We start from the raw sequence: 136335 nt of genomic DNA on the forward strand, positions 1-136335 counted from the left end.
TGAGTTAAGAAAACGACTTGAGTTATGAAAATGACTCGAGTTAAGAAAACGACTTGAGTTAGGAAAACGACTTGAGTTAAGAAAACGACTTGAGTTAAGAAAACGACTTGAGTTAAAAAAATGCATTGAGTTAAGACAATGTATTGTGTTAAGAAAATGACTTGAGTTAAGAAAATGTATTGAGTTAAGAAAATGTATTGAGTTAAGAAAACGACTTGAGTAAGGAAACGACTTGAGTTAAGAAAATGACTTGAGTTAAGAAAATGTATTGAGTTAAGAAAACGACTTGAGTTAGGAAAACGACTTGAGTTAAGAAAACGACTTGAGTTAAGAAAATGTATTGAGTTAAGAAAATGAATTGAGTTAAGAAAATGACTTGAGTTAAGAAAACGAATTGAGTTAAGAAAACGACTTGAGTTATGAAAATGACTTGAGTTAAGAAAACGACTTCAATTAAAAAAACGACTTGAGTTAAGAAAACGACTTGAGTTAAGAAAATGTATTGATTTAAGAAAATGTATTGAGGTAAGAAAACGACTTGAGTTAGGAAAACGACTTGAGTTAAGAAAACGACTTGAGTTAAGAAAATGACTTGGGTTAAGAAAACGACTTGAGTTAGGAAAATGAATTGAGTTAAGAAAACGACTTGGGTTAGGAAAACGACTTGAGTTATGAAAATGACTCGAGTTAAGAAAACGACTTGAGTTAGGAAAACGACTTGAGTTAAGAAAACGACTTGAGTTGAGAAAATGACTTGAGTTAAGATAATGTATTGAGTTAAGAAAATGTATTGAGTTAAGAAAATGACTTGAGTTAAGAAAATGACTTCAGTTAAGAAAATGACTTGAGTTAAGAAAACGACTTGAGATAAGAAAACGACTTGAGTTAAGTAAATGTATTGAGCTAAGAAAATGTATTAAGTTAAGAAAACGACTTGAGTTAAGAAAACGATTTGAGTTAAGAAAATGTATTGAGTTAAGAAAATGAATTGAGTTAAGAAAATGTATTGAGTTAAGAAAATGACGTGAGTTAAAAAAAATGATTTGAGTTAAGAAAATGACTTGAGTTAAGAAAATGACTTGAGTTGAGAAAATGACTTGAGTTAAGAAAACGACTTGAGTTAAGAAAACGACTAGAGTAAAGAAAATTACTGGAGTTAAGAAAATGACTGGAGTAAAGAAAATGACTAGAGTTAAGAAAACGACTTGAGTAAAGAAAATGACTTGAGTTAAGAAAACGACTTGAATTAAGAAAACGACTTCAGTTAAGAAAATGTTTTGAGTTAAGAAAATGACTTGAGTTAAGAAAATTACTTGAGTTAAGAAAACGACTTGAGTTAAGAAAATGACTTGAGTTAAGAAAATGACTAGAGTAAAGAAAATGTTTTAAGTTAAGAAAACGACTTGAGTTAAGAAAATGACTTGAGTTAAGAAAATAACTTCAGTTAAGAAAATGACTTGAGTTAAAAAACGACTTGAGTTAAGAAAACGACTTGAGTTAAGAAAACGACTTGAGTTAAGAAAACGACTTGAGTTAAGAAAACGACTTGAGTTAAGAGAACTACTTGAGTTAAGAAAATGACTTGAGTTAAGAAAATGACTTGAGTATGGAAAATGACTTAAGTTATGAAAACGACTTGAGTATGGAAAACGACTTGAGTTAAGAGAAGTACTTGAGTTAAGAAAATGACTTGAGTTAAGAAAATGACTTGAGTATGGAAAATGACTTAAGTTATGAAAACGACTTGAGTATGGAAAATGTCTTAATAAGATATTATATAAATACCGCATCAGTAACAAATAAATGCAAACCATTAAATACATATAAATCATATACCATGTATACTGTTGTGTTTTTTTCAAAAGGAATCATTAACAGATTACTACAAAAATATTACGGTAACTAAATGTTCAATAGCGTTACTAACATGTTTTGCCAAACTAGAGAATTCTGTATTGTATTTTTTATTTCTGTTAACAAAATAACTTTTCTTTGAGCTCGTGGTGACGTTTTATCATGTTACAAGCGTTTAGCTTACATTTCATACAAATAATGTTGTTCGATGTATGACCCTTTAAAAATATAAATGAGTCAATTATAAAGTGTTAATTTTAATTGAATATTTTTCTTATATACATTTGTTCAAATCACGAATATCAAAATTATATAATTTTTATAACATCACAGCTGTGATACTGTTTAATGTATAGAACTGGCCCCAATTACTCGAAAACTCTTTAGCCTGATCAGCCTTAGTATCTTATTTCATTTAACCAAATTATTCAACATATACTTAAATTAAACAAAATAGATATAACAAATATTGTGATCGGCTTAAATATAATGAGGATATAATTCGATTTTACAAAACATAGTGTTCAATTCAAATTAATTCCTGTGAAAAGGGACTATAAGATTGTTCGAGAACCTGGGTGGGCCCTGCATATCTGTTTCATAGAATAAAGATACAAGACATCAAATATGACCATGCCAAACTGATTCAATGTTTAGTTTTCCATTTTGAAAATCAAGGTGCAGGAACAAATCAACAAAGTGGCAAAAAAATCAGATCTCATATCTTAACAACAAATGACCCCGATAGCAGACTTCACTAAAAGTCATCATATAAATTTGCAGGTTAATACAGTTAAACAAGTTAGCCCCTCCCAGTGTAAAATATATGTTTTGACCTGATAGCAGATTTTACCAATGAAAGTCATCATACACATATGCGGGTTTATACATTAAAACAAGTAAATCTTCAAGCAGGCTTTCTAAAAACCGACAAATCGAATAATCATTACTGCAATCGGCAATAAATAACGGACCATGATATACCGGGATTTATCATCTGATCTTATTGATAACGCAGCCCGGTATCAACATAACTCGGGTACCGGATACCGGGTTTTAGCACCAACCATGATAACCTCCCTTGTTTGTTATCAAGGAAGTTACAACTTTCGTTTTTGAAGACGCCAGAAATTCGTTGACTATCCAAACTGCAACTATTTAAATAATACAACCATATGTGAAAGTAATGAGTTGTGTACTTAAGATATTCGAGTAACTATCGGAAAGGACTTTCTTTCAACATTCACCAAAAGTAAGTTTTAAATATATTTTTTTCTGAGTCACGTACAATAATTGGCGTTCAGAAAGATTTTCATTTTATTCCGACATGTTTATATTTCCATGTTGCCACCAGTTTGCCGTAACAAAAAAGCGTACAAGGAATCCTGGCCTTTGTATGGACTAATAACTTAGAACAAATTAGAACGCGCGGCCCTGCTCCCTCGAAAACGAACACACTATGTCGGTGGAATTACCGAAATCACGGAAATCCCGGAAAACCTTTTTTTTTTTAAATTTTATACAAGAGAGTATTCGATGTTGTTTGTACGCCAGAGTTTAATACTGCATTGTGTTTTCGTGGTTGTTTGTCGTGGTTGTGGGTGGTTGGAGAGGGGTGGGGAAGTCGGAGGAGGTTGGGGGCTTAAACTCGGAAACCCCTTTTATTCTCATAAGTACATAAAATAGAGTATTCGAGGTGGTTTGTACGCCGGGGTTTAATAATGCATTGTGTTTTCGTTGGTTGGATGTCGTTGTTGTGGGTTGTTGGAGAGGGGTGGGGACGTCAGAGGATGGAGGGGGGTTGGCTATGAAGAAGTACTACTTTTAGTTAGATGCTTTATTTAAAAATGTAAAGGTATTGGAGGATGGGGCTCATACTTTACTCTGTGTGAGGTGAGTATGCTTTGTGTAAGGGGAGGGGCGGGGATAGTTGTGGCTGGGGCTACTAATCTATACTATACTTTATATGCGAGTTATGGCGATTGTTGTGGGGAAGACGCCGGGGAATAAAAATAAATTTTAAATAGGCTCAAATCGCTACAGCTGATTTTCCTGAAAACACTTTCATAATACTTTAAATAATATTTTTCCATAAATCTACATACGATACGTATTATTATATATTGTGACACATTGTTAAATGTGACTGTTCGTCATTTTTTCACCTGCATGCAAATTAAGGAGTCTACAACACATCTACACTTTGAAATGAAGTATATAAAATATGTATTTGAGATTTCCTCATAGAATACCCACCCCCCTCCTCCGACTTCCCCTCCCCTCTCCAACCACCTACAACAACGACCTACAACCAAAGAAAACTCAGTGCGGTATTAAACACGTTAGACGTTTGTAAATTAAAGAGGTGTCCGGGTTTTAGCCACTCCCCTCCTCCGACTTCCCCTCCCCTCTCCAACCACCTACAACAACGACCTACAACCAAAGAAAACTCAATACAGTATTAAACACGTTAGACGTTCGTAAATTAAAGAGGTGTCCGGGTTTTAGCCACTCCCCTCCTCCGACTTCCCCTCCCCTCTCCAACCACCTACAACAACGACCTACAACCAAAGAAAACTCAATACAGTATTAAACACGTTAGACGTTCGTAAATTAAAGAGGTGTCCGGGTTTTAGCCACTCCCCTCCGCCGACTTCCCCAACCCTCTCCAACCATCCACGACCACGACATACAACCCACTAAAACACAATGCAATATTTAACCCCGGCGTACAAACCACTATTGTAATATAATTATGAAAATTTACAGGGATGTCGGACTAGAAATCATGTGATAAACACACATTTCTTTTTTGGCTTAAGTCACGTGGTTTAGGTGACATGTAAACTCGAAAAAAATAGCTCATTCAGTTAATGTTTCTTGTTATCATAGACCCGGCTTTAAATAAAGAATGGTGTATCATGTTACTTGTATCTTGTTATAATAATTCATATTTAAGATATCGGAAAAATGTGTCACCAATCGTCATGTCACATGTTCCACCGTAGTGTGATAAATAAACAAATATACCAGCATTAAAATCATATAGGAGGTGCAGTTTCACTCATATCCATTTAAGTACACGCATATATATCATGATATTTGAACCGGTCCAAGAGAGTGCACTTGTGGTATAGGTATCGACCTTTCACCCAAGATGTTGTGGGTTCAAGCCCCACCGGGGAAATAATCTCATGTTCTATGGAAACACGGGCGTACTGAACGGACTCGCGAGTGATTTATATCGACTGTTTACTTTAATTCAATGTATTTACACAAGCGTTCAAAATAATTAAAAATGGTCTATGATATATGTATATTTCAAAACATTCATAAATACCGGAGGGGACACTATTATTTACCAGGCCAAAATGGGAGCCTTAAATCTAATACAGATTAGCATTCGTGTAAGTATTGAAAAAAAATATATATACCAGTACTCGCATAAAAAATAAAAAAGACGGTTATTAGGAAATGTGTACACGCACACCCTCTCACCGAACACACGGATGTGTACACACACTGCCTCTCCCAAACACGCGTATGCGCATAAACTCTTCCTCTACCCAACACGCGTACACACACACGCTTTCCCTATCCACCACACATGTACGCGAACATACACTCCATCTCCCCGAACACACGTACGTGCACACGCACTCCCTCTCCCCGTACACATGTACGTGCACACACACTCCCGCTCCCCGAACACACGGACGTGCACACGCACTCCCTCTCCCCGACCACACATGCGTGCACACGCACTACCTCTCCTCCCACACACGTACGCACACACACACTCCCTCTCCCCGAACACACGTACGCGCACACGCCCCTACCTATATCCCACAAACGTACGCGTACATACACTCTCTCTCCCCGAACACCCGTTCGTATACACACACTCCCTCTCCCCTCACACACGTTCGTGCACATGCACTCCCTCTCCCCTCACACACGTACGTGCCTCCGCACTGCCTCTCCCCGAACACACGTACGCGCACACGCACTACCTCTCCTCAAACACACGTACGCGCACACACACTCTCTGACCCGAACACGCGTACGCACACAAACACTCCCTTTACCCCGAACACGCGTACGCGAACACATAACCCCTCATCTCCACACACGTACGCGCACAAACACTCCCTCTACCCCAACAGGCGTACGCGCACATGCATTACATCTCCACACACGTAAGTGCACAAGCATTAAACTTGGTGTGTGGGTAGCTTATGTAAAGAGCTAGCTTGGGATTGCCTTTGAGGGGTGTGGGGCTAAGGTCAAGGTCACTGTTATTAAAAATTTAAAAATGGTGTCCGCCCAATAACTTTAGTTAGCATTGATAGATATTGATAAAACTTGGTGTGTAGGTAGCTTATGTACAGAGCTAGCTTGGGATTGCTTTTGAGGGTGGTGGAGCTAAGGTCAAGGTCACTGTTACTAGAAATAGAAAAATGTCCAATAACTTTAGTTAGGATTGATAGATATTGACGAAATTTTGTGTGTAGGTACTAGTAGCTTATGTGAAGAGCAAGCTTGGAATTTCTTTTGAGGGGGGTGGGGTCACTGTTACTAAAAATAGAAAATGGTTTCTGCCCAGTAAATTTAGTAAGCATTGATAGATATTGATGAAACTTAGAGCGAAGGTAGCTTATGTGAATAGCTAGCTTGGGAGGTGGGGTCAAGGTCACTGTTCCTAAAAATAGAAAAATGTTTTTCTACCCAACAACTTAGTTAGAATTGATGGATAGTGATGAATCTTAATGTGAATATAGCTTATATGAAGCTGCAGATTGAACTTGCTCATACAACAAATCAATTGGCTATAATTTCTGATTGCCCATAACAAAAACCTGGTTTCGGCGCTTCTAGTTTCTAATTTCAATTTTAAGAAAACGGACAATGTTTGTACAACAAAAATATAAAAATAAGCAAGAAAATGGTCTAAACAATTTATGCATATGAATAAATCTGATGAAAAGTAGCGGGTATTTAAAAAAATCTTTGTCAAAAGTTACGAAATTCACACTAAGTTAAAAATATTAACTAAGATGCTTATTGAATACGGCCCCATGTTATCTTTTATTCAAATTATGGCCCCTGATTGACTATGGAACTTAGGTTAAAGTTTGAGGGCAGGTTGGGGTATCTATTAATAACTTATATACCTTTCATTCAATTGACTTAATACTTCACAAAATTGTTCAGGACCATCACCTAAAATTGTTCAGAACCATCACACAATGAGGTTACATTATACCATATTATCCTTAATACAAGTTATTGCCCCTGCTTGACTTAGGTCAAAGTTTTAGGGCAAGCTAAATTTAAGGGCAAGTTGGGATTTTAATAAAAAAAACTTCTACACCTTTCATTCAAATTGCATTTAATAAAATTCAAAATTATTGACGACCATCTTACAACAAGAAACATAACTCCATTTTAACCCTAAATACAAATTATGGCGTGATTTTTTTTAATGATTTTTTTTAAATTTGATTTTAATTTCCTTCTAAAAACACATGTTTATATTCTTAACCACTTTTTCATTAAGGGAAAACAAGTTATTTGAATGTCTTGCGTCATTGTTCGGGCGTGCTGGTGGGAGGGCAGCATTAAAGGCATCTTATGTATCGAACAATTTTAGCCAGGGTTGACATAAAGAGACGAAACTTGGTATATACGAAGAGACCTTTTATGGGAATGCTTTTGAGGCCCCTACGATTAAGGTCAAGGTAACTATGATTAGAAAAAGGGTTGGTATTGAATTACTTAAGTATTAGGGTCTACACATTGTGACCAAACATGGTGTATAGGAAGAGTTTATAGAAACCTTTTCTGAGATTGTGTTGGGCCCCGAGATACTAAAACTAGATTACAGTTTCAGTTATGGTTGACATACTGTGACCAAACTTGATATGTAGGAAGAGTGTATGGAGGATTTTTATGAGATTGTGTTTGGGCCCTTAGAATCAAGGTCACCGTTACAAAAAAAATAGAAGAAAGCAGTTGAAACTGAATCTCTTCTGCCAAACATTAAAAAGCTGGTTTTGTCACATCGCGATTCTTGTTCACTTTTTAATTTGATTGTTTTATTGCTTTTGTCAGGCACATATTACATCGTTATTGTATTCATTTCTAAGTTAAAGCGGCGTAGTCGAGCTCTTGTAAGTGTTTCCAGGAGGTCTCAAACCAAACTTTTAGCTACCTTCAATTTAAAATGGTGCATTCTTGTGTGATGTTCGCACATTTTCTCCACTAGATTTCAACTATAGTTATTTGTAGAAATTAATTGTTGGGGTGGTGCAAGGTTGACGGCAAAAATCACCAGCACATTATGGGTAGCACCGGGCGCATGCTCACTTAATTTGTCCATGTTTTCTCTTTTATTTCAATATAGCAGAAGAAGGTAATAAAATATGCAAAAATGCACCATTGCGGCTTTCAAATTTAAAAACTTTCTGTGGGGAGTACCCCCCTACCTACACTGTCACAAATTCTGTCACTGTTCTGAGGGAGTCCCGCATGTCAAAATATTACGTTCCTTTGTTTTCCCCCTCGAACATCAACTCCTGGGTCCGCTCCTGTAAATCGTTTAGAACTTCGTAAACCGAGTGTATATTTGACAATCAAATTATGATTTTAGACTCAAGATGGATGCAGTCTCAGGGAAAAAGGCACCCGAGGGAACAGGATCGGTGTCTGACAACACATTCTGCCAGACATGTGCGAACGATGGCAAGGACATCCCTTCTGATGCCTTCTGTACCGTCTGCAAGGAGTTCCTGTGTTCCAACTGTGCCCGAGTACACAGGAACATGACGTTTACCAAAAGCCACCCTCTTCAGGACAAGAGTACCATGCCTTCTTCACTCCAACCAGAGAGTGAGAATAAGCATTTTACGGAAACATGTCAACGCCATGCCGAAGAGTTTATAAAATACTTTTGTCCTAATCACGAGACACTTCTGTGTGGAGACTGCTTGGCTGATAAAGAACACAGCTCATGCACCATTGAAAGGATTTCTCAAGTGGCAAAGCGGTACAAGGAGGGCCCAGAATACAACGGTCTGAAGGCAGGACTTGTCCAGATGGTCAATGACATCGGCAACCTTTCAGACAACATACAAGCGGGCATGAAATATATTGATGAAGAGAGCTTTACAAATATCAATGAGCTTCGAAAGTTCAGGAATGAAATCAAACAATACCTGGATAAGAGGGAACATAAGTTACTGGAAGAAATTGAGCAGAACAAACGGAAATCAGAGAGCGTCTTAAGTGAACTGAAATCAAATTGCCAAGACATAATAGCTGCCACTGAGAAACTCAAGGTCAAGCTTAAAGCCCAGGAGGTCAACAACAACCAGCTGTTCATATCTGGAACAAGAGCGATTAAGGAATTAGTCGGTCTTCAGTCAGCCCTTAAAGACATCAGAGGTAAAAAAAGTGTGTTATACTTCAAGTTCACAAGGGACCCCGCCACAGAACAGCTGCTGGCCTCATGCACAGCAATTGGCAGATTTGACCAGGTGGCATCAGATTTAGCAGACCGGCAGAAACAACGTCAGTGGCCAGGTAAGCAACACAAAGCAGTTATATCACAATGAGGTTTCACGTTTGATGTAAATGGTATATTTTTTTATATGGTGACTTTATTGCTATCCATTTTCCAAGTTATTTGAGATATTTATAAGCACCTCTTTAATTTCCTTTTAAAACAAAAGTTATTCCACAATTGGAAAGCGTGTGAGCTTAAACGTGTGTGTGCGTACGTGTCTGCGTGTGAGTGTGAGAGCATGCATATGTGCTAGCATGTGTGCGTGCGTTGCACTTGTGTGTGAACGTTTTTTGTGCCTGCGATTGTTCCGTGTTCGATTCAATATTGAATTGATAAGCTGCAGTGTTTAGTACACAGCGTATGTCTTGGTATTAATTTAAAATGGGTTGTGTTTAAACATAACATCGAATCGCTTTATCTCACTTTTTCAGACTATTTTTAAGATGATATTAACATTTATTAATGGTACAGCGTTGCCATCAAAGGTGGCGGTATCTGTGCAGAGATGATTTCATGTACAGTAGAACACCGTTTATCCGAAATCGTAGGGACCCGAAAAAAATTCGAAATAGCGATAATTTTGGATAAACTGTGTTCGGAATAGCGGTGTTCAACTGTATGTATATATCTATTAATTAAAAGGTCTCTGTATTATATTATTGCTAGCATAGGCGGCAGTTTCTGTAAGAGATTGTTAAATATATTATTTCTGTTATTATAAACATATCAGCGCTTTTTGAAATTTGTTTGTATCCCATTCTTATCATAAATGCATTTAATATATATTAATGCCTTAAAACCTCACCGTACACTTCTCTGACTGATACTGCCCCCTATGGTTACATCGTATACTTCTTATGTTGGTACCGCCCCCTGTGGTTACACTGCTTACTTTTCTGAAAGTTACTGCCCCTCAATGATGAAACTGTATTCTTCTCAGACTGACACAGTGTCATAGGACTTCAATGTTTATTTCTGTAGCTAATACTGCCCCCTGTGGTTACACTGTATACTTCTCGGGCTGACACTGCCCCCTATAGATTACGGGTACACAGTATGCCTTTATCACTGATTGGTACTTCCCCGTATGGTTAAATTGTTTGCGTCTCTAAATGATATTTCCCCTATGGTTACAACATATACTTCTCTGAGTGATACTGCCCCTATGGTTACATTTTATACCTTTCTGACTCATACTTCCATTATGTGATAACACGTATACTACTCTGACTGATACTGACCCCTGTGATTACAATTATACTTCTCTGACTGATACTATCACCTGTGGTTACACCGCATACTTCTCAGGCTGACTCTGACCCCTTTAGTAGCACCATATAAATCTTTGTCTGATACTGCCCCCTATGGTTACTCCATATACTTTTCTGACTTAAACTATCTTTTGTGTTTACACCGTATTCTTCTCTGTCTGATACTATCACCTGTGGTTACACCGTAATCTTCTCTGTCTGATACTATCACCTGTGGTTACACCGTAATCTTCTCTGTCTGATACTATCACCTGTGGTTACACCGTAATCTTCTCTGTCTGATACTATCACCTGTGGTTACACCGTAATCTTCTCTGACTGATACTATCACCTGTGGTTACACCGTAATCTTCTCTGTCTGATACTATCACCTGTGGTTACACCGTAATCTTCTCTGTCTGATACTATCACCTGTGGTTACACCGTAATCTTCTCTGACTGATACTATCACCTGTGGTTACACCGTAATCTTCTCTGTCTGATACTATCACCTGTGGTTACACCGTAATCTTCTCTGTCTGATACTATCACCTGTGGTTACACCGTAATCTTCTCTGACTGATACCATCTGATGTCGTTTCACCGTTTACTTCTTTAACTGAAAGTATCGCCTGTGGTTACACCGTATACTTCTCTGACTTATACTGTCCACTGTGATTACACGTATACATCTCTGACTGATCTGCCCCCTATGGTTACACTATTTCCTTCTCTGACCAATTCAGTCCCCTATGGTTACACCTTATTCTATCTCTCGTGGTAACCCCGTGTATTTCTCTGACTGATACTATCTCCTTAGTTTACACGGTATACTCCTCTGACTGATACTATCTCCTGTGGTTACACCGTATACTTCTCTGACTGATACTATCTCCTGTGGTTACACGGTATACTTTTTTGACTGAGACTTTCCCCGGTGGTTATACTGTATACTTCCCTGACTGATACTATCCCCTGTGGTAATGCTGTGTACTTTTCTGACTGATACCTGCCCCTGTGTTTGCACCTTATACTTTTCTGACTTAACTGGTCTTCTTAGGCTATACCAAATACTTCCCTGACTAACACTGTCCTCTATGTTTACAATATATTCTTCTTTGACTGCTAATGTCCCTATGGTTACAAGGCATACTTCTCTGACTGACACTGTCCCCTATGGTTACAAGATAATCTTCTCTGGCTGATACTGCCCCTATGGTTACAAGGTAGTCTTCTCTGACTGATACTGCCCCCTATTGTTACTAAGCATACTTCTCTGGCTTATACTGCGTACTATAGTTTCAAAATATATTTCCCAGCTTGATGCTTTCTGCTACTCTAACACCATCTACCTCTTTGACTTTAACTGTCCCGTATGGTTACACTGTATACTTCTCTGACTGATACTTTCCCCTGTGGTTACACCGGATACTTTTCTCTCTGATTCTGTCCCCTATGGTTACTCCGGATACTTCTCTGTGTGATTCTATCCCATGTGGTCACACTGTTTATTTTTCTGGTTGATATTGCCCCATTTGGTTTCACCATATATTTCTCTGAATGATAGTGCCTTCTGTTTTTACACTGGATATTTCCCTGGCTGATACCGCCCCTTATGGTTACACCGTATATTTCTCTGACTGATACTGTCACCTATGGTTACATGGTATACTTTTCTGATATATACTTTCTCATGTGGTTGCACCATATACTTATCTGACTGATAATGCCACCTATGGTTACACCGTATAGTATACTTTTCCGACTGATACTGCCACATATGGTTCAATCATATACTTTCGTGTGTTCGTGTATGTGTGTGTGTGTGTGTGTGTGTGTGTATGGGTATGTTCGATGTGATCATGAGTGTGTATGTTTGTATGAATGTATTTCATGTGACTTTGAGTGCGTGTTTGAGTGAGTGCATGTGTGTGTACGTGCATAAGTGTCTTTTGTGCCTGTGAGTGTGTGCACGAGTGTGAGTTTGTGCATTTCTTGTGTTGGTGTGTGTGTGTGCCCTAAAATTAACTTCAAAAAATTGTTACCATATTGTACTCAGAAATAAATCTGTGTGTATGTATTGATTTGAGCTTTATGTGAATATAGGAAATGAGAACAAAATGGCATCATTTTCAAATCAGCCTTACTATTATTACAAAGCATGGACTTGTTATTTACAAGAATTTAAGTTTAAATGACAATTCAAAATTTCGTCTCAGGGGAATCAATTGTGTGTTTTGTTCAATATCAAATTAATCATCTACTGTGTTTCGTTGCTAGCGCAGGTCTTGGTATAAATACAAAATGCGTTCGTTTCAAACAGAGAATGAAATATTTTACATCATCACACTTTTTAAGTGTGGTACAAACATTAGTTAGAATTACATCGTGGCCATCATAGGCGGCAGAATCGGTCTGTGATTGTTTTATATATAAAATACTATTTACATTATAAGAATTTCTCTGTATTCCATCGTTGACGGGGCGGAAATAAGTAGGAAAGGGCGTGAAACCGTAAACAAACGGTTTTGTTTTGTCTTATTGGGTGTTTCAAAAAATATAAAAACACAAATATTTACCGTATATTTTACGGCAAAATAATTACTGTAATAGTCTTCTGATTTCATTCAAAAAGGGTGTTTAAATACAGATTCATGTTCAAAATAGAGGCTAAATCGGAATATGCTTTTAAGTATGATTTTTACATCAATTGAACTTTTTTATCACCAAAACTAAGATATAAGTTTCACTTTCAGACACAACGCGCTGCATGTGTAGTTTATTATATTAATTATGTATGAACAGTATCCGGTATAAGTTTGCAAATCCGGTTTACTTGCAAACTTAGTTTTTTTATTACCTTAGATATCAACTTCAAAAGCGACACATAGAAAGTTTGCCCATTAAATAAGAAATATTTTAAGTAAAATTAAAAAAAAAGTTTTAAGAAATATGAAAATTTTAATTCCAAAATTGATTTCTCCCGTTGGCCACCAATTGGATTTTAGGTCCCCCGCGGGGTTTTGGCAAACTCCAGTTGGAGAATTTTCCATATGAGCCGAAACGGGGGAAAAAATCAGCAATATGAAAAAAATCAAATATTACAATTTGGAACAGAAAATTACATTTCTATTTATGTTTTGAGTACTAGAGTTATTAACTTTATTAAAATCTAAAAAAAAATCAAAAATTATGATTTTGTAAAAACGGTTCTCCAATTGGAGAAATTTCCAATTGGAGAATTCCACAGTCAATTTCTATTGATAAAATTCACCAATTGGAGAATATAGAAGTTGGAGAACACAGAAGTTGGAGAAATCACCAGTTGGAGATTTCCACAGTATTACAGCTGCTGGGTTAAAAAAAGTTGGGATATATACATGTCATCATATAATTGCTAATTAATTTAATATTGATAAAATATTCAAGAAAATAACAATGCAAGATGCTAGTTGTTACCTGATTTCGCGTATACCATCGGCATTTTCAACTTGTGTGCAATCTAAAGCAGTTTTATTATATACAACTGCGTCAGATGTGTAGTTTTATTATTCCTTTTCAGAAAACTGTTTTATCAAAATGCATATTTCACTAATAAATCTAAAAAATCAAACTGTTTGCTTAATTTTGCATTTTCCACAGATACTTCCTGGTGGTACTTGGTTATAATATTGAATTTTTAATCGACTTTAAGGTTAGAGAACACTGAATGTATTCCTTAAGACCACTCGGTCAAGGATTACCGTGAAAGCGCCAAGCACTTGCTTCAAACAGGGTCATTTAATTATTTTTCAAAGCACCGATGAAGGGGTACAAATTTCATTGGTTAAATTTAACTAAAATAAATAAGCTCGATTTTGCTAAAGGTGATTAGCTGATAAAATCACTCTCGAGTCCGTTTCCTGGCTAGAAACTGTTACTGTGTCATTTTTGAGAGGCCATCCATGAGATAGTACCCCTGGTGGGGATCGAACCCACATAGTCGTGGGTAAGAAGCAGAAACCTACACCACTAAACCACTTTCATCCTTAAAGTACCGAGAGGCAGGCATCACGCGGCAAAGGGATCGAGCTAAATGTACCATGGAATGAACCCACGACTACGACTTCAATAGGCTACGCCTTAACCAATAGGCTACGGAGACGGTATTAATGCATGTACTCAATTGCAGATTCAGGGGGGGGGGGTCCCTCCACCCCTTTGAATCGTCCGTTTATACATTCTCAGTCAATATCGGGGAAAATACAATATTAAGATAAAAATGCCCTATTTCGGACTATAAATTAGAGGAGTACACCTTCCCCGGCCCAACATTTTAAGCCATTCAATTTCTGTTCTGAAGGAGGGGCGGATGTGGAAAGATTGAGCCAATGAGTTTCTGTAATCAGAATTGTTGTTTCATAATGTTATAGTTCCTATAAACAGTTTAAACGTTTTAAGACATCGAAATAAACAAACGCATGTTCAGTTTAAACATACTCTGTATACAACGTTCTCGTACTCCAGTGCGATGATGCTATGCATTACCATCGACCTCTGATGAACAGGAATGACAACGTTTAAAAGCTATTATTTATACAATTATGATCATCTGACTGACTGAGTATCTGCCAAAACTTTTCTGTTTAAAGAGACTCTCTCATGTTTTGACACCAGATTTTCTCGTAATGCATCTGAACACTTATATTTATTTTACTCCTTGGTATTGAATTTGCAGAAATAATAGTAACAAGGTTGATTTTCTTTTATACTTCAATTGCATTTTTAAAAAAGATGGGAGCAAGCCCATGCCGGTGCAGATAACACATACTCGAATATTATGTCAATCAACTGATTGTGCAACAGCCTTTTGTTGAATCGTGTTTGTAACGCATTTCAAAATTTTGGACTTCAAAGACTATATATTTTAGCACATATCAACATTTAGGGTTCCAGCCATCAATAGCTTAGCTTTAACACTTAGTTTGATTCACAATACTTTATTTCGTAAAAGCAATCTATAAAATCCAAGTAAAAGATGCATTTTCAAAACCCTGTACGCTTCGCTTAAATTCACTCAAAAACTCAAGTTCGAAAGATTTAAAAAAGTATGTCATAAACATAACCCCTTTAGCGGCTGAGGAAGCCGATCCAAACCATTCACATACAAAAAAACTGAGTTTCTTAATATATAAATCTCTAATAAATTTGCCAAATAAAATTCAACATGGGTAAACAATTATAAAAAATAAAGTATTTTATGTATTGCAACATATTTATAAAAAGATAAAGTCAATTGAATCAAATGAATATTTTCAATGTACTTTCTTTCCCGCGGTAAGTGGACTTTTCATCTTACTCCAACAAGTGAGGAGTATGGTTGATTCTCTTCGTGAGTGAACTCAACTTTTTTAAACACTTGTATTTCAAATCTAGTCCATATAAACATCCCCTTTAGATTCTTTGACGATTGCATTTTCCATGGGAGATCACTGCGTAGGATAAACATACAAGTGTTGTTTAGCCACACTGTGGTTTCAATAATGTCAGGGGCGTAGCTACCCCTCTATTCATGTGGATTCATAAATGTGCTGGGGAGTTCGGGGGCATGCCCCCTCAGAAAATTTTGAAAACCATGGTGCAATCTAGTGCATTCTGTGCGTTTCGATGTGCATTATTTTGTACTGGAAAATAACCAGTTTTTGGATCATGTAGTCAAGTTCGCATACTGCTATTTCGGTGCTTTTTTTCAGAACCATGTTTTTTTTTCAGCAGCGTATTCACGTATAGGCGGCTACACGCCTGTATGTTGTGCATATGAATGTATAATTTGGTTTATATGATGCATCCTTAATGTAACACCTGCTTGCTGCTACACCAATAGAAACTTCATTAGATATTAGCAGTAAAAGAACTAGCACTGACGTTCCCAATTTTCGTCTGGGTCATTTAAATAATAGAAAACAAATTACATGATAAACAAATTTGTTTTGACTTCTTTAATGAATTATATAAACACATTGTACAAACATATCATGACACTTTTAAACAAAAAGTATGGCTGTCAATTAAACAGTATGCTAGCTTTAAAGATTGAGGCAAACCATTAGAATTTTACAGCGGTCTTAAAAAGGTGTATTTAAAGCTGCAATCTCACTAATTGATCGTTTTGACTACCGGCACTCTTTTATTGTTGGTCTATAAATAGACCATTTTTTGCATAGACCAATTTTAAGTGATATAAGACTACTGAAATAAGATCAGATTGCATTTTGTCATATTTATGGCTAAAATGATGTTTTATGGGTATAGTAGCATTACGACCAATTTAATGTAAATGAACTTTTCGGCAGTCTTACCAAACATTTTTGATTGGTTCTATTGTGAATTATCTAATATGACTGAATTAGAGGAATGATAACCAAATCAGCTTTTGAGACAAATTTTTTAAAGTGTCTAAAATGACAATCTGTGAAAGTGCAGCTTTAAGTTTTGATCTAAAGCTTCATTTACACATTGTTATATTATAAATAACTGTTTAAAAGGTCTCATACATGTACAAAATAAGATTTTAATTTTCATACAAATATCTAAAATTGATTAAAATAATAAAGTACCATTAACATATTTCTTAATAGTGCTGTTTCTCAACTGACAATACCATTCAAAGCAATCATTTCAACTATGAAGTTAGTTTTAACTTTCAACTTTTTAATAGCATATATGCAACAAAATATACCAAAAATACAAGCCATGAACAAAATATGATTGTTCAACTTACATTGTCCTTGACCTTTTAAAATGACCATTTTCCTGTTCTGTCCATTTGTAAGTTGTGCCCTGAGGAATGAAGTATGACTGTATGAATCACAAAAAGCAATAAAAACACTAAAAAAATCCCCCATTACCCCTGTAATTTCTAATACAGCAGTAAAATCAAGCAATTTTCAAGATTGATTGTGCTGCCAAATCAAAAACATGTTTGCCAAAACATTAAGAGCTGCATTCTCACAGATATACCGTTTTAACATCTTTTGTTTTGTCTTGGAATGAGCAAATTTTTGCGTAAATATCAGCAAACCAATGGTAAAAGATTGCTGACAAAACATCAAATCCCAGATTTCATATTTCCTTCGAAGATTAATGTTACTAATGGTTTAAGAAAAGTGCATAAAACATCAATGTTTTAACTTAAATAGAAAAGTCTGCGATTGAATTTTTTGTCAGTAGTCTTATATTCCATGCATTTTTCGCAAAAATTGGATGGTACCAATCCAAAACAAACAAGAGGCCCAAAAGGGCCTATGCTCTACTGGCTGGGTTTGTGTGGTCAACATCACTGTTTTCGAAAAGAACCAACCCCTTATGGGTATCTGAACACTCAAAACTGAAGACTGTATCATATTCGCAAGCATTTATTACAAAATAGCATTTTTTTATACTATCAAGGCCCATCATCTAATAATTTCAAGGCCAATAATCCAGGAAACATGGGCAGATCAGGTTTTTGAAAGGAACTGAGCTCTAATGGATATACTGGACAAGTTTCATTAAGATACAATCAAAACTGAAGACTGTATCGTGTTACCGAGCAATTGTTTACTGACACACTATTTTTTTATTATCAAGGCCCATAATCTTGGCATTCATGGGCGGATCTGGCTGGTTTTCGAAAGGAACCGAGCTCTAATGGATATGTAGATATTGTACAGGTTTCATCAAGTTACAATCAAAACTGAAGGATGTATCATGTTAACGAGGATTGTTTACAGACGCACATACTACGTACACATTACCATCGCATAAGCTCTTCTGGCCTTTGGCCAGTAGAGCTAAAAATGAAAAAAAGTTGTCAAAACCTCCAAAGTGTGAGAGTGCATCTTTAACATCTGAAAGTAACTCTGTTTGCCTCATGCCCCTAAACAAGGTTTAATTATATTATATGAGCAGTGGGCTTGTCCCTGTATTTTTTATTGTATGATTGCAGTAATGGATACTGGTCTCATTACCTTCTGACAATTTTTCATCAATTTTAAGGAAACAGAAAGCACATATTAAGCTCATATAATGCTGTACAAATTTAATCTATTTCATTACGTTGAGAAATAGTTTCTAACTAGAAATGTGTCCATAGGACACGGATGCCCCCACTTCGGTTTTTTGTCACAGAAAATAAGCCATAATGATTTTTGAAGTATTTTTGGCAAAAAAGGGCCGTAACTCCTAAATGACTAAAGCGATTTCCATGACTATCGAACTTGATCAAGATATTATGGTCACAAACATGTGTTTAAAGTTTGGTGAGGATTGGACAAACAGTTTTCAAGAATTAGATCGGAAACAATCTTCGGGACGTATTTTTCAAGTCTTTTTTTGCAAATAAAGGGCCGTAACTCCTAAATGACAAAAGCGATTTCCATGGCTAAGGAACTTGATCAAGATATTATGGTCACAAACATGTGTTTAAAGTTTGGTGAGGATTGGACAAACGGTTTTCAAGAATTAGATCGGAAACAATCTTCGGGACGTACGTACGTACAGACAGACAGACGTACGTACGGACAAGGGCAACCCTATATGCCGCCACTTTGTGGGGGCATAAAAATATTAATTGTGGAAACATATCTTATTTAAATACATACAGGAAATGGCGACATCATTTACCCTTTAGTATGAAAAATGCAGTTTCCTGATATTTGAATAGCGGTTCTTTATTTAAGCATCTCAATTCATTCAACATACACATAGTATGTATCAAGTTTCAAAGGAAACCAAATCATTATAACAATTGTTTTCAAAGCAAATATTCACACTCTTGACAAACTTCTTTTCCTAGTTTCAACTTTGAGACTTTTTGATGAGCCTGCACCTTCCCTCCTCTTATGCAGTGGCTTCAAGCAATAAAGCTAAAAGCTCAAGTTGCGCACTGGTGAACAAGACTGCTGTGTTGATAGTTAGTTGACAAACTGCACACTTGATGCCATAAATCATGTCCATCAACCTCCAGAATGAAGAAATGATGCAGCACAGAATTGATTTCAATTGGACCTCTCTGTACTTTCATCCCCTAAGGCCTTGTTGTAGTCAAAGACTATGTCTTAGTGTGCAGTGCGTGATCTTGAGAAGCCTAAATCTGCTCGTCTGAGGAAGTAAGTCTGGCAGAGTGTGAAACTCCTGTCTACTCATATGGCTAGACGCCTGTGATCTATGTCTTCTTGTGTGTGCCCAACCATCACCTGAAGAAAATTTAGAGGAAGTTAGTGCTTGATTACAAGTTAATGTGACAAAACAAGGTCTTTTATTTATGCCACCAAGATCTAGTATTCCAAGTGTCATATCTTGTATGTTAACTCAAAGCAATTGAGCATAAACTGTTTGGTAATTTATTTTAAGTCACTGCTTCCACTTATACTATCAGTAATATTGAACATGAACCGACTGACCCAAATATTATTCTAAATATTTTTATGTGCAGAAACCTTAATCCTATTAACCCAAAAGTAATCCAATTGTATGTCTTCACAAAACATTTTACAATAATATTTGTCAATTTAACTCAAATATTGAGTATTGTTTTTTTGTCATACAAACAAAGAGATGGCCCTATATATATTGCTCACCAGATTTGAGAAAGGATTCTAAATTAGTTATTGTTTGAACACTTACTGGACACTTTTGGTCTGACTTTATAATGCAGCTGGTGAAAATATTAAATGTCCCTTTATAATGGGCTTACAAAAACATAAAAAAAATATATATTTGTTTAAAAATTACAAAGGGCCATAATTCTTACAAAATAAGTTTGTATTGAGCAGAAAAAAAGGCTTTGCCTAAAATACAACCTCAGAACTATATTTACAAGTAAAACAAAAAAATCTACAACTTGAAATATGTTTGCTATAATTCTGGTTTTGAGAGAGAATGATCAGAAGAAAACATCTCACATTCACAATCATATTAAAAAATAATTTTTTTTTTAATAAATTCTTTTTCAAAAACACTGCAAAAGACAAGACACTTACATTTCAATTTCTTGATTTAATACATTGATGATTATCAATTCTCATGAAGCGAGGTGGGTCTTACACTCTAACCAGTGCAACTTGCATGTTCTTAGTTGCTCATGTATTACCTTTTTTAAATTTCTCCTCTTGATCTGAGCCACGCCAAAATGATGGGAGATGCTTTTTTTTGTCTTTTCCATCAGAATGTATACCTCTGTGTTTCTGTTTATCTCCTGAAACAGTAATAGTTTATTAATAATAATAACAATAATAATAATTAGTGACTTTTATTGGAATTATTTTCACCGCTTGTGCCTTGCACATTGGGGAACAAAATTGACTTTCGGAAAAATACAAATTCAGGCCAACATCGATAATATATTGGTAAAATATACATATTTTATTTATAACAGTATGCAGTTGTTTTTTTTCAAATACTACATAATTATATTATCAATGATATTTCATAATACAATATAATTTATATAACAAGAGGGCCATGATGGCCCTAAATCGCTCACCTGAGTAAAAGAGTTTAACCTTTGTTATTAATATAGCTTGTTTCTCAAAGAATATTGAACAAGAGCTGTCAAAGTATGTGACAAATGCCCCCCAATGTGACATTGATCTATGAACAAGTACATAAAAAGTTGATCTTGCCTTTATGTGTCAAATACATATTGCAAGTTATATTAAATTGCCTCTGAGCATAGAAAAAAAAACAATCATACTAAATGACAGCCAACACTCTTTATGTCCTTATATTCAGCATTCCATTGTGAATAAACACTTAGTGTATCTTTCACCTTAGAGGTAGGGACATGGGTCTTGCACACGACACGTTGTCTTGGTATGTCGAAAACATATGGCAAGTCATTTTAAAATCTGTCCATATAAGAGAAAGTCACAGCGCGGACACGACAGCCTATATTTTCCTTCAGGTTGCCATGGCAACCAGAGTTCTGCATGGAATTAAATTTTTGAACAATTTTGAAAAAGCACTAACCAAGGATCATTCCTATGAAGTTTCATCAAAATTGTCCAAGCGGTTTAGGAGAAGAAGATGATTGTAACCAATTGTTGACACTTTTCCTTTAGGTTGCCATGTCAACCAGAGTTCTACATGGAACTATTTTTTTTGAACAATTTTGAAAAAGCACCAACCAAGGATCATTCCTATGAAGTTTCATCAAAATTGTCAAAGCGGTTTAGGAGAAGAAGATGATTATAACCAATTGTTGACATTTTCCTTTAGATTGCCATGGCAACCGGGCCAAACAAAATTATGTGAACAAATTTAAGAGAGGTCCATGCAAGGACACTTCAAACCAAATTTGCTGAAGATCTATCAAGGGGTTCATGCGAAGAAAATGTTAAGGTTTTTTTTATTAATTTTAGCTCTGGTGGCCCTTAAAAGGGGCCAAACAAAATTATTTGAAAAGACCTGACAGAGGCCCATGCTAGGATGCTTCAGACTTGAAGATCCATCAAGCAGTTAATAAGATCAAGTTGTTTAAAGGTTTTTCTATTTTTTGCTCTGGTGACCCCTAAAAGGGGCCAAACAAAACCATTTGAACAAAGTTGAGAGAGGACCATGTAAGGATGCTACATATCAAGTATGGAGTCATTCTGACCTTTACTTTCAGGGGAAAAGATGTTTAAGTGACAAGCCAATGTAAAAACAAATGACCCCTGAGCAAGGCCAATTTGACCCCGGGACAATAATTTGAATACCTTTGGTGTAGGTCCACTAGGTAACACTATATACCAAATATGAAAGCTCTAGGTCTTATATTTTGGAGAAGAGGATTTTTAAAGTTTTATTGTATAAGACTATATAAAAATATTGAAAACCTTAGCCTATGAACACGAGGCGTGGCCAATTTTGACCCCAGGGCTAAAGTTTGAACAATCTTAATAGTGGTCCGATAAACAATGCTTCATACCAAATATCTAAGGCCTTCACCTTTTGGTTTTGGAGAAGAAGATTTTATAAGTTTTCATCATATACATATATAAGGAAACCCATGACCGTCCGGGTGGGGCCATTTTTGGACCCCAGGGCCAAAGATTGAACAATATTGGTACAAGTCAACTAGATGATATATCATGCCAAATATCTAAGCTCTTGTCACTACTTGATTTTACGTGTGTATCTATATATGTATATTTGTTATTAATTGTTGTATGTGGCCCATATTGAAAATTGGTATGTGTACTAAATATGTTATCCAGTTTAAATTAAGACGTTAATTGTCTTTGTGAGTTCAGTGAAGATTTTTTAAGTTTTCACTATAACACATATAGAGAAAAACCATCAGCCCCGGGGTGTGGCCAATTTTGACCCCAGGGCCATAATTTGAACAAACTTTGTAGAGGTCCACTAGACGATGAATCATGCCAAATATCTAAGCTCTAAGCAACGTAAGTTCAGAGGAGAAGATTTTTGAAGTTTTAACTATAAACATATAGAGAATATCCTACCCCCCCCCCGGGGCGGGGCCAATTTTGACCCCAAGGCCATAATTTGAACAATCTTTGTAGAGGTCCACTAGACGATGAATCAAGCCAAATATCTAAGCTCTAAGCAAGTTCAGAGGAGATTTTTGATTTTTTTTTAATATAAACATATAGAGAAAACCCATGACCACCCAGGGGCGGGGCCAATTTTCACCCCAGGGCCATAATTTGAACAATCTTTGTAGAGGTCCACTAGACGATGAATCAAGCCAAATATCTAAGCTCTAAGCAACGTAAGTTCAGAGGAGATTTTTGATTTTTTTTTAATATAAACATATAGAGAAAACCCATGACCACCCAGGGGCGGGGCCAATTTTCACCCCAGGGCCATAATTTGAACAAACTTTGTAGAGGTCCACTAGACGATGAATCATGCCAAATATCTAAGCTCTAGTCCAAGTAAGTTAAGAGGAGAAGATTTTTAAAGTTTTCACTACAAACATATAGAGAAAACCCATGACCCCCCGGGGCGGGGCCAATTTTGACCCCAAGGCCATAATTTGAACAATCTTTGTAGAGGTCCACTAGACGATGAATCATGCCAAATATCTAAGCTCTAATCCAAGTAAGTTAAGAGGAGAAGATTTTTGAAGTTTTAACTATAAACATATCAAGTATACCCATGACCCCCCGGGGCGGGGCCAATTTTGACCCCAAGGCCATAATTTGAACAATCTTTGTAGAGGTCCACTAGACGATGAATCAAGCCAAATATCTAAGCTCTAAGCAACATAAGTTCAGAGGAGATTTTTGATTTTTTTTTAATATAAACATATAGAGAAAACCCATGACCACCCAGGGGCGGGGCCAATTTTCACCCCAGGGCCATAATTTGAACAATCTTTGTAGAGGTCCACTAGACGATGAATCATGCCAAATATCTAAGCTCTAATCCAAGTAAGTTAAGAGGAGAAGATTTTTGAAGTTTTAACTATAAACATATAGAGCATACCAATGACACCCCGGGGCGGGGCCAATTTTAACCCCAGGGCCATAATTTGAACAAACTTTGTAGAGGTCCACTAGACGATGAATCATGCCAAATATCTAAGCTCTAGGCCAAGTTAGTTCAGAGGAGAAGATTTTTTAAGTTTTCACTATAAACATATAGAGAAAACCCATGACCCCCCGGGGCGGGGCCAATTTTGACCCAAGGGCCATAATTTAAACAATCTTGGTAGAGAACCATTTGGTGATCCTACCTACCATTTATCAACGGCCTAAGCCTTGTGGTTTGGGAGAAGAAGATTTTTAAAGTTTTTCCTTTCCATTGTCATGGCAACCAGAGTTCTGCATGGAATTCAATTCTTTGAACAATTTTCAAAGGGGACCACCCAAGGAACATTCCTGTGAAGTTTGGATGAAATTGGCTAAGCGGTTTATGAGGAGATGTCGTTTAAAGTAAAAGTTTACGGACAGACCGACGGACGGACGACGGACAAATTGTGATCACAAAAGCTCACCTTGTCACTATGTGACAGGTGAGCTAAAAATTGAAATAACACGGCATAGTTGTTGACAGAACATGAACAAATAAATGTGTAAGACTACTACTTTAAGGGGTGTAAATAACTCAGGGCTTTCACTTTAGGGACATTTGAACACTTTTGATGAAGACCCACTACCACACCCACTAATCCCCCCCTTCTGAAACCATATTTTTTATGGATCAACATATGGTAAAGGAATTTGACAGATGGTAACCTTAGGAACATTTCTGTGACATTATTTTGAAAACAGGCCAGCAGGATCTGAGGAGAAGATTTTTCCATTTAGACATATAGCGAAAAGTAGCTCCGCACCATACAGCAAGTTTTTTTTATGAATCAATATCCGGTGAAGAAAATTCATAGAGGGTATTGAAACATTTTTTTGCTTCATATGAAGACAACTTAACTAGCTCTTCATCATATTAAATAAAAATTCGCATAGTCTATGCCGCACACACAGAGCCCCGCATTTGATCTTTTATCAAAGTTTGATTGAGAGTTTAGTTTCTTGGCACACTATGACAAGTCTTTACAGGTCTATTAAAGCTGCATTCTCACAGATTAATCGTTTTGAAAAAGTTTATTTTTTTATCTTGGAATGAGCCAATTTATGCAAAAATGAATGGAAACCAGTGATTTAAGAGTGCTGACAAAAAATCAGATCACCGATTTTAATTTAAAAAATGGATACTTGTGCATTTTTCTTAAACTGTTAGTAATGCTTTATGCCATTAAAATAAGTTTATTTAGATCTTATGTCAGCAGTCTTATATCACTTCTTTGCAGATATTTTGGCAAAAATTGGCTCATTCAAAGACAAAAAATAAAAGATTTGTCAAAATGGTAAATCTGTGAGAGTGCAGCTTTAAAGTGTTTGAGAAAAGTAATCACCTTATCAACACCGGTAAGAAAACAAATACAGGGCTCTTTGCAGCTGTATAGTCTGTCCTTTAGTTAATTCAAAATGGTGAAGAAAAATAAACGTTGTCTTCTGTTTTAACTTTTAATTCCTTTTCATTCAAAGGAATATTGCCTACTGTTGCAGCATTTGTGACTGCACATATTAATGTGGTATACATGCACACACTGATATATAACAGTATTTGCCAATTTTGGGCTTTCACTTCTTGAACATGTTTTGAGTTTTAGTGATCTGAATAGGCTAATGTTTTTTATGACAATGATGCAGGTGATCTAAAACATATTTGTTTCATCAAAAGATCCAGGAATGAACAAATATTTTTTGTGTGAAAAAACAACAGTTCAATTCATTTTTTTAAGTAATTTTAGTAAAAAACAAAATTTATTTAAGTTAACTATATATATCTCTATATAATTCTATTATTTATTCCACAAAATATATTCCAACAGCAAATTTAAATGATATGCTTTTTTCAACCATTCCAATTTATTTTGTCAATAAGATCATTTAAACTATAAGCAGGCAATAACCACCCTTTAGTTGACTATGTTTAATAAATATCAGTAGGAAAATGACCAACTAAGATCTTAATTATACACAGTAAAGACAGTTACCATGACAATACTTGGTGCTTTTAGATGAAGGCAAAGATAACAGTCAGAGAGTTGCTACTGAAAAATTTCTTATAAAAATTTGATCAGGGTCAGTAGCCTTCAATGATATTATGTCATGGACCTATAAACTATGGTTTATATGTCCGTGATTTATGTATATTGAATTAAAAATAAATAAAAATGTACATTAATTTTACTTTATTCTTCTTTATATCTTAAATTCTGAACAATACAATTTTATTGTTTTATGTCACTGAATGCATGACTTGTGTTCTTTTTTAGTTGCTAAACTTTTAATACTAACATGCCACACATATAATTATATATTAATGTTTTATGCAGTTTTCTTAAATCGTTAGTAAGGCTTAAGCCATTAATCATTAATTTCCGAATGAAATATGCCAATCTTTGATGTTGGCTTTTGTCAGCAATCTTCAATCATTGATTTGCAGATATTTACCAAAAATTTGCTTTTTCCAAGACAAAAATAAAAAAAGTTGTAATATTGGTAAATCTGTGAGAGTGCAGCTTTAATTTATTATAATTTGGCGATTAATTCACGTTTACATATCATATATGTATTTCAAGAAATGGAACTTGATTGGATATTTTAAATATCAAAATATATATTTGATAATCCTATGTGAGTGTCAACATTTATTAAAGTGTGTCAACGTTAATATACCATCCTCCACAGCTCCAACCCTGAAGAACACTCGCACAATATTGTCCCCCACCGCCACTTTTTTATAAGGAAAGTCCCAATAAAATTTAAAACATATTGACCTTAAAACTACTTGTGAATAATAATTTATAATTAATATACTGTCATTTAAACCTTAAAGTTGTTGAAATTATAATAGCTGCATTTTCCACATACTAATAAGTCATTTAAATAGCATAATTCTAGGCACCACCATACTTGTAAGTTTTCTTTTTCTAAGTCTGAATTTAAGTTACTATGAAATGGCCTTATTTATTGCTTTTCCTATGTATTGAATGACTTCGTTCTTTGAAAAAGGCCTTTTCATTGTTTTTATGATCCTTGTGGGAAACAGTGACACCATTCTGTGTATATCATAAACTTGTCAGACACTTTTAAATGTCCCCACACCCTTATGAAAATACGCTCTTTCAATAAGATCGTACGAGCTCGCGACAAGCTCGTTACGACCTTGCACAATCTTAATTTCCCCTGTTGCTTGCTCGTACAAGCTTGTATGAGATCGCGCAAGGTTTTGACAAGAGCAAGCTCGTGCGAGCTTGCACGAGCTTGGACCACAAATTATATTATATGGAGCAAGCTATGAGAACTTAAATTTTTTAACAAACTCTGAAAAAAGACTAAGTCCATAAAATATCAGAAAAATCACCAAATGTCACATTGATGCACATTGTAAATGTAAAACATAACTTAAGTACAAGGACATAATTTTTTTTATTTAATTATATATATTTATAATTATTTATGATTACTGAATAATAATATCTCTTATAATAATAATCATCATCATAAGTGTTGAATACTAAGCACGTATTAAACATATTATACATGTATGAATATCATTAATAATAACACTCAAAAAACAACAGTTAATTTAACCAACAAAAAGATCCAACAAGTACTAGCAATGGGAATCCAACCAATATGACCTGACAACCTACAGTAGCAGTTCAATCATCACTTCATCACTTCATTTTGGTCAAATCAGGCACAAGTAGATATCCATCCATTAAATGCAGTCCAACCAACACTTGTGCTTCCATTAAATATTGTTCAACCAAAACTTGTAAATCAACTGATTATAGCTGTCCAAACAACAATAACTGTCTATCCAACAGTGATTCAAATAACACTAGTTGTCCATCACACATTCTGTCCAACAAGCAGTCCAAACAACACTGGTGGTCCAACCAACACTTCCGGTCCAACCATTTATAATTGTTCAATCAACATGTATGGTCCATCCAATATAGCGGCCCAGTAAGCAATAGATGCCCAACCAACATTAGTGTTTCAACAGGCACTAGCTGTCCATCACGTTGCTACCAATCTAGCAGTCCAACCAATTGTAGTGATGTTCTTCATTGAAAGCAATGATCTCAGAAGATAACATCAGCATATTTGAATAATATCTGTAAAGAAAGGAATGGAACATAAAAGTATATTTTTTATAAAAAAAGTAAATAACTCTCAGACTTATTTATGGATGGGGTTTAAGACAATCTGGACAATTTAAGTGCAGGCCTGGGTGTATGTGACTAGTCCTGTGGCCATCATAATATTTAAACATAACTAACTAGTAACAAATTATTCAGAAGACTACACAGGTGACAGCATGACATAATTGCTCTTTCTAAGTAAAATGTTTATTACATAGTAATACAATACACAAAGCATTATAAATATCATACCTTATATTGATGAGGATTTATATATGTTCATTCATAAGACTTATTAGTTATACCTGGTCATGTACATACAGATTCCTTATAATAGATTTTGATGGTCAGATAGTAAAACAGACTAATGTATTATTTGTATTGATTTTCAAGTAAAACAGACTAATGTATTATTTGTATTGATTTTCAAACAAATATTTTTAGAATAGATGAGAATTATTTGTTGTTAATAATACTCCAATAAGAAAAGTACCGCAGTCTTTTCTGAACCATCTACCCCACCCACCAGAACTAAGTGTCCAGGTAAACAGTCAAGCGATTTATAGCTCAAATAACAAATGTCATTCAAATAATATCACAATAATGTAATATAAATTCATTAAAATGACAAATCTAATATAAATAAATAAATTATAACAAACCTGGAATGATAATTAGTCCGCTGTTATTGTACTTCGTTATAACCCGGAAATAAACCGGAAGTCACCCTGGACCGCAAAGGATTATGGTCTATTGGAAAGTCGAAAATGTTTGTCGAAATAATGCGCCAAATAAACTGAAGTGTTGTTTCGTTTATTAAAGGTAAGTTCAAGCAAAGTTTGGGGTATAATTCAATTACATTTATAAGGATCTTTTACGCTAACATTATTGTTTAAAATAACATAGCAACATTTTAAAGTAATGAACAAATATGTTTTGTTGTAATACATTTTCGCGACAAACGTACGAAATACGTTTTTGTAGAAACACAGTTAAATGAATGTTTGTGACTAGCGTACAGCTAATACTTCATTGTTATATATTTTAACAGCTATTATATTTGTTACTTAATGTAAGTAGGCTATTTTTGTCTAAAAAAAGAATCAATTGCCATAAATGTCCGGCAGCGATGCAAAAGTGGGTGGGAAGGTCAAAAACTAAAACGTTTAAAAAGTCCTTATATAGTTTTGAGGAACGATCTTTTAGGGGAGTGAAACATCTATTATTGGCAACATGTTTTGGTGTAGTAAGTTATAGTTAAGTGTCTGAAATGTTGTTTCGTCTATTTTAGCCGGCCTAAGTGAGCTAACAAAGAAATCATCAGTCCACAAAAGAATCAACCAGGGAAGGAGAAAAACATTCAAAGCTGCAAATTGCCAAATCCATCAGTGAGTAGACTATTTTTAAAGCACATGGTAAGATTTCCATGTTGCAATGGATAAATGGGTATGAATCATGCTAGTGAAATATTGAACCTCAAAACTAAGTAGAAATTGATTTTTTTTAACATTTTAAAGTTTGGTCCTTCAATGGGCTTTTGCATCACTGCTGACCCTTGACCTTTTAAAAAACCACTATGCAAGCAAATTATGGTTTAGTGTCTGAAATGTTGTTTCGTCTATTTTAGCCGGCCTAAAGGAGCTAACAAAAAAATCATCAGTCCAGAAAAGAATCAACCAGTGAAGGAGAAAAACATTCAAAGCTGTAAATTGCCAAATCCATCAGTGAGTATATAGACTATTTTTCAATTCCCATGGTAAGATTTTCATTCTGATTTTGAAAACAATATGGTGAATGTGTGGAGTGGATTTTATTTGTAACGGACAAACACTTATAAAACTATTTTTTAAAAATAAGACTCAATAAATTTGAGCACTTTAGTTTTAACAAATACAATAATCTATCATTAATTTATATACCTGCGACATTGAAATCTTAATTCGCACTGATTTGATAACCAACTGGCCGTTAGTTATTGGAAAATATTGGCAGTACAAATAAAAAAAAGAAATATATTTCAGGTTGGAAGATGGATGTCAAAGTCTCAGACAAAAGCTTCCAGAGTTAAGGAGAGAACACTTCAACAAAAACAAGCACGAGAAGAATGACTGCAAAAAAGTTTTTCGCAGATTCGTTTCCTTATCAAGTGTATTTAAGGAAAATGGACCTGTCTACAGAGACTAGATGTAAATGTCAAGGACTGCAATGAGCAATTCAATGACTCCTTTCTAATTGTGTCAAGTGTCATAAAAAATTAAAACTGTTATAAATGGACGTGTAGTAATGATGAAATTATTACCCTGTTGCGAATAACATTAACTATTCATGAACTTAGTTCATGAATGACATTTTGAAAAAATCATGTTCATGAACTGTCAAGTTCATTAACTAAGTGGGAGTTCATGAACATGATTTGTCCAAATTGTCATTCATGAATAGTTTATGTTTTTCTTTAAAAGCACACGCCAGGGGCTAGAATAAGGTTAGGTGAATAAGGGTCCTCTTATTTAAACTTCAGATAGGCTTGCACAAGCTCGCAAAGTGAATTGTAACGAGCTTATCAAGCTCGTAATATTGCTCATACAAGCTCGTAAAGCTGCCCATGACGAGCTTGTACAAGCTCGCGACGTGAAATGTAACATGCTTGTCAAGCTCGTAAAATTGCTCATACAAGCCTGTAAAGCTGCTCGTGACGAGCTTGTACGATCTTGTTTTTAAGCTTGTACTATCTTAATTTTGAGCGTGTACGAGCTTAAACGAACACGTACGAGCTGGTATTTGTTTCAATTACGGCCCATAATAGCTTAAAGCTCGGGCGCGCTTGCTCGCGAACTAGATTGGGAAGTTGATCGTACGATCCCTTGACAAGCTCGTCTTCTAGCTCGCGATTTTCATAAGGGCAGTAGGACTGCAGGAAAAACCTTGACACTACCTAGTACAGAAAAGATGCTACACTAAATATTAAAAGTTGTAAGTTTCTGGTTCTCAAGCTCTTCAAATTTGTTTAAATTATTACATATAGCTCTATATTTTTAGAATCATTCAATTTTTAAATTATTATCAAAGTGAAGAGTTTGATAAAGATTTAATTTAATACTTTCAATCAATAGCCTTTTTGATACTATAAAATCTATTACTTTAATTATTTTTCCTCCAGAAACCATTCCCTTATATTATAACAAATTGTTCAATAAGGGTATGATTAAGTAAAATCTCCTATTATAAAGAGTACCATATATATTCATAAAAGAAACACAACTTTCACTGCACTAAAAAGACAAAGCATTTGCAAAGCAAAGCAGAACATTAGGTCTCTGGCTAACTGATATATTCACTTAATCATATGACTGAAAATTTTCTTTCTAAAATTTCTTTTTCTTCAACTTTCTTTAAAAATTCTAAAATGGAAAATATGACATATATATATCTCTACTTCAAGAATAAAAAAAAAAAAAAAAAAATCTTTTTCAGGTAAAGAGTATGATTTAGATTTGAATTTTAACAACTTTTTTTATGTAAAATCTATTATTTTTCATTGCCTTCATTCTTAAAGCAAACCCCTTAAATTTCCATTTCCAAAATCTCCAATTATAAAGAATTCCATATTCATTACAGAAACACTGTCTGTTTCACTATTAACTAGTCTAATAAATAAGCAAAGCAATTATTTAAACATAAATTGATATGATGATGTAATAAGAAATGCTAACAGCAATACCGGATTTTATTTACATTTAGAAATGGGATCAAAGATGAGACTTGACATTCTAAATGAATGAGAATGCTTAGAAAATGTACAGAAATATGGAAGATAGTTTTGTTTCTTTATGACACAAATTCAAAGTAATGTTCCTTTCTTGATTGGGTGGGACTAATTTAGCTCCGCCTAAAAATTGTTTTGTCATCAGATTAGGTATTACAAACAATCTGATTGGATCAAAATCCTGACCAGTATAATAAACTCTGAATGGAGGCATCCAATCAAAATCTAGTAATATTTCCATTTGTTTCCAATTGATTGCACCATCAGTGATTTACACAATCAGTGATTTATGGCCTTTTAACTTGTAATGGTCTATTGGCAAGTGCATATATGTCTTATGTTAAATCATGTTTTAAGAGCTAATTAGAATTTTAAAGTCTAAGCTATGTGACAGAAAATTAAAACCAAAATCTTTTTTTGAATTGTAGTAACTGATTCTTATGCATTTGATGAGGTCAGACATTTTAAGATATATAATATTCTGTGGATATGTGTTGATCAAGCATTTAATAACATGCCACAAAGCAGAATATTTATTAGGTCATTTTTTTTTACTTCAGACCCTGGGGCAAGTTTGGAGAGTTGCACAGAATGCTTAAAGAACTAAAGTGTTGGGAATCAGTTCCTGTTTGCAGTGTGTGTATACCACGTGATAAATTGCGTCATAAATGCTACGTCAGAAGGCAATATTTTGATTTGAAAAAAGACTTTAAACGAAGATAACTTTACTATTTCTTCACCATTTTAAATGAAACAAAGCGCAGTCTACGCCACCTACGGAGCCTTGCTTTCGGCCATTTACCAGAGTTTGATTGCGAGTTTAATTTCTTTAAACACTTCGACAAACCTTTTCACAATAAGGCCGTCTGACGGAGCACTGTCAAAACATGATTTTGAAAACGGGTTTGTCGAAGTGTTTGATGAAACTAATGACTTTATCAAATGTCGGTAATAAAACAAATGCGGGTCTCTTTAAGCGGCATAGACTGCCCTTTGTTTCATTTAAAATGGTGGTGTAAAAAAAAAGGTATCTTTGATTTAAGTGTTCATTTTAAGGAAAATGTTGCCTTCCGACGTAGCATATATGACGTAATTTGTCACGTAGTATACACACACTGGTTTGACTATTGGTAATCGGTTCCACTCAAGTTGCTGTTTATTAAGGCCAGAGTTTTTATATCTTTAGATTTACGGGAGCGCCGTACCTAAATATTGCAAAACCCAAATAAAAATAAAATAAAATTTCCTAGTTTTATTTTTATTTTTTCCGACGAACGTTGCTCCAATGTAACGAAGAAAATAAAATTAGTGTTCTATAACCAATATCTCAGAAGCAACTGGTGTACTAATTGTCATTCATTATCGGTATTTTTACTTCAATAATACGTAAACCAGTCGCAAATACGCGGGGAAACAGAAAAGGTACCCGTAACCATAACAACGTCCTGTCAAAAGTGAAAGTAGCGAGTCAATGTCAGCTATATAGAAAGGTTTTACTACCAAGACGTTTAGATGTTTATGTTACCGTCGATAACTTAAGGCGTGTATATTGTGATTTTTTGTAGATCAAGTATGTTGTTCGCGATTCGTGGAATAGATTGCACAACATCCGGTCAAAATAAGGAGACAGAAATTCGTGGGTTGTGTTTGTCAATAAAAAAGTCGTTGGCTCACGTTGTTATATTAAAAGGGATGAATTGGATTACAGCGCAAATATTCAAAGCTTCTGACAAACACAAACTGCAAAATGATATCGTGTTCATCATAGTCAAAATGGATATTTATTTCTGAATTTGACTCTGAGGAGCATTAAACACTGCCTCACGGTCACATATTTGAAGCGAAAAACACAAGATATCTTCTTACGTTCGTAGTTGTCAATTTGTTTAATAATTAATTATAATTTAAATCGTTATAAAATACTGAAAATGAGCTAATAATAACATTGTGTTTGTTTCTGGCAAGACAGAAAACATTGGAACATAAGATAATATTTGGCAGTCAGTGCAAGAAGTCAAACTGATCAGTTGCTCATGTGTCAAAGGGCATCCCAATAGCTGGAATTCGAATGATATTGTTCAGGATCAATTCTAAAATCAGTTTTTAACCAGTTATTTTGAAATATATTACACTTGTCAAGTTTATTTTAATGCTCCCGAATTTTCTTTGGTAAAGTATATAAAATTAATGTAGTTCACAGATATTGACTGTCTATGCTTCCGTAAGCCCTGTCAAACTTTGAAGTGAATACGTATATCCATCAAGGCTTAGACTTTATTTGGTAATATTTTCTATATGAAAACCACATTACGGTAAATGGTCACGGTGCTATATGTTAAAGACATAAAAAACATTTGACCTCCTTTCCGTGTCTTAAACTTTGTTCAATGTTTGATCACTTCACTATTAAAAGGAAATGCTTATATTGTGGGCAAAAGGTTAGAAATGGGCAGGCCATTTTAACTTCTTTATTACACTGACATGTTTCATAAAATCTATGGGTTGATAATATATGCATCACATGTATGCATAGATGCATTTGAACAAATATCTACTTAACAATTATGCACTAATCAATTGTAACCACAGCCCCCCGCTCCGGTCCGTGGTATACCGGGGATAGCCGGGGAAATGGGCCATGTTTTTACCTCCCAGGTGGTCCCGCAGTGCCGGGTGAATCCGGTGGTTTTGTCTTCGCGCAAAATATAGCGGGGAATGGGCCTTACGTAGGGTCCCTGAGGTGCGGGGGCATTTGGCAGGGATTTTACCCTCAGTTTGTTCCTGCAGGACATGGATTTTACCCGGAGTTGGCTGGACCTGGGGTGCCGTGGTTACAATTGACTGGTGCATTAATTTCAATAAGTGCTTGAACTGTGTTAAGGTAAATATTTTCAGTCTTTAAAAGGATCTTTAATTATGCTTTTGAAACTTTATGGTGGTCTTTCACCCTTTGTTCAGCCTATGAAAAAGCTGACACAAGTAAGGTGTGTTTTGTCTTCATGATATAAGAAGATTTAAAAAATCAAAAAAATCGAAGAAAAATCCATTTTATTTTTATTTATTTCTCCTTCGGGACATTTTATGCATTTTATTTTAATTTTTATTTCCTCCTCCTTACCCAACTTTTTGAAAAATCTCCCGTAAATCTAATGATAAAAAAACTGGCCTAATAGAAGAATTTTTTTTTGACAATACCTGGTACCATACTTGTAATTTTATTCTTGTACAAAAACTCATCATCCTTTACTCTACTTATGTTAGGTAAAGGATTGAAAATGTCTAGTTATTGTATTTTATGGAATTATTTTTACCACCTGTACAATATAATTTGGGAAAAAAAGGTTGACATTGGGAAAAATACAAAATCAGGCTTAAATATCTAATTTAGATTTTAATGGCAAAATATATCATCGAAATTAGAGTTCAGGATGAACAAGCCTGAATTATTACTCTATTGCTTGGCATATTTTTGCCCTGCTATATTAAATTCAGAATTAGAACAAGCCCGGATGACATAATTTTCACCAGTGCAGGGTTGTGGGCTTGTGCTAATTCGATATACTACATGATTTTTATGCATATATTATTTTGTTAATTTATAGTAAGTCTTGTCAAGATTTTTTATTCATTAATGTTATGAAATCTCCACTTATCAATTTTGGAAAACATAAAATATGGTGAAAACTGGACAAGTTTTCTCTAGGGAAGAAGGCAGTAAGACAGTAAATTTCACCAAAAAAACACACTATTAATGTTGTTGTTGCTTTAGCCATATTGTTAATGATTACAACCAAACAAAGTTGACAAGATGAAAGAAGAAAAACTGATTTCAGGAACATACCAGTTATTTTTTCATTATAATTGATCATCAGAACATCACTAATTACTAATTAGTATAGTCTATCTATATCATTATTAAAAAAAAGAACATGGAAATTATATTGATATAGTATATGAAACATAATACTTGAAACTTAATGAAATCTCAAAACACTGAAGTATAAGCAATAGTGTTGTGCCAATGATCAGTTATAATCGACAATTGATCGGAAAGGCCTTCATCGGCGACAATCGATAGTGAAATTTGAACAATCGATTATAGAAACAAGAGACGTAACCACTACCGACTACCAGTTAAAAGATTGTCTTGAAAATATATTTTGTTTCTGGTCAATACATGTTAATGTTGAAATGTTCATGTGGTACTATGTTGTGTTATCTAGTCATATTATCATATCAGTAGCTCACTACAGTACCTTATTACAAATTTTCTTTGTAATTTAACTGCAAAAGGATTGGTTCTCAACATCACACTTTTGTGGTTTTAAAATGTTATTGTTTACTTCTTATATCATGTAAGAATTTAGTTTTCTCAGTTTTCTGAAAGAAAATGTTCTTGTAAAACATACAGAATATTCAACTGCTTGTTTTACTTGTTACTGACTGATTATCAAAACGAAATTGATATTTTTCTTTGTGTTTACTTTACACATGTATTCAATACCGTACACAAAATTTAGAGCCTGCGGTCTCATGATCTGTAATAGTAACTTGTAAACACTAAAGTATAGTTGCATTCTGAATAAATAATGTAATTTATACAAATAAATGTACAAATAATATTGTAAGGGAACATTTTTTCTTAAACTGGTTCATGTAGTTTATAAATCAATATGCCTTATATATGATGACCAAAGATAGTTAAATAATGATTAAAGCGATTAATAATCGATCATTGATTGTTTTCATAAACCGATTATCTATAGTAATATTTCAGTCTGATTCCCAACACTAATAAGCAATAAAAACAGTCAATTGTATATATAATTTATATATCAACATCTACAGATACTTAGCCATAAGTTTTCAATTTTGGATAAAATTAACAAAATTAGAATTGCGTACCTTCCTGTGCACATCTGTTTAATGAAATGAATAAATTTCCTTTATCATTAAGTAAAACAGTTTTTAAAATAACAATTGAAGGATTAAAATTTTGAGCTACTAATTGCATTACCATAGATCTACTCAAATTTTGACACTTTTTAAAGAATAACCAATAATAATTTCCAAATCTTCAAATGTAAAAAATCTACAGCATTCTTCCAAAATGGAAATATTTCATACTTGACGGAGTTCTTATTGAAAAATTGTCCCGAGGTAAAATGGTATTATTAAAAGTTTTTAAGGTGGGGGGGATTATTTTTTCTGGAGGGGGGGTCGTTGCCGGGTCCGGACCGATTGAGGTTCCAAAGTTTTAGAAGCCCTGATTAAAACATGTGCTTAACAATATTCCCAAATAATTTGGTACAGTATGACAAAAAAATAAGCTCATGATTGTGACGAATCATTGTTTCTATGTCTGCATAAGCTCACGATTGTGACGAATCACTGTTTCTATGTCTGCAATCAATTTTTTGAAAAAAAGGTAAAAAAGTGTTATTGTTTATCCTTCAAACTAAATTCAATTGACACAAGTCTATTGCTAACTATTGCACCAGTCAATTGTAACCATGGCCTCCCCAGGTTCGGGGAATATTGGGGATTTTCGGTCCAGCCAACCCCGGCTTTAAAAAGCTACAATAATTAGCGATCAGGGATACTTTTTTTTATTATTTTGACATTTGTTATTAAAGTAAACCTGGGAGGAAAAGTGCGCCCCGTGTGGGGCTCGAACCCACGACCGCCGGAACACTAGCACGGCGCTCTAACCAACTGGGCTACCCGGGCGGCTGGTTCTAACCGACACTAACTACATTATGTATCCCTGTCTCGTGTCTGCCATAGTCTAAAAATCGTCAAAAGACTCGTTGAAGGCCATTTAGGTGGACTAACGCCTGCTTAAATTCCTTCCTTGCAGGGATGAACTGATGGTAAAATGTCCTCGCACCAAAGGGAACCTAGGTTACGCCCATTCCCGGGGAAATTTTGAGGGGAAAAAGCAGACAAAGCTTTGCGGAGTAATGTCACTATGTGGGGGGGGGGGGCGCATACCTGTGCGTGATAAAAAATAACAAACAATTCTTATCATTTAAACCATCATGAAAACAAAAGGCATTAAGACTTACCATACAGTTGTCTTCATTAAGTCCATAGCCCAAAATTTTATGATTGTCCATTTCAATCCATTTTTTAGACGAATGTTCGTCTGAGGTCACCGGAGTAGGTCCTACTTGATTTGATGCTAAACCGGTTTAAGAAAATGTTCGTCTCCTACGCAGTAACCTCCCCTATTGTACAGTAGCAAATATAAATTCCATCACAAAATCTTCGCCTAACTCTCATAAATGTGATTTAAAAATATGTTAATATTTAATCAACGTGTTTAACGATCTAGCATTCATCTTTAAAACATTATTATAGTATCTTTATCCTCCATTCACAAACACGTGGACATGATAAGAAAAGTATATGCGTATATTTGATAAACGAACAAAAACATGCAAACAGGTAGTAGGATGAAACAATATGAACAATATCATTCCTAATGCTTAGAACGTATACTTGATCAAAGATAATGACATTCAAGACATGAGTTTTTAAACTACATGAATTGCGTGAAGGGCTATACACTTTTGCAAAAAAATACCCCTTGCAATAGTATTTGGATATATTTACTTCTTATTTATCAATGTAAAGCTATCATTCAGTTACGGCAGGTGTTCAATGTAACTGAGCACAATTTAAGAGTGTAAACGAATTTCGTCACTGCTTTTAGCTACAGCTCTTAAACCCTGACAATAAGTGAACCGAGAAAATGGCTCCTTTTCAAAGAATCATTTGAAATGGATGAATTCTGAAACAAAGAATGATTGTTGAGCTTATTTTTTACAAAGTATTAAGTCAATACACAATATTAGAGAACATTTATAAATAATATCACTGACATAACAAATAATTGTTTAACCTATAATATGTTCGTGATAGTGCTATCATACATACAGTATATGTACCCATTTGATAAGGCAAGAAAAATAACATACCGTGAGTGATGGAAACGAAATAATAAAAAGAAGCCACTTTTGCATAGGATAAAAGATACACATCGAAAGGTTTTTTCTTTAATTGGAGTGATCAAATTAAGTTTGTCACTAAGTCAACATAGTTTAATGTACCTACTGACAATATAAGATGGTGTTCTCTAACCTATTCGATTAAAAGAAAGACACAAATTGAGCCCACCAGGAAATGAAAATCAGTAAGTTATTCTTTTTAAAAGTATTTAATATTTTCGAGCATCTAGGACCACAAGGCTTAAGAAAAGGATAAACAATTCGCAAATCTGACGCAGTTGTATATGAGATCACTGTTTTAGATTGCACACAACGTCACAAGTGAAAACACCGATGTAATACTCGAAATCAGGTAACATCTTGCAATGTTATTTTCTTGAATAATCTACAATATTAAATTAATGAGCAATAATATCATGACATGTATATATCCCAACTTTATTTCTCCCCAGCAGATGTTATACAGTGGAAGTCTCCAACTGGTGATTCCTCCAACTTCTGTGATCACCAACTTCTGTGATCTCCAATTGGTGGCTTTTATCAATAGAAATTGACTGTGGAATTCTCCAATTGGAATTTTCCCCAATTGGAGAGCCGTTTTTACAAAACCATAATTTTTGATTATTTATTAGATTTTAATTATGTTTATGAATCTAGTATTACAGACATACATAGAAATGTAATTTTCTGTTCCAAATTGTAATATTTGATTTTTTTCAAATTGCTGATTTTTTCCCCCGTTTCGTCTCATATGGAAAATTCTCCAATTGGAGTTTGCCAAAACCCCGCGGGGGACCTAAAATCCAATTGGTGGCCAACGGGAGAAATCAATTTTGGAATTAAAATTTTCATATTTCTTAAAACTTTTTTTTTAATTTTACTTAAAATATTTCTTATTTAATGGGCAAACTTTCTATGTGTCGCTTTTGAAGTTGATATCTAAGATAATAAAAAAACTAAGTTTGCAAGTAAACCGGATTTGCAAACTTATACCGGATGCTGTTCATGTACAATTTACTTAGTTCAGATTTGAAATCAATCCAAGAATATTTATTTTTTATGAAGCTTCAAATATCTCTTTGTGTATATGCCCATGCTATATTTTTTATATTGCTTCATACACAAAGATACCTGCGTTTACTTAGAACATATCTTAGTCTGCTAAATGTTAAATAACAGTGAAGCGGACAAAAATAAATACAATTACAAGTTGTTGTTCATTAAAAGTTTTATTTCGATATTACAGCCTTAAACCAGAGCCGTACAGACCTAAGCCAGTCCCAGTTTAGGAAGCTGCCTGACATCCCAGTAAAGGCATTAACTGACACCAATGACTGCTGCCTGAGCAGTGTAGTCCTTCTGCCAGGTGACAGGCTCATACTGGCTGATTGGTATAATTGCTCAATCAAGCTGGTGGACACCCTTACCAACAGGGTGGTGTCCAAGGTGAATCTGCCAGGTGATCCATGGGACCTGTGTCTACTGCCCGGGGACAGGGCAGCCATCACTCTGCCGGGGTTAAAAAAGATACAGTTCTTATCTACCCAAGGAAATGTCACGCAACAGGATGTTGTTAAAGTAGATGGAGAATGTCGTGGAATAGATTTCTGTGATGACAATCTGATAGTGTCCTTTACCAACCCAGGCAAGGTTGTGTTGATGGACATGAAGGGAAAGGTGAAGAAGAGTGTGTACAAAGACAGCAGTGGAAAACCTTTGTTTAAGTCAACCTGGTATCTGACAGTGACCAGAGAGAGCCAGACTCCTCCAGTCATATATGTCTCAAACATGCTTACCAACACCATAACCAAGCTGAGCATCTCACTAGAGGTGCTCAAGTCATACCAAGACCCGATACTGAGATCACCATGTGGTCTAACAGCCGTGGGGGACAACCAGCTGCTCGTGTGTGGGAGGAACAGTGACAACATCCTGTTACTGGACACGCCCACCGGCAAGATAACCCAACTGTTGGGGAAGGAAGAGGGGATAGAGAGTCCATGCAGTGTGGCTTACTGTCCACTGAAGAAGATGTTATTTGTCACCTGTAGTCAGGATGGCAGACCTGATTCGGATAATTTCGTAAAAGTTTTAAACTTAGTATAGATCATGTCAGTCAGTTAATATGAGTGAAATTTGTATCAGGTGTGAAGTAATTGTAATGTTCAAGCATCATTCTAATGTATACTATCATACTGACAATACGCATATACAATGCTTTATTTCACATACCGCGCGATTCAATTACTGTCAAAGTATTTGACTGAATCTTGACTTTTAAATAATGTTGAATTCTTACAGTTTTCATTAGTGTCAAGTCGTGTAGTAATGTGTTATAAGATATACGAGTATGAGAATGTGTATTATTAATTGAAATGTTAGTAGCTGATTGTGTATGAAATATACCAACAAGTTGGTTTCTTACTTGTGAATGTTTAATCAAACAATGTAATTGTGTAATAGAATGATTCAAAATATAGATTATAGAGTTATAGACACGATGTGTCATTTTTCAATCAGTTTGTATTTAGTTAATATGTTGTTTATAATGTGTTTATTTTGAAATTAAACATACATGTACGTGTCCTTATATATGTATATTGAGTGAATAATTCTATAGACATTGACCTAAGTGTGTATTGTTTCCAAAAATATGGATTAAATTGTTTGAACAGACATTGACCATGGTTAAAATAGTTTCCTCATATATTAATTGAATGATTAAACAGACATTGACCAATGTGCAACTTGATTCCTCAAATATTTATTGAATAAATTATCCAAACATTGGGTGTACTAGATGCAACTAATGTCAAAAAAGGGTTTAAATGGACTCGCTCATGTTTTTGGGAAAAAACAATTTTCCCAAGTAATGCATCTGAACTGAGTTATCGTATCATTAATTTACTGTTTGAAACCTTAATTACAGCAAAAGATACAATTAAAGTACAGTCAAATCCCGTTGGCTCGAACTCGATTGGCTCGAATTCCTTGTTAGCGCAAACTGATGTAAACGACCGATTTCATTATACTGAAAGAAAGCATTACCGCTTGGCTCGAATTTTTCGAGGTATTTTCGACGGTCCCTGGGGGTTCGAGCCAACGGGGTTCGACTGTATAAAAATAAATTCTGGTCTTATTTGACAGCATATTTAATGTGACCCCCCCCCCCACCCCGCTGGCACAGTCCAAATATTTTTAGAAAATCGATAATTTGGCCACTCGAACTCATTCACAAGTTTGTGGATTTTCGAACCTTTCCTTAATTAATTAAAAGCTTCGCGTGATAATATCAATCTACCAATCTCACAACAGCCTTTAGCTAATTTGTAACGGATGTGGAACTCGTGGAATTCAAAGACAATCCGTTTACTAGTATATATCAACATTTGTTTAAGAGGTGCAGCTGTCATAGTTTTAATTGGCGTTCATTATAAAATATATTTCAATATTTTTGTAAATTGGCCAGAAGGAAGTGTCAGATTTTTTTCGCATTTTTGCTAAAATAACTTATATACGCGTCGTCGGTTAGTGCTAAAAGATTCTATCTGACACAATTCGATTTCTCACATCGAGTGATACATTTGGCGCATCTCGACTACCGATATTTCATCATAAAGTAATTGGTATAGAGATGCCTAAACTAAATTATACGACGATAACATTACCAATTTTAAAAACGTGGGTAAATTATCTAGATTGCGGAAGATAAGCAGTGTGTCTTTGGATAATTTTTCGTTTCTTTACGCCCATCGACTGACATTTGGGTGAACATTTCTTCGTTAAATGCCTGACACTTCCTATATTATGGTGTACTATTTTCTAGTCTGAAATTCAGCCTTTCGAGTTATGCAATAAAATATATGAATTTTCGGGGTAAGTTTTGTTTAATTGAATTGAGCAATTAATTGAAAACAATGTGTTCAAAATGTATTTTTAACGTTGAATTCGATACGCCTATTACTCGGCCTTTGTCACCGATTTAATATTTTAATGTTGCGGTGTCAACTGAAAATAAATCATTTTCATGTTGAGGTTTTTATTGATTATTGATCACATATCTAAATCTCTTTCAATTTGCATCTGCCGCTTTACATTGATTAATATGGTAGTTTTGTGAAAACATTGCTCTGCGACCAATGCATGATTTCGGTGTAGCTCGAAAACACTGCCGGACCAACCCCTGTGACTCACGCACATATACGTGCACGCATGCACATACACGCACATTTGCTAACCTGCTTTATGGCACATCGACATGCACTCAACATGTAATGGTGTCAGCGATAAAGCCATTCTCAATCATTTGGATTTAGCTTGATGTTATTTAAACGACTCAAAATGTAATTCCATTAGCTTAAAAAATGTGTAATTTAAATGACTCGTTAATGGTTTAGAAAATTCAACGTGCGGTTTTTGTCGACACCGTGAAGTGTCTCAATAAAACTGGTAACAGCGTCATATCCGCAGGTGGCCGTATTCTGACATCTATCAAATCGCTTACCGGAATCGCGATACATAGAGAGCAAATGTTTTATTACAATTCACTGGTTGAGTCTACGGTCGTGTCTACTGGCCTGTCGTTATTTTCCGAGTGGTTGAACGAATTTAATCACCCCGTCCTAATAGCACACGATGCAGCTTTCGACACAAGAGTAGGAATAAATAAATGTCTGCGCTTCAATTTAATCTGTTTTTGCATCCTCGGCAACCCAGCGTATCGTAACATATATGATACCCTGGACAAAACAGCTGTAAAAATCTCGTACTCATGGATTATTTATAAGGCGAAATCCAGCAGCTTGATAAGTCGCCTGAGACACACCTCATGCGTTGCGGAAATGACCGAAAAGTTACGGATGTAATCTCGGTTCGAAATAATCCAAAGAGATCACGGCTCACAAATCGTTTTAGGCAGGATATTGTTAAATATGCTGATAGCTCTTCCCAAAGGAGATTGTTTGAGATATATTTGTATGATTAGTAGTATGAAGATCCCTGTTTTATATCATTGCTTGCGGCAGTTACACTCAGTGGTTGTTAAACATTTTATATCTATATTTATAAACAGCGCTTTTTTATTTTCCCTAGCTATTTTCATTAACTAGTATGTACAAAGCCTCATTGTTCAGTTCCCTGGCTGATACTGCCCCCTAAGGTTACACCGAACACTTCCCTGGCTGATACTGCCCCCTAGGGTTACACCGAATACTTCCCTGGCTGATACTGCCCCCAATGGTAACACCGAACACTTCCCTGGCTGATACTGCCCCCTGGGGTTACACCGAACACTTCCCTGGCTGATACTGCCCACTTGGGTTACACCAAATACTTCCCTGGCTGATACTGCCCCCTAAGATTACACAAAACACTTCCCTGGCTGATACTGCCCCCTAGGGTTATTTACACCAAACACTTCCCTGGCTGATACTGCCCCTAGTGTTACACCGAACACTTCCCTATCTGATACTGCCCCCTAGGGTTACACCGAACACTTCCCTGTCTGATACTGCCCCCTAAGGTTACACCGAACACTTCCCTGGCTGATACTGTTCCCTAGGGTTACACCGAACACTTCCATGGTTGATACTGTTCCCTATGGTTACACCGAACACTTTCCTGGCTGATACTGCCCCCTAGGGTTACACCGAACACTTCCCTGGCTGATACTGCCCCCTAGGGTTACACCGAACACTTCCCTGGCTGATACTGCCCCCTAGGGTTACACCGAACACTTCCCTGGCTGATACTGCCCCCTAGGGTTACACCGAACACTACCCTGGCTGATACCGCCCCCTAAGGTTACACCGAACACTTCCCTGGCTGATCCTGTTCCCTAGGTTACACCGAACACTTCCCTGGCTGATACTGCCCCCTAGGGTTACACCGAACACTTGCCTGGCTGATACCACCCCCAGGGTTACACCGAATACGTCCCTGGCTGATACTGCCCCCTAAGGTTACACCGAACACTTCCCTGGCTAATACTGACACCTTAGGTTACACTTTGGTCAACGGAATACTTCTCTGACAGATACTGCCCCCTCATGGTTACACCGTATACTTTTCTGACTGATAGTGTCCCTAAGGTTACACCGTATACTTCCCTGGCTGATACAATGCCCTATGGTTACACCATATACTTTTCTGACTGATACTTTCCCCATGGTTCCACCGTATACTTCTATGACTGATACTGCCCCCTATGGTTACACCATATACTTCCCTGGGTGAGACAGCCCCTAATGGTTACACTGTATTCTTCTCTGACTGATACTGCTCCACTATGGTTACACCATGTACTTCTTTGACTGAGACTGTCCCTTATGATTAAAACGTATTCTTCACTGGCTGTAAGTGCCCCCTATTGTTACACCGTATACTTCTCTGGATTATACTTTCCCTTTGGCTACACCGTATACTTCTCTACGCTTATACTTTCCCCATGGTTCCACCGTATACTTCTCTGGCTTATACTGCCCCGTATGGTATATTATATATTTATCTGGCTAGTGCTGCCCCTATGGTTACACCATATTCTACTCTGGCTAATAATGCCCCGTACGGCTACAGCATTTACTTCTCTGGCTTATATTGCCCCCTGTGGTTATATTGTATATTTCTCTGGCTTGTGCTGCCCCCTATGGTTACACCATATTCTACTCTGGCTAATAATGCCCCCTACGGCTACATCGGTTACTTCTCTGGCTGATTCTGCCCCATTTGGTTACACCATATATTTCTCTAACCGATATTTTCCCTAATAATTACACCATATACCTCTCTGACTGATACTGCCACCTTTGATTACACCATATACTTCTCTGGCTGATTATGTCCCCTATGATTGCACCATATATTTATCTGACCGATATTTCCCCTTATAATTACACCATATACCTCTCTGACTGATACTGCCCCCTATGGTTACACCATGTACTTCTCTGAATGATACTATCCCCTATGGTTACACCATGTACTTCTATGAATGATACTACCCCATATGGTTACACCGTATACCTCTCTGACTAATACTGCGCCCTGTGATGACCCCTTTTACTTCTCTTTACCATATGGTGGCTTTTTCTTTATAAAACTAACTTTAAGAAGACTTATTTGTGATTGAGAAACAAATAAGGGAGGGAGAAAGTATTTTTATGTCTATGTTATAACTTTTTAGATGCCCATCTAGACAAAGCAGCTGATAATCATAAAAAATAAAAGTAATGACGGGCGGACCTAAGTAAGGGCGGTAAACTAAAAAGAAACTGTTTTGTTACATCTTATTGGGTGTTGAACGAACTATAAAACCAAGAATTTGCAAAATATTTACTTTTTTCTTCTCTGACTGGTACTGTCCCCTATGATGACGCCGTATACTTCCCTGGCTGATACTCCCCTCTATGAAGGCTGTTTCTTTATAAAAATAATCTGTTTTGGGATATTAAACTCATGGGAGAGGGCGAAAGTATTTTAGAGTCAGTGTGATCATTGAAAAATAATGACGGGCGGAAAAAACTAGGGAAGGGGGGTGGGGGCGGGATCGTAATCAAACTGCTTTACGTCTTATTGGGTGTGTTTCAATTACTATAAAACCAAGATTTTGTAAAATAATTACGGTATTCTGATTTCATTCAAAACGTGTGTTTAAATTCAAATTCATGTTCAAAATAGAGGCTTAATAGGAATATGCTTTTAAGTATAATTTTATTCTATATCATTTGAGTAAACAACATTTTTTATCACCAAAACTAAGTAATAAGTTTCAAACACAACACTCGGCATGTGTAGTTTATTATATTAATTATGTTCATACAATTTCCTTAGTTCAGATTTGAAAACGACCCATGAATATGCATTATTAAGCTTCAAATATCTCTTTGCGTACATGCCGATGCTATATTTTGTTTATGCATTCATCAAGATCATGATACATGCGTTTACTATGAACAGATCTTAGTTTGCAAAATGTTGAATTATAGTGATGTAGATATAAATTAAGAAACACTAGTGCAAGTAGTTGTTCATTAAACCAGAGCCGTACAGACCTGAACCAGACCCTGTTTAGCAAGCTGCCTGACATTCCAGTGAAGGGATCAACAGACAACCGGGACTGCTTCCTGAACAGTTTGGCCCTCTTGCCAGGGGAGAGGCTCCTGATGGCTGACTTCAACAATAACTCGGTAAAGCTTGTGGACACCCCTACCAACACGATGGTGTCCCAGGAGAAACTGCCAGGTGAGCCGTGGGACCTGAGTCTCCGGCCCGGGGACAGGGCAGCGGTCACTCTGCCTGACTTGAAAAATATACAGTTCGTATCTACCCAGGTAATGTCACGCTACAGGAAGTTGTTAAAGTAGATGGACAATGTTATGGAATAGATTTCTGAAATGGCAACTAGTGTCCTTCTACTACGCATGTAGGGTTGTGTTGATGGACAAGAAGGGAAAGGTGAAGAAGAGTGTGGACAATGACAGCAGTGGAAAACCTTTGTTTCTGTATCCGTCGTATCTGACAGTGACAAGGGAGAGCAAAACTAACGTCGTATATGTCACAGACGGGAACACCGACACCATAACCAAGCTGAGCATGTCATTCGAGGTGCTCCAGTCGTACCAAGATCCGTTACTGAAATACCCATCTGGTCTGGCAGCCGTGGGGGACAACCAGCTGCTCGTGTGTGGGTGGGGCAGTTACAACATCCTGTTACTGGACACTCTCACCGGCAAGATAACCAAACTGCTGGGGAAGGAAGAGGGGATAGAGAATCCACACAATGTGGCTTACTGTTCAGAACAGTTATACCGTAAACATCTCTGACTAATACTGCCCCCCATGGTTACACTGTATACTTGCTTGACTGATTCTGCCCCCTGTGATTACATCATATACATGTCAGACTAATACTGCCCCCTATGGTTATACTGTATACATCTCTGACTAATACTGACCCATATGGTTACCCCGTATACTTCCCTGGCTGATACTGCCCCCTACGGAGGATGTTTCGTCATAAAAATAGCTTTAAATAAGACTTGATTGTGATTAATAAACAAGTAAGAGAGGGAGTAAGTATTTTTTAAGTCCGTATGATTAGTTAGCGTTACTAACACTTCTTGCCAAGAAAGAGCATTTTGTATTGCATGTTTTTTATATATGTTAACAAAAAAGCTATTTCTTGAGCTCGTGATAATGTTTTTATCATGTAACAAGCGTCTGGCTCACATTTCACACGAATTATTATTTTCGATTTATGACCCTTTTAAAATGTGAATAAATCCCTTTTATGGTTGATTTATGATGGAATATTTTTCTTATGAACATTTCTTCAAATCATGAATATCAAAATGATATTTTTATACCATTACAGCTATGATCCTGTTAAATAAACATATATATATATAACTTGCCCCGATTCCTCCAAAACTCGTATTATATATAATAAGCCTGGTAAGCATCTTATTTCATTAAACAAAATAATTTAACTTAAACTTGAATTAAACAAAAACAAATATCAAAACTATTGTGATCATTATAAAGATATTTTTTATGTTTTGAAAAAAAGAGAATATAATTCGATTATACAAAAACATAGTGTACTATTAAAGCTTCATCCCGTTAAAAGGTACTATAAGATTTTTCGAGAAACTGCATGGGGCCTACATATCTTTTTATAGAATAAAGATGCAAGACAGCACATATAGCCATGCTAAACTGATTCAATGTTTAGGGTCGAGCTCCATTTTCAAAACTTACCAATATGCAGGAAAAACAAAATGGCAAAGAAAAATCAGATCTCTTTACATCAAATAACACATTGCCAACTTCCAGACTTTGCCGGACCAAAAAAAAATGTTCGAAAATTGAAAATTGAAACCGGTTTGTTGTTTTTCATTTAGCCCGGACCGATCGAATCTTAAACGTTTGGAATCCCTGAGACCCCCAGTGTGTCATAGTTTTTACCCAGCTCATTATTATGTAAGTCATAAACCTCCAGCATATTATATTTGTTTGCTTAATTTAGATTTCGATAAATGTTGCTCGTCTCATTATTAAATTTGAAAACCTCCCTATCCAATGATGCTTAACATTAAATATGGCCTGACCGAATAATACACTTTTCTATAGAACAATCATAAGGGAAATATACACTTAGATGTATCATAGGATTCATTAAGATTAACGGAGGTGCTAAAACTTTACCATATAACTTTAAAAAACATTCTGTTATCGAATAATCATTACATCAATCGGCAATAAATAGCGGACCATGATATAACGGGATATATCATCTGATTTTATTGATCACGTAGCCCGGTATCAACATAACCCGGGTACCGGATACCGGGTTTTAGCACTAACCATGATTACCTCCCTTATTTCTTATCAAGGAAGTTACTACTTTCGTTTTTGAAGACGCCAGAAATTCGTTGACTATCCAAACTGCAACTATTTAAATCATAAAACCACATGTGAAAGTAATGAGTTGTGTACTTAAGATATTCGAGTAACTATCGGAAAGGACTTTCGTTCCACAGTCACCAAAAGTAAGTATTAAATAACTTATTTTTTCTGACACGTACACTAATTGGCGTTCAGAAAAACTTTCATTTTATTCCGACATGTTTATATTTCCATGTTGCCACGTGTTTGCCGTAACAAAAAAGCTTACAAGGAATCCTGGCCTTTGTATGAAGTAATAACTTGGGGCACAAATTATAACGCGCGGCCCTGCTCCCTCGAAAACGAACACAATTAGTCGGTGGAGTTACCGAAAACAAGAAAATCCCGGAAATCCAGGAAAACCCGTATTTTTATTGAAGTTTATACAAGAGACTATTCGATGTGGTTTGAACGCCGGAGTTTAATACTGCATTGTGTTTTCGTGGTTGTATTCGTGGTTGTGGGTGGTTGGAGAGGGGTGGGGAAGTCGGAGGAGTTTTGGGGCTTAAACTCGGAAACCCCTTTTATTTTCATAAGTACATAAAATAGAGTATTCGACGTGGTTTAATACTGCATTGTGTTTTCGTGGGTTGTATGTCGTTGTTGTGGGTTGTTGGAGAGGGGTGGGAAAGTCAGAGGATGGAGGGGGGGAGACTATGAAGAAGTATCAAATACTACTTTTAGATGCTTCATTTAAAAATGTAAAGGTATTGGAGGATGGGGCCCATACTTTACTCTGTGTGAGGTGAGTATGCTTTGTGTAAGGGGGGCGGGCGTGGATAGTTGTGGCTGGGGCTACTATTCTATACTATAATTTATGTGAGAGTTATGGGGATTGTTGTGGGGAAGACGCCGGGGAAGAAGGGGATAGTTTAGATGATTCAAAAGCATAGAAAATAATCTTCCATATCGTATACATTATTGCGCGAAGGTGTGGGTGAGGCGTGGGCTCGTTCTGTGGCGTTGGAGGGTATGTCATGTGTGAGGGTGAGGGTTTTGGCTACGAGGTGTGGGCTAGAAGGGTGGGTGACTTAAAACAAATCTCAAATCGCTACAGCTGATTTTCCTGAAAACGCTTTCATAATGCTTTAAATAATAATTTTCCATAAATCTATATACACTACGTATTATTATTTATTGTGACCATTGTTAAATGTGACTGTTCGTCATTTTTTCACCTGCATACAAATTAAGGACAGTGTAGAACTTCCGTTTCTTACATCACACAGTCAGGTCTTTACCTTCATCAATATATATCCACAGATAAAAAATGACCAATTAAAGGGACATTTTTTTCAAACTGACCATACATCAGCTTCCGCATAATACCAAAACACAACTCTAAAACACAACTAATCCACTATACACAATAAAATAGTTTATTTATTTTGATCACGTTTAACAACAATATTACAATTTGTGTTAAATGCTTTAGACAAAGAATAAACACAATGTAATATACGTAACTGGCTAGTAAAATGATAAAAATGAAAAAAAAATACGATAACTCGTTGTATCATTTTAACCATTTAATATAGCCACAACCCTCCTCCTCTGGCTTTTGTAAACATCAGCTTTATCAACACCCTCACGAACTATTGGGGAAAACAAAAGTGGTGTACAGTAGTTAACTGTATCATTTGATGCATTTTATAGCCTCTCCCCCTCAAGCTTTCTTTACACTCAACACCCACCCCAACCCACGCACGACATACGCCCTCATATAGAATGAAGTATGAGCCAGAGCGCATCCCCCGCCCCCCCCCCCCATCGCGCAGTAATGGAACTGATTCCCGTAATTATCTGTAGCTTTTGAACCCTTTGAATTGCTCCTTCTTTACAAACGTCTTGCCCATAACAACCCCTACCCCTCGCATACAAAGAATAGTATAGTAGCCCCAGCCACCAACATCCCTTCGCGCACAATATTTTAAACGATAAGCAAAGAAAAAAAGTTTGCATTATAAAACCTCTCGCCAAAATCCATCACCCCCGGCATCCCCGCTCCTTGAGACCCCCCCTCCACACACACACACACACACGCACACGCACACGCACACGCACACACACACACACACACACACTCCCCAAACACCCGTTCGCACACACGCACTCCCTCTCCCCGAACCCTTGACCCCAACACGCGTACGTGCCAAACACTACACCTACACACACATACGCACACGTACTCGGACACGCACTCCGTTTCCACACACACGTTCGCACACATGCATTCCATTTCCACATATACTTGTAGGCGCACATTCACTCCATTTCCACACACACACAACGCACTCTATTTCCACACACACGCACGCACGCACGCACGCACACACACACACACACACACACACGCACACACGGACACGCACTCCATTTCCACACACACACACACACACACACACACACGCACACACACACACACACACACACACACACACACACGTACTCGGACACGGACTCCGTTTCCACACACACGTACGCACGCATGCACCCCATCTCCACATATACATGTAGGCGTACATGCACTCTATTTCCACATGCACTCCATTTCCACAAACACATACACAAACATACGCGCACAAGCGCCCCATCTGCACACACAAACACGTACACAGACATGCACTCCATCTCTACACACAAACATACGCACACATGAACTGCACACATCTCCACACACACACACACAAATCACTCTGTTTCCACACATACACGTACGCGCGTACGCACTCCATCTCCGCGCACACGTACGCACACATGCACTCCATCTCCACAAACACAACGCACTATTTTCCCAAACATACACGTATGCGCATACGCACTCCATCTCCGCGCACGTTCACACGTACCTTCTCTCCCACCCAACACACACGTACGAACACAAGCTATACCCCCCCCCCCCCCGCCCGCCCACACACACACGTACGCGCACCGGCACTCCGTCTCAATAAACACATTGAGCCTCTGCCATTCGGTCAATATCCGGAACTATCATCTGTGTTTATGACTGCAGCCATCGGGTAAATATGTAGAACAATGTCCTAGGTATATGGCCCCTGCCATCATGAATGTGCTAAACTGTCATTTATAAAAGGGAAGTAAAGCAAAGAACAACATTACTTAGCTTAAACGATCAGTTCCCTTTCAAGCCAATCATGAAATTATAGGAAAACAGGAAGTTGTTAGTTTCGATTTCAAAAGGCTGGTCTATTCATGACCTGTGTTCTGTCTTTCAGACAAAATTGATTTGGCAGCCTGTCCACACCGAACAGAATCTGTCGAAAAAACGGGAATTGGTCGAAACAGAAAACAGTTTTCTCCATATTAGGTAAGTAGATATATACTCAGTAGTAAATCAATCGTATTTATCAGAATTATACAAAACGGTGACTGGATTTCCCTGTTAAATTCACTTCAAGTTTATTGTTTAACAAAAAACATATAGATACTTTGTAATAAAGTGAATGAGGAGAACTATATATAGCCTACCGTATCGTACGACCACCCAACAATCCAACCAATATTTGTATATTCTTACAAAAGGACATTTGACCTCGACCTTTGACCTACCAAACTTAAATCAATACAGATCGACCATGCAGCTATGAAACCGTAAACGTATGAAACATATTAGCGATATATTAGACCTTTTGGGAAATTGTGGCCACGTAGCTATAAACTAAAGATCCCTTTATAAAGGCTTAAACTGTTTTATTGGTACACAACTCTGAGTCTTTTTTTGGTAAGTCAAATAAGTTGAACATAATGAAGCATAACAATTGAAAATCGTTTTATATTTGAGAGAGAGAGAGAGAGAGATAGAGAGAGAAAGGGTGAGAGAGAGGGGGTTTGGGCAGAGAGAGAATGGGGAGAGGGGCACAGAGAGATAAATAGAGACAGAGAAGAAATAGGGGATGAGGGACGGAGAGGGGATATGGATAGGGACACAGATAGAAATAGAGAAAGAGAGAGAGAAAGGGAGAAAGTGGGTTGGGTGGCAGTACAGTGAGGTCTTGAGAGAGGTGGATAGGAGAGGGAAAGAGAGAGAGAGAAAGAGAGAGAGAGGGGGAATAGGGAGAGGGACACAGATAGATAAATAGAAAGAGAGGAACGGGATAGAGAGGGGGGGGGCGTTTCAGAGAGAGAAACAGATGGAGAGAGAGATAGGATGAAATGGGATGGGGAGCGAGACAGAAACAGATGAGAGAGAGAGAAAGGGGGAGGAGAAGAGAGAAAGAGAGAGGAAGAGAGCGAGGGAGAGGGAGAAAAAAGAGGGGAGAGGGGCGGAGAGGGGATGGGGATGGATAGAGAGAGAGAGAGAGAGAGAGAGATATGTATATATATATATATATAGAGAGAGAGAAAGAAATAGAGAGATAAGTGAAAGTTATGGAATAAATTTCTTTTCCGTATTAATAAACGTCATGGTTCTTATATTAATAAACATTTAAGGCACTCAGAAAAATGGATGCAGTTCCCGGACGAATGGCACAAATTGCATCTGGATCGGCTCCTGACGTCACCTACTGCCAGCCATGCGCGGAGGACGGCAAGAAAATCCTCCCCGAGGCCTTCTGTCCCGTCTGTAAGGAGTTCCTGTGTTCTAACTGTGCCCGAGTTCACCGAAACCAGAAAATAACCAAAAGCCACGCCCTCCAGGACAAGGACAGTATGCCTTCCTCATTCCATGAAGAAAGTGAAGATGAAAAGTTTACAGAAACATGTCAGCTTCATGCTAAAGAGTTTATTAAATATTACTGTTCGTGCCATGATGCACTTTTGTGTGGAGACTGTTTGATTGAGAATAAAGAGCATCGCTCATGTAAGGTAGAGAAAATTTCGCAAGTGGCAAAACAATACAAGCAGGGAGCAGAATACAACAACCTTAAAACAGGACTTGTCCAGATGTCCAGTGACATCGGCAAACTTTCACACAACATACAGGCGATTATGAAATCAGTAGAAGAAGAAAGCCTTACAAATATAAATGAGCTTCGCAAATTCAGGACTGAAATTAACCAGTACCTGGATAAGAGGGAAAACGAACTCTTGGCAGAAATTGATCAGAAGAAACGGACATCCAAGACACTGCTTGATGAACTGAAATCAAAATGCACAAACATGAAATCATCCATTGAGAAACTAAAGTCGGAGCTACAAGCACAGGACGACATCAGCAACCAGCTATTAATAGTAGGAAAACGAGCTATAAAAGAGCTGACAGGTCTCCAGACAGCTCTGCAACAGGTGAGGAGGAGAAGTGAAGTTCCCAGATACAAGTTTCACAGGGACCCCGCAACTGAGCAGTTAATAGCTTCTGAAAAAGCAATAGGAGGGTTGGAAGATGGCGAATCAACTTCGGCGTTAGTGGACCAACAACGACAACAGCAGACGACGCAGGAACAATGGCAACAGGAGACGATGCAACAACATAAAAAACACATGAAAGCTGTATCACAAAAAGGTTTGCGTACAACCACTGACTAATTTGACATTTCCTAAGTAATGCAGTTAATTAGTCTGTTCAAAAGCCTGCCGAAGTCGCTCAAGCTAACGTTAACAATTATTTTGTAAAGTACACCAAGTGCTAAACAAAAGTTAAAGAATAAAATACTTTGACAAATAATATTCTGCAAATAATATTGAGATCCAAATAAACTTAAGGCATATATTTTTTATTGATATTTACTTTATTGTTTAGGTATATATACTTAATTTATTTCCACCATAATTTCAGGCGAATCAACTTCGGCGTTAGGGCATCAAGAACGACAACAACAGAATGAGCAGCAGCCACGGCAACCCGTGACGATGCAGCAAAAACAAAAACACATGCAAGGTGTATCACAAAAAGGTTTGTGTACAACCACTGAATAATTTGACATTTCCTTAAGTAATGCAGTTGATGATGCAGTTTTCAAAAGTCTGTAGACGTCGCTCAAGCTCACTAGGCACGTTGACGTTACGTTAAAAAATATGTTAACGAGTGGTTAGAAAAGAAAAAAAAATGAATACTTCGACAAATTCTCAACAACTCAACTCAACATTGTTTATTGCATTAAACATATATACATGTTCATAGCAATTACAACATATGCAAAGACATGCATTAAGGCAAGAAATGGTTTTAACAGAAGAGCACAACAATATTAAGGATAACAAAGGGAAACAACAAGTTTGCATTGTACATAAACTTTAACAAGTTAATTAGTTTTTCTCGAACTTTCGGATAATAAATTGACATGTTTTTGCTTTGTTGGCCACAAGATGTAATATATACTTATATATTTGGTTCTTAATTCTGAATATTTTGCGCATAGCAATTACAATGATATTCACTATCAATCATTCTTGGATAACAGTTGTTACATAATAGTTGATGCCTTTGTATATTTTGGAGCAATTTATTTCGTTCCCTAGTGTTTCCGTACCATCCGATTTTTGGTCATTTCGTAACCTTTAGATATTATTTTCGTACCCGACCATTTTGGTCATTTCGTAACATATTTATTTATTTTTTAAGTTATGAATTACAATACTTAAGAGAATATAGACTTATTAAAGTAACATATATAAGAATCTTATATGACTTTGTTGTTTTAGTTCGATCCAAAATTAGTAAAAAAATCGTCGTATACGAATGAAAGTAACTCCAAGCCAAAATAACGCTAGAGATCTATTAATTCATACTTACATTCATCATGAAATTCCTATATATAATTCCTCGATCTACACTTATTTCTTTCTACCATTTTGACGGTTGTTGACCATGTTGCTGGACGAATGAGGTACTATTACTGATACTGGTTAATGAAAAACATGTTATAATCAAAGAATAAGGTAATTTTGTCAGTTTGAGACAAACCATGTTAATTGTAGCACTTGATTGCAATTCCAGTCAAAACTTGACTTGACTTGACTCCAGAAAGGTATTACAATCATTGAAAGATTCCACACGTCTTGAGTAATAGGAATTAACGGCAATTTAAGTATGTCTAATAAGTACAATATTATATTACCTTTCCTAAAACATTATATATTCGCATATTTCTTAACTCTAATAAACATCATAGCCAAAATTTACTCACAAATACTCCTTAATAGATTAACAAATTAGTCCGTTGTGAATAAAAAGCTCACAAGATATCAATTTGGTATTCAGAAAGGGAAATCTATATCTGACTTTATTTTTAATCCCTCGCCACGGAGTGGGGAGGGGATTATAGGAATGCACTTCGTCCGTCTGTCAGTCTCTGTCTGTTCGTCCGTCCGTCCGTCTGTCCGTCTGTCCGTCCGTCTGGCTGTTACATTTCGTGTCCTGGCTATAACTTACTTATGCATGGATGGATTACCATATTACTTGGTACAAATGTTGTCCTCATTGAGACGATGTGCAGTGACCTTGAACCGGGTCCATACCTCAAAGGTTAAGGTCACACGAGGCATTTAAAGGTCAGACTATTCAGGCTCGTGTCCGCGCTATAACTTACTTATGCATTGATGGATTACCATATTACTTGGTACAAATGATGTCCTCATTGAGACGATGTGCAGTGACCTTGACCTTGGTTCATACCTCAAAGGTCAAGGTCACACGAGACATTTAAAGGTCAGAGTACACATGCTCGTGTCCGCGCTATAACTTACTTATGCATTGATGGATTACCATATTACTTGGTACAAATGATGTCCTCATTGAGACGATGTGCAGTGACCTTGACCCGGGTCCATATCTCAAAGGTCAAGGTCACACGAGACATTTAAAGGTCAGAGTACACGTGCTCGTGTCCGCGCTATAACTTACTTATGCATTGATGGATTACCATATTACTTGGTACAAATGATGTCCTCATTGAGACGATGTGCAGTGTCCTTGACCTTGGTTCATACCTCAAAGGTCAAGGTCACACGAGACATTTAAAGGTCAGAGTACACATGCTCGTGTCCGCGCTATAACTTACTTATGCATTGATGGATTACCATATTACTTGGTACAAATGATGTCCTCATTGAGACGATGTGCAGTGACCTTGACCCGGGTCCATACCTCAAAGGTCAAGGTCACACGAGACATTTAAAGGTCAGAGTACACGTGCTCGTGTCCGCGCTATAACTTACTTATGCATTGATGGATTACCATATTACTTGGTACAAATGTTGTCCTCATTGAGACGATGTGCAGTGACCTTGATCCGGGTCCATACCTCAATGATCATGGTCACATCTGACATTTAAAGGTCATAGTACACATGCTTATTTCCGGGCTTTTTAGCAGTGTAGACATGTCAATTCTAACTGGATTTATTGACCTTATACATTTCATGTACTTTTAGCAACAATAACTGAATTTGATCCAAGAACTCGAACCAATTGCAATTTGTGCCAGTAATCCATCATGCAGTTTCGGGTCCATATTATGACAATGCTAAATAGAGGATAAGATATAAATGTTAATTGAAAGTGTTAAACAAGTTGCACATATTGATACTTAGCGCACTCTACCAAGCATTATTATTATGTGCAACAAGTTTAATATTTAAAAAAAACAATGGCACACCCGTAAATGAAAAAATATGTATATCATGTGATATGAATCTGGTAGAATCTGAATTTCACTTTCTACTTGTGTGCCCAAGATAAAGGGAATTAAGAAACAAATTGTTAAGGCCTTATTTTTTTTCTATGGCCAACGTTAAATAAATTTGAATCCATGTTAAGTTGTAACACATGCATAACACATATAGATAAGCAAAATATATATACTTTGCTAACCAGCTAAGGGAGGTTTTACATAACTAGGCACGTGTTTCCTTTATACCTGAATTGCTGCTATTTAATGTAATTATACTAACAAATTTAGCTACATTTCTAGTTTTATAACCAGACTCTAACAACTATAGGATGTTATATCATTCATGTTAAATTGCTCCAGAATATTGTATTTCTGTACTTTCTCCATTCATTATATTGTATGTTATATGCTATGAACATTGTATAATATTTTACGCAATAAACTTACCGTATCGTATCATAAGATCATTTCGGAACAGTCATTTCAGTTTGCCAGATATAGTGAACAACGTAAATTCAATTCATCGCATACATTATCATAATAGCACAGTCATTTACCCTTGTCTCTTTTTGTTATCATTATCTATTTGTTTTGAGCTTGAAATGACTAGGGTACGAAATGACTGTAAACCGTATATTTGTGAATCGACCACGTTCAATCAATACGTCATGTTAATATGTCCTAAATTAAGACAGAACTGTTCTCAACTTGGAATGTTCGATCCAAATAAACATAAGGCACATATTTTGAATTATATATATACTATAATGTGTGAGTTTCCAGGCGCTATATACATACCTTACAATACGATAGACCGTATTCCAATTCAGTGCCAAACGGCCGCATTCTACTCAGCTGGCGTCATATCATAATCGTGTCATTGTAAATTGTGACAAAGTTAAAATGACGTCATAACACAAAGTAGTGCGTAATTAAAATGACATTTATCATGAAAACATGTGTCTTTTAAGTGATTTAGCAAGTCAAATATATATATAATAAACGGGTTGTTAATATTGCGTTTTCGGAATGTCGTATTCGATTCTCGTTGATATTAATTTCAATCGCCTTGCGCCTCTTTAATTTCAAATCTTCAAAATTCGCTTCATTCTAATACAACCACCTAGACCAAACGCAACACTTATAACCCAATTATTTTCTGATGCAAGGACGTTTGCTTTGTATTACCTTATATTTACCCTAATCATTTTATACCGAAACTGTAACAGCAATGATGATTCATATAATTATATAAACCGTTTCTTAAGGTTGGGTCCATCAGTAGTTTTAAAAGTTAAAACAAATACATGTACTAACTAAATTCCTTTATATACAATTTAATGGTCTACAGACCTCATTCCAAAAACGATTTTACACTGCACAACCTTAATGTGTATCGACCATTGCGCTTTTGTACGAAGGTTTCGTTTAAATGAATTTTGGAGGGCTAACTCTCACCCAAAATAATGAAATGTTATCGATCTTTTTCAGTAAAATGATTGATTTGTACCCTTATCTATATGGCTGACAAGTGTGCTTTAAATGATTATCGCATACCTTCATATTTTTTTATAAAAATAAAATGGAAACTAGTTACGTCATTTTGTATATCGTTGCGGTAAAGTATTATTATTATTATTATTATTATTATTATTATTATTATTATTATTGAATGTCATGATGAAACAAAACGCTTTTTTATTATTGTTTATTTATGATGATGTTTACTTTCAGCCCACTTCAAAGGCAGTGCAGACCTAAGCCGGGCCAAGTTCAGCAGACAGCCTGACATTTCAATGAAGACATCAGGTGATGGCAGTGACTGCTTCCTGACCAGTGTGGCCTTTCTTTCCGTGGACAAACTCCTACTGGTAGATCGCTATAATTACTCATTGAAGCTGGTGGAAACCAATAACAACAAGGTGGTGTCGCAAGTGAAACTGTCAAGTGAGCCGTGGGGCATGTGTCCTGCCCGGGGACAGGGCAGCCGTCACTCTGCCCATGGAGAGGAAGATACAGTTCGTATCTGCTCAGGGAAATATCACACTACAGGATATTGTTAAAGTAGGTGGTCAGTGTCATGGAATAGATTTTTGTGATGACAGCTTGATAGTGTCCTTCACCTCCCCAGCTAAGGTTGTGTTGATTGACATGAAGGGAAAGGTGAAGAAGAGTGTGGACAAAAACAGCAGTGGAAAACCTTTGTTTCAGCTTCCCTTGTATCTGACAGTGACCAGAGAGAGTCCAACTCCGGCCATATATGTATCTGACTCGGGCACCAACACCATAACCAAACTGAGCATCTCACTAGAGGTGCTCCAGTCCTACCAGGACCCGACACTGACATCACCACAGGGTCTGACAGCTGTAGGAGACAACCAGCTGCTCATATGTGGGAGGTACAGTAACAACATCCTGTTACTGGACACGCTCACCAGCGTGATAACCCAACTGCTGGGGAAGGGGAAGGGGATTGAGCGTCCATACAGTGTGGCTTACTGTTCACTGAAGAAGATGCTGTTTGTCACCTGCAGTACATTAAAAAGACTGGAACTGAAAAATTATGTGAAAGTATTCATCTTAGTATAGTTTATTATCAAGTCTTCCAATTAATATGAGTGAAATCTATATATCCTGTGTAAACGAATTGTAGTGTGTAAGAACAATTGTAATGCATAAATATTTGCTTATAAATTCTATATGATTGAATGCACATAGTTTCACTTATATTTCTCAACTAAATCCATGTCGAAAGGTTTGACGGAAAACTTTGAAGTTGTGTGATAATTTGTGGATGAAATATACCCATATGTTGTCTTCTTACCACACAAGACATTAAATAAATAATTTGTGTTGAAGTTGGACTTCTTTAATTATCACCATACCACACGAGAACGAAGTGTGCGTAAATGGGTAAATCTTTAATCAAATGAACAGTTTATAACGTTAAAACGTATTAAGCTTAAAGTGGCACTCTTATTCAAAATCGACATATACACATGTATAACAAACATAATTTTTGACTGATAAACCTTTAACTACTTACTAAATAATGCATTTATGGAAAATGTTAATTACTGATAACAAGATTGTAACCGTGTATTTAATAACTAAAACGCAAAAATATTAAATGATTGGTGACTGCTAAAATATTTTCTCTTATCTTCTATTGTCTCATATAAGGCTGAAATACCGTTTTTTCTGCACATTTCTTTCAAATTAAACTCGGTATTTTTCATAAGAACCATTGTTTTCAATATTTAGTCTTCCTTTTTGGTATATGAAAACAATTGTATTAATTGTGGTAAATCTTACTTGGGAGTAAGAGAGCATCTTTAACTGTTTTATGAGTTATTGTGTAATGAGTGTTAAAGAATATTGTATAATCTGAACTGTTTGTCATTTCTTTAAGCAATTTGTATTTTCTAAATGTGATGTATATTATGTGTTAACGTACGTATCCTCATATATTGATTGAATTATTGTATAGACATTGACCTATGTGTAAATTGTTTTTCCCAAATATGATTCAATAAATTACATAGACATCAACCAATGTGCAAATTCTCTCCTCATATATTGATTGATTAAATCATACAAACAATTGGGTACTAGATGCCATACGACTGTGTTGTAATGTAATAATCGATTTAAACGGACTCACTCATATTATTGGACCAAATATGTTTCCAAGATAACAAATTGAAAAGACGTATATAACTGGTTCTCATACATAACTTTCTTGATATTTTAACATTTCTGAAATACATAGAGGATATTTGTTGAATTCAGTGTAAGATCGTATTTTATTTCACTTGTGGTCACAGAAAAATAATATTTCCACTCGTGGCTACATTTTCACGAGTGGCGTAGCCACGAGTGAATATGATTTTTCTGTGACCATGAGTAAAATAAAATACGATCTTACACTGAATTCAACAAATTTTCTATGTATTTCATCCATTTATCGTGTGTTTTTTTCAATATAACTATTATTTCCCCGCTGATTAAATGTTTGATGACAGTCCCTTTCTGTGGCCTCTGCGAAGGGAAGGAACTGCGGCATAACCGCTCTGTCAAGGTTACCTCCTTTTCGCGCGAGTCCGTACACTAAAATCAAAGCACTGAAAGTGCTGAATGCGGCAATGCCTTGGTTATATCAATGGTTTGTTGACTAAAGGCGACAATAATATTGTCTTGAAACTAAAAACCTTGAAAACCCTTAGGTTCAAATGGCAACATCGAAATTTAAAAGTTGCAATAAAATGTAAATTTGACTGAGTAAGACATTGAGCAAACCGGGTCGATATTCATATTTTATAAATGATCCAGCGGACACAACAGCGTTGAAAGCCATCTTCAACGTTGAAATGTTGGCGAATAATGATTGATCTAGAAAGTGTTGTAGAAACTGAGATTTCAACGTTAAAACAACTGTAAAGTGTGCTATTAAAAGTTCCATAAACTTAAGTCTTAGACTTACATAAAGTATGAATTGTTCTTGCTTGCCTAGGAAATAAGTGGTTGCCGATAAGTTCATCAATGATATGGTATAATAATTGTATAATAAGGATGCAAGTGGATGCTCGATCATTTTCTGGTTGCTAAGGAATTCACTGGTTGCTATAGAAGTCATATGTTGCTGTAAATATTGATAGTTGCGAAGATTATCAGTTGTGCCTTCAGTAATGTTTGGTGAATGTAGCTGCAATGGAAGTAAGTAGTTGTTCAGAAAGTCATTACTTTTAAAGTAAATGATTGCCAGGGAAGTCATCATATGCTTAAGAAGTGAGTGGTTGCTTAAGAAGTTTTAACTTGCTAAGAGGCCATTGGTTGCTTAGTAAGAAAGGGGTTGCTGAGGAAGTAATTGGTTGCTAAAATGCTTATTCATTGCTTAGTAAGTAAATGATTGATAAGAAAGTGATTGGTTGCTAAGGATGCAATTGGTTACTAAGGAGGTCACTAGTTGCAAAGAAGAAAGTGGTTGCTAAGAAAGTATTTGGTTTCTAAAGAAATGATTGGATGCTTTTTAAGTGAGTGGTTGAGAGGGAAGTAAAAAAAACTGCTTAGGAAGTCACTGGTTGCTAAGAAAGACATTGGTTGATACGGTTGTAGTTAGTGTTACTAAGCAAAACATGAAGCTATATACCAATATTACGGTGTTGGCCTGGTTATTTTAGACAAGATATAACTTGGATCTCTTAGTGGTATAAAACTTCTTCAGTCATTTCCACACATAAGTCATTTCAAAGTTAAGTATATTACTGGTCATAAGATATTTTATGAAAACCAGCACAGGGACCTGGTCAGCTTTGACTCCAGGGGCGTTATTTCAACAATTTTGGAAGACCCACTACATAAGGCTGGACCGGGCTGGGGAATGAAGTTTAAGAAAAGTAAAAAAAAAAAATAAGACTATAAAAGTATATGGAAAACCATTAACCACAGGTTCAGGGCCAGATTGGACAGCAAGGACATTATTTGAACAAACTGACTAAAGCTCCATTACATTATGCTTCATACCTTATTTCAAGGGTCTGAGCCTTATGGTTTCAGAGAAAAAAATCGAAGTCTTTTACTTCATACATTATATATAAATCTTGGAACCCCCAGGGCAAGGCATGCTTTGGACAAAGGAACATAATTTGAACTATTAAAGTTAACAGCTATTACATGAGGCTACATACAAACTATCAAAAGACTTGCTTTAGAGAAGATTTTCAAAGTTTTTCTATATATGAGTATAAAGGAAACCAGGGACAGCTTGGGCAGGGCCACTTTTGACCACAGAGCCATTATTTTATTCTTATTGTGCAATTTGGTATTGAAAATGTAAAAAAACATTGACACGCGGGGGAAACACCGCCTCCCGCACCCACCCCCACCAATACTCCCGCCTGAAATGTCTTCTGCTGAAGGCTCTGATTTTAGTGAAGGATCACTACATGAGGCTGCATTTGTTGGTGTTCACCGAGTCGGACAAGTGAGTTTTTGTCCAAAATAGACGTACAACTGTGAACATAGTTGTGTTATTGGGGTTTGAACGTGTGTACAAGATGATATATATGATGCCCACAAATTGCTTGGTTAGGTGTTGTAAGAATCAATTTCAAGCTGATAATAAGTGTCAACTTCAATGTAAAGATATAAACCTTTGCAAAGAGTGGTTGTTAGGGGCTTGATTGTTGAAGAAAGAAGTGCAAAATGTATTGTTGACACAATCATGTCACATATGGTGAATTTAGTCAGCACATTTTGAGAGTGAATGGACTTTATAGCTCATTCCTACACTTAATATTCCAGGTTTGTTTTTGCAATGATTCAAACCGGCCACTACTAAATTAATATGGTAATGTGCCAAATTTGATTAGCCAGACAAAGACATTTTGTAGTTCACCCCTATATTAGGTTGTACTTTTATTACCACACTATTCATCAGAATTTTATGCTAGATGTGTCAACTGTTACATTGTAAATCATAATATTTTCTTACCGTTAATGTCCTATTTAATGTGCATGCACTAATAAAGCGTGCTGGGGGTCTTTTTGAGGGTCTAATTGCCAATTATGTGACATGAACAATGATGACCATAACCCTTAACTAAAAGCATAGATAAAAATCATTTATACAGCCGCTTTTTTAGAAGAACCTGCTCACGCCATGCATTTATTGAAAAAATATACTCTGTTGAATACATTTGATGAGTGCCATTAAAATTGCGGAAAGTTGTGTATTAATATATTGAAGCCAATGTATTTATACAGTTTACCATTTCATCGACTAACACAGGAGGGTGAGTGTACAGCTATGTTACAGTGGATACTGAACGTTATTTCATATTTTTGACTTGAAATGAGAGGAAATTTAAAAAGGTACTAACATGAGTCTTTTGCAGCATGCAGACGTCTGAAAAAGACACAAGACCTGCTCATTTAATATGACATATATGGTAAATTCCCTTTTAAAACTGATGTTGATGTTATTTGGATAACAGACATCACCTTTTTTCACTAGCAGATTTTTTTCCATAATGGTGAGCACAGACATGTACTAACTTATTCGCCACATGACTTGAAATACCAAAACTTAAAGTCTCTGGTTCGTTTTGCCGAACCAGTATTGTAAAGAAAATAATATTTACTGACAAGTTATATAACGTTTTTCCCAATTATTGTAAAATAAGTAAAGCTCACCTATTAAACGGTAAAGGCGTGTCATGTTGGAACTGTAATATATGGATTTCCAAACAATTGAAGAAGCGCAATGTTTTGACCATTATTTTGTGCTTCTGATTACTTTGAAGATATAATTTCAGCCAACTTGTATACGAATTCAGAACGTTTTGACTACAAGGTGGTCTATCTTTAAGCTTGCCTCGGCTTAAGCTTGACTATCAATCAACTATTTATTAATGCAATCCAATCAGGCGTAAATGTCAAATTCTGCTGATTTGGTAAAAACAAAACAAAATTTGGTCTCAGTGCAGATAACACCGACATTAAGTGAATTAAGTTACAATTAAGTATTTCATATTATCTACGGTTTCTACATGTTTACAATAAATATTCTGTTTTCATCATCATTTCTGTTGATGCAGCACAAAACAGCGCAAACAAACTATGAAAACATGTACTGTATATAGTATTAGCTACAATAATGAGCGATCAGGGATACTTTTTTATTTTGACATTTCTTATGTATCCCTGTTACGTTACAACTCTCTACCATTTAACATTACGCGAAAGAATTTATAGTAATATTATGCATCGATGTTAATAATAACGACAAAGTTGTTCAATATATACCCGACAATAATCTAAACTGGATTTAATTTGTCATAACAGTCGTTATTTTCACATAAATATATTCATGGTCACGAATATCGTTAAACATGTACACAACCAGTCAGATTTGTCCCAGATTTACAGATATCGGGATACTTCATAAACAATCGACACATGTTAGTGTTTTATGATATCTGAACATGTATTTTGGTATAATGACATAAATAAATATGAGTTTAATAGTAGGCTATAATATTATCGTAGAAATTTGAATTTATAACGCAAATAATATCAAAATTGTAGCCGCGAGGATTCTCTGCGCAAAGACCGTTCGCTACCTTTTGCTAGGATGGTGGACGTCACGAGTCTGCCATAGTAAAACAAAATCGTCTAAAGACTCGTGTACGGCCATTTAGGTGATCTATATGTAGTATGTACTTACAATGAAGATACTAAATCATGTTTAGTTAAACAAGCATCACTTGAACATTTTGATCGTCATGTGGTTTTGCATATAATCATACATTTGGCTTTATTGAGTAAGAAACCGTATGCATAAGTATGTGCATATTCTAAGTTTATTTCTTTTTTACTCCGTTTGACTTCCGTTTGCAATGACATGCCACGAAATTGTATTGCATGTTATATTTCATTTATTCCCATTTCATGTTACTCACGGTTAGTGTAAAAATAATCCATATAAAATGTCAAAATGATTCCAGTATCTGTTATTGCTATAAACTTCACTTGATTCTTGAACTTCTATGAATTCCTGTTTTTCCAATTTTTGGCTGAACTTTGATAAACATTGATAAACATGCTATACACATTTTTCATTTATCAAGCTTGATTGAATGCTGTTTAATTCTAAAATTAAATCGTTTACTTTAATTACAAATAAGTTATCATTAGACTAGGCTGGTTATCATTTAAAATGCATGTTTGTTTTCTTTCTCCGTAAATCCAACATGGCTGCCGTTTTATTCAGAAAATGGTACATGATAAAGCTGACGTCACAGTTAAGGCTGGGACCTTGATTCTATTTACGAAGATTTAGTCGGTTGCAACAAGATCTGAATATTTTGGAAATTTAAATATCGGTCATATACATGTCATTTTAGCAACAATTAGTGTTCAATTTGTCGTATAGTTTAAAATTCGAACATCATTTCACAAATAACACTTGAACGGTGGATGCTTTGACAATGTATAATGTGGAAACTCTTTTTCGGGCGGATTCACGATTCACTTTTCCTAAGGAAATAATTCGGCTTTTGATAATGGCGCGGAATGAAATATTCATTTTAATTGGTACCTAACTACTTCATTGAATTTAAAAGAAAAAAGATCATTTAGCATTCATTGATAGAAAACACTGCCGAAAAAAATAAACAAGATCAACCATAATTCATGTACACTGCCTTCATGGGTTTGAGAACTACTTGGCCTCGAACTGACATTCTGAGATGACTCATCATGAATTCTGCGGCGTTTTCAGCCTGCTCAAAATTCCATGTAGTCATAACAAAAGCGGCATAGCCGCAAAAAAGTTCCACACTATATGGAAATGGTTATGCAATTGAAATTATTTTTAGATAAAACCCTACTACCATTAACGAAACCTTCCATTTTTAACATTTATTGAGGCACATATATTTGAATGAAACTTGGGCATGTGACATTTTTTGTTCATTGAAGAACAAGTTCAACAGATTTAAATTAACAAATATGGACTTATAAGTCGGTGTGCAGTGTTTTTCGTAGTGTATATCTATTCACTGTCGCTCTCAGACACTGGATCTTACGGTATTTTTTCGGGGTGAATTCATGCTGTGCAGCCGAAGGAAGTTTTGTTGTTGGGACAGCGAATATGTTTCATATCTATTAAATTTGAATATCACGTTTCCGTTAAATCTTGGGTCTAAGAAAACCCCAGAGGAAATGTCGAGGATGTGCCCGAAGATGCTTTTAAGAAGGATGGAGCACAATCTGCGGAAATTTTCTCGCATTATTTAAAAAAGAAAAAGGAATTGTTTAACTGATGAAGTTAAACGATTGAAGGAAATTAGTCAAATTCAAAATGCTTGTGCATACATGTACGCGGTTAGAGTTTGTAGGTAGAAATGATCTATCAACTCCATAACTAGCACATGTGGCCAAGTAAATATTCAACCGATACCTACCAAGCGGGTTAATTGTAACAGTATTTTCCATGAAATAGGTTAGCCACAAAATGGTAAGTTCATTTTTTTTAAATAGTTATAATCTGTTTTATTAAAACTATGGCATAATTTGATATTGACAATTCTATACTATTCCGCCTATGTGTTTATTACTGCACTACAGACGACAACAAACATGTACTTGTTATGCACCAGTCAATTGTAACCACGGCCTCCCAGGTCCGGGGGTATACCGGGGATAGCCGGAGAAATGGGCCGTGTTTTTACCTTCCAGGTGGCCCAGCAGTGCCGGGTGAATGCGGTGGTTTTGTCTTCACGCCAAAAATAGCGGGGAATGGGCCTTACCTAGGGTCCCTGGGGTGCAGGGGCATTTAGCGGGGATTTTACCAGCAGTTTGTCCCCGCAGGGCGGGGACTTTACCCGGGATTTGTTGGACCGAAAGTCAAAGTCCCAGCTATTCCCCGGACCTGGGGTGGGGGGGGGGTGGGGTGGCGTGGTTACAATTGACTGGTGCATTACATACATGTACTTTTTTCAAGTCAAGGGAAGCAAGTCTTATGTAAAATGGAAAAAGGAGTCCCGAGTTGTCTGTTGATCAAATGTTATCATTTCACTCGAGCCAGAGTGAAATGATCAAGTGATCATTCACCAATATTTTCCAGTCTTTCAATGTTATGCATGAAATAAATTGAAAGCATCACATTGTAAACATTGCGATGGTAGAGTGTTGGGTGTGTAAACATGGCGATGATAAAGTGTTGGTATGTACACATGGGAAGGATGGAGTGTTAGGTATGTACACTTGGCGATGATAGGGTGTTGGGTATGTACATATGGTGATGATAGAGTGTTGGGTATGTACACATGCGGATGATAGTGTGTTGGGTGTGTACACATGGCGATGATTAAGTGTATGGTATGTAAACATGGCGATGATAGAGTGTTGGGTATGTACACATGGGGATAATAGAGTGTTGGGAGTGTATACATGGCGAATATTGAGTGTTGGGTATGTACACATTGGGATGATATAGTGTTGGGTATGTACACATGGCGATGATAGAGTGTTGGGTATGTACACTTGACGATGATAGAGTGTTGGGTATGTACACATGGGGATTATAGAGTGATGGGTGTGTACACATGGCGATGATAGAGTGTTGGGTATGTACACATGGGGATTATAGAGTGATGGGTGTGTACACATAGCGATGGTAGAGTGTTGGGTATGTACACATAGCGATGGTAGAGTGTTGGGTATTTACACATTGGGGTTATAGAGTGTTGGGTATGTACACATAGCGATGGTAGAGTGTTGGGTATGAACACATGGCGATGATAGAGTGTTTGGTATGTACACATGGCGATGAAAGAGTGTTGGGTATGTACACATGGGGATTATAGAGTGATGGGGGTATACACATGAAGATATTAAAGTGTTAGGTATGTGCACATGGCGATGATAGGATATTGGGTATGTACACACATTGGGATTATAGAGTGTTAGGTATGTACACATGAAGATGACAGAGTGTTAGGTATATATACAAGGCGATGATAGAGTGTTAGGTATGTACGCACGGCGATAATGGGTGTTGGGTACGTACACATGGCGATGATAGAGTGTTGGGTATGTCCACATGGCGATTACAAAGTGTCGGGTATGTACATATGGAAATAGTAGAATATAAGCAATAACTGGTTATGTATAAATTGAGGAGATAGAGTATTAGTCTTGATCTTCCTTAGGTTAACCTAATGGCCTATCAGATCCTACTTCGTTTTACACTGCCTACGTATACATATAACACAGGCATTCATTTCTCTTAAGATTCATACCTAGTTTGGTAAAAACAGGGATTTATTTTTCTTTTATTCGACTCAGTGACTTAGTTTGACCTTCTACTTCAGCTATTCTTGATAATAAAAATTCGGCTAAATTTGAGGTTACTAGAGTAATACAAATAAACGTTACATAGGATGAAATTGGTTATGTGATTAAGGTATCCACCTCTTACCTAAGTTCAAGCCCCAAAATGTGATATTCTCTAAGCCTTTCTACTGGTTTCTACCATAAAGACGGACATAGATGTTGATAAAGATCAATTAAAGTTATTTTCTAGCAAGTTTTTCCCGATCAAACAGGACAATATCGCTGGATTTTACAAAGTTTGTTAAATATATCTTAAAAATACAATCAGAGAGTTGTAATCGAGACAATAACCAACGCCTTTTCTTTTGGATTTTGTTATAAATTTCTATAAATAAAATGAACAGATATATATAAACAAACACTTATTTATAAAACCTAATTACAATAACCCTTCCAAATGTATAAAGCAATATCAAAGCCTAAAACATAAATGCCAAAATGACAAATCCCCGGACAGACCCATCAATAAATCAATCAAGCAAACACGCTGTTCATGGGATATATTCAATATAAATCTTAATTGGATCTAAGAACGATATAGCTAATCGGATTGCGAGTGAAAGATGACGGGTTTGAAGTCAATCATGTATGGCCACAAGAAAGGTTTTAACTTCATATTTAATACCATTCAGAGGCACAAGGCTAGGACCCAAAGGACCCACATAATTACGCATAGCATTGCTATATTAGTTTTATATTTTCAGTATGTATACACATATTTTGTAAACACTTCAATATAAGGTCTTGTTTTAATAGTTTTGTGTTAAATAAGATTCTTTTGAAAATCGTCACTCTACGAAATCCCTTTTCCATGAAGTTGTTTTGACATGACCATGACGTGTAAACCTAAATGTCACGATGGCTTACATTTCTCCACAATTACGTTACAAATGATATACGTTATTAACAACGTATTTAGTATGTGTTGATACGCCTGTGTCGTCAATTGATACATTTCATCGTGTCGTCTAATAACTCCTCTGAGTCATTGGCCTAGAAAACTGCTTGACTTGCTTCAAGAATCGCTTATCCGTTGCTAAGGAAATAAAAACAAACTCAAATTGCATTTAAATGCTTTTATTTCATTTTGTTTCCTCTTTTTATTCACAACGGTTCTCGAAAAATAGCCAAAAACCTTAATGTTGTAAACAAGTTGAAATCATCAGTAATATTATGCGCCCTTAATGCTTCATCATCAATGCCTAGATGCCCCCTAAATTCTACATCATCAGTGACATAACGGGCCCTAAATGCTGAATCATGAGTGTCTGTACGCCCCCTTAATGATACTTCGTCAGTGACATTACGCCCAATAAAGCCTGCATCATTAGTGGTTTTACGCGCCCTAGATGCTACACCATCAATGCTATTACGCCCCAGAAATTCTGCACCATCAGTGGCTCTACGCGCCTTAAGAGCTACATCATCAATTACATAACGCCCCTTAATGCTACATCCGCTTTGACTGTACGTCCCTTAAATGCTATAATAACAGTGATTGTACGCCCCCTAAATGCTATAAAGTCGGTGATTAACGCCCCCGAAATGCTTTATCATCATTAATTGTATGCCACATAAACGCTATATTTTCTGTGAGTGAACTTCGTAATTAGTGCTCAATCATCAGTGTTTATACGGCCCTTACGCGCTACATCAGTTGTTATATGCTACGTAGAGTGGGTGCTTGACCATCTAAATCAGTAAGCTGACCTGAATTAAAGTATTGATAATAACGAAGGGCTCGTTTGCTAGGCTCACTCCTCCCATTATTAATAATTAAGATTTTAATTTAACTCTTTTCATTTGACTATAACGTAAAAGAATATATAATCATTCTTAGTGTGTTCCACATCTGTAATCATAGGAATACTTGCACAAACACTGTCAAGGGGAAAGAAAGTAAAACAAGAACATAACTTTTCTTACACAGTAAGTTCCCTTTGAGAGGAAGTTCCAAGTTTTCCTACTCCTCCTTGAAAGATAAAGATTTTTGCTTTGCACAAACCAAATTACTCGGAGGAAATAAGTCTATCCGAAACAATCGATCAAAAGAAACAATAAGCATATCGTTCAATATAACGCGTAAGTCTACAATACAACGGAAACATTAACAAAGAAAGATATAATTTCACATTGAGAGGGAGAACATGATAAAACATGACCATGTTCACATTAAGAGACAAAGGGTCATATTTTTAATCAGAGTAAATAAACATTTCGCCATCCAGAGACAAATTCTACAACATTTCTTGACCTTTCATATTAACAATACAATATGTATTACAGTATCCCATCAATCGCACAAGACATAAACTTAAACTCAATAAAAAACATTACACGTATAAGTCAATTGTGACCGGGCCACTTGGCAGGCAGGAGGAGTAACTGATTTCTGTTACTCCCCATTAATGAATCACTTAAAAGGGTCATTGTACCCTTTTTTGGACCCTGCCTCGTTATGTTCCCAGCACCTCTCCCCTTCAATGCGACACACTTTAAGGCGAAATTGTGTTCTTACTCGCTATGTCCCCATTGAAGCGAAACACACTAACGGAGCATTGTGCCTTAGCTTTCTATGTTGTCAGTGTCCTTCCTAATGCCTGAGGAAAACTTTAATAGAGCAGTGTGCCCTTAATCGCCATGTTACCAATGCCTCTCCCAACTACTGAAACACACTTGAACAGAGCATTGTGCCCTGTTTCGCTATGCTCCCAGTGCCTCTCTCCATCACTCTGAAACACTAGCGAAGTATTGTGCCCTGACTTGCTATGATACCAGTTCCTATCCCCATTACGGTGAAACACTCTAACGGAGATTTGTGCCCTGCTTCACTATGTTGCCAGTGCCTCTCCCCATCACTTTGAAACACTAGAGAAGTATTGTGCCCTGACTTGCTATGATACCAGTTCCTATCCCCATTACGGCGATTCGCTATGTTTCCAGTGCCTCTCTTAATAACGGTGAACCACTTTACCGGAACATTGTGCCTCTCCCAATTACGATGAATCACTTTAACGGAGCATTATGCCCTGATTCGTTATGCTGCCAGTGCCTCTCCTAATTACGGTGAACCACTTAAACGGAGCATTGTGCCCTGACTCGCTATTATACCAATTCCTCTCCCCATAACGGTGAAACACTATAACGAAGAATTGTGCGATGATTCGCTATGTTGCCAAGGCCTCTCCATATGACGGAAAAACACTTTAACGAAGCATTGTACCCTGATTCGCTCTGTCGCAGTGCCTCTCCCCATCATTGTGAAACCCTAGAGGAGTATTGTGCCCTGACTCGCTATGATACCAGTTCGTATCCCTATTACGGTGAAACACTTTAACGGAGCGTTGTGCCTTGATTCGCTATGTTGCCAGTGCCTCCCACAATGTAGGTGAAATACTTTTACAAAGCATTGCAAATAAGGAATGAATTTAATGCACATCCATTTAAATGTGAGGTATTCTATGGTTTTATGTTCTATCTGAATTGAAGATAAATATAAATATATGATAAATTGGAACATTGGTAACATGTATTTTGTTTGCCAACTCTAGACTGATAAACATTGAAATGAAATGCATGTATGCTATGTTTTTACTGAAGCTTAAAGCTATGTCAAGTTTTCTTAAAAAGGAGAAACATCGTAGGAGAGCATTGTCCATAACAACTAAATGTAACATTGATCAATTTACACAAAACAAGTACATGTTTATAGACATGTATATTGTTTGCATGTATATAACTCTTCGGCTGCATCTAGAATATTGAGTTACATTATTCAACGGTTGACGATTAAAGTAAATTAATTGATCGATATGCCACATGTAGTGGCCAATCAGTATTGATAAACCCGCCTCTGTGTATGATAAGCCCGCCTCTGGCTAACAGTTGCATGTATGTTTATAGTTCAGTTATTGATCGGATTCATGATCGTGTGCGTATCTGTATGAATGTAATAAAGCTCTATTAAACTATCCCGTTTTGGGTCTGTTGTATACATTACACTGACACCATTACATTGGCGACGAGGATTGAGGATTAAAAGTGCTAGTGGATTAACATAAGAAATACGTCAGTGTCAGGATTAACGCACAATGTCTGGATTAGCGCCGTTCCCGAAATTTGATTTGTACGTGGAGGAAACTTCCTTTGGCACCCGATGGACTAAATACGTGACAAAGTTGGAAAACTTGTTCACAAGACATAGCATTAACTCAAAACAACCGGAGGAAAGCGCTATTACCTCACCATGCCGGAGATGAAGTATTCGAAATATACGAAACATTGAATCTTGGAGACAGCGATTCAAACTACGATGACGTCAAGCAAGGGTTAGCAGGCTATTACCAACCGAAGAAAAAACAGAGAGTTCGAGCGGTTCGAATTTAGGAACCTTAAACAACGACAAGCTGAAACAATAGACCAATTTGCAACTCGCCTCCGCCAAAAGGAAAACAGTTGTGAATTTTCGGACAAAGACGGTGAAACAAAGAGCCAAGTCATCCAAGGCTACGAGTCAAAGAAGCTACGACTAAAATGTCTGGAAGAAGACAAGCCACTTGAAAATATTTTAACAATGGCAAGAACAATGGAAATTGCGGACAGACAAGCCAAAGCAATGGAAACGCAACACAGCGACGTAAACAAATTAAAGCCACATCGCGACACACAAAATCGCAACATGCAAATTATAGCTATCCACCCTCAGCACAAGGTAAACGTCAACAGCAGTCAAGACAAAAATGCAGAAAATGTGGTGGCAAATACCCACATCTAAACAAGTGTCCAGCCTATGGAGCCACATGCAATTATTGTCACAGGAAAAATCACTTCATAGCAGTATGCAGAAAGCGTGAAAGGGCTCAGGTTCATGGAATTGATCAGGTGAGAAATGAGCAATCAGTGTCCGACACAGAAGCATTATTAAGAGTTAACGTTTAGACAAATGACAAAGTGCCGAAGCTAAAATTAACAATAAATGGTGTTCCAACGAAAACTCTCATTGATACCGGAAGTTCAATAAACATAATCAACCAAGATGTTGTAAACAAAATGTAACCAAGGCCAAAGCTGAAGAAAACAAACATAAAAGTGTTCGCATTTGCACAAAATAAACCGTAGACTATAAAAAGCAAATATATATTTACAGTGGAAACTAAATCAAAAGTGACAGCAGCAGAATGTCACGTTTCAGGGGTCATCAGTGACATTAATCAGTTACCAGACATCTGTTGAACTCGGTATTGTGCCAGTAATAAACTCAGTGAATAATAACAAATACGAGGAATTATGTGACAAATATCTGTCTGTGTTCACAGGACTAGGCATATTAAAAGACAAACAAATTAAGTTTCATGTTGACGAAAACGTCGTGCCTATAGCACAACCAGCTAGACGAATTCCATTTCACGTGCGATAAAAAGTGGAACAGGAAATAAAACGACTAGAACAGCAAGATATCATTGAAAAAGTGAATGGGCCGACAACTTGGGTTTTGAACATTGTTGTAGCACCAAAGCCCAACGCTCCAGACCAAATAAGGCTTTGTGTGGATATGAGAAAGCGAATCAACCCTTGAAGCGCGAGCGTTATGTAGTGCCTAAAACTGATGACATCATCCTGGAATTAAACGGATCAAAAGTAATCTACAAAGTGGATTTTAACAAAGGTTTTCACCAGCTCGAGCTGTCCGAAGAGTCACGCAACATGACAGTGTTTGCATCACATATCGGATTATACAGGTACAAACGACTGAATTTCGGTGTAAGCGTAGCGCCAGAATTATTCCAGAACGAAATACGACAAGTGCTAACAGATCTCGAGAGAACATTAAACATATCGGATTACATTATAATACACGCACCGAACCGTGAAGAACATGATCGGAGACTCGAAGCCGTACTGCAACGAATGTAAGACGGAAATCTCACACTCAACAAGCAGAAGTGCGAATTTGGTAAAACTTCTGCCAAATTATATGGTTTTGTTTTTTTCGGACAAAGCATAAGTCCCGATCCAGCGAATCAGTCTGGTATTAAACGTCGTAAAGAATGCATCGCCTCCTTGTATTTCCCAGTAATAATAAATATATGACATGGTGTCAGAAGAAAAGTGATTCAAAGGATTATTAATTATCTGGAATATTATTTCATATATGTGAATAACTTGTTACTGTAAATTTAAAGTGATTATGCCAAAGAAATCAGAATGGAGTCCAAAGCATCATCACCGATTAACAGAGGAAACCCAATTTAGCGGAAACTTTCAAAAGATGGGAGCAAAAATTCAACTTGTATATGTTGGCGTCTGACAAAATTAAAAAGCCACAAAAAGTCCAAGTCGCAGTTCTTTTAACATGCCTAGGAGATGAAGGAATTGAAATTTACAATAATTTTCAAATTTTGAAGGTGAAACTCCTGATTTGGACAGAGTGATTGAATTATGTCGGGCTGCAGAATGCAGTAAGCAGCAAATACAGGAAATAAACAAGGAACAAAAAGGTAGATGTCATAAAAACAAGACCGACTCAAACAAACAAATTTAGAAAAACACAACAAAAACCTAAGCTTCCAAACTACTATAGGCCGTCAATAACACAAACAGTTGACTGCAAAAAATGTGGACGGAAGCATAAGGCCAATGCCTGCCTTGCATATGGATTTAAATGCAAAACATGCAAGAGGCTAAATCACTTCACGTCTGAATGCTTTTACAACAAAAAGTCTGTGAATAAAATTGACGAGAGCAATGAAAATGATGTGTTTGCCGGTGAAATCACAATATCGGCAATTAACAGCAACAATGGATGGTATGAAAATATAAAACTTGAAGACGACGCAACAGTTCTATTCAAACTGGACACCGGTGCGGAAGGAAACGTTATTCTGCAAAGTCTCTTCTACAAATTACCTGGACTAAAGCTACGTAAGACAAACATTACTCTTAGAACATTTTCCAATCAGTCTATCACCCAAATGGGTACAACGACCATAAAGTGCGAATTAAACAATGGCGAAGTGCAATCATTTGATTTTTACGTAGTCCATTTCAAAGCAACGCCTACCTTGGGAATAAACGCATGCAAGAACTTAAATCTTATTCGGAAAATTGATGCAATCAAAGAAAACTCATCGCTGACAAGCGAATCGATAATTAGAGACTATGGACACATATTCACAGGTTTAGGGAAGTTTGATGGGAAACATCATATTGAAATAGACAAAACCGTACCTCCTGTGATAAATGCACCAAGAAATGTACCGTTCACATTGATGCCAAGACTCAAAGAAACATTAGATAAGTTGGAAGAAAAAGGTGTAATAAAGCCTGTATATGAGGCGACTGACTGGGTCAACAACCTAGTAATCGTAGAAAAGAAAGACAAGTCCCTACGTCTTTGTCTCGACCCGAGAGACCTAAACAAAGCCATAAAAAGACACCACTTCAAAATACCCACACTGAAGGATGTCACGGCTGAACTAAGTGGAAAGAACATTTTCACAATTCTTGATGAAAAAGATTGATACCATCAAGTAGAGCTAGACCAAAAAAGCTCATACCTATGCACATTCCAAACGCCATTCCAAAGACAACGTTGGACACGCGTACCTTTTGGATTGAAAAGTGCAAGCGAAATATTTGTCATGAAAAATATGCAGACATTTGGGGACATCAAAAATGTCAATATGATTGCAGATGACATGATCATCGCTGGAAAAGATGAAGCCGAACACGATGAAGCGCTTAGGCAAGTGCTCAGACGAAGTCTGTGAAAAATATGGGGACACTAATCAGTGAAAATGGGATGAAGCCAGATCCTGAAAAAATAAAGAGCATCACAGAAAAGCCACCCCCTGAAGACAAAAAAGGGCGTGTAGCATCTACTAGGAATGATAAACTACTTGGCTTCATATATTCCTAATATGGCCGAAATTACAGCGCCATTACGCATGCTATTGAATAAGAATGCAGCGTTTGAATGGAACCATGAACAAAAGCCGCCATGGAAACAATGAAAACAATATTGACAAGCCAACCAGTGCTGAAATTCTATGATTTAAACAAAGATGTCACGGTACAGACGGACAGTTCGCAGCACGGAATTGGTTGTTGTCTTATGCAAGACGGACATGTGATTGCATATGGTTCAAGGTCACTGACTTGAGATGATTGAGATGATTTGGCGCAAACCAGTAATTAAAGCGCCACCTAGACTGCAAAGAATGTTGTTGAGACTACAAAGATACTTAATTACCATAAGATACGTAACTGGCAAAGAAATGTACGCAGATGACACTCTGGGCAGAGCACACCTTAACGACAATATCTCAGATGAGACCGAAATTGAGGAGGATATGAACATAATGATACATTCGCTCGTATCCGAACATCCGATGGACGACAAACAGTTGCAAATCATAGAAAACAAAACTGAAAATGATGATGAACAAATAAAGGCTGGCCAAATCACATAAAAAGTATCCAAGCTTGTCTTAAGCTGTATTGGAACATTAAAGATGAAATTCACATCATTGATGGAATGTTATTCTTTAACGAAAGAATTATTATCCCGATCGAAATGAGGCGAGAAATTCTCATGAAATTACATGAAAGCCACCTGGGAATATCAAAGACAATAGCTAGAGCCTCTGAGTCTGTATACTGGCCACGGATGAAATAAGACATTGAAGAAATATGCTCCAAATGTACAATCTGCAATATGTACTAGGAAACAATACCAAAGAACCATTACTACAACACGGACTCCCACTGGGACCTTGGCAGAAGTTAGGGATAGACCTAATGCAGTACAGGAACCGTGATTACGTAATTGTCGTTGATTACTTCTCAAAATTCGTTGAGCTACGGCTATTAAATGGAAAAAAATGCACCAACGGTAGAGGGACATCTAATGGCTATATTTGCAGTGCACGGCTGGCAGCAACAAATTGTAGCCGATAACATGCCGTTTAACAGCAAACACTTTAGAACATTCTGTGAAAAGCATTCAATCAAACTAACAACGGCATCACCAATTTACAGTCAAAGTAATGGTCAGGTTGAAAGATATGTAGGAATAATCAAATCATTGTTACGTAAAGCTCATGAAAATGGACAAGACGAAAGCATAGCCTTGCAGGAATATCGGAATACGCCAATCACTGGATGCGAATATTCTCCCGCACAAATGCTCATGAGTAGGCGATTGCGAGATAAAATACCTACGAAGTCAGATCTTTTGAAGCCGAAAGTGTGTGAAAATGCCTTCGAGCAGTTGTTAAAATGCCAGAAAAATCAGAAAACGGATTTATGACAAAGGAGCGAAAACTCTAAGTAAACTTAACCCCGGAGAAAATATCATGTATAGAAAGAACGATCGCTGGGAACCAGCAGTTGTTCATTCACGCAACCCAGCACCAAGGTCGTATATCATTGACACGAACACCGGTTCTAGACTCAGGCGAAATCGGCGTCACCTATTTGACACGAGAAACAAAAACAACGCGGACAGGGTAACAGACGCACACATGCCCGGTCAAGGAGTCGAAAACTTCGGACGAGCGCAGCGACCCAGACGGCAAATAAACAAACCAGCACGCTACATGGAATAATGTGTTTAATGGGTTATTAGTTATTCAGTGTAAAACCTAAAAAAAAGTGCAAAAAGGGATAATGTGCTAGTAACGTCTTATCCCACCATAACAAATGCGTACAGCATTACCTCAATAAGCCAAGATAAATAAAAGAAATAAGCAAAATACATATATGTAATAAGCAAAATACATATATGTAATATTTCTTAAAACCTAAAACTAGGAAAAGTTTTCAATTTGCCAATATTGCAAGTATTGAGGTCTTACTGTTTGCAAAACTAATTTGTGTGAAATATCGTGTAATTACGTTGTATAAAACATCATTATTTGTTTAAAGTGCACATGAAAGTTTTCTTGAATTAACCTAGTACAGTGTACAGATACTCACCTCACATTCAACTCTTGACAGCAAGAACATTAATAGAAAAATAATGTGCCATGCAAGTGAAACATCACGGGACAGAACCATTATAGCTGACTACTCAGAAACATTAATTTGATAACCTGTAAAATCAGCATGACTAAATTATCAGAAGACGTTCATCAATTTGTAAACTAACAAGAACCTTCAAATATTTACAGCTGTTGTTTGTATTAATGAATTGATAACAATTATCTTTGCAAGGAAAGGAGATGTCATGTGAATTGTATATGACCTATATGGTCCATGCCTCTTGACCTCTCGTAACCTTGTTATTCTGAGAATATCATGAATGAATCAGTCTGGTATTATAAGTCTTAAAGAATGCATCGCCTCCTTGTGCTTCCCAGCAATAATAAATATATGACACAGCCAAAATCACAGCGATTCAAAATATAGCCGAGCCGAAGACAACAGGTATGACCAATTACCTCTCAAAGTTCATAGACAAGTACTCTACAATTACGGCACCTCTGCGCGATTAATTGAAAGATAGCAGCGATTTTAAATGAACACATCAGCAGCAAACTGCTTTCGATCAGCTGAAACAAGCGCTATGCAGCGATACAGTGATTAGCTACTTTGACCCGAAAAAAACCCTCAGAATTCTGGGCAGACGCAAGTCCCGAGGGAATATCAAGGATATTAATACAAGAAAACAAAGTTATCGCATATGGAAGCTGGTCATTGACACCAATGGAAAAGCGTTACAGCCAAACAGAACGAGAAATGCTTGGATGTGTTTGGGGCTGCAAACATTTTCACATGTACTTGTATGGAAAGGCATTCCAGCTAGTTACAGACTGCCGCCCTCTGCTCTCAATATGCACAAACTCTAAACACATGCAGTCAGCTAGACTTGAACGATGGCGATTAAGACTTACCACCTACACTCTGACAGTCAAGCACATGCCTGGAAATAAAATGCTAACAGATTACTGTTCCCGACATCCAATAAATAATTACTCAAACGGAAAAATAGCTCAGGAGTATGTTAATTTAATTGTCAATTCCGCAATGCCCAAGTCATAGGCCCCTATTAATATTGCCTAATGAATATTCATGTTTATCTCAGAGTGAGGCTTTCTAAACAAGCAATCTAGCTGCTTCCATAGAAACATGTATAGTTGACCATGGCGGAAGCATTAGCACCAGCATCTTATGGTCATCGTGATTTGGATTTAATACCACATTTAAACTTTAGTTTTGTTGAAAATTATGTGAAAGATAACCAAAAATGATCTGGAGAAAAATCGATTGATATAGGTTTTAAATACTATAGTGAGAGCTACATCCAGGATCTCAAAGGTATGTTATTTTATGTTGTGTTACATTCATTGTTTATGTATACAGGCCTGTAAATTGCAAACCATATTGATACAGAGCTGTAAAGATTGATCATTCAGAGCCCGTTTATAATCATCTTAACCCTCTTTCCCTAATATATTATGTAATAAGCGGGCAGCTATTCATACTTTTACCACCAAAGCCAGAGGGCTTATCAATACACATTCCTGGGGGTTCTCTAATTACAAGGAGTGATCTGATGGTCAGAAAAATTCAGTGGTTGATTTACCATAGTTCTCATTAAGCTTTTATCTAGTTATATTGGTTTGTAGTTTCATCATACAAAATGTGATGTGTTTATTTTTTTTGTTGCAGTTTCAAAAACAGATAATGGGTGTCGATTGGATGGAAAATGTTACAGATCCCAAAGGAAAAATGAAAACCCACGTATGTTTATTAAAACAATTCAAAAAACATGATGACATACATGTACAGAGGCAATATATCAATATAAAATAACAAATGAAGAAATGCAATATACATTTTATGTTGATTTTTCTCTCAAGTCAATGCGTTTATAAATTAAAATAAACATCCATAATGATATATTTTTAAAATGAATGAACTGCAGGTATCCTTCAAGAATGACGAGAATATAGAGATCACAAGCTCATGGTGTTCGTGCCCTATTGGTTTGACAGGTGTTTGTGGCCATGTAGTGGGAGATCTCTACACAATTAACAAATACAAGAAGCTTGGGCTTAGGGCTTTACCTGAAGATTTATCCAAAACGTCTCAGTCACAAACCCATCATGTACCAAGGGGACCTCAAATAAAGGGCCAAGCAGTTCAAAACCTGAAAGTTTCTGGCTATTCGAAACGGGTAACAGATGAGACAGCCACAGCTTCAGGCATCTCATCAAATCTGTATAATCCGGTAAGAAGCACCCCAATAAAACACTAACACTAAATTTGGCAATGTGCCTAAAGGGTCAGTGTTAAGTTATCAACAGAAGCTTGAAGATGGATACGTCATGAATGTTTATGACGGCATGCCTTTCCCTGATCTACCTCCAAGTGATATAATGGTCAATATGCTCCAATGTCCACCAAATGAAAAACAACAAACTGACTTGGAAAACCTTAAAATTAGCTGACAAGAATCCATTAGGTTTGAAACTCAGACAAGATTACAAAGTAGAAATCCACTGTGGTATAAAATGCGTAGAAATCGTATCACTGCATCTAACGTTGGCGAAATATATAAAAGAAAAAAGAAGCCAACCTCACTTGAGTCTCGTTTAAAATCAACAAGAAAAGTCACAACAATTGCAATGAAGCATGGAATTGAATGTGAACCAATTGCAGCTGCAGCATACGCCAACTTTAAAGACAACAAAGTAAACCTGTATCCTTGTGGGGTTGTTGTTAGCATAACATCGCCATGGCTAGCAGCAAGCCCTGACAGAAAGTTATATAATCCTGAAAATAATCCGCCATTTGGGTTATAAGAAATCAAGTGTCCCCAAGCTACAAGTGTTCTAGAAGTCCCCTATTTGACCAGAGATGACACAGGGAATTTGCATCTTAAAAGAAATCAAACTTATTATTATCAAGTGTTGACACAGCTAGCAGTTACTGGTCTTGAATGGTGTGATTTGTTTGTATGGTGTAGTAATGATCATCACTGCGAAACAGTTTACTTTAATCGAGATGTTTGGCAAAATGTAAAAAACAAAGTTGATTTGTTTTTCTTCAACCACTTCATATGAAGACCACGCCTTTACAAGTGGACCTTTAAAGTTGGCTATAATGCATGCCACCGTCCATAACTGATTGACAGAACCAACCAACGACCATGGGATTGGTGAATCAAACAAAAGTTTTTCTTTAATACGCCTGTTCATTCTTTCAATGTGTATTCGAAGACGTGCAATTTGTTCAATGTTCTCTACTTCTTTTACATCAAATTGTTTTTTGTTGCTTAAAAAATCTGGTATGTTTAAAGTAACACCAATTTTACTTAAAACTTTCTTTAAAGTAAAACCTTTATCTGCCATTACATCATCATTAGGTTCTAACAGGTCCAGTAGTCCACAAAGTTGTGTTATTTCAACATCAGACATAGACCCAGTATAAAGACTGGAAACAAAAGTAACAGCACCATGTGGAGCTATACCTAAAAGACACTTGACTGTTGGTGATCCTTTGTAGCTGGAGTATGTTTGAGAATTTAAAACAAGTGAAGATGCCATTTGGGTTTTTAATTCAGTACAATCAATTACTACTCTTGTTCGAGGATATAGTTGTTTAAAACTTTCTTGCATGTGTTTTTCAATCTCATCTCTAGAAAGCCATATAGGTAATGAGCCAAGCGTAAAGTAAAGAAAATTAACCCATGTTATAATTTTCCTGCTTACAGTTGAAAGAGAGCAATTGAATCTGACACTCAAATCTTGTTCTAACAATCCTGCTTTTAAGCGACAAAAAAACATGAACATTTCGTCAATTAACAACATATTTCGTTTACGTCCAGCTAAACTAATTGTTCCACTACTTCTGTAATAGGCCGACTGCATCGTCTGAGCTGAGGGTTTTATAATGTCAAAAATGTGACAAATGCAAAGTATGATGAAATTCCAGTATAGAATGAAACTAATGAACTATCTAATAAAAACCTAGTGATGCCAAACTTTTCAAGTTGAAGTTGCTGTTTGAGATTTTCATTTTCAACTTTCTGGTCAGCCAGCTCTTTTTGCAGCCTTTCAATTTCAATAGTATATTCTTGTATTAGTGTCGCTGTGAATTCAGTAGTTGAACTTGATGCTTGTTGAGGTAGACTGTCATCACCAGTTGACACCTGAACACTGAAAACAAAATGAATACATATACATGTGCATGTATTAAGTTTGTTTACATTAAACATTACAGCTTATGATATCACATTTATTTTTCATTTTGATGTGTAATATGCTCGTTAAATATTATACTTGCATATGTGTTATTTTACTTTGTTTACATACCTATCATCTGCCAAGATCTTCCTCTTCAATGCTCTCCTCATTGGTTTGTCACTGCTCCAATCAAACACAGACGGAACAGAAGTTGGCTTGAGACACTTCCGGACTGGTGTCCATGCCCTATAATCTTCTTGTTTGAAATGTTTTGAACAAACAACTGTCATCTTGGTGATCTGAAATCAAATTCTTGTTTATCAATGCTGTTTAGCATACATACGGTATTGCTAAGTGTCTGCACTGACCCACTAAACTTTATTGCTAAGCATTGTTTATGTTTCTTTTTGATTGTTTATTACTAATATTTATTTTGAAATGACATGCTTAAGTGTTACTTTTTTAAAGCAATTCAGCCTATGAACATGTGTCTTATAGCAAATGTTTTCATTACATTGTCAGACAAATAGCCTTAGTTTAACAGAAAACAAATTGAATTTACCTTGAAATGTTCTCCTTCATCTCGTCTTATTTTCACAATCCATTTCTTTTTCATAATTGAATATTTATGTACTTTATGGAAGTGTATGTTATTATCATACCTAGAATCTGAGTTACATAAAGGTACACAGCAATGTAAAGCAGATTTTGCACTGAGTTGCTTCGTGCTTGGGCTTATCAGGTGGTCAGCCATTGTGTTTAGATTCTTGTTTAGCTAGCCTCGCTCTGGTTATGGAATGCAAGGTAAGCATATAATTTGAGAGAGGCCTATTAAATCTCCAATACGTGGCAAGTGCCACAGCCCAAGATTGTTTGCTGACATGCATAATTTCCGCGCTTCAAAACAACACGTGGATTAAGCAAACATGCGCCGGTGATGGCAGCAATATCTGTTATCAGCAGCTTGCAGACGAATTGACCGTCCTGTCAACAGAGTATGGAAACGTTCTCCTACAAGGAATCAAGCTGTGCATCCCAAACAGCCTGCAATCAAAAGTTATTAACCTAGCACACGAGGGTCACCAAGAGAGAAACAGAACAAAAGCGGTCTTACGAGAAACCTGCTGGTTCCCCTATCTGGACAAATTAGTCGACGAGCAATGCAAGAATTGCATACCATGCATGTCTGCATTACCACAAACGACGGCAGAACCCATCAAGCCAAGCCAATTACCAAAGAAGGCGTGGGATGAAGTGTCAGTTGATTTTTGTGGGCCGTTTCCCACAGGAGAATATTTTATGGTAGTTATCTGTGACTACAGTAGATACCCATTAGTTGAAGGACTAACAAGCCTGACTGCACAAAATGTCATATCGCACCTTGAAAGAATTTCGGAATGTTCTCAATTCCAAGTGTGGTCAAATCCGACAACGGAACGCCGTTCAATGGCCATGAATTTACGCAATTTGCGAGCGGTATCGGGTTCAAACACCGGAAGATAACCCAACAAGCCACACAAGCCAACTGATTGGTAGGAGCATTTATGAAGCCACTAGTAAAAACAATGAAAACTGCGACAGCGTCTGAAAAGAACTTTAAATCTGAACTTACTATTTTTCTAATGAATTACAGATCAACCCCACATCCAAGCACAGGACGTTCGCCATCTGAAATAATATTCACTCGCAAAATTTAGACAAAACTTCCAACATTTACCGTGCCGAGAAATGATATATATATGTACGCAAAAGGGACACTATAAATCAAAGCAAAAGAACAAAAAGTATGCCGATGAGAAAACGGAAGGCAAAACCGTGTATATAACAGCCAGGCGATTCGGTCTTTGTTAAACAACCGAAACAAAATAAATTGACAACGTCATTCACTCATAAATGGGGATGCGTCGTCAGACGAAAGGAATCCATGGACACAGTAAGCTATGATGACCGTGAAATGACACGCGATGCCGCACACTTTAAGTTGGTACCTGTACCGCCAACACACAGCCAACAATATAAACAGCTTTTAGGGCTGCGTGAGCAGCATAACAACGAAAGCAAACAACGTCGATCAAACAGACGACGTCAGAAGCCGATACGTTATTGAATGAGTGTTAATTGTGAGATATTTTTTATCCATAATAATGCCTGCATAGTATAAATGAGTTTCTTGATGATAATAATAGTGTGTTAATGGTGCTGGATTTAAAAATAATAATAGAAAAGGTGTTTGAAACCAATAGGTCATAATAAAACTTATTAAAAAAAAACAAGAAAAAAAACTATTCACATGCAAAATGCTAATAAACTTAATTAGTGAAGTGTGTTAACCAATTCCATGGAGTAATAACAATGAACCTCAAAATTCTGGGAGCGTCCGATTGACCAGAACATTGCAGAGATCAGAAACTGATTTACATCCGCATCATGATAATTAAACAGATATTTGCTGGGAAAATCTCTTCCCGGTCAAACCATTTACATGATATCATCTTAATGCTATAGGCACAAGCCGGATTTTCTAACATTTGAATTTAATGTTTGTTCTTAATGATCTATTTAATGTGTGTGCTTTTAGACAGTGAGAGTTTTATTACCTGACATTTTCTTAATTTGCGAGGAAAAAGGGTCAGAGGTAAATTTATAGACAGACAATAATCTTGTTTATTTAATACATGGTTGCAAATGATTTGATTATTGCAATAATATTTAAGAAAATGATAGTTTATGTTAAAATTAAATAATAAAATGTTTTCTGAATAATTCAGGAAAATATGTTTATATGATTTTTTTTTTGATTTTTTTTGCATATAAGTTAAATCAAATCCGTGTAAAGGAAGGATGTAGTGGCCAATCAGAGCCCAGTATTGATAAACCCGCCTCTGTGTATTATGCCCGCCTCTGGCTAACAGTTGCATGTATGTTTATAGTTCAGTTATTGATTTGATTCAAGATCGTATGCGTATCTGTATGAATGTAATAATGCTATATTAAACCATCCTGTTTTGGGTCTGTTATATACATTACACTGACAACATTACACCACCCCCAACATTTTTGCAGCCCTTAAAACACAAAATGATTGATTATAAATACGCATAATATGTATTGGGTGTGATTGCATATCCCTGTACATAGTTCCCATTGTATCATTGAGAAGTTTTTACACATTCAGTCATTTGTTGAATGTTTTGAGACTACTGAGGGGCAGGGTGCGTGGTCATTAAGGTTATCAGGCCAATGGAACTAGCCCCTTGTGGGTAAATATGATCATGCTATTTTTCATATTTTTTCAATGGAATTTGAAGGAAATATATATTTGGGAATGGGTCTGTTGATATTTTAAGATTCTTTAAATTCAAAATGGAGGCTTTATATTTATATAAATTTAAAATTCTTGGGAAATGTTCAAAATCGTTGTGTTTAACGAAGAAACTGTAGTGTCACATGAAGCAAGATATAATGTTTGACAATTTTAGCCAATTTGGTAAACATTAAAAGGAAAAGCATTTTTATTTCCTTGGTTCTGCAGTATTTGAAACGCATTATAGATGTTTAATCATGACATATATTATATTTTCTATGTTGCAAATTTTTACTTTATTATTTTTCTGTATTTTATTCCCCTTCCCACTTTAACCCTTATTCAGGATGCATAACTCTTTCCTGTATGTTTTATTTAATGTAATGGTTGTTCGTAAACGGATATTCTGTAACCCAGATAGTACTTACTTGATTAGCTCGTTTTTGTTGTCCTAGGCACATCTTTGTAGCCCCCACGTTGTAAGTATCTTTACGTGTATGTGTATTATTTTAAGTTTTGTATTCTATTTTATATGATGGGTTTACTTCTGAGGTAAATGCTACATCGTCAAAGTTCGTTATAGCTGTGTCGATCGTACCCAATAATGTTCGTACCTAAGCACAGTGATTTGGAGGGAACGAGCTGAATTTTGACCTTTACAAAATTTAGTGACATTTTACCTAAAATAACCTAAAATATATTTGAATTACGGCACTTTTACAAAGTCAGAAAATCTCGAATTGTCCATGTGCCTTAATTCATAGTTATTTATGCTAGATAGTTGGTATGAGTGACCCCTTTGATGAATCTGAAGAAAAAAAAAAATATTTTAGGTTATTTTAGGTAAAATGTCACTAAATTTTGTAAAGGTCAAAATTCAGCTCATTCCCTCCAAATCACTGTGTACCTAAGAAGCTTCCATAGTCCTCAGTGCTGTTTGATGGGATTTCAAGAGGATCTGTAAATAGCCAACACATATAAATCTTTATAGCGTTAATTTGCATCAGTTTAAATAATTTTGTGTTCAAATTGTCATTAGTCCACCTAAATGTCCGTCAACAAGTCTTTTGACAATTTTTTTACTATGGAAGACTCGAGACGTCCACCATCCCAGAAAAAGTAGCAAACGGTCTTTGCGCAGAGTATCCTCGCAGCCACAATTTTGAAATTATCTCTGTTATAAATTCAAATTTCTACAATACTGTTATTGCCTACTATTAATGCACCAGTCTATTGTAACCAGCTCCCCCCCACAGTTCCAGGCAAAGGTGCTCGTCACATTGCCTGGATACAGTAATAATTTTTTTTTTTAATTTTTTTATTTTTAATAAAAACATTTTTTATTTTTTTTATTGTTTATTTTGGTCAAAATAGTAAATATATGTCATTTATTTTTTATTTTTTTTATCTTGACCGAAATAATTTAAAAAAAAAATTAAAAAAAATAAAAAAAATATAAGAAAATATGAAAAAAGTATGTATTACTGTATCCAGGCAATGTGACGAGCACCTGTGGTTCTAGGGGTATACCGGGAATAGCCCGGCAAATGGGCCTGGTTTTTATCTTCCAGGTGGCCCCGCAGTGCCGTGTATATGTGGTGTTTTTTTCTTCTTGCAAAAATACCGGGGAATGGGCCTTACCTGGGGTGCGGGGGCATTTGGCAGGGATTTTATCAGCAGTTTTTCTCCGCTATTCCCCGGACCTGGGGGTGGTGCGTGGTTACAAATGACTGGTGCATACACACATATTTATTTACATGTATGTCATACCCCCCAAAAAACATATTCAGATATCATAAAACACTTACGTGTGTCGATTGTTTATCAAGTATCTTGATATCTGTAAATCTGGGACAGAGCTGACAGGTTGTGTAAAAAACGGAGTTTTCAAGTGTAACAATATATATACCGTTTTAACCTGCTAAGTATTTTCTATCGATTGCTATTGCCGAATATGTTTGTATTGTTCTTTTCTCAAAACGGCCCCTTTTAATACCATGGTAACGCGCAACTGGCGCAGTAAAATCTACAGTTAACATATGTGTAATGCATTTGTAATAACCTCCAACACTATAGCTCAGATAATATTGAAACACCGCCAAAACGTCATTTGAAGTATTTGTGACGTCATATGCAAGTTTGACGTCATTTGAACGTTATATGCGAACAAGTATCATTCAAAACTAGAAACAACGATCAGAGTGTACGAAATGGCGTCATCAGATCGCATTGAAGCTCAGGCAGTTATTAAGTTTTGTAGTGAATTAGGGAAAACGCCGACACAAACCTACAAGATGATACAGACGACAAGTGTAAAGAACACTGGTGTCAGTCGCAGTCTGGTTTTTGAATGGCATCGGCGTTTCTGCGACGGCAGAGAGAGCCTTAAAGATGATGTGGGTAGAGGAAGAAAAAGGAAATACGGTGTGACGTTGGTGACGTCAATCGATGACGCATTAGCAAAGGACCGAGGGTTAAAGGTCAGGACGTTGTCAGAGATGTTCGGTGTTGGCTATGGAACAATTCATAGAATACTTACTGAGGATCTACAAATGTCGAAGGTGTGTGCATTAATAATACGATATGAAAATATTATTTCTTAAAAATAGTTGCTCATAAATGATTCAGCATCTTTATGTTAAAAAAACGTATTTTAATTAGATCAGAAATAATTTATCAAACTAACTTGCCCAGTCTAAGGATCTAAATTACTTAATAATTGAATTAATAATTGAATTAATACACGTTTTTTTATTTTCACAAATGATTTTTCAATTTAAAAAAAAAATGCTTGCAGGTTCATGCACGCTGGGTTCCATGCCTGTTAAAAGACCATGAAAAGAACTCCGTGTCCATGATTCTAGAACTTTCCTTCGAAGGTATAAGCGGGAGGGAGACGGTTTTCTTAGTAGGATTATAACAACAGACGAGACGTGGCTTTGGTTTTATGACCCCGAGACAAAATCGCAGTCGGCCGTGTGGAAACGAAGCGGATCCCCATCTCTCAAGAAGGCCCGGGTGTCAAAGAGCTGCGGAAAGTACATGTTCATCATGTTTGCTGACATGCACGGGATGATTCATAGCCACGCCGTCCCAAGCCATATGACCATAAATGCAGATTACTAAAGCAAGGTAGGATTATTTTTTATACTTGATAATTAGTTGTTATTCAATTTTCGAGTTTTGATATAAATATCACTATGTAATTCAAATATTTCCTTATGTTTGAAGTAAAAACTATTTAATTGCTACATATTAAGCAATTTATGTACCCCTTTTTTATTTTAAATGAACAAAAAGTATGTGTTATTTTAAAATATGTGATATCTAACATAATTTTGTAAGTTGCATATAGCGAATCGTTTCTTGTCACACTTATTATCACATATGCGGGCCGTAATGTCTTTTTCACTTGAACAAGTACTCCGCCGGGACCTCGTGCACGCATTGCAGAAAAAGAGACCGGGGACTCCCCTCGAGAATTTCATTTTGCATATGGACAATGGATCATCCCATACTGCACAGACGACACGTTTGGAGATCGGGGTCCTTGGATTCGAGACAATTTCGCACCCACCATATTCCCCAGATTTGGCACCTTTTGATTTTGCCATCTTCCCGGCAATCAAAACACAATTAAAAGGAAATTGTTTCGATTCGCTGACAGATCTCCGCACGGCAACATCACAAATCATCAAACAATATGACTCGGGGTAGAGATATATTCCGCCACCAATGGATTCATCGCTACCAACGGTGCATCCAGTGTGACGGCGATTATTTTGAAAAAAACTAGGATGACGTCGATTACGCTATTAACGTCATTCCAATGCATCCAGCGTGTGCCGGGTCTGCGTTAATGACCTTCGTCAGAGCCCTGTAACTTTCGCAACATACGTACTATTTTTATGAAATTGTCAGTATTTGTAGCGGATACTATCCGCGTCTTGTTAATGTATATGTTGATGTATAAATATTAAACCATATTGGTTATGTGAAAACAATCCTGTTTATTTTGGATCATCCCTCGTAATTGCTTGTTTTCTTTTTTTTACTATATGAGCTATGACAGTCTGCCTAAAAAAAATTCAGTACTTAACCTTTTGGGCATGTAATTGAAGAAAACCACTTGCCCAAAAACAGTTTAACTTGCTCAAAATATGTTTTTAAAAACCCAACAAAAATCAAATTGTAGTGATCATTTATTCCCTAAAGGATAACTGCAAATTGAAAATAAAAACACAAACGAGAGAAGAATTTAATTAATAAGCGTCCAAGTTTCGGGCAGAGGCTTAGACGCTTATAAATTTATTATTTAATAAATAAGCGTCGGGCAGACGCTTAGACGCTTATTAATTGAATACTACAAATGCTGAGCACCTGGAATGCTGTGACTTCACCAATTCATGCGTAAATATACGAAAGCTAATATTTAGAACGTTCATTCAGGATTTATGAATTGTTGCTGAAGAAATTAAGAAAACTGAGAGATTTACATTCCGGAAAAATGCACTTGCCCGTTCGGGCAACCACCTGGGAATATTTACTTGTCCGAAACAGTATTTGCTTGTCTCGGGCTTTGGGCAACCCAGTTAATATGAAGACTGCTATCAGCTATATAATATTACTAACTTTACTCCTTTAGTGTACCAAAATACCCTTGAAACATGGTGCACGTTTGTTGAATTTTACGGTCATGCGATAAGCTGAAAACATCCCAGCATGCAATGCAATATTTTGGCTTTTGTGCGGAATTTGTGGCCATGTAGCTATGGATTGAAAATCCCATTTATAAAGGCTTTTATTTTTTTTATCTTCATACACAAATCAAATGCCTTTTTTATTTGATCATAAAAGACAAACGAGTTAAACATAATATTGCATTCAAATTGATGTTTTTTCTTATGTGCACAAATCTATATTTTGACGGTTTTGTTTTTGTTTTTGCCAACAAATTGTGTGACTATAATCAGTGCACATGTATACCATGTGATAAATTGCGTCATAAATGCTACGTCGGAAGGCAATATTTTGCCACGAATAAAGACTTTAAACAAAGATAACTTTCCTATTTCTAAACCATTTTAAAGGAAACATAGCGCAGTCTACGCCGCTTACAGAGCCCCGCCTTTGGTATTTTACCAGAGATTGATTGAGTGTGTAGTTTCTTAAAACACTTCGACAAACCTTTTCGCAATATGGCCGTCTCAGACGGAGCACTGTCCAAACATTATTTTGGAAACAGGTTTGTCGAAGTGTTTGATGAAACTAATCACCTTATCCAACTCTGGTAATAAAACGAAGGCCGTGCTCTTTAAACGGCATAGACTGCCCTTTGTTTCATTCAAAATGGTGTACTTTAAGATATCTTTGATTTAAGTTTTCATTTTAAGCAAAATATTGCCTTCTGTCGTAGCATATATGACGTAATTTATCACGTGGTATACACACACTGATAATTCTGATAGAAGATTTGACTACACTTGTAGTACAAAGACAGACGCCATTAAAATTCATTCTCAAATTCCTGATGTTTTTAGGCCAAGGAAAGCAGTTAAGGAAGGTTAGAGCCGAAACGAGACTGACCCTCATTAAAGACTGAATTTAACCCTTTCTTGTATTTTGTGCTAAAAAAATACGTATTTTCGTTTCAGCATGTGTAGTACTTTAGATTTAAAAATATTGTCAAAACATAGAACAAGGAACACCCTTCGTTAAAACTGTCTGTTTCATATTGTAACCTGAAAATATCTTAAAATATTAAAGACATTCTGAAGGATGGATGCAGTTCCAGGCAGAAAGGCACCCATGGAATCAGGATCGGCTCCTGACCCCACCTACTGCCAGCCATGCGCAGGAGATGGCAATAAATTCCTTCCCGAGGCCTTCTGTCCCGTCTGCAAGGAGTTCCTGTGTTCTAACTGTGCCCGAGTACACCGGAACCAAAAGATAACCAAAACTCACGTCCTGCAGGAAAATAGCAATATGCCTTCCCCAAACCACGTTGCAGAGAGCGAAGATGAGAAGTACACAGAAACATGTAAACTCCATGCTAGAGAGTTCATAAAATACTTCTGTCCCAATCATGAGGACCTTCTGTGTGGAGATTGTTTGGCTGAGAAGCAAGTGCATCGTTCTTGTAAAGTAGAAAAGATTTCTCAAGCAGCAAAACGATACAAATATGATGTAGAATACATCGGTATAAAGACTGGTCTTGTGCAGATGGTCACTGACATTAGCAAGCTTTCACACGACATAAAAACGGGTATGAAATCAGTTGAAGAGGAAAGCCTTACCAATATCAATGAGCTTCGCAAATTCAGGACTGAAATTAACAAGTACCTGGATAAGAGGGAAAACGAGCTCTTGGCAGAAATTGATCAGAAGAAACAAACATCCAAGATGTTGCTAAGTGACCTGAAGTCGAAATGCACAAACATAAAATCAGACTCTGAAAAACTAAAGTCTGAGCTACCAGCACATGAAGCCAACAACATGCATCTGTTTGTAGTAGGAAAGCGAACTATGAAAGAGCTGGCAGGTCTCCAGACTGCCATGGAAGATGTCGACAGGAAGAGGAAAGTTCCCCGGTGCAAGTTTCACAGGGACCCTGCAACTGAGCAGTTGCTAGCTTTTAAAAACGCAATAGGAAGGTTGGAAGAGGGTAAATCAACTTCGGCATTATGGCAGCAACATCGACAGCAGGAGATGAAGCAGCAACAACACAAACGTAGACTAGTTACATCACAGAAAGGTGACTAACTTGAAACTTCCTTATTTAATATATAGTATAATTAGTTTGTTTCAATTATACTCTTCATCTAATAACAATATAGAAAATTTAATACTTTTGTCTAATGCAAATGTATTTTCAAAAGTATTTATAAACATAAAGCGGCTAAAAAATATTGACAGTGATAAGGCCACGCCAAATAAATTTATCGTTAGATGGATATACCGCTTTTACATTTCAGAAAATTAAATTTAACAAAATATATATATATTAATTATTTTACACCAATTCCTGTTTAAAAACAGCCCTTTCTTCTTAAACCATCATGCATGTATAAACGCAAAAACGATGCATATCTCTGACAGTCCATTTTTGGTAACATATCATTCTTTTAACCTATTTTACATAAAAAGTAAAATAATGATGACCATAAGAGCTTGAAAGAGAAAAGGCTAATAGGAAATAATGTTAGTTGTTTTGTTTTGTCTTTTACTTACCGGTATACATGTTTATTGGACTGCAACAAGTTATGTTTGTTCTCCGAATTTTTGCCACAACCAATTTTTCATAAGCGAGCGAAGAGCGAAAAATATTTTTGTCTTATATGCAATATAAAGAAGAACAATTGTTTAACTGCCCTTTAACTCATTTAAACACCATCTAGAACTTTATCTCAAGTGCAGATTATAAGTATGATGATCATTGCTTGAGGAAGAGGTGTTAAACAACTTATCTACCTGAAATCAGTAACAACAGTTTTTAAAGCTGCACTCTCACTGATTGAACGTTTTGACAACTTTTTTATTTTTTCTCTTGAAACGAGCAGATTTTTGCGATCATCAGGTCAAGGTGACTGACTTTGAATGTGATAAACTTGTTAGAGTGATGACTAGACAATGCTTAGACCTATGTTTTTTTTTAAACTTAATATTCAGGTAGGGCCGGACAAGGAGAGGACCCCTGTTGATTCGGGGGTCATCAGGTTCAAAGGTCAAGGTCACGATGATCGTGAACGTGAAAAGGTTGTCGTAGTGCTAACTTGACAATGCCTGCAGCAATGGTTCTCAAACTTGTCATAGAGGTTTTGCGTGACGAGTACGTGACCCCTATTGATTTTCAGGTCATGAAGTGCCAGTGACATTTACCGTGACCCTGCAATCAGGAGGATACATTTTTACCTGCAACATGGGCATCGAATTTGTTATGACATATTAATCAGCATTATGATACGAGTTTTGATATGATACCAGAAATATGAAACATTTTTGCCATGTTGTATTCTAATAATGCATCTTCAGCTTCATAGCGGCATTTCTATCTCACATGAGCACTTGTGCTCAGCGTTTGTGCTCAGCGTGAGCTATTGTGATAGGGTGATTGTCCGTCGTCAGCCGTCTATCTGGTATCAATATTTTCCTTCAAATAGTTTCTCCTCGTAAACCACTGGGACAATATCAACAAAACTTCCAGGCATGTTCCTTGGGTGGTCCTCTTCCGGATTCCTTGAATAAAAGTTGATTCCTGCAGAACTCTGTTTGCCATGACAACCAAAAGGAAAAACTATGAAAATATTTTTCTCAGAAACTGTTGGTTTGATTTCAGATTTCCTATTTCAAACTCATTCACCCCATGTTGATTCGTGAAAAAACATGGCCGCAACAGGGCGGAGCTACTTTCACTATACATGCATACGTCTACATGGGGAAAAAAATCCTTCCCCTCAGAATCTACTGGCCGGATTTCAAAATACTTTCTCTGAAATGTTCCTAAGGTGGCCCTTTATCAAATTCCTTCAAGTCATGTTGGTTCATTTAAAACTCTGCCGACAGGTGACGGGGCTAGTTTTCACTATATGACTTTATTCTAGTATGATATGTAGCAAGATGCAGTTTAAGTAAGCGAGACAACTCCGGTTTGAAGAGTCAGTACATTTAACAGGCAAAATCTCCCTTTGAATTTTTTTGCCGGAAACCCCATGGCCCAGCATCATGTAGAGGTTCCTTATTAAAAGTTGACCCAGGCGTCAAAGCTTGTCCCGCCCCGGGGGTCTTAGGTTTTTAGCTCACCTGAGCTAGTGCTCAGCTTATGTGGTCAGCCACTGTGATTGTCCGTCGTCCGTTCGTCCATGTGCAACATTTTTTGTATGGAAAATTTGAAAATGTTCCCCTCAGAATATACTGACCCGATTTCAAAATAATTCCACAGAAATGTTCCTTAGTTGACCAATTCCTTCACCTTATGTTAATTCATAAAAAGACATGGCTGCGAGAGGCGGGGCTACTTTTCACTATATGTATGTGGAAACATTAAAATGTCACAGAAATGTTCCTAAGGTTACCCTCTGTCAAATTCTTTCACCCCATGTTCATTCATAAAGAAACATGGTTGCCAGGGGCTTTAATTAACGAAATTACCTAAAATTGATCTTGTCCGTTAAATAACTTTACAAGCATTTGTTTAATTATCACCACATTTAGTCAGAATGTATATAGGCATTATACCTTGGACCAGTCAAAAACTGGCCAGATCGCTGTAGTCACCTGAAATTTATTGCCCTTTAATTATTACTCAGGTTAGCAATATAGGGTCATCTTGACCTTCTTGTTATTTTGTAGCATTAGAGAAGAGCTTTAAGTCAGCAGGCCATAGCCTGAGAAACAAAAGCCAGTTTTACATTGCAGGGCAGAACAACCGCAGTATCTATCAGCATCTCAGCAGCCAAAACAATGCCCTGACCGAACAGTAAGACCTTAACTCAATTTCTTGTGTATGTCGTTATGACCTCTATTTATATATATAAATATATCTAACCGTTACATATAATTTTCGCTTTCGCTTTGAGTCTTGATCTTCCGCGTTCAGGCTGTTACTTTGTCATGGAGGGAGGGATTTTACAATTACTCAGCACATGTGTTCTTTATAAATAGATGACGTGTATGTGTGTCATGCACGTGATACGTCATCTTTATGTACCCAAAGCATGTACCGTGTTATTCTAAAATCCCTCCCTGCATGATAAAAAGCCCGGCAATGGAAAAATCATTCCATAATGGTTAACCTGTAAGCGTTTTAACGGCATGCAGAAAAAAGTTTATTGAACTCGTGTACCTAAATATGTACCTAAAGAATGTGATTATTATGTGTACCCCATTAACGTATTGTTTTTTTCCTGCCCGTCAGTCTGTCGGATCATTCATCAGTCTATATGTCACACTAAGTTTCTGCTAAATACCTGAAAATCCCAGGAATTTCAGGTTGGCCATTGCCAATAGGTGACTCGTATAGATTTTGAGATTAGTAGGTCAAAGATCAAGGTGACCTTTAGGTGAAAAAATGTTTTTGCTCACTAACTGAAGTTCCTTTGGGTCCAGGGACTTCATACTTAGTATGCGAGTTGATCATGACCCCTTTTTAGGTATTAGCTTATCTTCAAGGTCGCTGTTGGTTGCTGTCCTGTCCGATAGTTCAAATTTCATGTCCATCATTGATTATTTCTAAGCTACATTCACAAATGGAGGAGACACTGGCTTTTTGAAAAAGCAATCTCTATTTTGGGTTTATTCTTCATTACTATGATAGACATCACTGTGACAGCTCTTGTTTTTGTGTAGAAATTTAATATTAAACATGCTTTGATGTTATAAGGTTTAGAAATGTACAAAACAATTATTATTAGGTTTACAGTATTACACCATAGGCATTTAAAGCCATATGTTAACCATTAATTCATTTATGCATTACTTATTTAAGATAACCTACATAAATAAGTATGGCTGTTTTATACCACCGACAAATGAAGTTTGAGGAAGTATATTGGAGTCACCGTGTGATCGGTCGGTTGGTTTGTCTGTTGGTCCGTAGCAATTTTCCATGTCCGGAGCATACCCTCAAAACTACTACACGTAAATGAAATTAAATAAAACTAAATACAATTGTAGAACATGAGAGGAAGTGCATTGTACAAGACCTTTACTCTATTTCAGCTTATTGCCCTTTGTTACTTTTTCTTGTCAGGAGCATAACTTGAAAACTTCTGGATGTAATTTTCTTACAATGTTCAAGCACAATGAGAAAAAGTGCAGTGCACAAGAACCATAACTCTATTTCAGATAATCACATAATTATTACCCTTTGTTACTTTTCCTTGTTTGGAGCATAACTTGAAAAGTATTTAAAGGAACCTAATTAACCTTCATACAATGTTATAGCACAATGACAGGAAGTGCATTTTTCAAGAAACATTACTCTATTACAGCTATTCACAGAGTTATTGCCCTTATTTACTTTTTGCCGGAGCATAACTTGAAAACTAATGGGGAGAGTTTAATTCAACTTTATACAATGGTACCGCGCAATGAGAGGTAGTGCAGAAAACAAGAACCATAACTCTAATCACAAAGTTATTACATTTTGTCACTTTTCCAGTTTAACTTGAAAACTAGCGGATGGAATTTAATTGAACTATATACACTATTAGAGCACAATGAGAAGAAATGCAGTGTACAAGAACCATAACTCTAGTTCAGGTAAGAGTGATGCCCTTTGTTATTTTTTTCTTGTGCGGAGCAGAACTTCAAAATTACTCAATGGATTTTTATGTAACAGCATACCTTGGTGAAACATGATAAGTGGAATGCAGTGTACAACCGCAAGTTTGCCATTCCTTTGTGCAGGTGGCATATGGAAGTATTTGACACTTCTGTGACAGCGTTAATTTAATCAACCGTAGGTGGTGCTTGTTAACCAGGATTGGGGTATTTGGGCAGTTGGCTAGGCTATAGGGATTGTATGTGTCAACAGTTCTTGTCTAGGCTGTTCACTTTGCAATAAATAGGCTATGAAAGGGGGATTTTTAAAATGACTTGACACAACTGTAGGGATGCCAATGGATCCAATGCCCTCCTCCCGTCGAATGAAATGAAAGATAACTGATTAAAAAAGTTAACTTGTTGCTTCTGGTTGCAACTTTATTTGTTGTTGGTACTGAAACCCCAGTTTGCTTTAACTTTGAAACCGAGAGACCCCCAAAAGTTACTCTAATAGGCCAGTTTTGCATCTGGGCAGGCGCTTCACCCCATTAGAGGCCTAAAGCAAAACTCATCCCTGAAATGGTTTCAGTCCTTCAGCTGCCAAGTCAATTACATCCCTAAACTGTTTACCATGAAAACCTGGTGAGTCATGCGGAAGAGCCATGTGAGTATGTCAAAAGTCAAGGTCACAATTAATTATCATTGATCAAAATTCATTGTAATAAGACTTGTTCTGACTTCAACATGGCCATGCATTTGGGTATTTTAAAATAACTAATCACAAATGTTAACCTAGATTAGCTTACGAGTCGTTTAATCAATACGAGTTCTATGTTAATAAAAAAAAGCACAGTTTTAATTTAACAACCTTTCACATGTAGGTTTCATCGGTTCTATTCAGCAGTGGGCGTGACGTTGTGGACAAATTTAAAACCTGATTTTCGTCACATTGCGCGTGTCTAGTTTAATAGTTATGTTTGTTCTGTATGACAGGGGAACCATAAATGGGCTAGGGCAGATATCATTTATATTGACCAACCTGAACCAGACATTGACCAGCCCCCTCTCCTTCAGGATAGACAAGAACAATGTAGTGTTGGAGGGCGGAGGGCAGTTTGAGGAAGGGCAGGCATATATGATCCGTGATCGTCAGGGCAACGCCAGGAAAATGATCTGGACCAAGGGAGATTTCATGCCATTGCAGGAACCAGATAAATCCAGTAAGTGGTTTGTAAACAAAAAAATAAATACTAAAATGATTTGTATCAATAGTGTATACGTATACAACATAACCTAATTTGGCCTTCTCAGAAATGTTGCTTGCCGATTTGTTCATCCATGAAGTTATGTTTGACAGAACTATTTTCAAACACAATGAACGGTAAACAACTTATTATTATAATTATTATTATTATTATTATTATTATTATTATTATTATTATTATTATTATTATTATTATCATTATTATTATTATTATTATTATTATTATTAATTAAGCCCTGTCAGGAAAGTCAGGCAGTCCGGACTTCACAATTCGTTTCCGCTTAATAACTTGAGAACACTTAGATCCAGAATTTCATACTTGAGTTAAGAAAATGTCTTGAGTTAAGAAAATGACTTGAGTTAAAAAAATGACTTGAGTTAAGAAAATGAATTGAGTTAAGAAAACGACTTGAGTTAAGAAAACGACTTGAGTTAAGAAAATGACTTGAGTTAAGAAAACGATTTGAGTTAAGAAAATGACTTGAGTTAAGAAAATGTCTTGAGTTAAGAAAATCACTTCAGTTAAAAAAATGACTTCAGTTAAGAAAATGAATTGAGTTAAGAAAACGACTTGAGTTAAGAAAACGACTTGAGTTAAGAAAATGACTTGAGTTAAGAAAATGACTTGAGTTAAGAAAACGACTTGAGTTTAAGAAAATGACTTGGGTTAAGAAAATGACTTGAGTTAAGAAAACGACTTGGGTTAAGAAAATGAATTGAGCTAAGAAAACGACTTGAGTTAAGAAAACGATTTGAGTTAAGAAAATGACTTGAGTTAAGAAAACGACTTGAGTTAAGAAAATGACTTGAGTTAAGAAAATGACTTGAGTTAAGAAAATGTCTTGAGTTAAGAAAATGACTTGAGTTAAAAAAAAAATGACTTCAGTTAAGAAAATGAATTGAGTTAAGAAAACGACTTGAGTTAAGAAAATGACTTGAGTTAAGAAAACGACTTGAGTTAAGAAAATGACTTGAGTTAAGAAAACGGCTTGAGTTAAGAAAATGACTTGAGCTAAAGAAATGACTTGAGTAATGAAAATGAATAGAGTTAAGAAAACGACTTGAGTAAAGAAAATGACTTGAGTTATGAAAATGTCTTGAGTTAAGAAAACGACTTGAGTTAAGAAAATGATTTGAGTTAAGAAAACTACTTGAGTATGGAAAATGACTTAAGATGTTATATAAATACCGCATCAGTAACAAATAAATGCAAACCATTATTATACATATAAATCATATAACATGTATACTGTTGTTGTTTTTTTCAAAAGGAATCATTAACAGATAAAAACAAAAATAATACGGTAACTAAATGTTCAATAGCGTTACTAACATATTTTGCCAAACTAGAGAATTCTGTATTTCTGAGCTTTTCTTTGAGCTTGTGATGACGTTTTATCATGTTACAAGCGTTTAGCTTACATTTCATACAAATTATTTTGTTCGATGTATGACCCTTTAAAAATATAAATGAGTCAATTATAAAGTGTTGATTTTAATTGAATATTTTTCTTATATACATTTGTTCAAATCACGAATATCAAAATTATATTTTTGTAACATCACAGCTGTGATACTGTTTAATGTATAGAACTGGCCCCCAATTACTTGAAAAATCTTTAGCCTGATCAGCCTTAGTATCTTATTTCATTTAACCAAATAATTCATCATAAACTTAAAATAAACAAAATTAATATAAGAAATATTGTGATCGGCTTAAAGATAATGAGGATATAATTCGATTTTACAAAACATAGTGTGCAATTCAAATTAATTCCTGTTAAAAGGGACTATAAGATTTTTCGAGAAACTGGGTGGGCCCTGCATATCTGTTTCATAGAATAAAAATACAAGACATCAAATATGACCATGCGAAACAGATTCAATGTTTAGTATTCCATTTTTAAAATCAAGGTGCAGAAACAAAACAAAACAGTGGCAAAAAAATCAGATCTTATATCTTAACAACAAAATGACCCCGATAGCAGACTTCACTTAAAGTCATCATATACATTTGCAGGTTCTTACAGTTAAACAAGTTAGCCTCTCCCAGTGTAAAATATATGTTTTGACAAGATAGCAGATTTTAGCAATGAAAGTCATCATACACATATGCAAGTTTATACATTTAAATAAGCAAATCTCCAAGCAGGCTTTCTAAAACCCGATCTTTTGCCGGTCTGGACCGATTATGACTTTGACGGACCGAATTCAGTAGCAGAAAATGACTAAAAAGTGGTCTGTAAATTAAAATTTGAAATCGGTGTAGTGGTTTTTAATTCAGCCGGGACTGATTAAGATTTCGAACGTTTCGAAGACCTGAGACTCCCAGTGTAAAATAGTTTTTACCAAGATTATTGTTATGCTAGTTATCAACCTCCAGCATAATTGTTTGCTTAATTTTGATTTCGATATATGTTGCTCAACTCACTCTTAAAGTAAATGTCCTTCCCATCCAATGATGCTAAACATTGAATCACTTTGGCCTGACTCGAATCAATAAACAAGTTTCACATACAGTCATATTAAGTTGCAATGCATCATTCAAAAATTGCTTGACCCAAACCAATAAACAAGTTGCACAAACAGCCATAATAATTTGCTCTGCATCATTTAAATATGGCCAATAAAAGAGTTGCATATATGTAACAATTTGCTCTGAATCAAATATGTAAAATCTAGGATACATGTAGAAGCAATTTGTCAACCTTTCAGCAATTACTGTACATCTGGATCAGCAAAACACGCACAAAACACGTTAAATGTTTAGGACTCTAACATGTTTTAACAAATGTTATTGCAAAACAATACATTAGCTGACTCTGTCTTTCTAAACTATTTCAGTGTTTTCCATTAAGCATATCATTCCTTAAAAAACTTTCTATAAAATAATGAACGCATCACACCATGTTTTCTCGAGGGCACGTGCTACACCAATCAACCATGAGCGCGATCAGGGAGTACCCGTGCAACTCGGGCGGTAACGAGCACACAACTGAATGAGAACAATGATAAATAGAACTTCTGTTGTAATCCCCATGTAAACAATAATAAAAGTATCCGCATTGCTGTTTGAAATATTCAAGGGCTTTTACCAAATGCATTTAACAAATAAAACACTTGATGGTTTGTGCACAAGATGCTATAATTTTATCACAGAATTGGAGTTTTACATAAACCCTTAATATGATTAAACTCCGATTCGGAACTTTTTCACACGCGAGTTAAAAACACAATAACATGAACAGAACAGAAATGATACAATACAATGAATTATACAGAGCCAAGCCCCGTGGTCAAAGTTTCGAATATAAACAATAAAAGGGGAATAAGGTAAGGGCAGAAACACACAGTCATAAAAACACTACTAATAGACGACTAATGCATCAATAAATGATGAAAGAATATCGTATTGGAACACTCAGTAAACACGAGTTTACTGGAACACGAGTTAACTGGAGGTTCAAACCAGTTGCACACGTCGATCTTATCTAAGAATATGATTGTACATACATACTTTAGAAAACAAAACGCTGAAATATGTTGTCTCCTATTAATGATAGCAAATATTTTAATCAGAATATATTCACAGTATTGATTTTGTTCACTTAAGATATTCGTGTGACCATACCATAGAAGCGTAATCTAAGGTAAGTTTCCTAAGGGGCGGACCAGGATTTGACATTCGCGAAGGCCCATTACGAGTCCAAAATGAGGACAAACAGCCCAAAAGGGGCCAGAAATAGTCTCCAAACATGGGACTTGTACTTAAGTTTAAGCAAACTGTTTCTTTTTAAGTTTGCGTCGACCCGTATTCGACATGGTAGAGGGCGGGTTTGCGTAAACTGATTCAACGGGCAATCCGGATCCGCTAGTGGTTCTGATTGAATGATCTTATTGACATTCAAATAAAATTAAGTCTATATTATGATATAAATAAACAAGAGCTACCACAGAAGTGATAAATACTCACGCCACCTTTACACAGTATGATAGTACATATACTTGACTAAGACAAATATTTGATATCAAATTCATAATTTAATTATCAGTTTGAAGATAATAAGAAAGCTATTAAATTTTATTTGACACATGATCAACCTCAAATTTTCAACATAAGAGGGATTTCAATTCCGCCGATATGCTATACTGAGATCTACTGATAAGCTCTTAATTCAGAAATTGATAAAGATCAAAGAACAAAACTCGCGCAGAGGCCTTGACCCAGCAATGCGATTGATATTGCCCTTCACCTTGAAGTAAAAGAACTCAAGTGTTGTCTTACGGGGGTCACTAATTGAAAGTTTAATTAAAATCGCATACTTGTCTTAAGCGAATGACAAAGTTTTGGACGGGAGACGAAAGCGGGTCGGACGGATAAAAGTCATGAGTGAGATCCATATCTTGTCCTACTTAAGATGGTAAAGCGTATGCAAATGTAGATTTGTAATTGTAATTGTCGCGGGATATTCGGATACCCGGAAAGAAGGCACCCCAGGCTTAAGGATCAGCTTCTGGCATCACTTTCTGCATGCCTTGCGATTGGAAGAACCTCCTTCCTACTGTATTAAGTCCCGTCTGCAAAAAGTTGCGCAGGGGTCGGTCTTATTTGGTAGGCTAATTATGTCTTCTAAATAATATAATTTTCTATAGAACAAGCATAAGGGGAATATACACTTAAATGTACATAGGATTCATAAGGATTAACAGAGGTGCTAAAACTTTAACATATATGCCTTTAAAACCAGATTTTGTTATCGAATAATCATTACTTCAATCGGCAATAGATAGAGGATCATGATATACCGGGATTTATCATCTAATCTTATTGATCACGCAGACCGGTATCAACATAAGCTGGGTACCGGATACCGGGTTTTAGCATCAACCATGATAACCTCCCTTATTTCTTATCAAGGAAGTTACTACTTTCGTTTTTGAAGACGCCTGAAATTCGTTGACTATCCAAACTGCAACTATTTAAATCATACAACCACATCTGAAAGTAATGAGTTGTGTTCTTAAGATATTCGAGTAACTATCGGAAAGGACTTTATTTAACAATCAACAAAAGTAAGTATAACATAGTATTATTTCGGGTGGTGATTAAACTCGGTACCCGGTATCGATATTGGGAAAAACCGGTATCTCAGTTTATGATACCTGATTATGTCGATTCGCGTGTTTCGTCACAGTCGATACTGGTAAATATAATATTCTCTAAAGAAATCCCGTTATCGATAGGCCCGGTATCAATGTCCACAATAATCAACTATGACTTTGAATATCTTAAAAAAAAAAAAACAGGAAAGAGAGTTTGATTTCAAGAACGAAAAATAGTATAATTAACATGTATTAGTAGGTTGACAGTCACCTTAAAATTACACACTTTTATCAAGCTGTAAATCTTAAATACAATATATTTTATTTCAAAAGTAATTGTTTTTTAATTCTAGTGTGATATTTGGCAGGGTTTTTTCACCAAAAATTGTGAAGAGGCCTAGCCTTTTCATTTTGTGAATTTTAAACGCGTGAAATTCTGCAAATTGGGATATTTAAATGCGTTAACGTCTCAAAATGGGAAATTCAACATATGAGGATTGAAGACACCTTTTAAACACGGATCAAGGTATCCATATGAAACTTGGAACTCGTGTTAAAAAAAGGCTCATATCATACATGTGAGTCTTCTTCAAGCTGATTTTTATCCCCCGCCTTGAAAGGGCGAGGGGATATAGTAATGGTAGGCGCGATTCCGTGTGTGTGTGCGTGCGTGTGTGCGTTCGTGCGTGTGTGCGTTCGTGTGTGCGGCCGTCCGTCCCACATTCATTTCTACCAAACTTTCACAGATTGATGATCATAAAGTGAAACAGCACATAGGAAGGGTTTTCCCGATTCGACCATTTTTGAAAGAGTTATTGCCCTTTGCTTATTTTACATTTTAAATTGGTTTCTTCGCAACTCCTCCTACGTTTTTCATGCGATTTTAACCAAACTTTCACAGATTGATGATCATAAAGTGAAGCAGCGCATATTGTCGGTCTTGCCTGATTTGACCATTTTGAAAGAGTTATTGCCCTTTGCTTATTTTACATTTAAAATTGGTTTCTTTGCAACTCCTCTTACGTTTTATGCAATTTCTACCAAACTTTCACAGATTGATGATCATAAAGTGAAGCAGTGCATATTGTCGGACTTTCCTGGTTTGACCATTTTCCCGATTCGACCATTTTTGAAAGAGTTCTTGCCCTTTGCTTATTTCACATTTAAGATTGGTTTCTGCGCAACTGCTCTAACGTTTTTCGTGCGATTTCTACCAAACTTTCACAGATTGATGATCATACAGTGAAGCAGTGCATATTGTCTGGCTTTTTCGATTTGACCATTTTTGAAAGAGTTATTGCCCTTTGCTTATTTTACATTTAAAACTGGTTTCTTCGCAAATCCTCTTACATTTTTCATGTGATTTCTACCAAACTTTCACAGATTGATAACTATATAGTGACGCAGCGCCGCATAGTGTCGGTTTTTTGCGATTCGGCCGTTTTTGAAAAAGTTATTGCCCTTTTTTACAATTAAAATTGGTTTCTTCACAACTTCTCTTACAATTTCCATGCAATTTCTACCAAAGTTTCACAGATTGATGACTATAGTCCCACAGCGCATATTGTCAGTTTTTTGCAATTCGACCATTTTTGAAAAAGTTATTGCCCTTTCTTTATTTTACATTTAAAATTGGTTTCTTCGCAACTCCTCTTACATTTATGACTATATAGTGAAGCAGCGCATTTTGTCAGGCTTTTGCAATTTGACCATTTTTGAAAGAGTTATTGCCCTTTTTTAATTTCACGCATATCTTATGTTCCTGAGAAACTACCCTTACCATTGATTGGCTTTCGTTACAAAAAAATGTCCCCATGAGACGGGGGATAAGCTGTCTGTGACCGCTCTTGTTTTCATAAAATTTAATACCTTTTTAATATGAAACGTGTACAAACACTCCACAGGGTCATGTTTGAAAGGTCTAAAATGTATGGACTTCCAATTGATACACATGTAGATCTTATTGGAGGAGAAATCATGTCTTTGACTTCGCTTTTTTAACATGACGCAATGACAAGAGAGGGAGAGAGATTAGTTTTAATCTTCATAGATTTGATTCTAAATCGAGTTAAAGAATTGATAACAATATACGGACTAATTGGTTCTCAAATAACGTTTAAATCATACATTATTCTTCTTATGTTAACTAAAAAGATAAAAAGAATTTGCTCAAACAGAATAAATTAGTATTGTAAATTTTTGAAGTAAGATCTTCCTATTTGGGAAAAATACCTTGGAATTGTGAAAAAATATCTGGAAATTGGGAAAATATGCCATTTTTCCTAATTGTGAAGTAGCCTAATTTCGGCCCCTAGCAAAGAAGGTAAAAAAGCACTGTTTGGGGAATACATTTGGAAAGAAGTAATTCATTTTAATGAACACCCAGTGTGTGTTGATCTTTAAAAGTTAAAGTGTAATAGGTCTTATATGTATGCAAAATCGTATACAATTCTGTTATCTACATGCCTTAAAACATGTCTTTGCTGGTGTATGTGTTATTATGGCAATGAGCTTGTAATGCTTAGATCAAAATAAATAGTCTGTTCTGGTCTGATTTCAAATATAACAGCTACAAAATGCCTATCTGAGAAAGGTTCTGTTCATTCCAAACATGAGGAAATTATAAGTACAGTGAAACGGTTGAGAATGTATACATCTTATAATATTTTAACTTCAGGTATATGCGGCATGATAACTCCCCGCTGTGCATCCCTTGTTTATTGCACTTGTCTCACAGCATGGGGTCATTTTCCTGTGTATCTGTTAATTGGTACATGGCCTATTAAAATTGACACTTTCAGACTAGATAATCTCATTGTCCGACTTATATATATTAAATTATTGTATAAACAATATACATAACTAAATGAATTGATCAGAGTTATAAACAAATACGAGTAAATATTTTAACACTGGTAAGTGTTTTAATATTAATAAATACACAATTATGATCTGACGTTTACGGGCTCTGAAGTAATCAGTTATACTGACCCATGAAAGAACGTGTCATAAAAGACTAATCAAAGGGCTAATTGGTGTTTCTTATTGCTGCCTTAAACCCTATGTCATTTGTGGTCTCATTCAAAAATGCTGTTCCGAAAACTACTTCACAACATGCCTTGTTTTCGATGCACAAATTTCTCCCTATAGAAATATACGAATACATCAAGAAATGAAATATTGTGTAAATCGTATGACTGTACATAATTGTAACAGAACGCTTTCTCGTTTAGTATTTCCAAAATACTCAAAGCAACATATTTTGTACTGAATAAAAAAGACACTTTAATCATATAACATTCTTTATAATATTAATAGCATTATTTCAGTGCTAACTGCCATAATGTTAAAAACAATTCGGTGTAGCATAATATTTTATTAAAACATTTTCTTCAGATTTAAAAAGAAATCAGAACTTTCTATTATAAAGTGGTTTATATGCAAAATAAATATTGCTATAAACATTTTATTGTTTGATTCAATTAAAAAATGGAATGAACATCCCGACACTGGCGCTCACACATTCATTAATTGGCAACACGTGTGACACGTGTCATAAAGGGGCTTCATATCACCAATAGTTTATGTTAGAGTAACTTGAAAATGGCACAATTTATGATTCCAGATTATGTTGGTACCGAGTTTAACGTCACAGTCGGTGCCGGGTAATATATAATACTCTCTTCAGAAATCCCGGTAGCGATAGGCCCGGTATCAATGTCACTGGACTTAGAAAGACTTTCATTTATTCCGACATTTTTATGTTTCCATGTTGCCAACAGTTTGCCGTACCAAAAAAGCTTACAAGGAATCCTGGCCTTTGTATGGACTAAGTTTTAGGGCAGGTTTAAGTTTTAGTCCAAGTTGGGATTTTCATTTATAGGTCCAATATCATTCATTCAATTGACTTAATACTACACACAGTTGTTCAGAGCCATTACATAAGGATGTAAGATAAATCCATGGGCCGTATTCAATAAGCATTTTAATAATATTTTTCAACTAAGTGAAAAATTGCCATTTTTTCTAATTTTAATTTTAAGAAAACGAACAATGTTAGTACAACAAAAATATGAAAATAAGTAAGAAAATGGTCTAAACAATATATGCATATGAATAAATCTGATGAAAAGTAGCGGGTATTTAAAATAATCTTTGTCAAAAGTTACGAAATTCTCACTAAGTTAAAAATATTAACTAAGATGCTTATTGAATACGGCCCATGTTATCTTTTATTCAAATTATGGCCCCTGATTGACTATGGAACTTAGGTTAAAGTTTGAGGGCAGGTTGGGGTATCTATTAATAACTTCTATACCTTTCATTCAATTGAATAAAATCAAGAATTTCTTAGAATCAAGGTCACTGTTACAAAAAAATAGAAGAAAGCAGTTGAAACTGAATCTCTTCTGCCAATCATTAAAAACCTGATTTTGTCACATCGCGATTCTTGTTCACTTTTTAATTTGATTGTTTTATTGCTTTTGACAGGCACATATTACATCGTTATTGTATTCACTTCTAAGTTAAAGCGGCGTAGTCGAGCTCTTGTAAGTGTTTCCAGGAGGTCTCAAACCAAACTTTTAGCTACCTTCAATTTGAAATGGTGCATTCTTGTGTGATGTTCGCACATTTTCTCCACTAGATTTCAACTATAGTTATTTGTAGAAATTAATTGTGGGGGTGGTGCCAGGTTGACGGCAAAAATCACCAGCACATTATGGGTAGGGTAGCACCGGGCGCATGCTCACTTAATTTGTCAATGTTTTCTCTTTTATTTCAACTTAGCAGAAGAAGGTAATAAAATATGCAAAAAAATGCACCATTGCGGCTTTCAAACTTTCTGTGGGGAGTACCCCCCTACCTTAACTGTCACAATTTCTGTCACGGTTCTGAGGGAGTCGCGCATGTCAAAATATTACGTTCCTTTGTTTTCCCCCTCGAACATCAACTCCTGGGTTCGCTCCTGTAAATCGTTTAGAACTTCGTAAACCGAGTGTATATTTGACAATCAAATTATGATTTTAGACTCAAGATGGATGCAGTCTCAGGGAAAAAGGCACTTGAGGGAATAGGATCGGTGTCTGACCACACATTCTGCCAGACATGTGCGAACGATGGCAAGGACATCCCTCCTGATGCCTTCTGTACCGTCTGCAAGGAGTTCCTGTGTTCCCACTGTGCCCGAGTACACAGGAACATGACGTTTACCAAAAGCCACCCTCTTCAGGACAAGAGTACCATGCCTTCTTCACTCCAACCAGAGAGTGAGAATAAGCATTTTACGGAAACATGTCAACGCCATGCCGAAGAGTTCATAAAATACTTTTGTCCCAATCACGAGACACTTCTGTGTGGAGACTGCTTGGCTGAGAAAGTACATAGCTTATGCACTATTGAAAGGATATCTGAAGTGGCAAAGCGGTACAAGGAGGGCCCAGAATACAACGGTCTGAAGGCAGGACTTGTCCAGGTGGTCAATGACATCGGCAACCTTTCAGACAACATACAAGCGAGCATGAAATATATTGATGAAGAGAGCTTTACAAATATCAATGCGCTTCGAAAGTTCAGGAATGAAATCAACCAACACCTGGATAAGAGGGAACAAGAGTTACTGAAAGATATTGAGCAGAAGAAACGGAAATCACAAAGTATGTTAGGTGAACTAAAATCAAACTGCCAAGACATACAAGCTGCCACTGAGAAGCTCAAGGCTGAGCTACAAGCCGAGGAGGTCAGCAACAACCAGTTGTTCATATCTGGAACAAGAGCGATCAAGGAGTTACTCGGTTTTCAATCAGCCCTAAAGGACATCAGGGGTAAAAATAGTGTGTCATACTTCAAGTTCAGTAGGGACCCCACAACAGAACAGTTGCTGGCCTCATGCACTGCAATTGGCCGAGTGGACCAGGTGGTGTCAGATTTGGCAGACCAGGTGGCGTCAGATTTGGCAGACCAGGTGGCGTCAGATTTGACAGACCAGGTGGCGTCAGATTTGACAGACCAGCAGAAAAAACCTCAGGTGCCAGGTAAGCAATGCAAAGCAGTTATATCACATTTAAGTTTCATGTTTTATTTAAATCTTTTATTTTACGCCATGTGACTTTATTGCCCTCTATTCTCCACGTCACTTGGGATTCGTATAATTTCCTTTAAAACAGAAGTTAATCCACAATCGGAAGCGGGTGCTTGAACGCGTGTGTTTGTGTGTGTGTGTGTGTGTTCATGTGTGTTGTGCCTGTGAGTGTTCTATGTGTTATGTTTAATATTGAATAACTTATCTGCAGTGTAAAGTACACAGCGTATGTCTTGGTATGACCTCAAAATGCGTTGTTTTAAAACATTGCATCAATTCACTTTATTTCACTTTGTTAGACTATTTTAAGAAGGTATAAACAATTATTAATGGTACAGTGTTGTCATCATAGGTAGCAGTATCGGTCAGATATTATTTCATGTATCTTTATCTATTATTAAAATGTCGCTGTATTATATTATAGGTGTTTCAGATTTATTATATTTTTTTACATATATTAGGGATGACAACGAGTACCCGAGTACTCGAGTACTAGACCAATCAACAGAGTACCCGAGTAAAAAATCACTACTCGAGTACTCGAATTTTTTTTTATTAAACTCACAAAATACACCATTTACAGACGAAAGTATACGATCTGACGCGTTTCCAAGACGACAATTCACGGTACCTCTAAACCCCACTGTGCATACAATTGACCGTAATAAATTAATTATATATTAATGCCTTAAAACTTCACTGAACACTTCTCTTTTACTGATACTGCCCCCTTTGTTTACATCGTTTACTTCTAATGTTGATACCGCCCCGTACAGTTACACTGTATACTTCTCTGACTGATACTGCTCCCTATTGTAACACCGTTTACTGTTTGGACTTGCAGTGTCCCCAATGGTTACACTGTATTCTCCTCTTGTTGATACTGCCTCCTATGCTTAAACAGTACTCGTCTCTGACTGATACTGCCCCCTAGGACTTCAATGTTTATTCATATAGCTTATACTTCCATAAATCTAACACCGTAAACTTCCTTGGCTGACAATGTCCCCTACGGTTTCTGCGTACACAGTATACTTTTTTATGACTGATGGGTACTTCCCTCTATGGTTAAACTGTTTGCATCCCTGACTGATACTACACCCTATGGTCACATCGTATACTTTTCCGACTGAAACTGCTTCTTATGCATAACTTACACTAATTATCTGACTGATTCTGACCCCAATGGTTTAACCATATATTTTTCTGGCTAATGTTACACCTTATATTTCTGTGTGTGATAGTTTCCCCTGAGGTTACACCGTATTCTTCTCTGTCTAGATACTATCTCTTCTGGTTACACCATATACCTCTCTGACTGATACTAAATCTGTGTGGTTACACCGTATTGTTCTCTGATAAAAACTTTACCAAGTGGTTACAACGTATACTTCCCTTACTTATATTTACCCCCATGGTTACCCCGTATTTTTCTCTCACCGATAATGCCGCCTATGGTTACACCGTAGTCTTCTTGGACTGATACTGCCCCTGTGTTAACACTTTATACTTCTCTGAGTCATACTGCCCCCTATGGTCACACCGTATTCTTCTCTGACTGATACTGCCCCATATGGTTACACTGTATTCCTTGCGGACTGGTACTGCCCCTCTGGTAACACTTAATACTTCCCTGAGTGATACTACATCCTATGGTCACACCGTATACTTCCTCTGACTGATACTGCCCTTATAGTCACACCGTATACTTCCTCCAACTGATACTGCCCCTATGGTCACACTGTATTCTTCTCTGACTGATACTGCCCCCTATGGTTACACTGTAACTTCTCTGACTGATACTGCCCCATATGGTCACACTGTATACTTCCTCTGACTGATACTGCCACTATGGTCACACTGTTTACTTCCTCTGACTGCTACTACACCCTATGGTTACACTGTAACCTCTCTGACTGATACTGCCCCCTATGGTCACACTGTATACTTCCTCTGACTGATACTGCCCCTATGGTCACACTGTATACTTCCGCTGACTGATACTACACCCTATGGTCACACTGTAGACTTCTCTGAATGATACTGCCCCCTATGGTTACACTGTAACTTCTCTGACTGATACTGCTTCCTATGGTTACACCGTATACTTCTCTGGCTGATACTGCCCCCTATGGTTACACCGTATACTTCTCTGACTGATACTGCTCCTATGGTTACACCGTACACTTCCTGGCTGATACTGCCCCCTATGAATACACTGTAACTTCTCTGACTAATACTGCCCCCTATGGTCACACTGTATACTTCCTCTGACTGATACTGCCCCTATGGTCACACTGTATACTTCCGCTGACTGATACTATACCCTATTGTCACACTGTAGACTTCTCTGACTGATACTGCCCCCTATGGTTACACTGTAACTCCTCTGACTGATACTGCTTCCTATGGTCACACTGTATACATTATCTGACTGATACTGCCCTCTATGGTTACACCGTGTACTTCACTGACTGACACTGTCCCATATTGTTACACTGTACACTCCCTGGCTCATACTGCCCCCTATGCTGGATGTTTCTTCATAAAAATAACTTTAGGACTTGTTTGTGATTAATATCCAAATAAGAGTGGCATAAAGTATTTTAGTGTCAGTGTGATCACTACTTGTGTGTTATGACAAAGCAGGTGATAATCATTAAAAATAACGGGGAAAAATAAGAAGGGCGGGAAACTGGAAACGAACTTGGTTTTTTTTACATCTTATTGGGTGTTTCACAAACTATGACACCAAGATTTTGCAAAGTATTAATTTTACTATAACAACCTTTTGAATTCATTCAAAAGTGTGTCTATTAGGGATGGCAACGAGTACCCGAGTACTCGATCGAATGTCCAAGTACTCGAGTACCAAATCAATATTCGAGTACTTGGAAAAAATAAAAAATCTATAAAAATCACGAAATACACGATTTACAGACGAAGTAACAGATCTGGGTAGTTGCCAAGAGGACAATTTACGGTCCCTGCAATCCCCGCTGTGTACACAATTGACCCTAATAAATTAGTTGAGAGTTGCAAACTGTCAACAAAGGGTCCTAGCACTGATGTCATTTAGCGAAGTTTTGATAGCGGTATTTTCACCTACACAATTCTATTTTTTACCAATTAGAGACCTTTCACCAAATAATGGACGCTAACGTTACGAGCATTGATTTCTTAATGGGCGTATTTTAACTATTTTTGCAATGATTATCACAATTGATTGGTTGATAGTTTAATTCAAGAATTATGAATATTAATGAGGTTAACAGCAGTAATACAGTACAAAGTATTTCGTTCATTATTTTTATGTATGGTGTTAATTTTCGTTCATTGTAATTCTGATTGATGTTCATTATAAATCCCGACTATCTAAACGCTAGAATAAAATCCGGGTTTAACTTTCCAGCTATATTGTAGCTAATTTGCAGTACATACTTATATAATTATATAATCATTAAAGTGAAATAAAAAAAGACAAAATTAAACGCATAAAACAGCATTTGTTTTCCTTTTATTTAATTGCCTGTTAGAGTACATAATGAAAGTCTTATCTAACGATGAAAATGACCAATAATATTCATGTTTACACGATCTTGTCTTTCCCAAAAACGAATTCATTTTTTCCGAGTAATCGAGTACCCGAGTACTCAATCGAAAGATCGTCCGAGTACTCGAGTACCAATTTTACTACTCGTTGCCATCCCTAGTGTTTATATACATATTCGTATTCAAAATGGAGGATTAATCAAAACACACTTTTGAGTATGATTTTTCTAATATCATTTAAGTTAACAACACTTTTTTATCACCAAAACTCAGATAATATTATATGAAAACACAACACGCGGCATTTGTAGTTTATCATATTAATTATGTTTTAACAATTTACTTAGTTCATATTTGAAAACAATTAAAAACAATTGATTATTAGCTTTGTAAACATGCCCATGGTTTATTTCTTATGTTGCTTCATACATGCACTTTCTGTCAAGGTCATAGACACATCTATTGATAGATGCGTTTATTATGAACAGATCTAAGTTTGCTAAATGTTGAAGACAAGCGAAGCGGACAAAAATAGACTCGAGTGCAAGTTGTTGTTCATCAACAGTTTTATTTCGATATTCCAGCCTTAAACCAGAGCCGTGCAGACCTAAGCCAGTCCCTGTTTAACAAGCTGCCTGACATCCCAGTGAAGACATTAAATGACACAAGTGACTGCTTCCTGGCCGGTATGGCCCTCCTGCCAGGGGACAGGCTACTGCTGTCTGATTGCTACAATCACTCATTAAAGCTGGTTGACACCACGAATAACAAGCTGGTGTCTCAGGTGAAACTGCCAGGTAATCCGTGGGACCTGTGTCTCCTGCCCGGGGACAGGGCAGCCGTCACTCTGCATTGGGAGAAGAAGATACAGTTCGTTTCTACTCAGGAAAATGTCACGCTTCAGGATGTTGTTAAAGTGGATGGAGAATGTCGTGGAATAGATTTCTGTGATGACAACCTGATAGTGTCCTTCTGCCTCCCAGGCAAGGTTGTGTTGATGGACATGAAGGGAAAGGTGAAGAAACGTGTGTACAATGACACCAGTGGAAAACCTTTGTTTCAGGCACCGTCGTATCTGACAGTGACCAGAAAGAACCAGACTCCTCCGGTCATATATGTCTCAGACAGGGACACCCACACCATAACCAAGCTGAGCTTCTCACTAGAGGTGCTCCAGTCCTACAAAGACCCGATACTTAATTTACCACGTGGTATGGCAGTCGTGGGGGACAACCAGCTGCTCGTGTGTGACAGGGACAATAACAACATCCTGTTACTGGACACACTCACCGGCAAGATAACCCAACTGCTGGGGAAGGGGAAGCGGATAGAGCGTCCATACAGTGTGGCTTACTGTCCAAAAAAGAAAATGATGTTTGTCACCTGCAGTTTTGATAACAAACCTGAATTGGAGAATTTCGTGAAAGTTTTCAACTTGGTTTAGGTAATTACCAATTAATCAATTAATATGAGTGATATCTATATCCGGTGTAAAGTAATTGATATGTTTAAGAACGATTCTGATGCACAGTATCATACTGAAAGCACGCTTAAACAATGCTAAATTGCACATATCGCGCAATTCAGTTCTTGTGAAAGTATTTAACGGATAACAAGACGTTTAAATTATGTTGAATTCTAAATGTTTGCACAAGTGACAAGTTGCGTATTAGAAATGAATATACGAGTATGAGAATGTGTATTATAAGTTGAAATGGTAGTAGCTGATTGTGTATGAATTATACTTACATGTTGGCTTCTTACCATATATAAACGAAGTTTATGTAAAATGTGTGAATGTTTAACATTGTTTTTGTGTAATTGAATTAATAAGAATATATAGTAATCGACACGATGTGTCATTTGTTCATGCCGTTTGTATTTAATAAATATGATGTTTATAATATGTTTATATTGAAATTAAACATTCATGTACGTGTCCTTATACATGTATAATACATTGACCTAAGTGTGAATTGTTTCCATAAAGTGGACTGAATTATTTAAACAGATATTGACCATAGTTAAAATAGTTTCCTCCTATATTAGTTGAATAATTAAACAGACATTGACCAACATATATGCAACTTGTTTCCTCCTATATTTCGAATAAATTGTACAAACACTGGTGTACTAGATGTAAATAATGTCACAAAAGGTTTTAAAGGGACTGGCTCATGTTTTAGGACCAAAACATATTTCCCAAGTAATGCATATGAACTGACTTATCATATTATTAATTTACTTTATGTTACCTAATTGCAGCAAAAAATACAATTAAAGTACAGTCGAATCCCGTTGGCTAGAACTCGCTTGGCTCGAACTCGCTTGGCTCGAAATGATGTAAAGGACCGATTTCATTATACTGAAGGAAAGCAATCTGGTCTAATTTGGCAGCATTATTAATGTGAAAATCCCCCGCTGGCACAGCCCAAATAGTTTTAGAAAATCGGCAATTCCGCCACTCGAAAGCTTCGCGTGGCAATATCAATCAACCAATCTCGCAACAGCCTTTAGCTGATTGTAATGGGTGTTGAAATCGTGGAATTCAAAGACAATTTGTTAAGCTTATATCAACATTTGTTGAAGAGGTACAACTGTCATAGTTTTAACACTCTTGGTGGTTTGACAAACTCTAATTCGTCTAAAAAAACAACAACGAAAAAGTCCATTCTACAAACCATGAACAAGTCCTTTTAAATTCGATTTGTTGTTGTGTGTCCTGCGTATCATAACGGGCAATTGTCCGGCATTAAAGGCATCACCTATGTTCAATTGACGTTCAAAATAATATATATTTCAAATTCTTTGTAAATTGGCCTAAATGAAGTGAGAGATAATTTGTCCTCATTTTTTCCTTGAATATTTGTCCTCTGTTATTGCAAAAAGGCGCTATCCTACACAATACAATTTCTTTTCACACCAAGTGATACATTTGGCGCCAATCTAATACCATTTTTCATCATCAAATTATGAAAATTGCTTTAAAGAATACCGTTATAGAACTATAAAATTACCAATTCTTAAAAAAAATGTGTAAATAATTTAGTTTCCGGAAGATATGCTGTGTGTCTTTGGATAATTGTGCACGTTTATTTATTACTTTAATGTTCTGGTGCTAACTGAAAACAAAACATATTCATTTTGAAGTTTTTATTGATTGTAGTTTCATCACATAACGGAATCTTTCCAATATTTTTCTGCCATTTTATAAATTGATGAATATGACAATTTTGTAAAATCATTGTTTTTTCGGTCAATGCAAAATTTCGATGTTGCTCGAAAACACTGCCGGGTCATCCCCACAAACACGTGCACGCATGCACATATACGCACGTCTGCTAACTCGCTTTATCGCGCGCCGATATGCACGCACTATCACGTTCAGTCCCTCGACTTAAACTTATTTTGCTCTAAAACGTTATATAAAAGGAAGTAGTTAACGGACTATTCCGAGAAAATGGTGCAAGTTTTTGTTTGAAATGTAAGAAACTGTGGATATGGTTTTACATTTCAGGTTTATAACAAGACGATCTTATCACTAAGCATTCTTCTATGTTATAGTTAGATGGCCTTCAGTTAAATCATAATGATAAGAAATGGGCGGAGCGAGCGTTAGCAATAGAGCCATTGTCAATAATTTAGAATAAAATTTATGTTTTCCTACTGACTAAGAATGTAACTCGATTACCTTACGCCAATTCAACGTGCAATCTGAGTATTTGTCGAAACCGTGCACTTGCTAAATAAAACCAGAAACAGCTTCATACTCGCAGGTGGCCAAATTCTGACATCCATCACCTCGCTTACCGGAAACGCGATACATAGAGAGCAAATGTTTTATTACCAAACACTGATTGAGTCTACGGACGTGTTTACTGGCCTGTCATCGAGTGCTTAAAGAAAATAAACCACCCCGTTCCCATTGCACAGAATGCATCATTTGACACAAGAGTAATGATAAATAATTTCTGCGCTGCAGTGTAAGCAATTCGCGCATTTATGGTTTTGCGGAAAGTATTTTAACGTAAAATGAATAGGGAATGAGAGAAAATACAATATGTATGTAACTACAAAGGTATTATCAAAAGCCGAATCAAAGGTATAGGCCGGTATTGTGCTGCACGGGAAGTGGCTCCAAGTAGCGTTCCACCGATCTGTTTGCGATTGACTGTTAGAAGGCCTGAGACCACAGTTATTTTTACTATATGTTTCATATAAACACTTACCGTGCTTTTCACTCAAAAGCAGCCCCAAATGAACAAGTAACTGGCTGCTATATAATTCAAGACACTAAATTCAATAACTATAGAACGTAAGGTTGATTATTGCCGTGTCTCACAAAATTGAGTAGAAATATATGACCCTGAGACTGGAAAAGGCTACATACAACCAATTTACACAGTTCTGCATGCAAAGGGGTTTCCAATATTCACATTGGGAAACATCATTTTTGGCATACAGTGTCAACTCATAAGTAAAATCGGTAAAACCAATCGTAGCTTGATCATTTATTTTTCTTAGTCTACTTTAGCTTGTTCAACTGCTTCACATGTATAAAATATATGTTAAGATTTTCAGCAAATCGTAACACGATTTACAATCGCAATATTATTGTTTTATATATTTCAAAAAGCATGGGAACACAAATGTGTGTTTTATCGGTTATTATTTTTATTATTATTATTATGTTTTTTTGTTGTTTTTATACGTCCGTATATATACACGATTAAAGTGATTAAATAAACTAGTAAGTTCAGTATAAACATTAACGTCGACGTTCAACGGAACGTAAGGTCATTGACTTTGAAATTACATGTTGTTTTAGTTTTTGAGATATAATGACGCAAAATTTAGCCCGTAAATCCCCGTTGTTTTTACATTTCGAAAGTTTGAACATTTGGCTATATCATATACAAAATAGTTATAGAGAGCGACGCTGTTTGAAACACTGAATATTTATGCAAAAGGCTACAGAAACTAGCCCAGTAGCAAAAAGTTTAAACATAAACCCAGTTTAGTGGCTCTGGGCAAACGCTAAAGACATGTGTGCAAATTCTTAAATAAAATTGTATTATCCTTGTTTCAAGTCGTATCTTTTATTTATTTACATGTACTTTTTTAATGAAATTTTAATACTTTTTGTCGCCATTCAGTATAAAATTAAAGAAGTTATGATGCCTTTTATGATAGCGGGGTTTTCCACTAACCTTCATCGGAAAGGTATTTTTTTCACATAAATGATTAAAGCAAGCCTACCACTTTATGCTGATCAATTTTCAGTACATTAATAAAATATTTCATTTTTAACGGCAAAATTTTGTTTAGGAACGTACCCCATTAAGCTCAGCTCTATTCAAATACACAAATGATATGATCAAATTTCACAACATTTTATTCCAAAAATAGCACAACAATGGTTGATCAACTTTTTGAAGATTTGACAATAATCATACACTAACAAAAACAATTCATCTCATTAGATAAATCACATTTACATTTTTCATTTAAATTATAGTTTGGGAGGATACTTCAGTACATTTATTCTATTAAACATGGTGCTTACCAATATCAACCGTACTCTGCTATACTTTATTATAAACGTATGTCTTAAGACATGCTCAACATGTTTTTGGCATAATTGATACGTTTCTGTGCCAAAGAAACAACTAATGAAATTATTATAGTCTTGAACAACTCCTAATAAATCATATATATTTTAACACACAATAGACTATATCATAACAAACTAATGCCAGAACAAATATCAGATGAGATCAAGACAAATGGAACACATCACCATTAACAATCAGACAAATGGAACACATCAACATGACAGTCATACCAAGAGAAAATTGGAAAATAAATCACCATGATCACACTCAGGCACAAGGGAGAGAATTATATATTATTACACTCAGAAAAAAAATGGAAACAATTCAACAAGAGCCACTTTAAGAAACAAAGAAAGCTATTCAATTTTAACATTATCACATGAGGAGACAAGAGGGAGAACTCTATTTTCAATGGGAACAATTCAACAATCGTCACATTCAGAAACAAAGGCAGCTAAATTACATGATCACATTCAGAGACAAGAGAAAGAAGTATACAGACATACACTCAGCAACAAAGAGACCAATTCAACATGATCACGATCAGAAACAGAACCAGCTATTCGACACGATCTCACTCAGAAATGTAGGGTACATTTCCACATCATCACACTCGGAGACAAAGCGGAAAATTCAACATGGTCACAATTAGAGACATAGAGGACAATTTAACATTATCACACTAAGAAAAATACATTGGTATCCAATAAAGGAACAAATTGCAATTATTATAATTAGAGAAAAAGTTTTTTTCAACACGATGAACCTCAGAGACAAAGAGGACACATTACAATTATCACATTCAGAGACAGAGGGACATTTGTTACGTTAGTACACTCAGAGTCATAAGGGTATCTTAAAACTGAACATATTTAGGTACAAAGGGAAACATTTAATATTATCACATTCAGAGACAAAGGTGTACTTCAACATTATCACATTCATCGACAAAGGAAATTTTTTACAGTAACACAATCAGAGACAAAGGAGCAATTAAACACTGAACATGTTTAGAGACAAAGGGGGACATGCAGAGACAACGGGGACATTTTAAAATGATCACAATCAGAGACAAACAAAAGGCCAAAATTTAATACCGTAATCAGAGTCAATTTAACTCATCACTCTCAGAGAGAGGGATCCTTTCAACATTAACAAACTTAGAGACAAAGGGCACTTTTCAATATAATAACATTGGAAAGAAAATCATTAAACATTAAGTAGTGAAAATTTCCATTTCTAATTAAGAGAGAGAAAACACCTCAAATCTAATATTTCAAACTAAGGGGACATCAAAACAAAGTGACATTTAGTGACAAAAGAGAAACCTTAACATGTTTAGCTCATCGTTGAAGGGAGCATCTCAACATGTTAGCATTCAGAGATAAAAGAGACACGACTACTTGTGTATTTCATCGTGAAAGGGAATATCTCAACATTGTAACAATAAGAGACAAGGAACATTTTTTTCTTATAATCAGAAATAACACATTGGTATCACATCAAGAAAAAAAATCATTTCAGGTGAATGCGGTACTTTACCTTTAGTATTTTTTTCAAATTTAGTATATTATAACATTCTGGTTCTATGGAACATATCCCATAAGATAAGATACACTTATTAGCTCTCCTTTATTATCCCATGGAAAAGTAGGAAAATATATATAAGCTTTTATGGAAAAATAGTAGGGAAACGGAGGAATGCTGGCAACATAAAGTTAAACAAACAAACACTTCTGACCATCAGTTTAAGATCATTTTACAAAATGAAATCTTTCTTAACAATCTTTTGTAATGGCGTCTTCCTGTATCATAAAACCTGTGATTAATTAAGCCTTGAACGACATTTCAGTTGAAATGTTCATAGCCATCAGGCCAAATGAAATTGTTGGCAAGGATTAAATTGACTATAGATATGCAGCTCTTAATCTAAATAGGCAATCAGTAACCAGAGATCATGAATAGAGATAAAAAGGTCTACAAAATCAACATTAAAAAAATTACTGGAAAAATAGCATTTAACAAGTAGAGAATGACTTATATATGTTGTTTACCATCTTTCAGTTCATAATATGAATTGTTTGCTGGTTTCTTTCCAACAAGTCGTTAAAGACAAAACAATACAACAATATTAGGTTTTAACATATAGAAAAGGGAACAAGGCCTTTTCGAAAAGTAGGAAAAATAAGTCTTGAACAATAGACATATTATAAACTGTACATGTCATATTTTCCTTCAACAGCCACACATATCCAAAAATCATCATAAAGGCGTGACATCATTTGAAGCATAAAATAACATTTTTGGCAATGAAACAATAATAGATTTCAATTAACAATAACACATTTTTACATTTAATCTTTTGATATTACAACAATCTCACTGCAAATTAAGGAGTTAAAATATCAACTTGAAGAACTACTATAAAAATAAACAGTGTGTATTTAAAAAAGGCAGCATGTTACACTGAAATCAATAAAAAAAAATCTTCTATATATTCGAATTAACTGGGTCATTTATTTTCTTATTAGATGACCACTCCTGTATATCCACATTCAAAATGTCAACATTTAAAATATCGTACACACATTTTTGTTTTTTTATCTAGTATCATTTCAATAATAAAAACTAAATAAACACCTTTTCATTAAGATGAAACTTTTCAGTGGAAAATCCTAGTCTTTTTACAGATCGTTTTAACATATTTATACATTTCTATATTTCCTTCAGCTCACTCATGTGAGCCGAATTCTGGCTTCCAAGTGTCTTGTTTAAGTTCCCGAATTCATACTGTATTATTTTGGTGTTTTAGCCCGTGACTTTCACCGCGCCACACTATGGATGGACATGTCACTCTGGCGAGTCAAGTTCCGACTCTCGGCCGTCTCTATTGAGTCCCCGTATTTGTACATATTGTATCGTCTTGGTATTGTAGTCCGCGCCATTAACAGTGCCGCACCAAGGCTGGGCAAATAGACCTTCGACCTCCTCAAGACTTTTCCCCTTGGTTTCCGGTAGCCAGATATAAAGAACTAAGGCCCCTAGTCCTGTCAGGCCAGCATACAGCAAAAAAGTGCCTGAAATGATAAATTGTATAAAATTCAGCCCTTCAACTCTGCCCGGCTCGTATACAGCATACATGAGCCTCAAAAAAATACATTTACGTGTATATCTTTATCTTACAAACGAAATTTAGGAACACTTTACATGGAGGATATATTTGTTAATGATAATATTATTGTTACCAAATCGGTGATGTTTACAGTGAGAGCTATAAAAGTGATATCTTCTTTACCAAAGCATTGAACGTTTTTTGGGCTATTTGATCGTTACTAAATTGTATGAGAGTCATAAATGTAATATCATTGTTACCGAGTCGCGTGAGGTTTTCTGTGAGAGTTATAAATGTGATGGAGACAAATAGGTTGAAGATCCAGTTTGTGAAAGTTGCCACTGAGATAGCTGAACTACGACACCAGAGAGGGTAAATCTCAGAGTTGATAGTCCATGGCATTGGACCCATACCTGCATGTAAATCATAAAATATTACTGTTTTATAAGTGTCATCATCATCTGCAGACCTGGTGTACAGGTGTCAAATTAGATACGGAAAAACACATCATCTGCATATGTGGTGTACAGTTCAAAATATATTTTCAGACACACACATCATCTGCAGACCTGGTGAATGGTGACAAGGTATATTCAGACACACACATCATCTGCAGACCAGGTATTCAGGTCACAAGGTATGTACAAACACAAACATCATCCGAAACCTGGTGACCAGGTGAGAAGGTTTATACAGCCACACACATCAACTGTATATTTTGTGTACAGGTAGCAAGACACATTCAGTCACACGTCATCTGCAGACCTGTACAGCGGTAATAAGGTTTATACCGACAGGCAACATCTGCCGATATGGATATGGTGATTAGGTAAACACAATCTTATACAACATATGAAAATTTACCAAAGACATCCTACATATGCAGACAAAGAGCAATAGAGACACTGAAGGTAAACACATACTTAGATCAAAGGTGACAACTGCAGACCTGGATTAGGGATGACAATGTACACTTAGACACACAAAGTATGACTCAAATGTGTTTAGATAAAGACAAGCTCAACATCGGCAGACCTGGGGCAAAGGTGACGAGGTACAGAACGAGGCCGACCATGGGCATCCAGGAAAATGGGGATGGGCAGTAGTCATAAGCCCAGGTCAGCTTCCCCGGGAGTGTTTGTTGGCTACACTGTCCCATTCCGGAAACCCAGGGGTTGTCCGTTCCAGTTGGTAGGCAGGATGAGTTACTGATTGCTGTGCCCTCATTATCCACAAAACAGTAACCGCAACTGATGTCCATCATACAGTCATTACACGTCCTGTAATAAACAATCAAAAATAACTCCAAGTACAGAAATAAAATATCTAACGGAATTCGGATATATTTGATTCTTTTGAAATACCTACAACGCTCGGCACAATTGCCATCACCTATATGGTTTGCGGCGCTGAAAGCCCGTGAATATCCAAAAAGCGATAATTATGTTTTATAGTGTTGATGCATACACGCCCCTGTGTGTTAATCAATAAAATTTGTCTTCTGCACGCATTGCTTCATTTTTCAATACACGACTTTTAATACAAATGCGAAATACTTTTCTCTGTTATCAATGTAGGTGTTGTGTAACCTAAATTATACCACAAGGTATGGGTTTCTATTAAACATGACGTTAGCTGGCTAAGCAGCAATCGAAACACCTCGCCCAGCAGAATTAGCAGAATTATCTATCTCGAAGCTTGCCAAAGATGGCCTAGTTGTTACGATTTGCAGAGCAGGTGCATTTGAGTCAAAACAAATGGCATTAATGTTATGTTGTGCATGTGAACATATTTGCTTATACATTATTTAGTTTAGAGTTATTGTTAGCATTGTTCAAGTCGCAGAATCGGAAAATAGAGCCATGAAAAGACCCCATGCGTGTCTGTTATGGAAAGCTCCCCTAATAGGACATTTCCGGTAAACCGGAAACTGTACAGACTGAGGTATCAATGAGGATCACTTATTATTTCTAAAATATTAGCTCAGAACTTCTTTACTTTAATTGTCATTTGTAAAAATAACATGATAATATATGCTCTAATGAATTGTTCTACTGAATGAATGAAGTTGAACCGACTTTACCTAACAAAAGAGAAACGTGAATTTAAGTCTACATGCATTTGTTTGCCCAGAGCCCATGTGGCTAGTAAATATCTGCATTGGTCTCACAGATATGAATGTTTACATAGGAGTGCCATTGCTACTTTATATATAATATATAATAAAGTGATATTCGTATAATTTCACCGTAGGAGGAAATTCTAATGAATGTTTGTCCAGTCCTTGATCCGTGAATGACCTTATGTCAATCTTGCTTCCCTCAGTAATCAGACTCTGACATAGGTTTTTCCGTTCAATGCCCGAAACATTACTCTACTTGTCAGCTTCTATTTGTCTAGATGTCCATATGCAGCTGCCCATGCTTAATTAATGAAACCGTATTGTGAAAGTATGTGGTAAGATTGTAAAACAGCCAATTATTCGGATTACTGCCTTTCACGTACCTTCTAAACAACTATTATTGACCTGTTGAAGAGTTACATGCTTTCATGCTAGTTCATATAATAATGTTTTATGGCTAATTAGAAAACATTTTTTTTAAAACTAGAATTGCAATGTTGTCTTTCTTAAACCTTTGCGCAATACATATTGAATGTGGTTTTTTTTACATATTAATGCAAAACTTTTGTTACAGAATTAGGATTCCTCGTGATTAGATAAGCATCGAAACCTGTTTGGAGTGCCCATCATAGCCAAAAGAAATATACATTGATAACATACATATATGATGCCAAAAAGCATGCCCTTTACCTAGAGAAGGGTAACAGAAATTAATATTATCTCTCATAAAATAACAAAAATACCGATCATTATATCTATGCTCTGGGCACATATCTGGAAAAATTCATGTTTTTTAGCGAAACATTAAAATGAACTGTGAATATAAGATCTCAAAAAATGCGCACTATCTAAGTTACCCAATTTAATTGAGTTCTGTCCAAGTTATATGAACAACATGATTAGTGTTTACAGAATACTCATGCTTCTGCGAAACGACTTAGACAGAACAAAAGGCTTTTACAATACCTCTTTCTATCTTGGAAAAAGCAGACAAGCTGAATTATTAAATCGAACGTACTTTTGCAAGTCTAATTGGTGTATATGGAAATGCTGCATATTGACAAACACTGGTGAACATTTCAAGGTTTTGAAGAACTGATTGATCATGGTTTCTGCTCCACCCAAAACCATCCAGTGAACTTCGATTGTTAACTTTACACACCATAAAAACACACTCAGTCGCTATCAGCAATTTGACGTAATCTTAAGATCATACACTGGCACCGGATTTCAAACTCAGATTATTTAAAAAAAAAGAAAGGTTAACAACGATGCCGAGCTTTAGCAAAGTTCTGAACAATTTGCTCATTGTCATATTATCTTCAGCTTTCTATATTGTTTGTGTAAAAACATTTTATCTTTTCTTTAAATACAACCTCATTTTTTCTCACTTAGATGGTTTATGAACACAGACACCATGTCCAAATTTGCACCCGATAGTTATGCATGAATCCACCCATGCACAACCAGAAACAATAATATCAGTGTAACTACAACATCTTTATTGTCAAAGCATATGTTAATGGGGTAACCTCTAATCTTCTTACTCACATCATAAGAAGTTGAAATGACAAAGACGACTAATTTTCTTATTTATGAACAATGCATCAAAGTTGTAAATGACAACATGCAGATCAGTTCCGATAGCGGATACAGAAAATAAATTGAAAGGGAGAGGATAATTTATGAGAAAGCTTCAGGTAACAGAGAGTAAGACAGGGGATCCAACGAATTTGATTTTTGCGGGATCTTAAATAGGGGGAAATCTTAGATATGGAACGAAATGGCGGTTTGTTAAAGTATTTTGGTGTTTTCGGAGGATATTTTGACCTTGTTAGTACGTTTATATAATTTTTATCGCAATATAAATACGCCTTACCCAGAGGCCAAACGTGTACGCTTCTCTTGATTTTTTTATTCTATGTTTCTGGAAGCCTAAACAAAAAAGTTATTAAATTATTCAGCTGAGCGATTGCTTGTTTACAAAGTGAAAACAGAAAATTGCATGACTTGAAACTGTGTTTTTAGTCAATGTGTACCATTCTTGCACCTGTTTTAGCTATTTCATATTGAGTTTTCGACAGCTTGTGCACTAAACATGGGCACTATACGCCCATTTTATGTTAAAACTTCTTTTATGTCTGGATTGTTTATGCAGATTTTGTTCGATGGAGAATCAGAAAAAGTGTGCGTTAATGTAAGTGCTTTAAGACACGTTCTGCAAGACATGGTAATATTTAAAACAAAAGGCAATTTGTTACACAATAAGAACGTCTCGCGTATTTGTTATGCAAAATTACCTACCGGATACACTTGTATTCTTCAAGCAGTTAATACATGTGCTCACAAAAACATTACTCTTAATATCAATGTAGGAACTCTTGATGGAACAGAACGTCTCAGAACTTCTCACAATACGGCAAATACAATACAAACATATCAATCTGATACTATTTTGCACTGCGGATAAGACCTTACGTTCACTGAAATACATATACAGGACTTTAAATAGTCGTTTTACACAATTATATGTCAACCCCATTGTATAACCCCATTAATAATGCCAATTTCAATGAATCAGTTGAAAATATTAAGTGAGCTTGATGACGACCCTCCGCTCACTTGTACGAATTCCTGGGACTAAATCAAATGAGTAAAATAAGAACATTTAAACGAGTACACTGCAAAATGAGATCACATTTTTGCAGAAACTTAGAGGGTATGGATAGTTAAAATATGTGTTGACGATATCTCTTGAAATGACCTAAAATGCTCTGCATAAAACAACTTTTTAGACCATTTTAAACAACCTAAACATTTGTACAATTATTTCAGTGAATGTAAGTTCTTAACTGTTGGAAGTGGCGGCTTAAAAACAATTGTAAGTGTAAAATGGTGTATTTTGGAGTATTTAATGTATTCTTCATTCCATACAAATTTTTGTTATTTAGCGTTGTGTCCAAAGATCAATTGTCAGACAACTGCCAGGGGTGGAGGGGGGGGGGGGGTAATGTCTACCACTGTTTATCAACGTATATTCATGATTTTTGTGGTAAAAAAAGTATCAAAACTGATTATGTTTGCATTTTATTTGCCGTATTGCGAGAATTTCTGTTTCATCAAGAGTTTCTACATTGATATCAATAGTAATAATTTAATGAGCACATATATGCATAGTATACAAGTGTATCTTGTAGGTAATTTTGCATAACAAATACGCGATACGTACGTTTTCATGATAACAAATTGCCTTTTAAAATAACTATTTACATGTCTTAATTACAACTATATTAACGCACGCTTCTTCTGAATCTGCATTGAACAAATACTGCATAAACTTCTACGCCAGACATAAAAGGTGTCTTACATAAAATAATTACCTTATAGTGCCATTTTAAGTGCACAGGCCGTCTAAAAGAAAAAAAGGTGCAAATACTCAATATAAAATAGCTAAAATAGGTACAAGAATGGTACACTTTGACTAAAAACACAGTTTCAAGTCACGCATTTTTTTTCACTTTGTTAACAAGCCATCGTTCAGCTTATACATTCAATAACTTTTCCGTTAAGGCCTTTAGGCATTCATAATACAAGAATATCGGTGCAAGTGACGGATGATCCACATTTACTATTTTCTATGAAAGCCAGACATTGTAGAACAATGTTCTGATAGAAGAAGAATGGTTCTAGCATTATTATACACACGTTGGACAAATTCATATCATGGAAAAATATGGGCAGGTTTATGTTATTTTTAAATAAATTGCTAGATTTTGCTAGAAATTAAACGAAAAAGCAGCAATTTAAATTCACAAATAACCAAGATATGGCTTGGACAAAGATAAGTTTTCAAAGAAAATGGCAATTTTCAGGGAGATAACTATACAAAATTGCAGGAAAGTATAATGTTTCTTTGGTAATGCACTTCCTTTTATTGCCATATATCATTAGTAAAAGTCTTATTTCAATTTCATATTTCATATTTTCCAAGATATGGCCGGGACAAGTACCCATTTTTGAAAAATATCAGGTAAAAGGTAGAAAACTAAAAAATGCAGGACAGGATTATGAATCATCTGCACTGCATTTTCTCTCATTGCCTTTGTTTTATATTTGAAGTTTCATTTCAATCCCTTCATTATTTTTCAAGATATGACCCGGAAAATCACCAATAATAAAAAATAGTTAAAGGGAGCTTATATGATTAATATTCATGATAGGATAATGGTTCGTGTGCACTGCACTTCTCTGTTTGCCATCTATCTTTATACCAAGTGTTATTCTAATTCCGTCAGTAGTTTCAAAGATATTCTTTGGACAAAAGTGTTAAGGACGGAAGAACGGACAGTCCAGTCCTTTGTCGGTTTGGAATTATTACACTTTTCATTAATGATACAATTTACTGATCAGTCTTTAAATTCATGGATTTTCATTTTCAAATATATATATATATTCTTAATATACAAAGCTTAATTAGGTTGATATATAAGACAAGAGACACTATTTCATTGGCATATTAATTTGTAGATTGATTTTACCAACAAATTTTATAAAAATGCATACAAAACTTTACCTATGTGAAGAACATGTGTAATTTGATGACAGCTTTTCTGGGGCTGGAATCTGCGGGGTGTTCAGAGAGGCAACGTGAAAACCCACCGCTAACAGCAATAAACTAACTATATCACCTGCAATTAAAATAACATACCGCATTATAATATTATAATGTCATTTTAAGTTACATAAAGTAAATTAAATCTAAGATTAACCTTGATTTTTTTCAATTGCCCAAGGTATTTTTTTACAATATGTTTGGTTTAGGTCAATTTTGCGAGGTTTGAAAATTGAGGGTGTTACCAAAAAAACAGGAGCAGCAATCTCCACTCTTTAGCTAAAACCCTACAACATTGTACACTTAAGTTTGTATTAATATAAACTTTGGCGTTAAAAATAGAAAGCGTGACTATTTTTTTCAATACCTTAATAAACCTTTGCTGACATAAATCATCTATCTAAATTCCATTTCCAATGATACGAAGTATAGTCGAACGCCGTATGCTCGAACTCGCTTGGTTCGAATTCCTTGTTGGCTCCAGCTGTATGTAAAGGACCGATTTCTGAATACTAAAGGTAAAAATCCCGCTTGGCTCGAATTTTTTATGGCTCAAGGTATTTTCGCTGGTCAGACGGAAGTCGAGCCAACGGGTTTCGACTATAATAAATAGTGTTTACTTTGGTTTTCTACGCAGTACAAAGTGTTCAGCGGGCAAATCCCTTGATTGCCTTTATTTTAGCCAGTTTTCATGTGCATGCTTCATAATTACCGTTAAAATATAGTTAATGGCTGCCGTAAATGGAAATCGGGTGATTGTTTTCGTTGCAGTTGTCGTTTTAATTGTCAGCGCTTTTCTAAATGATACAACGTTAATCTGCCCAGTGATCCCATATGCAGAGAAATTAGCATGCGCACATGCATACTGTTATAATATATTAACATTAACTAAATCACAAGCCAATGAGACTTGCTAGGGTCAGAGGTCTCCTCCCAATCTTTTCAACAAGGTATAAGCCAAGCAGTGTGAACACGAAGTTAACGGCGGCTGTAAGCGCCGAGAGCCATATTGCAGCCTCGTCGCTGCGTACCCCTGATATTTTGACTATTGTCGCGCTGTAATACCTGCAATGAGTATAAAATGAAACAGGTTTTATTTCCAATTCTGGTTCAAGATGTCAGTGTTTTATCAACCTTTTTTACATAGGGGCAAGGGTCCTCAGAACTCTAAAACTAGTGACAAAATGCCTAAACTTGTCAATGTACGATAGTATGTTTCAATAAAGGAAACAAAGTTAAGGGACTTTAAGATACAGAATTTGAATAATTTTAAAAAATAAGGAATGCATTTAAGCATAACTGTACTAGTTTACGTGTTAATTTAGAGTTGACACATATATTGTTTATTGGATTGTAAATATTATACTGTGTGTTGAGTAGGAATTTTAATATAGAAGTAGATTTTAAACTGAAAATAAAATTAAAATCACAGCAAAGCCTGAAACAAATATAATTAGTCTGGTTCTTGTGACGTGCCTGAAAAAATAGGGTTGGTATTTTCCCTTTTCGGTGAATCATTTTTAACAGTATACTGACATAATTTACACTTTATGCCTCTTTTCTTCTTTTCTTTCGTTTGACACTTCTTGTTTTACGTCACTCTTGAACAAAATCTGACCTGATTCATCAAATGCACCGAGCGAATTTACAACTGAATTGGACCGACCAATTGTTCTGGATAAAAACAAACATTATCTAATTGGACTAGATAAAATTAAAACAATGACTTATTTATGGTACAATAAAACAATTGGGGAGGGTATAAGGGTATAAAAGGAAATCAAATTTATTAAGTGTTTACGTCTAAGCTTGTCTTTAATCTGAATGGGATAATGCGTCATTTTCACTCAAATTTAGACTTTCAATTTTGCTAGAAGAACATTTATAAAATGGCCTAAATACATTGATGCCAAATTATTTTTATTAATGTTAAAGCATAATCGTGTTTAACTCATTGAACTATAATATGAGCAAAACAAAAAATGTGTATCATTTAGGTACAGATAAAATAATATGAGGCATATTTTGGTGCTTTTTAGCTTGGAAAATTATGGACACATACCGATGGACCTTTCAAACATTGTAGGTCCGTGACGTAGGCATAGGGGGTTCGGTGAAAAAAGAAAAAAACACTTTTAAAATGGTTTTAACATGTACTACTGGAAAAGAGACATTTATACAATCACGAAAATTTTTATTTAGTGAAAAAATTCCCAGTACAAGCAACGTTATAAGCATTTTAGTCCCTGAAAATGGCACATTTTTGTAATTGCAAGCTCTATACGAGAACTGCCTAAAAATGGCACCGTTTTTTTTGTGAAATCTTGCACTTCATTAAAATGAAATGAATAAAATGATTGCATGTAATACATTTCAGTATTAAAGATCAGTAACAGAAGACATACCCAAAAAAGGTTTTTGTCTTTAGTAAACAAAACAGTTTTGTTGACATGTTTATATGTCCATAGCACTAGAACAATGTCACAAAATAATAACGTCCCCTTTCTCTAAATCAACCAAAAGATTGTAAGAACTAAGCTCACCATCTTCATATTTGACCTGGTATGTAGAGTTTAAACCATCTTTATTAATAAGTTTTAAGATTTCACCATTAAACCATTCAATTTCATTTGAATCAGGAATGTTTAACTTTTGCTGAATGGACTTTCCAACGAACAGATGAGGTACATCAGTGAACTTAGGAAGTAGGTATTTCTGTTGTTGAAGTTTCAGTTTATGTCTAAATGACTTAATTCTTGTTGCAAGCAAACTTTTTTCTTCCATTACATTTTGCTTCGCAGAGTCTATATTGGTGTATGTTATAGGTCGGTTTTCTTGGGGATCTTTGTTTTCAAGGTTTGCATTTATAGCAATAATAGTTTTCAAATTTTCTTCCAGCTGGTCAACTATAAATTTTGTTCCCTTATACTGTTTCTGGAAAAGCTCTTTTGATCCACGGCTTTTAAGAATTTGTTTCCTAAACTGAAGTTGGCTGACTAATGCTTCCGTGGCGTTGTTTTCATTTTTTGCTTGGCTTAAATGAAAATCAACTTTATTCATTGTCGTCCACAATCCCCCATATCTTGTCAAGTTATCAGTTAGTTTGATGGTTTGTGCATACTCTTTTTCTTGCTTCTTTGTCTTTCTGTCCTGTTTTTCTTGTAATTTTTTAAGCTTCTCAGACATCAGTTTGTTTCTTTCCTGTTTGATTTTTCTCTGCATTTGTTCAGTGTCTTTTCTGGCTTGTTCAATTATATCTTCCCGTTCAGCCTTTGTTTTATCTGCAAGCCATGCTGAAGTTTCATTGTTGGTCCACATTATTATGCTTTCGAGGCATTCAATTGATGCAGCAGGCTTCAATCTCATTAGGACATCCAGCTGGGCAAAATCGCTTTCCGAGCATGAATTTGTAGTTGGGACTGCTGCCGCTCTCAGTCGTTCATTGTTGTCTGGGCTGTAATATTTGCCACCTTTAACTGGTCGTTCAAGAATAAGGAGCATGCCCCCTGTGGCAAGCTATAATGCCATTTGAGTATATGTCTCAATCGTTGCATTTTCAAATTGAAGAGTGAATGGTACACCTCATCGTTCGCCAGCATTGTTTTCAGGTTCAGGTTTAAGATGTTTCTTTTGCGTTCAATTTCTCTCCAGAAGGGCCCTGTTATTAGTTTGTCTATAATTCCTAGTGCTCTAACACTGCTAAAAAAACGTGTTCCTGAATGTCAAAGGCTACACTCTTCAGCAGGTCATTCGGATCCGGGAGACTATCCAAAAAGTTCTTTATATCATTTCTATGATGGTATTTTCTATCCGGCAGCACAAAACAAGTGATTGTACCTGTGTCCTCGGAAGGTGACCAGTTGGTTTCTTTTGTCTTCATTTTTGAGGTAAGCTTGGAAATGTTGGCCTATCCCCGAATTTCACAGCCGTGCATGGCCAATGCTTTGCTTACTGTTCTAACCAGCCTGGCCCCTCCACTTTCAGACCATCCCAAAGAAAACGGGTTGCTTCCCATGCACACACTTTTTTCAAAGACATTCAAACATTTGTCAACCTCATTGGCCATATTAACAAACACGTGCATTTTACAAATATAATTACACAATTTGCACATTTCTGCTTACGTATCAAGCGAGTATGAGTCCCAATTTTTAACAATGTCTGGCATCAAAGACTCTCTCAATTCCTGTAGTTGTTTATTGAATATTGGATTGATGGCACCTCGGTCAGACATTGTTGCAACAATAGTACTAACTAATTGTGCAATGTCATTTTGATCATGTTTTAGTGCATTAGATAGTTCAGACAAATTTCTTGAAATGTTTCAAACAATGTTTTTGAGTCTCCTCCAGGAATTTTTGACAAACCTAGGCTGTATGTTACATTATCTGATGTTGTAATCTGAGATGATTGGAAATGACGATGGAATTTTGATGAAGCATCTTGATGTAAGCAGATTTCCTTGACTGTTGAAGCATCCCCGCCTGCATTGACCATAGCCTCTTCAACTTGAATCTGTGCTACTCGTTTTGCAACAATTCTGAGACGTGATAGGACACCAGTACTAGGAAGCCTACTGAGTGTCTTCCCTGTCAAACTTTGCACAACTGTTTTCATTATACCATTCACCTTTTTCTGGCTAACACCTAGTTCATTGACTAAAGTCATAATTGTCTGACGGACTTCTGATGTGTACTGGCCATTATAAAAGCTCATTATTTCATTATCATTCAAAACTTCATTAATCTCTTCAAGTTCAGCAATTTTCCTTTTCTAAGATTTCATGTCTAAGTGTCTGAATTTTATCATTATTTGCTTCCATTTCAAAATTTCTAGATTTTTTGAGCCTACAAATCTTCACTAACAATGATTTTCTGTCATTTTTCAGTGTATTTACTTCAGATTGCAGTGATTTATTTTTTCTCCTACATCACATTTTTCCAGTTTGAGTTGTTCTAGCTCTGTTTCTATTTCGTTAACCTTATTTTCTTTTTTTAGTATGGGTTTCTTTCTACGTTTTAATTTTTTGTTCAGATTTCTTGTGGAATTTTTCTTAACCTTTTCATGTAACATTGAAATTTCATTGGTTGTTTTATCTAGCTGATCTGATATGTGTTGAAATTTCTGTTGCCATAGCTCCAGTTCATGTTCCAAGTTATGAGATTCTCTTTTATACTTCATGGTTTCTCCGTAGCGATCATTCATCATATCTAACAATTTCATCTGAATGTCAAGTTTTTTTCCATAATGTTCAATTTGAAAAGATAGGTTTTCATTTGTATCTTCAACATGTTCTATTTCTCTCTTCAACTTGTGATTCTCCTGAACAACTTTCCTTGAAGTATCTTGCACTTGTCTTATTTGGCTTTCATCTGCAAGCGTTACATCTTCAGTGATCTTTTTTCAGGTGCATGAAAACCAGATTGCAAAATAGAATGCAATTCACCATCCCGCTTTTGTTTTCTTAACTTCTGCCATTTCTGACTTAAACGAAAGACTCTTCACTCTGAGACATGATTCAGGTGATGATCGCAACACTTAAAACTCTTCTTGAATTTTTCTGACTGCAGCAGGCTGACTGTACTACTCCCAGATTTCTAAAATGTCCTTGTTCAATGGTGGACCTAGAACAATGAAAATGTTTAGGTCAACAATGAATTTAACTTGCTGCAATTTAATGAAGATGTGATGAAAGAACAAGCATATTTGTTGAATTTATATATTAGGAATATTAAGAATTGACCCATCAACCTAGTTTCTGACCCAATGTGACCTTGTTTAAAACTAATTAACCATTCATTAATGAAAACATTCTGATTAAGTTTGATTAATATTGGACCAGATATATTGCCTTAAGTTTGTTCCCTATATTTTTCTAAGATTTAATCTTTTCACCAAGTTTTTGACCTCATGTGACTCGCTTTAAAAATGTTGTAAAGACCTTATCAAGGGGAACATCACAGCTTTACCGTTTTGACAACTTAAAATAATCTGAAGAAATTAAAGAATGTCATAACTGTCAATCTGTGAGAGAGCAGCTTGTTATATTATCTCATTTTAGCC

General features: G+C 36.1%; 5 protein-coding genes and 1 long non-coding RNA gene across 7 annotated transcripts; all 6 read left to right on the forward strand.

The window, feature by feature from the left end:
* The first annotated feature begins 2955 nt into the window (after positions 1-2955).
* On the forward strand, positions 2956-41929 carry LOC128216447 (uncharacterized). Its single transcript, XM_052923017.1, has 3 exons — positions 2956-3106; positions 8507-9438; positions 40386-41929. The coding sequence occupies exons 2-3, from the start codon at positions 8514-8516 to the stop codon at positions 41243-41245; spliced, it is 1785 nt and encodes a 594-aa protein (XP_052778977.1). The 5' UTR covers positions 2956-3106; positions 8507-8513; the 3' UTR covers positions 41246-41929.
* LOC128216448 (uncharacterized) lies at positions 29096-30637 on the forward strand. The gene is made up of 4 exons (XR_008258074.1): positions 29096-29185; positions 29655-29751; positions 29991-30087; positions 30385-30637. It is a non-coding gene; the product is annotated as an uncharacterized LOC128216448 (long non-coding RNA).
* Positions 41930-49535: 7606 nt separating the features above from the next.
* On the forward strand, positions 49536-60219 carry LOC128218020 (transcription intermediary factor 1-alpha-like). The gene is made up of 5 exons (XM_052925527.1): positions 49536-49686; positions 52819-52910; positions 54035-55046; positions 55320-55436; positions 59889-60219. The coding sequence occupies exons 3-5, from the start codon at positions 54047-54049 to the stop codon at positions 60215-60217; spliced, it is 1446 nt and encodes a 481-aa protein (XP_052781487.1). The 5' UTR covers positions 49536-49686; positions 52819-52910; positions 54035-54046; the 3' UTR covers positions 60218-60219.
* Positions 60220-89761: 29542 nt separating this feature from the next.
* Positions 89762-90677, forward strand: LOC128216379 (protein GVQW3-like). The gene is made up of 2 exons (XM_052922939.1): positions 89762-90114; positions 90416-90677. The coding sequence occupies exons 1-2, from the start codon at positions 89762-89764 to the stop codon at positions 90675-90677; spliced, it is 615 nt and encodes a 204-aa protein (XP_052778899.1).
* Positions 90678-93329: 2652 nt separating this feature from the next.
* On the forward strand, positions 93330-108849 carry LOC128216380 (protein wech-like). Its single transcript, XM_052922940.1, has 4 exons — positions 93330-94305; positions 96966-97026; positions 99807-100033; positions 108806-108849. Exons 1-4 carry the CDS (start codon positions 93330-93332, stop codon positions 108847-108849), a joined length of 1308 nt encoding a protein of 435 aa, XP_052778900.1.
* On the forward strand, positions 99987-116876 carry LOC128217945 (uncharacterized). 2 transcript variants are annotated; one of them, XM_052925416.1, is made up of 3 exons: positions 99987-100033; positions 110209-111212; positions 115396-116876. In XM_052925416.1, exons 2-3 carry the CDS (start codon positions 110216-110218, stop codon positions 116253-116255), a joined length of 1857 nt encoding a protein of 618 aa, XP_052781376.1. In that variant the 5' UTR covers positions 99987-100033; positions 110209-110215; the 3' UTR covers positions 116256-116876. The 2 variants fall into 2 exon arrangements, with proteins under 2 accessions (XP_052781376.1, XP_052781375.1); XM_052925415.1 differs by lacking the exon at positions 99987-100033 and adding an exon at positions 105009-105150.
* The last annotated feature ends 19459 nt before the right edge of the window (positions 116877-136335 follow it).

This window comes from Mya arenaria, chromosome 14 (genome assembly GCF_026914265.1).
Source record: "Mya arenaria isolate MELC-2E11 chromosome 14, ASM2691426v1".
NCBI lineage: Eukaryota > Metazoa > Mollusca > Bivalvia > Myida > Myidae > Mya > Mya arenaria.

Bases quoted from the DNA above. Each gene is read 5' to 3' on its own strand.
- LOC128216379 (XM_052922939.1), top strand. From the start codon at position 89,762: ATGGCGTCATCAGATCGCATTGAAGCTCAGGCAGTTATTAAGTTTTGT. The intron at 90,115-90,415 runs GTGTGCATTAAT...CCATGATTCTAG, and splicing joins GATCTACAAATGTCGAAGGT to AACTTTCCTTCGAAGGTATA.
- LOC128217945 (XM_052925416.1), top strand. From the start codon at position 110,216: ATGGATGCAGTCTCAGGGAAAAAGGCACTTGAGGGAATAGGATCGGTG. The intron at 111,213-115,395 runs GTAAGCAATGCA...TCGATATTCCAG, and splicing joins GAAAAAACCTCAGGTGCCAG to CCTTAAACCAGAGCCGTGCA.
- LOC128216380 (XM_052922940.1), top strand. From the start codon at position 93,330: ATGGATGCAGTTCCAGGCAGAAAGGCACCCATGGAATCAGGATCGGCT. The intron at 94,306-96,965 runs GTGACTAACTTG...TTTACATTGCAG, and splicing joins ACTAGTTACATCACAGAAAG to GGCAGAACAACCGCAGTATC. The intron at 97,027-99,806 runs GTAAGACCTTAA...TCTGTATGACAG, and splicing joins AACAATGCCCTGACCGAACA to GGGAACCATAAATGGGCTAG.
- LOC128218020 (XM_052925527.1), top strand. From the start codon at position 54,047: ATGGATGCAGTTCCCGGACGAATGGCACAAATTGCATCTGGATCGGCT. The intron at 55,047-55,319 runs GTTTGCGTACAA...CCATAATTTCAG, and splicing joins GAAAGCTGTATCACAAAAAG to GCGAATCAACTTCGGCGTTA. The intron at 55,437-59,888 runs GTTTGTGTACAA...GTTTACTTTCAG, and splicing joins GCAAGGTGTATCACAAAAAG to CCCACTTCAAAGGCAGTGCA.
- LOC128216447 (XM_052923017.1), top strand. From the start codon at position 8,514: ATGGATGCAGTCTCAGGGAAAAAGGCACCCGAGGGAACAGGATCGGTG. The intron at 9,439-40,385 runs GTAAGCAACACA...TCGATATTACAG, and splicing joins GAAACAACGTCAGTGGCCAG to CCTTAAACCAGAGCCGTACA.